Genomic DNA, 143,745 nt, shown 5'->3' with positions numbered 1-143,745 from the left:
CACTGATGTAATGTAACTTATACAACTAACAACAGCCACGTAACCAGACCACCTGAACTAGAGCCCGCAGTGACAGAAGAAATAATGCTGCCCCTCTCTCACACACACACACACACACACACACACGACAGAGCGCGAGACGTGACAAAGCCCCCATTCGCAATGACGTACAAGGCACTACGGAAATATACTGATAGAAAGCAAAGATTTACCGGCAAAACTTTGGTTTTTAGGAGGATATTACTGGGAAACAACACACAATACAGCGATGTGAGGTTGCTATTGAGCTCGGACACGCACTGGGCTACTAAAATGTTTCACAAAGGAGGTTTTTAAATAGAAAAGGCGGCATAAAAGTACTTCAAACAGCCTTCAAACCCCTCTGGTTATTACAGTGTGGCAACGCGGAGGTAACAGACAGCAGCAATGTTAGCTGCATCCTCGCTGCTCCGCCGCGGCACATGTGGAAGCAGCTCGGGGCTAAAAACACCGTGAACCCGCTGAACCCGTCGGCTGTCTGACAGCAGAGAGCTGCGGAGACACGGACCGAACCGGTGCGACAGGGTTTAAAGGCTGCTGTGGGGTGTGTGAGTCAGATAAATACCTTTCCTGAGTCCATGGCTGCGGACTGAGAGCTAAATGTTCTTATTCTTTGTCTTCTTCTTTATAAGCAAAGCGGAGGGGCGTCCTCGGGGTCTCCCGGTGGTCTCGCTCAGACGTCGGTCATCTTGGAGGTTTTGCTCCGTTGAAGCGACTTCAAACTTCAGGCGAGTGTTTCTGAAAGATAAAAAGCCTCTGCTGCTGCTGCTGCTGCTGCTGGGTTTTTTTTTTTAAATTTTTTATCTTTCTCTTGAAGTAGCTTGAGTTGTAGGTCGGCTCTGTTGTGCTCTCCTGCGTCGTCTTCTTTTACAGCTCCAGCAGCTTCAACTTCACAACTTCATGGATGTGCGAAGTCCTCCTGGATGATTGTTTTGTGTCTGAGTGTGTGTGTGTGTGTGTGGCTACTTTATCGACACGGCTCTTCTTCGGAGACATGAGCCGGTTTATGGTTAATATAGCTGACGCAATGTTGTGCGCTGGAGGCCCATCCTCCTAACCAGCCAATCAGAGGGCTCACAGGCTCTTACATCAGGCACACGCAGGAGGAGGCAGCCAAGCCGTGGGGGGGCATCACACATCCTCCACTTGGGCTGAAGGAGCCATGCAGCAATGTAGAAGTAAGCTGGTACAAATGAAAGTCCTGCAGCCAAACACATTACCAAGGAGAACTACAGCATTATCATCTAGACGCAGCCTCAAGGAAAGCAATGGAATAAATGTACTCAGATTTGGAGTACTTGTACTTTACTTTAGCACATTTCAGAAGTAATGGTACTTTTTGCTGCACTACTTTTATATCTAAAAGCTATAGGTTGAACTAGCTGACATTAAGCAATTCTCACTGATTTGAAAAAGTTGCCCTCAAATGCGTAAAACACCAGGTATTAAAGGGATAGACGCTCGTGGCATTTCATGGTACTTTCATGTGAGTATAGGTTGATAGATAGATTTGTCTCCCATGCAATCTAAAGTATGATTGTAATATACGTTCTTTGGATTATTGCTCAATATTGTATAGACCCACCCAGACCCACTTGTGACCAAGTTGTTTTTAAGGCACTTTTGATCATTAATATTCAATTTTAAAGATGAATTTGCAATTTAAACAATTGATAAAATCATATGTTCTGCTGATTGCTCTCATCACCTCGCTGCTCTGTCTGGTTGCATTCAGTTATCAGCTCTCTAACAATGAGTTATTGAATCCATCCACGTGAGTGATCTAACAGTCTTTTCACCATGATGGCGATCCGCCGTCTGCCCTCAAATCAACCCCGTCGCTGTGATCTGGAATGTTTGTTACCAAAGGCCTGAAATAACAAATTTTTAAAAATGAAAACTGCGCACTACCTTTTGTTTGGGCTTGAGGGGAGGCGTCCGGTCTGAGTGTAAGTTAAAAAAAAAATTAAGAAAATAATTATGCGCTGCCAAAGGGGAAATGCATGTGTTTGCATAGTGCATGAAAGCTCAGAGAGGAGGGAGGGTAGTGGGCAGAATTTGTCAAAATTTGTTCCCTCCATATTTTATCTTCTGCCTTTGAAAGCTTGAGAAAACAATAACAGGGAAACGCTGAGGAAAAGGTTTAGTGTTAGCTCTAAAGGGACTGAAAAAAAAAAAAACCTGCCTTAGATGAAGATTTAGATTAAACATATGACACATCGGCAACTTTCAGTTCGATCTAAACCAAATGTCACTTTGTCATTTGCAGGAACTGTTGTTGTCATTCTCACTTAAAGCATTTCCTCTTCATCAGTCAAATATTCGCAGTAATGGTAAAAATATCGTCTTTCCATTCCCTTTAAGGAACTAAAATGTTGATATATGGATTTTACTATCAAACCTGCAGATCAAATGTATGTGCTAAAGTTAAAATGATGGAGTGCCGAACCCTAAGACCACCTCTCTCCTCATCCTCATCCTCTTCCTCATCCTCTTCCAGCACCCATCCCGTGTGACATCATCACATTACAGATGATGCACATGCCTTTTGTTACAGGTGGCGGGGCGGTGTCCGGTCGGAGCATATTGAAATGGAAAGAAAATAATCATAATGGTAGAGGAGGAAGAGCGCCTGCATTCATACAGCAGCAGCGGTGAGGGGACATCGTGGAAAAAAAATGACACATTATGGAACAGTTTGTTTATGCTCGCTCTTAACATGCAAATCCTTTGAAAGCCCAACGAAAACAATAACAGACATTTCTCTGGAACAAAGACTCAAGGCGCAAATGTTCTGACAAATGGTATTGTACACTAAATCAAACGCTCAGGATGCCAGTCACAAGGAGTCCAAGTTTTGTCCTGTTTGGACAAAGCCTTTCCACGAAAAAATAGCAGAAATTTGAAATGTTTCTACACTTTGCGACACACAATGGTTCAGAGATCTTCCTTGGAAAATTTCTGTCTATGTTCACCGAAGAATCCTCTTTGATTTTCATGCTTCCAGGACTGAATCAGAATCAGAATCAGAATTCTTTTATTGTCATTGTGCAAGAAGCACAACGAAATTGAAAGACTTTAGACTGAAGTCTAAAATCATCTTTAATGGACCAATTGTTAAAGGAATATAACAGAATTAAATAAGAAGATCGATACCTTTATGGTGTCTAAACGGTAAATATGAAGCTATAGCCAGCAGGTGTAGCTTAGCTTAGCATAAAGACTGAACGCAGCAGGAGACAGCTAGCCTGACTCTGTCAAAAGGTGCAAAGACTCCTGAATATCGATAGCTCAATATTTTGAAGAAAACGTATTAACTTTCATGCAAAGACTTAAAGAAAAAGATCTGTACAACTTCTAAAATCCCCATCTTCAAGTTCTTATGCTAAGACAATCAACAATTCAGCTTCAACTTACTCATCTAACTCTCAGCAAGACACCAAATAAGCATATTTCTGAGAATGGTTCTCTGTTCCTTTAAGCACAGTTTGTCTTGAACATACGCCAGCTTTTACTTTAACTGTATTTGGTCCCTTTTGGGCAACAGAAGCAAACTGTGAACACAATGCTAGTAATATATCATCTCCTGATAAACTCGTTGTGGTGAAATTGTCAGCAAACAGTTTACACATCCAGCAGATGTGGAGCAACACCAGCACTCCTTCAGAGTTGTGCTTGTGGCCACCTGATGAATTTAAGTCCAGTTCTGCATACAGTTTGTTTTCGGGGCTTAAAAGCAGTTGTCCGTTGCGTCTGACAGCGCGATCATCAGCGTGAATCGAAACAGTAAAGTTTTTAGCTTTAAAACCAAACAATAAGCTGAACGATGCTGTGAAGCTCAATAAAACCCAGTCAGGTATCAGCGAGTTTGCCACTACTCTTCATCAAACTTTCACATTCCATGTAGTCATTTGAGCAGTTGTTACTAAAATATGGACACAAAGGCCCCCTCTTTTTGCTGTTTTGGATTTCTGCTGCCATACATGTTGATCTCACATGCACCTGATGGCATCACTATTGAAACCCTGAGCCAATTTTCACCTGAGTCAACTGGAAGCTCAAATTCGCCTGTTCACAATGAGAGCCCGGGACTCAGTGTGTTCCCTCATGCACGTAGGCTCCCCTACTATGTTATTCCCACGAGTCGGTGTCCATCACTTGCCTTTGTGTCGCTAATACTCTTCTCAGAACAAGTTTGCAATGCTGTGGGAGCTCACGGGTTTTCTCTCAATCAAATTTCAATGAATTCCCTGTATGTATCTGCAGTTAAAACGGTGACACTCACTCTTTACCTTGTAAGATTGATCTATAAGGAGCATCGTCCTCATTTCTTCAAACTCTGAGTGACTAAATTGGATTAAACAGATTTTTATTTGGGGAGCATGTGCAAATGGGCTTTTTGTGCGTTCAGCATGGTTGGCAGCAACTGCCTGGACCAGCCTGATGGCACGTGATGTTAATTTGTGCCAGAGAAATTAATTCCTCGTGCTTGACAGTCTTTCATGTATAAAAACAAGCGAAAGAGACTTTACATGTTCTAGTGTCACACACCTTAAAGTGTCAAACACGAAGCCAAATAATCAGTTCGTGAAAATGCATTTTCATTTCATCTTTTGTTGGCACAGCATGTGACAGTGGGTGGAGGTATTTAAACCTCAAAGGGTTGGATGCTTTATGAAATAGATAGATAGAATAACTAAAGCAGCATGCCTGTATTACTCCACTAATACTTCATAGTGGAGTAATACAGGCATGCTGCTCTAGTCATCACACTGTGCTTAGTATTGAACGTGCATTTTGTTTTAAAGAGATCGTTTGACATTCAGGCAAATATGCTAGTTCCCCTTTACACAGAGTTAGTTACTGTGAATATAAAGCTTCACTTACAAGTTTCAGTGTGGTTGGGGATACACATACACTCCTGTAAAAACCGCAATATGTCCTTGTTAGACTTCATTTTTTCTGCCAAAATGTGAAACTACTCCTTTAAAGTGAGTCATACAACTTTTTAAAGTCTGCAGCCTAATTAACGGACTATTATCAGCTCTGAATGTACAGATCCTGACCTCTCACTGCTGCACTTGTTGTGCTCTCTCTTTTACCCCTGTTTTATAATGGACCTTAATTCTGACGCTGGCCTTATTTGATCGCACAATTCAAACCTGGTATTGATAATGTACGAAAACAAAGGAATTCGGTCCATGAGCGGAAATGCGACAACAGGATGCATATTACGACATCCACCTGTCCGACACACTTTGCATCTTTGCTGGAGCTTTTCCGTAAACCGAACATGCAGACGCAATACGGACACTCCCAAGAGCCTGGGCTTGGGTCTGTCAAAAAAAAAACCCGATTTGTTTCCTGTTCAGCGCAAACTGGGTTGTGGTCCTGCAAAACACAAATGCTTCAAAGACCTTCTTTTATCGTGGGGTCATAACAGTACATCACTGGTGCCGCTTGTTCCTGACACTGCTGTTTACAGAACATGTGAGAAGCCGAGAATGTCGACAAGTGGCCTGAGATACTTACATCAGCAATAAAGATGCGTTAAATCATGCTCGGTGGGTCAAGAAATACATACATTTCTAAGAAAACTGTCATATGCAGGCCTATTGTTATTATTTTTTGGGATGTATATGTGTGTGTGTGTGTGTGTGTGTGTGTATTTGCCATCATACAGCAAATATTATATATCGTGTATAGATATTTTTGCAGACAGAAGATATTACAGTAAATGTATTTTTAGTATACATATAGTATACAAATATCTTGATAATAGGTGAATCAGAACAACAAGCTGTTCACATTCATAGCACGTGTGTCTACCTGACCATTATAAGTTTAAATTTATTCTCTTTTTAGCTGTTTTTTTCTTTTTGCTGTATTCGCCATCTAGGTGCTACCTTTGTCTGACTGCTGCTGTATCCGGAAATGACACTGATGATGAGAGTGATGAGAGTAAACCAACGGTAAACAAGTTGTAAGACGTCCGTAAGAACAAAACAATGCGCTCAGAGATACTGTAACGGTTTGTGTAGCTGAGCTGATGGACACTGCAGAATTAGGTCATAATTCTCTGTGAGTTCATCATGAAGAGCGAACCCCTTCAGATGGTTTCGTTTTAACTATTGTTAAAGAAAACTATTGATCATAGCAGCTTTAAATCTTGTAACAACACAGTCACAGTGATTGAATTTTCATGCCTTTGTCCCAAAGAGACTTCCAGTATTGGGACTGTAGTGCACCCAGAGGCCTTGTAACTGAGCAGTGACCTTTCCTTGGACCTTGTCTTATGTCACTGGTGAAGAGTTATGGTCTTGGCCCCTTGGTTGAAAGTTTCCCCTGGCTCTTCACTAACATGTCTCGTAGTGCGAGGTCAGGCTGACCTGTCATTCATCTCGCTAGGCCTCTAATAGGCCGACAGGCTCTCATGGCAGGCCTACCACTGGTGCCTGTATAAAATAGTGAGAGATGTCCTTGGTCTGAATGGGGTTGTGCAGAGTAACCATTTCTCCCACGGGCATTACTTACAAAACCATGGATACAGCAAATCCAACCTGTACTCGGGGACAAAGGGAACGAACCAAAGAGGACCACAGTGATTTGGACCACTTTTTTTAAGCAGCATTGCTCTAGGGATGGCAATGTCAGTCGGTTGAAACCGGAGCTGCTGCAGGATAATGCCAACACGTCTAAAATTGGGACATCTGTTTGGTTGATCCCTCTTGTATCAGCAGGAATCGATAGCCTGGACTGTATGTGCACACAGTGTCACTCATTCCCATTGAAACATCCAATCTGCCACTGTTAAAAAGATAAACTTATCCACTGTGTTGCCACATTCCTCTCAGGTAACAAAACAGACTTTATCCACGGTCGACAAGAATATAAACTGGAGTTGAAGATTGTGTCCTGGATCAACTTTTACACAATACATTCTACTGCAGCCTCTCTTAGACAATAAGAAGTGCTAGCAGATCTGTCAGGCTTTACATTGGCACAGTGCTGCATTGAACTAAATGCTAACATCGGGTATTTGGCCATAAACCAAAAAAGAATTGTGGGGGCATTTCTTTTACTTTATTACAGCACCCAGCCATCAGAGGAGAAAGTGGGGTGCTACAACATCCCTGGTCCAGTGCTGGCTGGGGACGTTTGGTGCATGTTGTTACCCATCCCTCCTTCCCCTTATTTCCAGTCACCTCTCTACTGCTTTCTGACGATAGCATAAAACAGCCAAAACATATACTTTGAAAAGAAGAAATGACAGGTAAAGACAGCAGAGATGGGGAATAACATGCAGCGAAGGTGAATTGGGGATGTAGAGGTTCAAAGTCATGCCGGCATTTGGAGGCAAAGCTGTTTGATCATCAGTGTTAGGCGGCTTCATGCTTTGGGGAGACAGTTACATTTAAATCCACCCAATAGTTGCTGAGATATTTCATTTTGGATCAAAGTGGTGGACCAATAGACTTTGCCATCCTTGGAGCCATGCCGCTAGCATGGCTGGAAAAAAAGTCAGCCAGGGGCAACATGAAAGAAAAACTGTAACCTTTGATAATGAAGGTTGTGTAACTGACATTTCTATGCAAGAAATGTTTCACAGGTGTTTTAAAAACCCACGTCCTGTTTGAGGTGCTGCTTTTTTTTTTTTTATCACAGCATGTTGTCTCTTTTTCTTTCACCAAGTTTTAAACTTTACTGAAACGACACCCAATATGCAGTGTCATCGTGAACACACACAAATGAAAAAACTCAGTAAGGCTCTGTAACAACAGCCTGAGCAAAACGTGAATTTTTTTTTCCCTCTCCATTTAAACATCACATAACTTTATGTGATGCAGCGTGTAGTTCGCACTAACTAGTTGTGTAAGTTGAGATGCGTCTAATTACGTTTGACAAGCTACGTGCTGATGGTCACTGGTAACCTTTTACCCACTGACCTCTGCCCCTGGCCTCAGCTGACAATGTTTGTATGCTTTCACAGCTTTTTCAATAGAAATAACAAGAAAAGAGTTCTCCAAAAAAGCTCTCTTTGATTTAATCCCCCTACTCTCAATCACCATACAATTGAACCTCTGTTGTGACCTCCTAAAGCTGTGCTGTGCAAATCTGAATCCCTCTCAACTGCTTATGACTATGGCCCTCCTCCTGGAAGCCTTACCCAGCCACCCCCAAGTTAATGCAGGCTAAATAAAAGTTCACTTTTCCAAAGTAACAATTATTTTTCAACACAGAGTGCAAGCAAGGTTATTCTGCTCGTGGCAACGAGGGAAGGAGGGAGAGCTGCAGGTTTTCGTCACTTACTTGTTTTCATGTTGGTATTATTCGACTTGCAGAATTAGAGCTAAATATGTTACGTAACAGAGGGGGAAATTCAGAAGCTCAAGAAAACCTCATGCTCACCCAACATTGTCATTATAAATAAGCCTTAAAAACACAGTTACTCTTTTTGGCACATGTTGCGCACTGTTTCATTATAATATTAACACATCTATGATTTAGATTTAGACCCACTTATGACGAAACGATTCGATTTTTGTGACTGGAGCCAAACCCATGCTTTATGGCATAAGAGGCGTTTGGCAGAGTTGCTGCTCTCTCCTTTTGTTGAAAACAAGCGCCAGAACTTTGCTCTGTGGTCGCCGCATCGTCAGGGGATCGCCTGGTGACTCGAACCACAGAACCGCATGGAGCAGTCACATTCAAATTATGGTTTAAATGATGTCTATCATTAATGATCCTTCGGAGGAAGTAGGTGAGTGTGAGCGTGTGACCTGGGCTGTGCCCAGTACAGTGACTCAGCTACCAGGGAAGACAAGTAGCATCAAATTTCATCATCCTTTTAACCAAAATAGGAGTTCGGTATCCTCGGGGAGAGTATCAACCATTTTTTTTTGTAGTTTACTCCTGTGAGGCATGAGCTCTTAACCTGATTTCTTTTTCATATCCGTTTGACCTCAAATGAAACAAGCCACAACTAGCTATAGCCACTTTATGTTGTGCCTGGTGTCATGACAGGAAACAGGAAGACGTTTTACTCTAAGTTAAATGCAACAGAAGTATTAGAAAATAAAAAAATTTTTCATTTGAATACAATGCTCTGGATTTAAGGTTGAAACATCTGTTTGAAATATTCCTGCATATCAGTTGCCATAGTTCCAGCTCAGTTAAAAGTGCAGCAAGGTGAACTGATGAACTGATGAACTGATGAACAAATTCACGTGGCAACACATGGGCATTGTTTCTGTATTTGTTTACTCCGAGTCTGCTAAGCTCTTATTTCACTAACACAAAGAAGGTCTTTGTCCGCGTGCATTCGTTAAAGTTTTTGAATAACTGTGTATGAGATCTCTCTACAATGCTTCATGGTGGTTAATGGTCCATATTAGATACAATGAAGGAAAGAACTAAGCTGAATTCTCTACAGTAAAGTGACCAGGAAACAGTATATGTGTAAAGACTTATGTAACTCATTGTACTTCACAGAAAGAAACCTGTTCTGTCAGAAAGCCTTAAAGTCAGCCCATGTCACTTCACAGACTTTGTCCCTGTAGTACTTAACAAGGTGGGGTCATTGCTCCAACAGCATGAAGTGGGCTAGTTGGAGAGTTGCACACACAACAGCGATGTTTACAGACAGTAAAATGCTCTACAATCACCTATTACATTATATTAAAAGCGTGAAACAACGCCCACTGCATGAACAGCTGGCATAGAAAACAATATTTTGACGAAAGGAACTGTCAGATTTATTATCCTCCTTTTCTTCATGGAGCTTTTTTGTAGAGGAAAGAGAGCAGGTCAGGGAGGTTGTCAACCAGGGTTACCACCCAAAGAACATAAAACCCATCACCATTTTCCCAAAATGGAAGTTCTTCAATCTGATAAAGAATTATACTGGAGCAACCTTATTCTTACCATATTTTCATCTTTATGTTCATCATTCCATCATCAATCATCAGAGACATGGTTAATCTTTCATCACCAATACTGGGATGTGGGGATGTGAAGCAGAACTGTTGTTGAAGAGTAATTATTTGTTCACCATTTTAGATGTACATTTCTAACAATACAGCAATCATGACGGTAAATGCCTAAATGCCTGATGTCTGATCATTTGCAAATGAAGCACAAATATCTTGTGTAACAGGATTCATGAGTTGCAGCTTACATGACGCATGAGGTTTTGGTAAAGTTAACAGCCCAGGACAGATAAATAACACCAAAATTCACCAAGGCAACAGACACCAGAGTGGTGCAGTATGCCAAAGTGTGGAGGGCTTTAAGAGAGTTGGCATGTCAACTGTGCTCTCTAAGGCTTTCTCAATCTCATTCATTTCACTTCACCCGTTGCCTGAGAGGTTGTGAAACTGGAAGATAAAGCACAGTCGCTAACACAAGATTATGTGTGGCAAAAAGTCCCAAAACACATCATTGTGTAGCCTTTAACTAGGCCACTGGCCTTTTTCAATCATATCATTTTTATATTTTACCCCATACCTGTTCTTTTCACTGGTGCGTCATCTTTTTAGGCAAGTGCTTTGGAGTTTAGTAGGTCAAACTGTTGGCTTTGTCTTGTAAAAGATGTATCATCTTTTGTTATTACTGGTAGAAGAGATGCATATGTTGTGGACGACTCAGCCCAACTAACTTGATTGTGATGTGAGTTCAAAGTGTTGACTGAAACCAAAGCAATTAATCACTTGAAGAACACAAAAGATTGCAGTCAGTGAACGGAGACATTTAGGAACCAGGACTTTATTTATTACCAGAAAGGCCTCACTGAAATAGTGGAGAAATCTAATTTGCAATCTGTACTGGCCAAAACAGCAGCAGCATGACTTGCAAACAAGAATTGTATTACATCACTGTGTAACACAGATTTATAAATATATATATATATATTTACATATATAGAGAATAAAAAGATACACAAGATAATCAGGAATCAATGGATTTAACAACAAAAAATCAGAAGAATCAAGTCAAAAAGAAGAAAAATGTCAGTAATTGTCATCAACTACAAAATTTACAAACCAATAGACAAGAAACATGTTTACATTTCTGAAAGCAGAAAATGTAGATGCAGGATTACATTGTCAGATAGTCTATCTGTACATAGCCATGTTGTATCTGTGTGTCTAAAAATATGTAAAACGTCTTTCCTTGTCTGTAGGACAGAAATACAGGTAGGTGTTGATTTAATGTAAAACATTACCAAACCCTATGTCATTTTGGATAACAAGAGGTTTCTTCATGTTTTTCTCCTGAGCAGATGTGATTCTGAAGGAGCAGTGTCAGCATAGCTCCAACCAGACGCCATGAATGAGCCCACAGAAGAAGTGGCTTCAAGCGCTGCTGCGCCTTTTGGCACTTTGGTCACTGATTACGACCCAAAACCAACCAGAATGAACCGGCTGGTTTAAAGGCAGCCACAATCCCAGCACAGGGATTCTGAAATGCCCATTCTCATTCTCCCCATCACGCCTCATCTATCTTTGCAAACTCACCTAGGTCCAACAAGGTCTTGATTCACTGGAGCTGGCCCTGTCACTCTGCCCAGTGCCCCTGCAGAAACTCAGTTGACCAGGCAGCAGGCAAGAGGCCAAACAAGCCCGTAACTCTCGGCTAAATCGCTGACACACTCCTTTCCTTTCTTTGCTGGACCCACAAAGGCTGCACCCCCGGTGCCACGGGGCCCCTAAGTCCGTCCCGATTAAGACTCCCGTGAGGTGTGTGGAGGGGGGGAGGGAGCTGGGGAGAGCTAAATGTGTCTAATCCCACAGTAATTAAACAGCCAGAAACAAAGCAAGGCAGTATGAAATATTAGACTTTAGTGTAAATGTTAGTGGTAAACTTTCCCATGACCCTGTCACTATTGTTTGACTTTGTCTGTAACTTACATAACCAAAAGTTATTGGTCAATGCTTTTAAGTTTCTGTGCATCCATTAGATGAGCTAAGAGTTATTACAGTAGCTCTGAAAGAGTCACGTCTCTGCAAAAGAAAGGCATGCGACTCGCTGGTGTCACCTCAGTGCATGTGGTCAAGTCAGCACCACACACCCTGCATGGTCGGGTTCAATGAGAATTGGAGTACCTGAGTATCCCAGATTTTGAGCAAATGGTACTGCAAGCCCATGAAGATAGAGAACGTTTGCGTGTGAAATAGTCTTTTTCGTGCTGAAATCATTTTCTTCAAATGAGTCATTACAGCAGTAGAAGAAGCTTAAGTTCCTCTTAAGTAGCAGTAAAGGACAAAGGTCAAAAACAGACCAGCTGCCAAACACCAGGCCATCTCAGGTAGAAGTGAAAGAGGGAAGGAAGGGAGAGGGGAATGTGCTGCTGTGTGCGATATTAGATCATTATCATGATTCTTTTCCCAAACCGGCTCAACGAGCGGCAGTGACGCGTTATCAAGGAGTTAAAATTTGTCCTTCGTGAAGAGAAAAAGTGAAGTGGCCGCACGATGATCTCAAATGGGGAACCCGCCTCCCTTCCTCTTCATCATTATGTCCAATTAGAGATATGTCAGTCCCATCGCCTCCAGAACCGTGCAAAATAGAAAAACAGATTGTCACATGGCATTAGCATGGTGCTGCAGTGTTTGCGGAAATTCACTGGAGCATCTCTGAGGTCTGGAGCCGGAGGCAAATGAGGTAAGAGGGGACGGACGCCGATGAGAGATCATTTTCAGTTTGTCCAGTTAAAAATGTTACTGTACAGTGGCTAGTGTCAACTGTACCATAGGTGTGGGATTACTGCTGGTCAGTAAAGATATCAGTCAGCCCAGATCTTTAAGCTTTCCAAAGCCGCCTTCCACATCAACACAAAGATACATAATGCCGTGGATTATGTCTTCAGTTACATCTGATACGATTTAATGATGTATCCTCCTCTGAGAACGTGTCGCCATGAACACAGTGTACAGAGAAATGGTTGGAACCTGACGGAAAAGTTGGGTGCAACCAGCTCAGCGAGGTTGCTGCCCATTTTCCATCGTATACCAACTTCTTACAAACCATTTCCCATCTTTGCTTTGGGCAGCATTTCATATGAGATATTGTTTTGGGGGTAATCTGGCTCAATGAAACTGTGACCCAATGAAAGAGGATGGAAAAAATTTCACTCAAAACTTAAGATCCATAAATTTTTCACAATTACTACTAGAATTAATGGTGAATTACACTTAATCCGACTTTGTTTTATTGAAGAAGAAAATATTCAGGCTTACAGATATGTTTGGGGTCATGTTTGCGTAACTAACTGTTATCTTAAGCTACCAAACTTGGCCACAGCACCGCTCTGCTCCCCACATTTGAATTTCCTGTCTCCAACAAACTGATGAGATGTCAGAAAGTGTTAAACTGAACCTCCACATTTCAGAACATCCCATCAGAAACCTTTATTTGGCATTCACAGCCACCTGGATTGTTTTATTTAGTTTCCATGCAACAACTTTTATGAATAACTAAATTACAGAAAACTTGCTCATGGCTCATACATGCTGCAATGCAAAGTCCATCACGCCTCACAATGTAAGTCTTGTCTGACCAAATGAACTGAATGATGGAGCTCTGTCAATCTTCCTCTGGAGACAAGTCTGTGTTGCATCATAAATAAACCATAAATAATGTCTGCATGTTTGCACAAAGTTGCAACGTATCCAGGCACAAACAAACAAACAAACAGTGAGTCATCAGGGGCTGTGGGATTATTACCGACATTTCACTCACGCTACGACTCCTTTTTAAGTCCATATAAAGTGAGTTTGATAATCTAAACAGCTTCCCTCTGTTTTCTTATTCTGTTTGACGAATTTGCAGCAACGTCACCATGCTCCTAGAATTGCATAGTACGGCCCAAAATGAAATATGAAAATAATGCCTAAACTCTACTAAACCCAAATTACCTTTGAAGGATCGTCCGCTGAGGATGATACAAATCTTTACCAAACTTCACAGTGTGGAGTGCTTCTGAAGACATCACTTGCTTTGGACCAGAGCATTGGAAAGATCAACAGTTTGACAGACCATCAAGCATCACCGCCTCTCAGCTCTTCCACGAGGGATCCAAACATGTTAGTGTTTATGATTCATTCTGTCAGTGGTGAAAGTGGTGAAAGCCACTTAAAGGTGAACACAAGGGAAACTTGAGGCTGGCTGCTGTTATCAGGATGATGATGCATTATTCAAACATTACAATTAAGGAAGGGCTGTTGCAGCAGCCAGCGCGTTCAGGACTGCGCCGGTTCAGCCTCAGTCACTGACTTGTGACTATGACTGTCACACACTGACTGCTCCCCCCTCATCTCTCTCTCTCTCTCTCTCTCTCTCTCTCTGTATGTCTGTCTCCATGACGATGTCTTTACTGTTTTTAGTCATTTAAATAAAGTGAAAAGGGCACCCAGCAGCACTCTATGGAATGATAATATACACTGTTGCCCAGAAAGTTGGAATAATAATGTTCAATACCCCCAATTTTGTTAAAGCCTGAATACACAGTTTGCAAAGGTTAATTGTGGTTTAAGTTTCACTGTGATATGTTTGGAAGAGTTTGATCAATAAAGTTGAGAAGATATACACTTTATTTATCAAGAATAAATCACATTGTGAGAGGTAAAAAACATTTTATTCCAACTTTATGGGCAACAGTGTACATTACTACAGTATTTATTACACTTTATTACACAGCTTTGTTGAATATTTTATTCTGATTTATAGCATTGTACCTATAACAGATGGTCGGTGTGGAAGCTGTTCTGATATCGGAGGCAAGTAAATAATTTTCAAATCAATAAAACCATTTTTTAAACTATATTTTACTAAGCCGTGCCATAAATGCAATAATGTACAGCGAGTCATTATCGTGAAAAAGACACTGACAGGACGATGCATCAACCTGTCGGGGTTTGTTTATCAACAATGACCGGTCCGCTGTATATTATTCCCTGCTTAAAAGTGGACAGTTGCCATTGTAGACTTTTCAACAGCAAGCAGCTACCGTCCTTATTTGAGCCGTTCTGCCACCAGCATTCATCTCATCCACTTCCTCATAGTTTTGCCTCCATCTTTCTCTCTCTCTCTGCTTCAGCTCGGCTTAGTCCGAGCTTACAAGCACCTCAATGGAAGACCGTACACAAATAGGTAACAATATAAGTGGCACAACGCCCTAACAGGTTAACCAGCGTGTGGCACGTGCTGTTACATGTGTCGCCCCACCCACTGGCACCCATTTTCTAGTCCACTGTGGGCTGACAGGTGTTTGGTTCAGTCCAGCTCACCTGTTGAAGTCAGTGATGTTTATGATATTATAAAGACTTTGTGATGTGTTTCCAAAGTAATGTCTTAAAGTTACGGTGGTGATTATGAAATCTTGTTATAGGAGCTCCACAGAGACTAATAAATTGATGACTTAGGCACTATTAATTGGTTCAGACGTTCGCCCATGGCGGACGTGCACATTGTCTCTCATTCTGCCTATCTGAGTCACCGTTGGTTTCCAGATAACCAAAACACTCTAAATTTCTTTTCTCGCTCTGGCTCTTCACAGATCACAAGTCCCCGTGGTCTAAACCCTCAACACTCTCTCACACTGACAGACTGGAAATAGAAAGTGTGTGCGTGCAAGCAGGCATGCAGCAGCGCACACACTCGCTAACCTGCAGCAGACTGACGCAATAAACCTCACTGCAAACTAACTGGGTGTCAAAGGCTCAAAGGAAACAAACAGAAAAGTTACTACACTTCCACCCAACCTGGTCAGGTTTCTAAGATAAAGGACGCTGAGCTTCATAGTAGGTCAAACCATTACATTGTGTCTGGCAGTAGCCTACAGAGCTGCTTTTGTGTCCCGCCTACGCAGTTCCTGCTCGGTTACCTCACTTAACCTCCAGTGCTCCAGTGCAGAGCAGATGAGAGGGGGCTTTATAAACAGTGACAACCAATTATTTACGTTCACATAGCCAGAACCTAATACACCTGTCATGATAATGTCAGATGATAATCACATGGACGCATTAAGATCCCAACAGTGAGACGCCAGTGTGCATATTAAGCAACAGAACAGGATGTCTGTATCGATATCACTGCTTCAGATGGCAGGCTTATAAATCGGGTCCCTTGAAATATAATTACTTGAGGGTTTTATGTGAACATTCAATCACCCATCAAAAAGAAGAGTAACGGTGACAGGCTAAATACCATTTTGCGTCACTGAAATGAAGTCTTCCGTGGAAAATCATGACTGGTATTAAACAGGAAGCAAGCAGTGAAAACATCTTTTCTCTTTGACCGTGGATGCTTGTTTTGTTGTGAATAATGTAGAAGGAATCACAACACTAATATTTCTTTGTTTTTTTTCCCTTAATACAGTATATCTGTTTGTCTGCATTAACTAGATTCTGTGGGAGCTCATATGACTTTAGTTTATTCTTTCAAGTATAATTAGCTTGACAACTAAATGGAAAATGATGAGAGTAAGCCGAGCCAAAAGGCAAAGCGGAGGCACGGGCAGCCACGGTACACAAACAGCCGCATGGGCCATTCATTAGCGGTGAAACACCCTGCTAACACACTGGACACTTGTTCTTCCACACACATCACTGCACACACTAGCCAGCGTGTTGTAATTCTGATTATTATTATTTTTTTTTTAAATCCTATTATTTTGATCGGGTGTGAGGGAATCGAAGTAATGAGCGTGTTCAATGTACTCCACTATTCAGGCTCTGCCAAGAAAGGTGGAGACACTTTAAGCTGCTGTTATTCAGCTACCAGCGCTGAGGTTTTCCACTAGTGGCACTTTGAAGATCCACGTGGTCCTATTAAAGGATGAACACAAGGAGAAGGTATGAGGCTGCTCGGGGACATGAATGAGCGAGCAGAAAAGGACATGATGCTGAGGAAGCCCTCCTCAATATTTTCAAAGAAAGCAGTTTTAATTCATTTTGAGATGAGAAGAGTGGGAACTGGAAAGGCCACATGGTCATTCATTGGTTAAATTATCACTGTCAGAGAAACTGGGCAGCGAGTCCTCTTCCTGGTCCTGCCCAATAGGCTTGACAGCTCATTTGATTGCTTAACAGCACTTGTAATAAAGTGTAAAAATTCGTAATAGTGCTGTAAGTGCACCGTGATGAAATTTCCAGCACAGAGGTCACCGTACAGGATGCCTGTAATCCTCAGACCTTTTTGTGGAGTCTGTCTCATGCAGCAGGGAGTGGATGTCTGTTGAGGCTGAATCAGACTAAATATCCTTCCTCACGATTGTCATCCCCGCTGTACAAACACTAAGTGAGACCAGCTCGGAGAACTACACAACAATGAGGAGAAAACTGAGTAATTCTTGGACAAATAAGCAAACTTTGATGCTAGAGGCCACTCTATCGTCATTCCCAAGCTTTTTTCATGCAGACAAAAAAAAAAAAACAATTCAAAAAGGCATCTAGGTGGTGGTTTAGTCTCTCTTTGAAGAAAATAATAAAAGCAAACACAAGAGGACCGGCCAGAGAGGAAACAAGCGCACACAGCCTTTGACTTCAGGAATTTTCATTGTTTCAGGGGAACAATTAACCTTGTGGCTGGATGCTATTTTAAACACCTTTTACCAGCCTGAATGATGACAACTGAGAGAAGAATTCACACAAGCCATCTAATTCTTTAAATCTGTGTTTTGTGGATCATGTTCACACTGACATCTTATTTTTTTCAAAGACACAACTTTTAAAGAAAGTATCAGGGAAATCAGTGTTCGTCGTGAAGGTGAGTGACTGCACGTCTAAAGCTGGTTTACATGCTGCCTTCACTTTGTTTTTTTCTCTTGAATGAGTGAGTGTTGAGCCTGAGCTCAGAAAGTCCTCTGTGGACTGGTAGAGTGGTGGCACCCCCTTGTGGATGACAAATACAATAACATCCATGTGTGTTAGTTGACAGCTTGACCAACATTGTAGTTATATTGAAATGTACAACAATAATAATAATAATAATGATAATAATTTTTATTTATACAAAGTGCTTTACAAAACAAAATAAAAACCAGGCAAGACGGTTAAAATGAGAAAAGAAAAAAACACAGGTCATAAGAACATAACACAGCACCGTCACTTTTGGATAATTTCCACTTTCACACACAAGCCTCCAAGTTTCCAGGTTGTGTGAGTTTCTCTTCTCCCTTCTTTTTTTCTTTCTTTCTTTCTTTTCAGCAACAAATCGTTATACTGAATATCAATTACAGTACGTGTAGTCAGAAGACGGAGGCTCAAAGGAAATGTTAGTCCAGAGGTCATACTTGATGTGAATGTTACTTACTTATTGACTGGACTTCTGACTTCACTGTCTTTATCCTAACCACAGCCCTGAATCTAATCCTGATTACAGACTAAACTCTAAACCAGACTCAACCTGAGGATATATCTACTCCGTACTGCAGCAATAAGAGAGCAAGCTCTTGCCCTGACACTGAGCATCTATAGAACTGCACTGCAGACCCTTTAAAGTATCTCCTAAAACTCACTCACAACATTAGTGTTACATTCTGGTCATTGTGACAATGAACTATCCAGATGTAGAGAAGCCCTTCATTGCTATAATGTTTTCCAGCATCATCATGTTCATGTCATACTTTTCTCTTCGACGTCTTTCTTTACTTTTATTTGGAAACATTTCCTGTGTACGGTTTATGGCATGAGACACGCCTTTATTCTTTTGCAACAAACCCACTCTGTCACTGAGTTTGGGACATTTTTGCCAAATTTCTGTTTAGCCCACGAAAAGCAAACGTGCAAAGATGTGACTTTATCTTGGTTTCATGGGCGACCTTAGCAGCAGCAGCGATCTCTGTAGAAAAAAAATCCATGTTGGCTGATAAATATTATATAAATCATTTACATGACTGCAGCACTTCTGGTCTTTACTGTTCCCTTAAAGGGCCCTCTGCCTCGTGTCCCATCATCTGATTTATAACGTGATAAACTCATCTGAAGTCTGTCGTGGGTTTTATTGCTATTTTTTTTTCTCTTAAACTCAGTGAAGCTCCTACGAATTCAAAGTCACACTGACTTGTTGTTATTTCTGTTTGTACAGCAACTCGTGACATTTAGATAGACAGCAGTGTAAACATCAATCAATCAATCAATCAATCATTATTTACATAGAGTGTTATCTCAAGATATTTTCCATAAAGAGCAGGTCTAGACCAAACTCTTTAATTAAGAGAGAGACCCAACGAATTCAAGAATTCAAAATGAAGGATTCAAGAATATAATATTGTAATTTTGAGGTTACAAAATAAAAGCATGTATACTCTCCAAACAAAGCTTGTCAATCTGTATAATTTTCACTGAGCATTACACTGCTGGGTAAGTCTAGACAGAACAGTTTGTTTCTGATGTCTCATCATGTATCAAAAAAAGATTACTCATAATAATTTCCTCTGTAAGTTGGATCAACCTACGAGGAACATAATACTCTAATGAAATTTTGACTGCTGATGGTTAGCAGACTGCTCCCATGTGACCAGAAATATATTATATACTTTGGTCCTAAACCCTCATGCACACGCAACAATAATTTAAGCAACAAACCATCTCTTTTAGTCGGTGGGTTTGGTTTAAAATGATGCAAACAGCAAAAGGATTGAAACGGATTTGTGTATAAAAAATATTTGGGCCACAACCAGACTCAGCTCTGCAACGCTGTGCTTCACTTAAGTACTAAAATTCTTTGCCACGGTGAATCAGTTTCATTTATTTCCTACGCTGCTCTGTTAAAAAATCAGCGAGCAGCACTGTGGAAGCACAGGAGCACTTGCTTGGTGATAGGTAACAAACGCCCCCGTCCCTGACTTTGTTGAAAAGGAGGACCAGCCAAGCTGAACAGAAGGCCACATAAATATTCCATTAAGATTCTCTTGTATTATCTACACACCATTACATCTGGCCCATGATATTGTGTAAACAGCACTCTGAAGGTATGTTCCAGCCCAGCAGAGCAGCGTTTGAATTCACTGCTACCTCTGCTGCAACATTAATATCTGCCTGGCTGCGATCCCACAACGTGTCTTTGGGGATTAACCAAGTTACTGGAATGATACGGTGTTTGTGCTGATGCTCCGAGCGAGGTATCAAGGGAGCTATGAGAGGCCAGATAATTAACTCAGGGGCCAACCAAATAAGTCATATTCTGATAAATTATTCAGTATTTGCAGGCAGTTGAATGCACTCTCTGCTCATATTGCAGGCAACACAAGAGCGACTGGCTGAGAAAACAGCAATTCATTGTCGTCCATGTTATTATCATGCTTGGCCATTTCCGCCTGGATATGCAGTGAGGACCCAAAGCTTGTCCAGCACCCTTTGATAATGCTGAGAGGTGATGGATTAGTGCAAGACAGCGAGGCCAATTTTCAACAAAACCACAAAATGTGAAGCGAGAGAAACACATTTCCTGTGTGATGGGTTTCTCGTAAACTGGGATTTTGCAGATTTCTGACCAGTGGTTTCTACTTAAGAACTTTTTTAGTTTGTTTATGAGATGGTGAGAATTCAAAATATGTTTGTCTGCTTTGGTGCAAACTGTGCAAAAGTATACAAACCTTTCACTGCAAACTGAAATATTACAACTTTAGGTTTTTCTAGTGTGTGTGAGGCCTAGTCAAGTCACACAAATTTCATTTTTGGAGCGAAAAATCAGAAATCACAAATTTCCTCCTGAGAACTCCCCTAAAAAGCCCCTTAAAAAAAAAAAAAAAAAGGAAGAAACGTCAGGAAGAGAAGAGGAGGGATCTCTCTGTATGGATGTGCCGACAGCCAATAGATGTCATGTGTAACACAGTAAACACAGCTGTTTTTATTTTCACATCACTTAAACATTCCCTTCATATGTTTCCACATATAAACAAGTGTTAATAAAAAAAAGGACTTCAATACAATTTTTTTTTAAATAATCCGGCCATGTCTGACACTTTCCATTTGTTAATACATACTCTACTCATGATTCATCCAAAAATGATCCACACATGGACATTAGTTTTCTTTTGTTTATCATCCTTCATAGTGTAAGCAGAAGTAGTTTAGACAGCTTTGACAGCTGACATTTTAACAAACGCAAGTGTAACAAATACCATCGATGACGGCTCCATTCCAGTCCCAGTGCCCGACTGATCACTGGTACATCATATGTGACGCCTAAATGGACAGGAGTTGTCACGTCATTATTTCCATCTGGGTATTTTCTGCTAAAATCTATCAAGCCTTCATAACATCCATCTCTCAGTTTCTCTATATATCTCCATGTCCATATACTAACCCTTTCAGTGTGCATGTGCCGAGCATCTTAACTGTATCTGATGTTACCAGTCCATCCAAATATACAGGACCAGTTTTATCTTAAGGATCCCAAGGATCTCCGACTATTAAAGTTGACAGGGTCTCTCTCTCAGAATGACTTAACACTAAAAACACTAGAAAAGAACACACTAAAAAAAAAACAATAGAAAAAGGCTAGAAAAATAGAGCAAATACAAAGTTTAAAAAAATATGTTTTAAAATAAATAAAAACAACTAAATAAATGTTAGATAAAATGTAGTAAAATAAAAAAAAAAACTGTTGATAACTACTACACAACACTTAAGCCAGTTCCATTGTGCTGATGTGTGCTGCACCTCTTGAAGTGCTCTTCAACAAAGGGTGCTGGTGCTGTTTAGTGGGTGCTCATCCTGACCTTTGACCTCCCTGAAGGGCAAAAAGGCAGCAATGAAGTGTCCTATATCTTCAAGACTTTGCTCTGGTTGTAGTTATGATTATTATTACTGACATTATTACTAGGATTGCAGCTGTAACCATGTAAAGAGCTACATTTTGACAAGTGCAGTGTTGCTAACAGAGCTAACAGAGCACTGGAGCCCTACCGTTACCATGGAGACCAACCCAGCGGTCGCCACTTGACAGGCGCGTGGAACCTGAACCGCGGGGGGCGGGGAGAGGGGGGAGTTCGGTGATTGACAGTCGATGGGGCGGGGCCAAACACCATACTCTGCGCTCATTGGCCGGATGCGCGTCACGTTGCCAGTTTGGAATGCAAATGAAAAGCTGTGCTGCGGCCCACCACTGCTCCGCTCCGCGGCTGCCGCTGGTCTGCCCCGAGCCCGTCAGATACAGCGAGCCACCGTCCAGAAATGGTGTAGAATAACAGGAAAAACAGCCAGGCAGAGCGGCCAGAGAGAGGACCCAAGCCACACCAGGCTCACGATAACGGTAAGACAACGGTTAGCTCGCTTCTTGGCTCACGGTGTGACTGTTGGCACGAGGGTCAGTCACCGTGTGTGTTGGAACGCGCGAGGTGAATCGGTCGCACTAGCTAACGTCTCTTCGGGGCCCCAAACGGCAGCAGCAGCAGCAGCAGCGCTCCTTTCTAGCTCGCTTGCTAACCTTGACGTTAGTTCAGCTAAGTTTAGCCGTCAGAGCCACATGTAGTTTGTTAAAAACAACAGCAGCACGGTGAGGAATAACAACACGAGCAGAGCTAACGTTAGCTAGTGTTAAGACAGAGTTCACTACCAGCTATCATGGAGAAAAAGAGCTATTAATGAAAATCAGTGCGTGAGCAAAACGTGTATATTGAATGTTGTGGCCAGCTACAGAGTCTCTGGTGGTTGAGGTTAGCCAGGCGCTCCCTTTAGAAACTTTGGTCCCATAGGTCATGACCTTTTGCACAGACAAGTGGAGGTCATCAACGAGGATGGCCCTAATGCTCCACTAGAGCTGTGATACTGTGGCCATGAGCTTCCAGTTCAAAATAATATCACAGCTGTAGCTGACCTCCTCTTCAGTGTGTCTGTGTTTAGCCACTGTGTATGGTTATGTATGTGTTTGCTTGGGCTGTAAGTTACTAACAACTGTTTTTATTATTGATTAATCACTTCTTTGCTTATGTTAATCGGTTTGTCTATAAAAAAGCATTAAAAAATGCCCCCCCCCCCTTCTTTTGGTAAGATTGAATCAGCAAATGTGACACTTTTGCATGAAATTGACTCAAATTTATTAGCAAAGTAGTTGCTGATCTCATTTTCTGTTGTTTGACAGCTCTGGTACACATTGTTGAATTTATATTTTTCCCATAAACAGTCTATTACCCCATAGGCTGTTTTCCCATAAATTTTCCCCACAAGCACAAAGACTCAGACACATCACTGTAGTATTGGGTTGATCAGTCAAAACAATGGCCCCATCACCAAATGGATCATCTAACCACCACAAACAAAGTTTAATAACCACAGATAGAAAGAGGAACACAATCAGTGCTGCACAACAACACTGAGTAGTTCTTACCATAGCTATGTATAGCCAGGCTGCTGGTACTGAGGAAAAAACGCACACTCTGTGGCACACACTCGCATGCCTACCTCTTGCACCTCTTGCACACATCCACAGATGCTGGATCAGTGCATTAGAGGCTATTTTCACAGGCGGCATAAATACCTCAACTTCTGGGCCCCTACTGTTGTTGCCTGTGATACACACCTTGTCATATTATCTGCGCTCTGAAGAGGGTCAAATCATGCCCTCTAATTTGCATATTTCAAGAATGAAAAGCAGCAATAGGCTCAGTGAAGAAGCTCATAGATTTTCCTCAAGGCTAGTGGGGTTAATTACAGAGGGATGCTTGCTTTATCCACTTAAAAGCATGGCAAGCTGTTATTACGGAATAATTTAACTCCTTTTAAACCTGAGATCACACAGCCAGGGGAGACCATTACTTGCATGTTTATTCCTATAGCTGACACCTGATCTAATGCAGTAAGCTCTTATTCAAATGAATTGTTCCGTGCTGTTTATTGGAGTGCTATGAAAATGTTGATTTGTTTATTTTACAACAGAGTGAGAGCCACACGCCATGTACTGTTTACCCATGATCATTTACATGCGAGATGGCTTCAGTGCTTCCTCATCTGTACCCACTTTACATTCGCTTCACCTCTTGCACTACATCTATTAGAGATAATCATGATCAGCATGAGAGAGGCTTGATGCGGTCGCTCTGCAGAAATAGTCCGACCGATCTTTCTCTTGTGCAAAAGCAGCACACCTGGGCATGTTTTGGTTGGCAAGACACTCACCAGATGTGCTCTGTTTGGCTGTGGCTGTGACTGAAGCTGGCACCTTGCACAGTGTTTCCGTGTATAGTCACGCACAGGTTTGCAGTAGGTGTGCATAATATCAGGAAATAATTGTTAGGATATGTTGTCAGTATCAGGATCCATATGATCATTTTGCTTGTTTATGTTGTGCCAATTTCATAAGTGGACAGCTGATTATTTTTTGTAATGAAGTGCACTGGCATGTTCATCTTCTGAGACAATCTGTTTATGTTCCATTGTGATGATTGAAGAGAGCAGAGTCGTCTTTTATTGCACATCAACCTTGTTGTCACTCACTGACAGAGAGAGAAGCTTTTCAAGGATCCACCTGTTGGAAAAATGCAAGAGCAGAGATGTTTGGAAGTGTTTCACCTGAAAAAATGTCACACGCTTTCTGCTCTTGAGTTGAAGTAATCTGTGCTCATCCCATTGAGTGATGGCAGGCACCTGGAATCTGTTCTATGCAGGTATGAGTGAAGCAGAGACTCATCTGCATGAAGTAGCTCAGTTACAGTGTTAACAGTCTACTGGTGGACAACAGTGTAATTGCAGTATTACATTAGAAATGAATGGGATAAGAATAAGTAACTTACTGTGTAACTTGCCAACTTTTCACAGGCATTTTTAGGTTAACCAGCCAACAAGCTACTAGCTAAACAATTTAGCCAGCTGTTGCTATGGTAATGATTAGCTTGTTGTAGCAGGTCAGCTCGCAGACTATGATACCACTAATTGTGACCACAAATGTCTTTCATCTGAAGCAAGTTTTCAGACACAGGCATTATCAAAGTAAGGAGGAAGTTAGCTAGACATTATTTGCATTACATCCTCTCTAATCTCAGCTGTCTGCTTGTGAATGTTTTTGAGACACACAGTCAAACTGTCTCTAAGGGATCAACTTTAATAAATTGAGGTTCACAAATACATTTCCATTTAAAAATGCTAAGCTGACTAGTTGCAAATGGGCTTGTAGATTGTGAATGTTAATAAGCCATGCAAATGTGTTTTTTAAAATTTTTACCAAATGATGATAGGAGTTGTAATTGGCGACACATGTAGGGATACAGATTTATACATACAAATCATTCTGCATTTATTTGTGCATTGTGTGTTACAGATCACGTGACATTTGACGAGTTACGCTCTCCCTGCATTTGTGGATTTTGTGGGAAACTGCAATAAAACACTCTCCAAAGAATCCACACAAATAGGCGGAGCTTCACAAATAAGTTTCTAGCAAAACAAACTGAGTTGTAAAAAATTCAGGGTCAGGAGAGGTTGATCATATGACAAAAATATCAAATCAGGATTTTTTTTCAGGCAGGATCAAAGTCCATAGTCTCATTATGATTCTCTTTCATGTTGGTTTTTAATGTATGTGTAAAATGAATTCAGAGATTTTTTTTTCTAAACACAATGTTAAGAAATGACTGCTGTAAACATGTGAAAAGACTGAGAATCATGTAGTACTGAATTGTGAGGTTTTACCAGCTTTAAACAGTTTTTCACCGTTTTTGTGTTCAGAATGTTTTGGCTGAAATGGTGGCTTTATGATGCACAAGGGGCCTCCTTAGCAGGATTTCTCCCCCACCAACAGGGTTAAACACTGCACTCTAGTGACAGGGGACTTCATTACGGTAACAAAGGCAAACTTGGAGCAGCTGCTAACAAAACTACGGTAGTGCATGTGGTACCAGGCGTGCTAACAAGCCTGCGGCTAAAACTAGGCTCAGTGTCCGTGATTATCGGTGCGTGATAACTAATGTAGAACAGAGAGAAGCTACTCTAACTCATGGACATGTTTCTCTACAGGAGACACCCTGTTTGCAACAGTGGAGCCATCAACACAAGTCATCATCACACTGGTTATCAAGGTTGAGTTGACTGTGGTGGAAGAGGCTGAAGTGGTAACGCCAGGCTTGGTTAAACTAACAAGGCTACCCCTAACACCAAGATTGCTTCATAATAATGTAAATGATAAATATAATAATAAATTGTATTAAGTCTAAAGTGATCTAGACTTTGCAACTTAAAGTGAGCACCTGCAAAGTACCAGTATAACTATGAATGACTTGGAAATCAAAGAATGAGCAGAAGGTTGCTCTAATCGGGATTGATGCTTGATGCAGTATAGGCTGATACCGATGACTGGGTCTATTTGAAACCTGCTATATACTGTGTAGCATTATTTATAGTCATTTAACGATTTGTAAGGTATTAATTAAGAGATGAGAAAGTATAAAGGATTGTCAGCTGTTTATTTATTGGCTTGAAATGCACATCCCTAGTACAGTGTGTGTAATGTTAGCGAGCGTGTGGTGGAGCAAGTGGGAGAGAGTGAGCGTCAGAAGTGACGGTGAATGTGAGCGGAAAAGTTTAACAGTAAATGTACAGTGTAGATTACAGTTTAAGAATAAAGGCTGCAATCAAACGTGTCCCCTGTGCTTCCCAGTTACAGTGTGTAAGCTGAGCAGGAAAAGCTAACATTGGCCGCAACTGGTACATTACTGCAGCACAAAACCTAACAATCGTTCACAATCGTCACATCGCCCACCCGTAGAGTAGGTTTGCCTTTACATCTGCGTCAATGTGTTGTACCAGTCTAAGCAGTGATCAAAGTTTTTTATGAGGGTACCACTATGAGGATGTTGCATATTAGATTTAAGAATAATGCTTGTGCAAATGAAAAAGCTTTTAATGAGGGGGAAATGATTTGATTGCCTTCATTGTAAACCTCATTAAACAGCAAGAGTGTCATTTTGTGTGCAGTCATCTAGGCCATAGAGGTGAAGTAAGACAGAAACACGTCCTTGCAGTTATCATAATCTGTTTTTCCAAGCTACTTGAAAGTTATGAATCTCCAATAACCCAGAGGCTTCACTGACATCTTTTTAGATTATTTGAACTTTTGATGTCTGGCTGCTGCTCTTCTGGCATTGATAGAAATTGAAAGAGCTTGTTTCTGATGAAGGCAGTGAAGCGCTACATTTTTCTGTACTGCAGCTCATCTCTGCTCATACCTGACCTATTTTTTTGCTCTTGGTATGATCGACGCCTGAGAGCGATGCCTCAGAGACTGCTTTGATGGAACTGTTCTGGATTGAAGTGTATTGCTAATCTGCAAGCTTTGCCAGACCTGTGGTATTTATAGATCAGAGAGAGAATCTTTCATCTATCTGTCAGCCTGATGCCCTCTCGTAGTCTAGCTCTGTCTGTATCTGTTCCTCCCATGTTTCTTTTGAGAGTTTTTAACAGTTCAAGCAATTTTTAGCATCTCGTGGGGCAATCTGCACCTCACGCGCGGGGGCTTTACTAAATAAAGCTGAGCATAAAAAGAACACAGTCTGCTGGGGTGACTCAAGTGAAAGTGTTTTGTGTCTTCACAGCACGAGTCTATGTGTGCTGGAATTGTAGACACACGCTCGGCACACTTTAACCTGGAAAGCAGCCAGAGTCTCTTTGTGCTGGTCTACTCAGCTGTGGAAGGCAAGGCCTGTCTGAGTCAGATGGCTCAATTACAGCTACCCGACCAGCCTTGCCTCAGGATCAGAGGGTATCTCTGGCTTACGTACTCTAACAAAGGCAGTGGCCTGCTTGCTCTGTTTGGACAAGACCCATCAACCATCATCAGCCTCAGGGGATGACCCCAGCATCACAGAGGAAAGTGGGATCTTTGTAGCGCACAGGATGTACAAGCTGACTTGTACTGTTAAGATTCATAGGTCAGGCCCTCTCATCCATCACGGCTTGGTTCCACCGAGCACAGCTGAGCTGGGTTTGGCTGCTGCGTGGTTTTGTTCCAACCTCTGCCCGGACTCGTACCCCATGGGAGCGTTTCAGACGTGGAGCGTTTTGCTTGCCCGATTTTGTTGACTTGCTCATATTTCGTAGATTTTTTTTCTTGATTTTTGTGCTTACATAGAGGGAAGGTAAGCTATGTAGTTAAACGGTTTCTTTATTGCCATGGTGGTGAAGTGATTGAAATTGTGCAATGGGATGTTTTATTTTGAAAACTGACCGAATGCTCTATGCTTTTCCTGTGTCTGACTCCTTGCCAGGCTCCATCAAAAGTGGACTAAGCGCATATTTTATTGGAGCAGAGAGCCACTTCTGGGACGCCTCTGAAACTCACTGCAGTGCTTCTGGTAGAATCACAGACCTTATCTAGACAGGCCGCAACCAGCCCTGGTGGCCACATTGTAGCTGAAACATGACGCAGCTGTGCCTGTGCCTGGTTAGAAATGAACCAGAATGTAGGTGGCATTGTTGTGTGTTAAGATTTCGATTTGGGTCGTTCAACATGATTACTACACCTCTGCTCATAAATGACTCACTTAGAGCTGCAGCTAATGATTCATTGATTAATTGGACTTTTATTTTTCGTGATTCAAAAATCTGTGTTTATAAAGTCAGAAAAAGTCTAAACTTACTTGTTTTGCCAGACCAACAGCCCAAACTATTACTATTATACAATATGTATTCATATTACAGTGAAATAAGACATAGAAAAGCAGTAATAGCTCACATTTGAGAGCCTCGAACCAATTAATGTCTATTAATAATTAACATGTATCATTTTTTGTTGACTTGTTTTTTTACATCCCTCCCATGTTTTAGGCACTCCTTACCAAAAAGTATTGAAGACAGACGCATCCAATTAATACATTCAGCTCTAAAGGAAGAGATGATCTCCTGTTTTAAAGGACTATGAGGTTTCATGAATCAACTGGGGTTGTTTCTGTACCATTTGTTTTTGAGCAACTTTTCAGATGGATCATAATGAGTGTGGAGTTGGTTATATATATTTTCCAGCTAACTTTTTTACTACACTGGCTGGCAGTGTCTTTGAAGGAATCTAAATGCAAGCCTCATATGGTGCCTTGATCATTTATTTTTATACTGCTCTCCAGAGCAGCTTGTTAGGCGTCAGCGTTCTTGGAATTGATAATGAGCTTGAATGCCCTTTAAACAAAAGGCAGGGCTTATTTGTTTTAAATGCCCTTTCTGGATCACCCGTTACACTTCACTTCACTGGGACCACTCTACTTATTCTGCTGAGTATCTCATAGTGGTTCAGGGTCCTGGGCTTTCAGATGTTGAAGTTCATGATCAAGCAGCTCCTATCAAACTGAGCCAGCCCATTCCTATTCATTCCCTCTTGTTTTGACCCCCATCTGCTGCTCAGCTCTGTTAGCCAAGTGTGAGACCCGAGGCTTGAGTTTCTGGCTGCACCGCCAGCTAATCTATATGCTAATGAGCAGATAATAATCAATGAGGTTCACGCACGGTTGGCCTCAATCAATACAACATTGCACCAGCAAATGATTCAAATGGCTACATTTCATACAGCCAGACAGTTGGGTGGTGTGTTAATGTGGTGGGGCAGACCATAAGTATGTCATTATCCTCTGGTTTATCTTCCCTATTCCACATAAATGAATTCGGTTGTCATTAAAGGGGTTTGAATTCAACTGCAAAGCTATCCCATTTCACTTTTATGAGGGGATCGCAATTTTCAACTCCCTATTGTTTTGCATTTCATTTCCATAAAGGCTATAAATGGGTGCTTTGGCACTTTCCTGGTGCGACTTGGCTAGCTTCTGCATAGATTCTGATTAAATCATTAGTTGAGTTAGGCTTTAATTGTGGTGATTTTAGCAGAATGAGGCTTCATTTTGTTCAACATTTTTTCTACCAGTACCTTGCTGAATGGGCAGGTAATGGGCATCTTGATGGATCACAGTCTGTTTTGTTTTTTGGGTTGTTTTTTTTTCGCTCCCTAGCCTCGGTGGCAGTCTTGTCACAAATTGATGATGATTACTGTCCTGCTAGTACGTTAATGGTCTACATGTACAGTCTGGCCGTGGGCCACTGCTCCTGTCCTTAGCTGAATGTTATGATACAAAATTGGCCCACTCAGAGCTGCAGGTTATTGGTGGAGATGGTGTTTTCTATAAATGGTTTAAAACCTAACCTGCAGTCTTCAAATTGAGGCACTGAAAATGAAATGTAGCAATCAGTTTTCAGCTGTCCAGACCCAGACTAAGCAAAATAGAGTGCTATCTCTGAGCTTGTCAATCTGATGAAAGACCTCTTTACCCTGTATTTGCGTATTCAAAAAAATATTTTCACAGACTACATTATATTTGAGGGTCTATGCATCCTAAAAAAAAATCAGTATTCTGGCAGCAGCAGAGGGGGAGGGGAGAGACGGAGTAAAATCATTACCATCATCTTCATTAGAGAGGATCCTGTTGTCCAATCAGCATGCTGCTCTGCACGGGGATTCCATAGGCACCCCGTTGGCTGTCGCTAGGATACCACATAATCAGGAGGCAGGCCGTGGCCTGGTTGGTGGAGTGGGGTGTTGATGCTGGGACGACGAGCTCGCTGCGAGTTGGGGGTAGACAAGAGGGGCTGGGGGTTTGGATATAGCACAGAAACACGCTCGCACGCGCTCACTCATTCACTCCGTCGGCCAACCAGCCAGCCACTCAGTTAGACAGACAAAGAAGAGCAACATCCTGCAGGAGGACCGCACGCTCCCGGGGGATGGGGCATCATACCCCTGCATCGCGTTGGGGGGGCAGGAGGAGGTAGGAGCACCAGGGTTAGGGGGCTTTGTCTCAGCAGCAGAGTACCTCTCCACACACACACACACACACACAAACATACATTAGTCCATGGATCTCCTGGCCATTAAAGCCATTATCATACATCAATTGATTTGTGCATCTTACGAATGCATTCTTGTGGTATTTTTAATGTGGGTCTTCAGAGTTTTCCTGTATGCAGACAGGAGGATGGACATTGATGGAGGCTCCTGCACTTCCTTAGTATGATCTAAGCTCTGTAGAGACAGCCAGTCTGTCTGACAGTCTCTTAACAGCTCTCCTCTTCCTGCAGGCTATGCAAAGCCTCTAGACACAAATCTGACAGTGTCAGTTGTTGCGGTCTTGTAATGCCAGCTGATTAGATCAATATGTTTCCATGTGAGCGCCGCAAAAAGCTGAAAATGTGTTGTTGTAGTGTTGACCAGCTCTTTGCAATGTATTACAGGATGCTGGCATTGCTCTGATGTGTTCTCAGCCACATCATGAGTACCAGTTTTTTTTCCCCCAAAACCAACTGAAAGCATGATTGTAGAAGTGGAAGTGTGGTGAAGGATTGGAGTGGTGGATGTTCTCCATTGCACTGCTTCATTGATGGATGGATGACTGCTCTCAGAAAGACAGGGACTGAGGGCATCATTACCAGAGGGGATTCCCTCCCCTCTCCTCACATGAGGAGGCAATGGGAAGCAGACTCTGGGATGTAGGCTAATGACTGCATACAGGCAGGCAGCCTTTGGCAGCTGTGGTGCTTTGTTTACAACCAGAAAGCCACTCTGCAGGACTAAATCTCAGCTTTTTCACAGCCGCAGTTATGTAGACGTGACCTCTTAAATTCACAACAGGCTCTGCTGAATGCAAACCAATGGTTCCTTTGTTTTTCTGGAATTTACAGTTGACTTTAGTTTTTCTATTTTAACTAAATTGAGTTTGTCAATTGAGCCTCCAGTTTGGGTGTTTTGGCTCAGTTTGGTATTCATTTGTTCTGTTATGCGTGTATAAGCATTTCTAATAATAATAATGATGATATATAATTAATACACCAATTGCCTCATTCAGGTGCATTGGAAGTTTTCATTTACAGCACATACAGCTCTGGAAACTCAAATTCCAGCCTTTTTCTTGTTCAGTGACTGATTTGTTTACTTAAATATTTCAGGCTGTTTAGGGCTACGCTGCTTTTGCCATTTCAAGGCATATGGTTGAGTAAGATTGCAGTTTGTTTCCAAGTGTGCTTTGTAGCATGAGTGGGCCACAGAGCTGTGCTTTGGCCCCTAATCCGTTCAAAAGAATAATGAGGAGGAGGAAATAGCTTAAGAATTGCGGCATGGCGGCAGCATTGCTCCTTATTTAATTACTTCCATCACACCCTCTTTCCACTCCCCCCCCCCCCCCCCCCCCCCCCCCCAAACACACACGCTCCATATAACTTATTGTGCACACCTATAACCTCAAGGCTAGAAATTCCATCGAGCCCGTTTTGGCCTTTCTTTTCAACGCTGTTAGATCAGCTGTCATGCTGTTTGAATCCCCCACCAGACTGACACACACTCATTAATCCTACCACTAGTGTCTCAAGGTCTTGATAGGTTATTGAGTTCTTGTTCTCTATTAGAGCTCTGCTTCATCAAAGACTTTTGAACTTTCTTCATATTCCTTTGACAAAACCTCACCTCTGCCTTTTTGCCTCCACTAAAGAAGGACTGTTCCTCTCCTCCCATCCTCTTTGCATCTTGTCATGCTGAGACTCCCTCCATCTCCTCTGCCTGGAGAGCTCTGAACCTCTCCCTCCCGTCCTAATGGATAGCAGAGCACCAGGGGACCTACCTTTTTAAAAAGGCTTTTATGGAAGGGGCCTAAATCATTCGTTCTTCTCTCCTCCATGACTGCCAAGGAAATAAAAGAAATCTGAAGTCTGACATGCTGTCTATCATATAAACATGGATTTGACGCAGTGCTTCTGTATTAATAGTATGAGCTCTAATTAGGGCTATACTTATATTAAAGTTAACCTGATTCTGTTATGGTTTGGTATGATTTGATGGGAGTGGTTGTGAGGGAGTTTTAGTCATTGAGAATGGCCTCTGCTGCCTCCCCAATTAACTTTCTCCAAATGCCTGTGCTCTTGTTTCAGATGTAATTTAGGTCGACCACTTAATGTTAGCCAGCCATGCTGCCTTTTATGTTAAATTCACTGGATTTCATCAGCTTCCCAAACATGTGCTTCTCTAACTAGCTTGCCAGGCCTCACTTTTTGTTTTTCTTTTGTTTTCTGTTATGAATTTGTGCATGAAAATAAACAGACTCCAAAAAAGTCATTAATTTCCCTGCCGACTCATGCAGAATTTTACTTTCTCGTAGTATTTACAGCACCGAGTCCATCCAGCATAGATGTGATTCGTGTAAGGCAGGTATATAGTATTCTGATATATTTTAGGGCTTGGACTGGGTTCCTGTAATTTTAGCACCACTGTAGTGTGTAACTACAGTATGGTTTATAGAAATAACTCATTAAAAACACAATAAAAGCAACAGCTTCATATTTTGGAACAGAGAAAACAAAAAGCCTCAAATATTTAGCATTTTAAACAAGGATAATGATGTTAGCACATGCTTTGTATGAAAGTGTTTACTCAATGTAAGACCAGAGAGAGACATTTTGTTAGATTGAAATTATTGAAATGTTTAGAGCTGCAACAATTAATTGATTAGTTGCTCGGCAGAAAATTAGTTGGCAAATATTAACATTGATTTTTTTGAAATGCCAAACACACTCTCACTCTGGTTCAGGCTTCTCAAATGTTATGATTGTATGCATCTTTTTTTTTTGTCATATCTGATTAAAAATATCAGCTCAATATCTTTGGGTTTTGTTGGTCAACTTAAATCTATAAATCACCTTGAGGTGTAGGAAAATGGCATTTTTCATTATTTTGTGCCATTTGAAAACAATTGGCAGATGAATTGCTAATGATTGATTGCAGCACTATAAATGTTCTATTGCTGATATGCTGGTACTCTATTCACGGTCCTTTCTTTATCAGATCAAATTAATTTCCTACTGATTATTTTATATGTGTTGCTGGTCTCACATTTCCTTGAAACTGAGCTGCTCATTAACTCCTGCTGTTTCTGTGTTTGTCCATTGTAATTTTCTTTTTCGTTGTCTGAAGAAAACATTTTGTTCTTTTGGGTTTGGGCTTACAGAAGGGAAATAGTGTGGCAATTTTCTCATGTGCTTTCCTTTTTCCCTCTCTAGGCACAGGAGAGCCATTCAGAAGAGCAGGGGGTCAAAGGTGAGAAGGGCAGAGGGCACCATGGAGACTGAGCCGGGGGCCCCTGCCTCCACGGCCAACAGTACCGGGACCACTGCCACCGCCTCCACCACGTCCTCCTCCAACATCACAGCTGCCAGTGGTAGTGGTACCTCTAACACTGCTACTACTACTACTTCTACCACTTCCACTAGCAGTAGTAATAGTAGTAGCAGCAGCAGTGGTGGTAACACTAGCAGTAGTTCCAGTGCTACTACAGCAGGAAGACAGACAGTGCCTCAGATATCAGTTTACAGTGGGATACCTGACCGACAAACAGTGCAGGTGAGTTCCTCTGTGTTGTGATAGAAGTGTTGATAGCCTGATATTAAGTTGGGGTCTTATGTGTGACATGGGCAATGACCATGCATACTCTCCTTTGCTCTACTGCCCTCTGTTGGCATATACAAAGCCATATACAGGCTTCAATTGTGCTCTTAAGATTATGTTACATATTGAATCAATTGGAAGTAAATGAACGAAATATGAGGCATTTCTCTTCCTGGTCAATGCACTAATGAAGGAAACTCAAATGGTCATCTCACAGGATGTGTGTGAAGTTAAAGGAAGGAATGCTCTCTAAGCTTTAGTGCTCTTGACCCTTCGACCCAAGGATAAGCCTCTACACCGGATTACCCTCTCTTTGAATGGTCCAAGCAGCCTTTAGTGCTGATGCTTTGACAGCAGGGTTTTGTTACATTCAGCCATCCTTTTATTCTACTAAGCCTGGTTGATACTTAAAAGGACATACTATTGTCACCAGACAGCCCTCTGAGCGTAAAGGACTGTTGGTCATTTATGGTCAATGACAGCTGAGAGATGTATGCAGTGCATTTCTGCTAATCTTACCCTCATTCCAAGAGGCTTTGGTCTGGGTGGATCTGACACTATGGACCACGGGTCAACATCCTCTCTGGTTACTTTGGCAACCAGGCAGAGGCCACTTTCAGAGGTGAAGGGTGAGGAGAGTAATTTCCAATGGCTTGGAGGTTTAGCTCCTATAACTATGCCAAGGAAATGTTGAGGCCTGTCTCACAGACAGTGATTGAGGGACCAGGTTTATTTATGTCAGTCTGCTTGCAATGATCACAAGTTTTACACATATTGAAACACTCTGAACTACAGGTGTGTGTCTCGTCTTCACAGACTTTTAGATACGTATCTAGAGCTAGTTAATTATTTAATACAAAAATGACACTGGTACATTTCTAAAGATACATTGCAGTCATTCAAAGCTCATTCAATTCAGCCACGATTAGGTGTTGATATTATTACTTTTTTATATACAAAAAAATTGAAATAAAAATAGATAAATGATGAATGAATCACTAATATTTCATTAAGATCATGTCTTCTGCCGCACAAACAATGGATTCATTCATTCATACAATGGATAAGTCAAGTTTTCTCTATAGCTTGAAGCTGGTGTGTGAAGAATGTAAGAATTCAGCCAGCTCTGTCTCCATCTTTCTGTATATGCAGGTGTTCCAGCAGGCGTTGCACAGACAGCCTAACACAGCAGCACAGTACCTGCAGCAGATGTACGCCGCTCAGCAGCAGCATCTGATGTTGCAAACCGCAGCCCTCCAGCAGCAGCACAGCCTCAGCACCGCCCAGCTCCAGAGCCTGGCTGCGGTACAGCAGGTCAGCAAACAGGAATCCTTCTCAGAGTGTAACATATCATTGTTGACCCCCTGCAAGCCATGTTTCAGGAAATGGTAAATTTCTCTCCTGCCTTGTTATAGGCCAGTATCGCCGCTGGCCGACAAAGCTCTTCACAGAATGGCACTTCATCCCAGCAAACAGGATCTACTCAGACGGTTAGTGCAGTTTTTAGTGCTGGGATTGTTTCCTAAGAGCCTGTAAAGTTTAACCCATCTTTGTCTATTAGATTATCATGAAAGTAAGTTGATTTTAGCACCAAGATACTATGGGGACACTGGGCACCACACTAGTAGCTCTGTGAGTTGTGCCACCACACTGAAATGCGGTTTTGAGAACATCCTTTTTTATCTTTGTATATTTGGCACATTAAAAGGAGACTGCTGTATTGATATAGAGAGTAAAGGAAAGGAAGTGCGTATTCTAATTACCCTGTTCATTTTCTCCCCATAGATCAACCTGACCACATCCCCAGCGGCAGCTCAGCTGATCAGTCGGGCCCAGAGCATTAGTTCCACCCCTACCAGTATTTCCCAGCAGGCTGTTCTGCTAGGCAGCCCATCTAGCCCCACTCTCACGGCCAGCCAGGCACAGATGTACCTGCGCGCGCAGATGGTGAGACAAAGGATACAGATAGAAGGAGCATAGCCACTGGCACATTTACATGAGTATGCATATATGCATAAACACAACCACACGCGCATAGTACTTGAATAAATGAGCATATTTGACTCATATTTTTTTCCTCTGGAGGCTAAATGTGTGTTTTAGGATTGGTGTCTGTGTGTTATGGGATTCTTGTATGTGCTATGCATGCATGCTTACTCTGCTATAGTAAATCGTGTGCTTTATCCTCATTTTGCCACCAAAGGAGGTGGTCGGGATAATCTGTTCCGGCCCCAGAGGGCTCATTACAAACACAGAAGGGAATGTCTTGAATGTGCATGAATGTTCAAAACATTTTTTGGAGGTCGAAGGTGTTCTCCCGGCTGTAGCTTAAGGCCCATTTTTTTTTGAAGACGGAGTTGCTGAAGGAATATTCAGTCTTTATTGGCCTATTTTGGTACGTGTGGGCTGTGGGTAACTTGTCGGTTTCAATTTGCCATCAGTTGTGCAGCTGGCACACAGACTGTTCCTGCCACCTCATTATGACCAAGTACAAAGCATTGTCAGATTTGTGTGATGCTTCTGGCAGACTGCAAAACACTGTTGTCAGTTTAGATTGCCATGGCCTCTATTTCTGATAGAGCCCTCTAATGTTAATTAGTTATTAGTACATATGATTTCTATTAAGCTACATATATATATGAATTTCCTTTTATTTGCTTGTTTGTCCACACATACACAAATTAGAGGTTCAGTGTCACAGTGCCACTTTGTAGTTTTCATGGGGAGAACTGGATCATAATTATTGTAAATACTGTCCATAACACATGAAGAAGTCCTGCAACTTGCACTAATTCACATAAGCCTTTTGAGTGCTTAAGGGTTATATTAATAATGCTTTTTTATATTTCTGTGCCATTATCATTACATTGCTTCTTTATTTGAGCTTAGAAACGAATCCAATCCAAGAAGCTTTTACTGACTGGTCCAGTTATCATCTGTTTTGCGTGTGTGTGACTCTTTCCAGGCCCAGCAGAGTAACCTGGTTCAGGTGGCCAGGAGTCTGGGCCGGGCTGTTCCTCTGTCCCCGCAGCTCATCTTCACTCCAACAGCCACAGTGACGGCAGTCCAGTCAGAGAGCTCCACGCAGGCCTCCTCACAGGTTGGTTTGTTGAATTTATTTTCACTAAGTGAGAAATATAGTTAGAAACTTTTATTAAAAGTTAACATGAGCACGGCATGGCAATAAAAACGGCTCATACTATACTGCTATGATATGAACAGTATAATCTTGTCATTGAAAGCATAGGTAACACTCAAAAGTGCATTTATCCATTCCTTTAACTCACAAAGTGCGTCTGCTTGTATGAATAATCTCCCATTACTGTCTCTCCAAGAATCAGGTCCAGAATCTAGCTATCCGTGGCCAGCAGGTGGCGTCCACGTCCTCCTCTCAGACTCAGACCCTACAGGCTCTCAGTCTGAAGCAGAGCCCTGTGCCCATCCAGCCCGCCTCACTGATCAAGAATCCCAGCCAAGCAACTCAGGCCTCCACGGGAGGGAAGGCCAGCTCCTCCGACAGTTCCTCTGAGGGAGGGAAGAAGGGGGACAGTGCGGCAGTCACAGAAGTCCGAGCTATAAACATGAGCCGCAGTGTCACCGCAGTCAGTGCTCAGCCGCTGATCGCTCCAGGTAAGAAAAAGTCTGCAACCCCACAACCTGAAAAGTTTAAATAATGTTACAGTCTGAATGTGTACAGGCCTCTTACCCATGAGGCTGTGCCTGGCAGTGCTTACATCAGGTCAAACCAAAACAACGGTGTCGAGCCCCACTGAAATAAACTCCCTCACAAAGGCACTTATTGTTTGGCCTGTGTTGTGAAAATAGTGGAAGTTGGCAACATTGTCATTAGAGCTGAGTCAGTTAGTCGATTAATGGACAAAAAATGTTGACAAATCCTATTTTTTTTCCAAGGACCAATTCCAAAATTTCTTTACCTCCAACTTCTCAAATGTAAGAATGTACTGCTTTTCTTTGATTTATTTAAAGAAGTACTTTGGTCAAGACTGAAAAATCTCATCAACTAATGGATGGATTGCCAGAGGATCATCTCAACATCTATTTGATGGACTGGCAGAAAAACTTTGGAACAGACATTCATGGTAGCCAAACAAAGAGTTTTTCTCCAGCACCATCAGTTTGTCCAGTGTTTTGCTTTATGACCAAATGCCAGCAAAATTAATGACCCGTCCGTCTCAGTTGTACTTTGTGTTTTGTGCTAATAGAAATGAGGTGCTAAACTGAGATGGCGAACATGGTAAACAGTATACATGCTAAACATCAGCATGTTAGCATTGTCACTGTGAGAGTGTTAGCGTGCTGATGTTTAACATTTAACTCAAAGCACTGCTTTGCCTAAGTACAGCCTTGCCGAGCTGGTTGCATGGCCATGGACTGTCTGCTTTTCATCTGACAGAAAGTCCACACTGGTTACAGAGCCAGTGGCATGTATGTTTAAAGTAAACGGTCTGCCTTTTTAGAGGCTTCGTGCTATTTCTGTACAGACCCTGACATTCAATATTCCATAGGAAGTTTGTTTTCATTTTTGCGGGCAGAAAAATGTAACTGCCAAATTGTCTGCCAGCTGCTGCGTGCTTCTTATTTGTAACAGATGTCCATTTCTAACCTTTAAATAGACTTGAGGCTCTCGTGTTTATAGTCAGATTAGATGAGAGAAGAGATTTTACACTTTTCCATTTTAATAGCTTTCTCTGGGCTGTGAGTGTGACATGTCAGGGCCTGCATCACAAACCCACTCACTCACTGAAGGGGTCAAACCAAGCGTACTACAGACGGTGTGTTGGGCTGTGTCTGGAACAGTCAAGCTGCTTTGTGAATTAGAAGCTGTGAAAGGCTCGCTGCTATGAAAGAGTCTTTCTAGACCACTTATTGTGTAATTGAAAGTCAGCAGCTGTTTTTTTCTTTTTAGTGAGAGTGGCTGTGAATATGCCAGCAGTACAAGCTGATTAAATCAAATAAATCCAGTTAGTCTGTTTGCAGGAAAACCCCATTCAGATTGATTTTCAAGAAGGTCTTGATAAGACATCACATTTCACAAAATAGTTTATTTGAGCAAGAACCTAAAAATACGTGTATGCATTTGCCCTATGTGTTGTATACTGTACTGTGCTGGCTGTGGTACAGACCGTAACGGTGCTAATGTGTGCACATGACTCTAAACCTCATACATACACACACACACACACACACACACACACACGTACACTGTGCTAATGGATGGTGTTGTTTTTGTCTGCCTATTCAGATATGTGTGTACATGTTTTGGGGGTTGTGTGTGTTCGTCTGGGAGAGGGAGGGGGGGAGTAGGGATTATCTGAGTGTGTCAGTGCACAACTGTGTCTTGCTTTGTTGCAGTAATGGATTCACATAAAATGAAAGGGAGGATGGAAGCTGAAAATCTGGCTGCATGCTGTCTGAAAAAATTAACATGGGTTGCCATAGCAGCAGTCCATGAGGGACAGGTGTGCGCATGAGATGCTGGGGAGTTAATACACTGTGGATCAGTGGAGAAGGAGAGACTGTATGGCTGGCTGATGGGATTCAGATTAGGATAAAAGCTTGGATTTGACTGTGACTGGCTCATTATGCTCTTTAATGTCCAAGATGAAATCAGAGTAAACGTTTTGAACTGGCATTCCAGTGGTTCTTGTAAATCTAAAATTTCACCAACTAGTTTGATGACTGATTTTTTTGGTGTCCAGTTATGCTGCTAGAAGGAACAAGCAAATAATTTATCTTCAGGAAACCAGAGATCTTGCTGGTGGTTGGTCCAAACCATTGCCTTTAATGAGTAGACTGTAGACTATAAGTATGTGTCTTATTATTCTCTATAGTATTATAGTGAAAGTTATGCGTATTTGTTGAATTTCAAATGTATTTAATTACACATCACTATCAAGAAGAGCATTTAGTTACAGTACTTTATTACTGCTCAACATTACTTTTGCTCTCCATTCTAAATGAGTTGTGTTCGGATCATATTTATTGGTTAAATGTGGTCTAAACCTGCATTACCAACATAAATAATGACAAAATCCTCTTATCTCACTTTCTGAGTCGCATGTAGCACTGATTTGCATGCACATGACTTGAAGGAAAGATAAACCAGGGAAACATGAAACATGTTACAAATAATAAAGGTGAAAGAGGCCTAATAATGAGAACAACTTTGTAACCCCATCAGTAACCATGATGTAGTTATTAAAATTGTATCTTAAATCAAACACATTTTTACTTTATTAGTGTTGACTTGACTCATCAGAAATCGGCCTGGCCTGATCTGAGAGAGCAACAAAAAAGGGAGGAGTGTGATTGTGTTTGCTATTTTTGGTTACCAGTTTTCATCTCGCTTTCTAAAGGATGGCAGATCATGTTAGATGGATGTCTCTGTTACTGTGAACATCACAGACATTTAGAGTCAGTCACTTTCCCTTGAATAGGAGTTGGGTTGGGTTGAAAACAAATGTTAGGCCGTCTGGCTTGTTGCAGTAAGTGTTTGTCATCGCCTCCTCTTGGCAGGAAACAGCCAGCACCTTACTATAAAAGCCACAGTAGGGAACCCCCAAGAGCACCATGCTCTCAGATGAAAAGAGCAGATCTGCACACCAAGTCTGTGTCTTGGCACATTTGTGTGGCTGCTAACAACAGTATCAGTTGCCAGTTTATCTCGGAAAGGCAATGAACTATAAGTACCCCCTTTTTAAAAAAAAAAAAAAGAAAAGAAAACCCAGGCCTCAACTTCATGCAAAACTTTATGACCTTATTCACCCATTTGTCTTTTTTGTCTGCTGCCTATTAAATCTGACATTCACTGCTTCACTTTATCTCCTTTGTTAATCTGGAAATACAGCCTCACTGTTCAGTGTGCAACTGCTAAAATGCTGAGGTGCGTGATTGTTTTTCTCCCTGCGAGCCTGCCGTTGTGTTTTCACTTGAACATGAGAGACGCTGATGGAGCCTTCAAACTAGTCAGGAACTGAACTAATGTAGCTAGTGTTGTCTTAATGCCTACTTGATCTGCGAGCCTGATTTTGAATAGCATGTAAGTGAGGAAAGATGGCGTAAGGCCTGCTGTTGCTCTGTTGTTTGAGGTCGGAATGTGTTTCATGAAAGTATGCCAGAGCAGCAGCCAGTGAGAATGTGGAAACTCAGGGATTTTCCAGGGCCTGGTGCTACAAACTCATCAGGAAAGTATACTGTCTTCCATCTCTGGACGTTGTGCAACAACACTCATTCACAATGTAGAAGAGGGGGGCGGTGGAGGCCACTGCCACATACTGAAGATTGTATGATAGCATGTGTGTGTGTGTGTGTGTGTATATATATATATGCTTGTGTGGGCGTGGGGGCCAGAGGAGGAAAAGCATTTAAATGAATTCCCCTGTCTTCCTATTGTTCCTGTTCTTTCAAGATGTCTCTCTGTTCCTCATTAGAAGCTTGAGAAAGTTGTCAGGATTCATGGGAAGGGTCAGTTGTATCCGGTTTGCACCAATTCAGAAATCCCCCTCCTTCGCTCAGACTCAGGCTGGGAATATCTTGCTACCTTATGACTGAGTTGTTACTGTTCCATTGGAAAGCAATGTTTGATGCCTTTTAACCCTCAATGCAGTTTTTCATGTTTTTTATAAGGTTTTGGGACTTGACTTGGATTGCCATTTATTCATCATAGCAGTCAAGATATGTTGTGTCTTGCTTGTGATGTCAGTCACATTGAGCAAAAAGCCAAGTTTTCAGTGACAGAATATGAGTGCAGATCCTTTACAGTCAGGAGTTGTTTTTTTTTTAACATGTCCTGTTGTCCTTTGGTTGCCAGAGGTCAATAAGGTGGGTCACGAGAAGCAAAGACACACAACAGCAAGAAAGTTGGCATGCTACAGAATAGTAAATAACTTGAACCTGATAGAAACTACAGCGGTTCAGGTTGGCCCACATCCTTTCTTGTCTTTAGCAACGATGACGCTCAATGCATGTTGCTGCCTGTTGACCTGTTGATGACTGCATAGCTGCAAGGCTTGTTGTTATTTCCTCCAAATGTAACAACATATTTATTCTCTAGTACTACCTGTGTCTTGACAATCTGTTCTGATTTGTGCTTCTTAGCAAAATAGTTACCGATTTATCTTTCTGACAAAACTAGAGCTGACACAACTTGTCAATTGACAATTTCCAAGCCAAAAAGGTTTGAAAAGAACCACTGTAAATTTCAGAGTTTTGTGCATTGATGCTGAATTTGTCAAGAGAAAATGATGATGCTTCTGATCATTTCTGCCCCTCCCCCCAGGCATAGCTGCTGAACTGATGGATATTATGATCTTTCCAAGTGTCTATTTAAATTGCTTTTCAAGCACCGACCCATCATACAAGTTGAAATCTATAATTATTATAATGATTATAATGCTGCTGGCCATATTCACCCATCTGTATCCATATCTGTCCCATTCTGAGCATTGTGAATATTAAATGATGGCCTTCCTGTACACCATAGCTAGCCAAACCATGTTCTTCTCACCATGTGAAAAAGAAAACACTTTTCAGCAGATCCGGTAGAATTAAAGGGACTAATGACATGCAAACTCTGCTGGATAGAAAAGTCTATATATTCCACAGCAGGGTACAGACTGTGGTTAGTGAGAACTTTGAAACCAGATGGAGCCTATCCCACACAAAACATCATGAAAAGAACAGGGGGAGGAGGATGAGGGTGGGGGAGAGGGGTTTTGGAGACAAACGTTGATGTACTTGGCAGTTTTCCATGCTTGGATTTATTGGGGGGGGGGTATTAACATCGCAAAACACACCTCCATGTTCACATGGCTCATATAGCAGAAGTTACTGTGTAGTGCAGTGGCGCAGCAGTATTTTCTTGTTTCGGTTTTCGGTAATAAGAATGAGTCAATTAGCTCTTATTGTTTCCTGGTAGAGTTGTTAGACATCAAGGAGCAGCAGAGATGTACTGACTCAACATTAACTCTATAAAGAGTGTCATGGACAGTTGGCTCTGCATGTTCGTTCCTGAGGCATGTCTAATATTAGACTAGCCTCAGGCTACTTCCGCTGAACACTCACCCACTCACACATTCTCCCACAGTACAAGATTGACGTGCTGTGTCTTGGGCTTCAGGACAAGTTATGAGCTCAGGATGTCTTTTTACCCACAGCAGCACTGACAGGTGCTGACAGGCCATTTTGAAACGATTTGTGAGTAATGGTCAGACCAAAACTACAACAGGGGCCGTCTCTGTGCGCCTTTCAGCAAGCTCTTAATATTGCATCCTGTCAACAAGGGGCACACAGGTGAAGGGAACCCTACAAAACAAGCTCTTACGTATATGCAGACCTCTACATTTTTCAGTGCTTGTGATACACATGTTGACCGTTGTGAGCACAGATGAAATGCATTTTGCTCATGGTTTGTACCAAGTTCTACTTGTAAAGATATTTCCTAATTACCTCACAGAAAACGAACGATTGATTAGACTGCGGCATGCATTGTGTAATCTTTGTTGAACACTCGGCCTGCAACTACTAGTCTTGTCTTATCAATGAAAACTGTCTGATCAACAGTCCAAAAGCCAAAATTATTGATATATAATATATCCGGAAGAAAAGCAGTAAACACCAACATTTGAGCTTGATAAGATGGCTTAAATGATTAATGGATTACCACAGTTGTTGCACTGATTTTCTAGTAATTGATGAACCAAATAATTGATTTTGTTCAGTGCTATTGAACACAAAACTCGTATTGTCACTCAGTGGCTTGTGAATTTAGGACACAACTGAGGTGTCTGTGTAAAATAACTGTTGGTGGTGTTCTTGTTCCAGCGTACACACAGATTCAGCCCCACTCCCTGGTTCAGCAGCACAAACAGCAGCAGCAGCAGTTTGTGGTCCATCACAGTCAAAGTTCTCAGAGGACCGCAGGCCAGCTGCTGCAAACGGCCTCCATTCAACCGTCACAGCACCCAGTCCCCGTCCTGCCCAAACCTGCTCCACACCAGCCCTCCACGCCCAGCCAGCAGGCCACCATCTTCCACTCCACCATCAGTCCTCATGCCCTCCACTCGTCCCTCAACCATGCCAAAGCTCAGCCCGTCCAGCTCACTGCCATCAACCTACAAATACAGCCAACAGTGAGTATAATAACACACACTTAGGTCTCAAACAAATAAGCATTTAAGTAACTATGTTTTTTTTTTTTTAGTTAAAACAAACTGTTACCAGCGTCAATGATAAAGTTAAAACATTTGGCAGGACTAAAAGTAGATAGGTGTTATTGGTGTTAGAAAATAATAAAATGGTGCAGTACTATTGTTCCAGTCTTCATAGAAAGCTACATTCCCTCTAGTGCCATCATTAGCTCAAAATTCAGTTTTGTCCAATAATTTGGATTATTATCAAATGTCAGTAAAGTCAATAACATTCCCATACCAACACTAAGAAGGTGAACATGATATGAACATTATTCCTGCATGCCTTTGTCAGCGTGGTAACATGCTGATGTTAGCATTTTAGTTCACTGCCTCAGAGTACCAGTAGCATGGCTGTTTGAAATTATTTTTTAACTTTATTTGGAACGCTCAAATGCTTGGAAAGATGTATTCAAACATGGACAAATTTCCCACTATAACATATTATCTATTGAATGTGCTTCCGAAATAGATGTTTTTTTTCACACACACACACACACACACACACACACACACACACACACACACACACACACACACACACACATTTGTTTCTAATGGGACATGACTTTCTGTCATGACGTCGTTCATCATGACTTTTTGGGTTGTGCACATCTTTGACTTTTTTTTATTTTTTGAGTGGTAACCAACCAAACAAAAACTACTGTTTCAACAAAACCAACCAACCACCAAATCGATTTCCACTCCAAGACATACATGTTAAAAAAAACAGGAATTTTCTGAGTTTGGGATTCAAGTTGTAATATTTTCCCACTGGTGTGGTTATTTTCCAAGCCTAATGGTTTTCAGTTTTTGAGTCACTGACATGAAGAGTTCTAACACTTCTTCATCTGTCTTTTCAGAACTGTCTCTGATGCACTTTCTCACATTTTCTTCTCTTCCTTTTGCTCCTAATGCACATCTTAGGCCTCCCGACTGGTTCAGGAGAGTAAAGATAAGCCAACGTCACTGGTGGTCAGAGAGACGTGTCCAACTGCCACCACACAGCAACAACCACAGGCACAACAGCAGCAGCAGCAACAACAGCAACAGCAGCAGCAGCAACAACAGCAACAACAACAACAACAGCAACAACAACAACAGCAACAACAACAACAGCAACAACAACAACAGCAGCAGCAACAACAACAACAACAGCAACAACCTGCGCCTTCGCCATCACAACCCGCCAAGCCTGTAGAGCAGCCCAAGGTCGACCCAGCTACGCCAGCTGTTCAGCCACAAGGTAATGATTCAGTGTGGTTTTCTAAGCTGCTAAATGACCTTCTGGGAGTACTCAAATGTTTGGTAGATAAACTTTAACTAATTAGCTACTGGGACCAGTTGAAAAGCCAAGTACTACAGTTCTCACCAGGACACAGAAGACGTACCGTCATATCTGCTTTGGTCTCCTTGAATTAGCCGACTCCTGCAATCCTCTCTTGTGGAAAAGAAAAATCGATGCTGATGTTTACTTGTAATTCAGACCATGCTGTGTCTGCGGCACATTTAGTTTCACTCTTCTTTGTCTCTAATTGCTTTGTTGTCTGTGTGATCTCCCTCTGCTGAGGCGACAAAGATCACCTGATACTCACAACTCACTTAATGCTGTGTTGTGCACAAACGTTTAAACCCACAACATAAAAGCCCTGAAAATCGTTGAGAAGAAAACACATTTAAGCAAATGAAGGAATTAAGGAGTGGCCACAATAATATAACCAAACTCATAATGGACATTGAGTGTTTTTATGACTTTGTTGGATGTAAATTACATTTGGGACATATTGGCAGTCATTATTTCCTGTGACGGTGTGTGGTACTGGTCTGGCTGGCAGTGATCAGAGCTGACACCCACAGTAGAGGGGCGTCATGGTCATAGTTTGTTCACAAACATTTACACACATGAGGGAGCCAAAAACTATATAATTTAACGTAATACACCACCAACTACAGGCTTTCTGACGATGTGTCAACCAAACCTGAACAGTATATGAAATCATGAAAGGAGATTTTATTACATGGCTATTCTGTTGGTGCTCATGGCTGTTCAGGTGCTCAGGCTAATAAACTGGTAAGTCAGTTTTTGCTGGTGGGTTTCAACTTGAGACAATTAACTATAATTACATCCATGCATTTCTGAAGAGTGAGTAGGGACTGTTTCATCTTTTCCTTCAGTGACACTTTGAAAACACTCTGTCTCACAAACTTTTGGTTTACATGTTGCTTGCAGGGATCGGACTGGTGACTTTTCAGCTACAGAGCAGCTTTTGTCCATTAGACGATGTCTGAGGCTTGTTTTTTGTACTAGACTGTTATGACAGCGAACTCGGAAGAATCAAAATTTCCAAACTTTGGACAAATTGTTTGGAAGTGGTGGTGGACTCTAAAGTGCCCTTTACAGTGTAATTCAATTAAAAAGCTTTTAGTTGCACATAATCAAGAAAATCTCAGAAATGTTGCATCATCACAAAGATGTATTTTCAAATTGCGGCATTTCTTACTCTGCAGGTCGTAATAAGTGATTTGACTTGTGGTCAGTAGCTTTGAGAGTGTCACGTGCTGCAGGATCATGCAGCAGCTATACTCGTCTCTCTGAGCACAAAATGATTTGGGGTGTATTTTCTAAATGTTGACATGGATCAGTTTCTATGGTGATATTTCTCCTCAATGGTTGGAAATGGTGCTAATGCTGTGTTTCTTGTAAAATGAAACATTCTGCAGACCACAAATTGCTGTTTATGGGCAGTGAGTTGGGTGTGATGTGCCGTGGAGGTGCACTGCTCACCGCCAGAACAGGAAACTATTTCTGTAATCCACAGGCTGCAGGGGCTGATGAAGATAGCTATTCAGCTTTTTTTTTTTTACTTAAGGAAAATGTAACATTTAATAAAAGAGCCACCAGAGAAATCCAGTCTTTCAGTCAAAGTGGCTTGTTGAGTGTACAAAGTTTCCAGCTTCAAAGAGTATCTGCGGTGAGGTTCTTGGTCAAATTTCCGCTCGGCTCTCTGCTAACAGATATTCAGAGAAACTTTAATGTCTCTTTTGAAGTATTTAAATGGTGGCATATAAAGAGAATAGCAGCGTTACATTAATGGCACACTGATGAACACCACTTACAGAACATATAGATTGTGGTCTTGTAGTGCACTGAGGACTCTGAGGTCATGTCCTTTGTGTTTTTGTTTGTGGGTATTTGAGGGTTTTGGGTTGTATTTAGACAAACATTAGCCCTTAAAGAAAAACACAGCCCTTATTAAAGGGTGGGTATGTAACTTATTTTAGAATCAGTTTTTGTTGAAATTGTTAAAGCAGCCAGACAGCACCTCAATAAATCAAATAATAGATCAAAAATAAAATCCAGTGTCTGTGGCTTTCACAAGCCTTTAATAAGCCTGACCTTTCGGTCTACCTCGGGTATTGGTGGAGTCTTCCAAAAGGTTCAACAAACCTAAAGGAATGTTAGATGAATGGTAAATGTTACAGACCCAGCCTTTAATTTGAATGAAGGGGTCCTTTCTACTGTTTAACCTCTCGACCATGATAGCTTTCCACTCAGCCCGTAGACTTTAAACTGGGCTGGACCGATATGTTTTTCTCCCGATTAAATACCATCCTGATACTTGGGTGCCGACTGGATGTATTGTAGAATAACAATTCTATTTTAAGTATTGCAGCTCAAAATTACGATTTATTGTAACTGTTTGCTTTTACAACAAAAATTACAGTGTGCATTGTTTTTGGAAAATGCTTCACGATATACAGTCAGTCCATCTGACTTTAATTTTGGCATCGTCATTGCTATACTGCATAGAAAAATGGTAAGTAAAATGGTCAATAATATTAATAAAAGATATGAACTTTTTCAAGTAACCTGCTAATGTTACTTTTAGCTGCCACTCTGCTCTTCAAGCTCAGGCCATATAATGTAAGGGTTAGCTAAGGTTAGCTTTCTCTTAACCGCTGGGTTGTTTATTCAATGTTTATTTAATCCAATGGGGGAGAGTAATCAGTGAGTTTCTGCGTGGCAGCGCCAATGAATCCTGCCGAGCGGCAAATGACATCATTAACACTGGTGAACATGAAATGCCCGGAAGAACACAACAGTGGCTAACAGTGGGAACAGGGGGAGAGGAAGAGACTCGACCATAAGTCGCTTCCTCTCCAGTGGAGTCTTGGTGTAAACCAGAGAGTGAGAGCTCTGCTTTGGCGTTACCTCCGTCCTGCCAGCTGGGACAGAGTTATGGACCAGTGTCCCTGCTGGCGCATTGTGCTGAGTGCCCAGCTTGGAGCGCACTGAGCCCAGCGAGGGAGCGCAGCGTTTGTGTGTGATTACATCTACAGACTTTGGATTTAAAATGTGAAGGTGCAGGTTGTATCCTTGCTAATCTGAGACCACTCGTCATTGTCTGCTGTCTCACTTAGGCTGTGGATATTAATATCACATTACACATAGATTACAACAATAAGGGGAAGCTTATTTCATCTTTCATATAGGCTAAAAATTGATTCTGGCATTTAAAAATGTGATTAATGAATCATTTTAATAAAGAAAATGTCCCGCCCCTTTTCCTCTGGGCTCTGGGAACAGCTTTGCAAATACAAAAGCTTCATGGTTCAAAAAAATCACCATATAAAGACTAATAATTGACGTCCTGTCAAATGTCTCTTTTTATTATGGTTTTTGGTTAGCAGTAGTAAACCAGCACCCATTCATTTGTCCCTGAGGCCACAGGAACAACTTGGCGTGGTGGCATCGCCTCCAGCTCACCGTTTGCCCCACTGCCCCCACCAAGGCCGCACAGTGCACCTTACAGAGAATAGAAAATGAAAATGAATAAATCAAACAGATACTGAAAAAATCCCCACAGAGAAATGTACACTGATTAAATATTCAGGGCTTTTTGGGCTCTGGTCATTCTTTTGGTGCAGGGTGCAGAGGGAGCATTGAGGGGGGACTTGGGCTCCGGACCTGAAATGTCTTTCAGCGGCCCTGCTTAAAAAACATGCGCTCTACTCTCACATTTGTTTGACGCTTTCATCGGTTGCACTTGATGGACTGATGTGAGGCTTGTCTGCGGTTCACGGTTGAACCGTGTTGTCATGCTGCAGCAGCCTGAGGACGGTCGGAGACGACGATAGCTGCTGTGGGAGGAAACGGGAGGCGGACCCTGGTTCAGCTTTTCTTTTACGGGTCTGAAGCGGCGCTGCAGCTCAAACCCGATCAGAGTCAAACAGCAGCGGCAGGCCGGTGTGTGTCGGATCATTACAACAACAATCACAAGCAAAACCGCACATGTTTTCTCTCTGATCGCAGCGGAAGTCTGCGCGGTAAGAAAACTTTTCTCACTCAGCACCGGAGGCTGTAACATGACAAAGCATCGGTGTTTACTTTCGCTTTGAAAAGCCGAGACGTCGTTGTGATGGTGGGACTGATTTCATGATGGATTTACTGGTTGGTATTGATCGACACTGTGCCAGTAGGTCACTTCAAATGTTGAGTTATTGTTTGATCGTCGGCACCAGAGAAGTTATTTTAATCAGCGGCAGGCAGGTGGATACAACTAATGCTGTTTATGAAGATGTAATGTGATAATTATTCGCCTGGTTTGAATGATATAGCTTAATAAGCAAACATGGCTAGGGATCCGATGCACAAGTGCCTCAATCTTTGTTCGCTGAAAGGCAAACCACTGCTTGGCTCTTAAAAACAACAAAATAAATAATTTAATGAAGGCATTAGCTATTCCTCAGACGTTTCATGATGTAGATCAACTCTGTGATTCAAATAGTTAAAGTGGGTACACTGGTGTGTTTACTCTCCTCCACATTGCTGGTGTAAGTTTTGATACTTTTATTCTAGGGCTGTTTTTTTTTTTTTTTTTGGCTGATTGGTTTCTCGATTAATTGTTTGATCTATAAAATGTCACTAAATACTGAAAAATGGCCATAGGAAGCTGTGATGAGAGACTGTTTGTCATTCTTGTTTGACAATAACTAATGATTCATCAGCCATCTTTAATTTTTCACCTTTTAATTTAATTCGAGCTCAATCCACTAGTGACCAGCCCTCACAGAGTGTACACACTGCTATCTATTAAATGGGTGTTGTTTTATTCATTTGTTGCTCAGGAGGGGGCTCAACCAAGAGGCCGAGTGCTGCACCTGGGACCCCACCTCCAGCCATGACCTCAGGAAACGAGAGCGAGGCGCCGACCGTGACGGGCAGCACGCCACAGAACGGAGTGAACAAACCGCCCCAGGCTATCGTCAAGCCCCAGGTCCTCACACATGTCATCGAAGGCTTTGTCATCCAGGAGGGAGCTGAGCCCTTCCCCGTGTGTGTAAGTGCGCGGCCTCAGATTTACTAGCAGCGAGACATGATAAACATCCCAGAACCAACACACTCTCCAGAGAACTCGCCTGCAGGGAGCTGTCAGCAGGCGAACACAAACCCTCTGTTACTGATAGTAGTGACAGCTCACAGCTTCTGTTTGATTCAGTCATTAATTATAGCCAGGTAGGAGCCTGTAGTTGTAAAGAGTACAGATGGATGAAGGTGTGTGTGTGTGTGTTGAGCTGCAGCATCTCGATGTTGTCAAGCCATAAAAATCCCTCCCCATCTGTCAGCTCCCTTTAAAATTGGTGTTATCATATCTTTTATTGTATATCCGGTGTGTCTGTAGGCCTGTGGCTGGTATTTGCTGTAACCAATCTTTATTAATGTGTAGATTGAACAACCTTTTGTTCAGGTGCATCATAACATGTGCATGTTGTAATTTCCAGGCTTGGCACTCACTGCCTCCTACTGGACATTAGGTGCTAATGCTCAATTTATTTAAATGCTTAGAAGGCTGAACAAGCACAAGGATTTCACCCCTTTAAACAGCATGAAAGAAAGCAGTATATCCATTGCAGGACAAGCCACTAAAATTATGCTTTAGACTGAGGAAGGTCTTGAATCTTGGAATTAATTTTGTTATTAATGATTTGTGTTATTTCTGTCAATGGACAATGTGTGTATTATATGAAATGTGAAAAAGGTGACATCTCCATATTCCTTGTTTTGTCAGACCAGCATCCAAAACCCTCAAGATTTTCAATTTAAAATGTTAACAAACAGAGAAAAGTGTCAAGACTTCACATTTGAGAAGCAGGAGTCAGTGAATGTTTGGCATTTTCCCTTAATTTAATGACTTAAAGTGTGCATGTGGAATGTGATAATTATCAACATATCAGTCCTTTGACTAATTTCAGCATTATTTTTAATCCATTCAGACAAACCGTGAGTTCAACAGTGAACGTATCTGCATTCACCTTGTTTTATTTTGTCATCAACTCTGCAGTCATGTATCACATGGAGAAGTCAAATTGGCCTAGTTTTCAACATACACACACACACACACACACACACACACACAGTAATCTTTGCTCTAAATATTGCTGTTGTGATGTTTGTCAAAATTATGGTATGGCAGTTGTTCAAACAAAGCCGTCCAGCCATATTGTCAGTAACTAATCGCAGTATTTGTCATATTCCTGGAGCATATAGGCTACTGTTACATTTTGGTTGAGTGGTTAACATTTTCTGTCTGTCACCAGGTGGAGCGTCTGCCCATTCTTATCAACAGCCCAAAGAAGCTGGACCATCAGCTCTCCTCAGACCCCGACAAAACCCCGGTCAGCAACGCCGCAAACACAGACTCAGAGGCTGAGGACATGAACCAGCCAGGTGAGACGAAAAGTGTTAGACAAGTCTGATCGCTTGTGTCCATCAGTTTGTGTCGCTCAGTACTGGTGCTCATGAAACTGGAGGAGCCCTGGTCTGACTTTTCTCTGAGGCTTGTATGCAAGAAGTGGCAAAGTGTCACCAGTACGCACATTAGCTTACTGCTGTAGAAAACAAAGTGGAACAGAAAACTGTGCTTCGTGGGGCTCAGTGACATTTGGCTGAAACCAGATCTGCTTAAGGCTGCAGACCAGCTAGAGCCTCTCATTCATATGAATAGAGCCAGCCAGTTAATGTGGTGGGATGCCATCGCAGGAGTTTCTGACAAAACAACACGGGGTCGCCTTCACGCAACGTGATGTCATCCAGCTAGGTGCTGCACTGGCCAGTCACACACATGCAAGCCCACATTCCTGGCAATGACTTAGTAGTAATGTGAAGGCTGTACTTCTACTGCTGACCTCGTGATCATCAATACGAACAATGAAATGGTCCTGCAGTTAGATTAATGCATTTAAAAGGTGTTTCAGAAGTCAAATCACAGCACAATGCTCTGTAATACTCACTTCTGTCATTCAAACTGGACTTCCTGGATCGTATCTCAGCGGCACCTGAACTGGCACGCCCACCAATACTGATGCACCCGATCAGATCAGTGCCTCACTAAAAGAAATCTCTCAAAATTTTAAGTTAAATGGACAAACGCACCAAAACTCGGGTCATTTTATGATTTATCTGGATACAGTGCTGAAAATGCTGATTATTAAATGTCTCTAAAGTTTTTTTTATTCAGGTGATCATGGGTATTTTGGTAGAGCAGAAGACACAAAGAGAGATGCTAAGTATAAATTTTTTTTTACATCAGTCTCACGTTTATGCCGTTTCTCTTCCCACAGAAAAAGAGCAAGAGCCCAAGCTGACGTGTGAATACTGTGGCTGGGTCGACTTTGCGTACACTTTCAAAGGCTCTAAAAGATTCTGCTCCATGGTTTGTGCAAAGAGGCAAGTCACTTTTTGGTTTTATATTTCTTCTCACTCAAACAACAGTTTTTTTCCATGAGTTGTATTATGTAAAAAAGGGAAAGTTCTAATAACGGACCATCCTGGACAGATACAATGTGGGCTGCACCAAGCGGATCGGCCTTTTCCGTCCAGAGAGGAGTAAGCCAACGAATCGCTGGCGTAGAAGATCTCAGGGCCGCTCCAGTATAGAGGCTAAGAAGCAGGTACAGAAATGCACGCACACACACACACACACCTACACTTTCACTGTTGTAAAACTTCCTCATCAACATTTTACCTCCCTTCAGATACTGCTTCCACTGCACATTTTATTCCCTACGCTTTTCACGCCTCATGCTTTTTAATGAACTTGACCATCATTTGTGTCAGTGGCTGATTACCTCCCTTTGTCTTTTAAAGGGTCATTAAGTGCTCTATGATCTTTGTCAACATTTACTGGTGACTGGTAGGAATGGAGGAGAATTAGTAGAGATTTTCTGCCTGCTGCTCAGGTTACATAGACATCAAAAGCAGATGGATTTGCTGTTTTTTTCTCATCCAAGACTTTAACCTACCTCTTCACTGCTGACACTTGTAATGACATGTGAAAGCTGCATTTTTATTTTGGATAATTGAAGCAAAAATGTCACACAGTATGAATACCTTTTTTTTGCTGGAGGTTTTATAGCCCAAATTTATAGCCCTTTTGTTTCATCTTTGGACCAGGGGGAGACTTTTATAATCCAAAGGGTTCAGCACCTGACAAAGGCAAATTTTAAAAGCATTGGTATCGATCTAACAGCCCTCTCAACTCCCTGCAGGTGTATAATACTCATTTGAAGCTATCGTACAGTATAAATCTTACTTATTGCCCCTTTAATCTTTGCTGTGACTAACACAATGTCCTGGCAGCGTTTTACTCATGTCTGCTGTCATCCCTGACTACTTCCCACTTCAGAAGCTGTCCCCATCGCCGCAGCAGACTCAGGGTGGCTCAGTTTCCTCACCGCAGCCCTCACAGCCCAGTCAGGAGGAGTCCAGCCCGTGCTCGGACATGTCGAGCTACGAGGAGCCGCCATCTCCTCTGTCAGCAGCCAGCTCAGGGCCCCTGGCTCCCGCTGCGCCCCCAGCTCCGGTCCCCGTCCACAGGCATCCAAGCAGGGCCTCGGACCAGGAGGGCTGCGCTGGGAGAGACGCTCCCTCACTCTGTCAACGCTTCTTACCCAACGACCCCGCCAAGTGGAACGTGGAAGAAGTTTACGAGTTCATCCGTTCACTGCCAGGTCAGTGGAGTAAACTCACACCGTCCTTCATGAAGCTCTCATGAATCCTGTTTTACATCTGACTAAACTACTGTTATTTGTTCCTCTGCTGTTTATGCAGGTTGTCAGGAGATAGCAGACGAGTTTCGCTCTCAGGAGATCGATGGACAGGCCTTGCTCCTGCTTAAGGAGGACCACCTCATGAGCACCATGAACATTAAACTGGGACCTGCACTCAAGATCTTTGCACGCATTAACATGCTCAAAGACTCTTAGCAGGAATGTGTGTTTGTGTGTTGTGGACACACGCATTGACTTTAGTGCGTGTATGTGTGTGAGTGTGAGTGTGAAACTTTGGCACAGGGCAAATGATGCGTCATCGTTGCACTGACAACACAGACCAACTGCATTATGACCTCGCCCTCTCCCTGCGACTGGTCTGGTTCCTCTGAGTCTCTCTTTAGCAGCTCATGCTCAACAGCATCCGCACACTTTGTCATTGGCAGGACTGATGGTGGTCACGTTACAGTTTCAGCTCTAATGCCAGAAGCTGTTAGTCCGTGTTTACATGCACTCGGCATTCAGTGTAAATGCATGCAAAACACATCACAATCAGACTGCTATCGTGTCCAACATGCAGCAAAGGACGGTGCAGTTAGTTGTCGGCCTTGGATCACCAAGGTAGAGAGATCACCCAACTAAGTCTCTTCTTGATAACTCAAACTCCTGGTCAAAAAGCCTCAAATCGCCCTTTTCTACACAATGGGAAAAGTAAGGCGAGCCCACACAGCAGCAGTGCTCTCTTTGACCTGAGACATGCAGGGCTGAGTTCCTATTTAAGATCTGATCATAAAGCAAGCAGAAGTGAGATAGCAAGAGCACTTATTAAAACCAGGTGTGGATGCAAAGGCCCTTATCGGATGTCATTATGCAGATGACACTTCAGATACAGGCTTTATGGTAATAGTAGATGCAACTGGGATGCTGGATTTTGGCCGAGAATAAAACTGTTGGAGGTTTAAGGAAAAAACAGTGAAGAAAATGAAGCTGGAAGAACATGTCGTGCTGCCTGATCAGTTGTGTCTGGGTTGGGCCATACTGCTGCATAGTTGTTATTCAACTGAGGCATTGAAACACATGAGCAAAGTCTGAATCTATTGTTATTATTATAATTATTATATGATTAGAGATGTTTTTTTTGTACAGTTCTGTTAGCGTGTGAATGAAAGAAATGACCATGCGTGTGTCTGGGAACAGAAGTTTGCATTCATTAATTGGCTCATTTTCATTCAGTAGATGCTCCTTTGCCTTTTTCGCACAAAGACTCGCATCTTTCGAACACAAAGCTTGAATGCAGAGAAACCGTTTAAGCAGCTTCTTTTGTGACATCGATTTTCCTTTCATGAGGAACTGGCCAGTTTTCTCCTGGAGATTTAAACTGCTTACAAATGATTTTTTTTGCCCCTTTTTTTCAAAATGATTTACTAAAATGTGACATTGATTTCTTGTCTCAGTTTCATAGGAGGACACTATGTTATTGGGTGTGCTGCTTTCTGCACTCAGCCCTGCCTCTGGCACTTATGTTCCTTTTCGTTTGCTTTAATGTTTAAATGAGATACTCCACCTAAAGAGAGAGTGGCATTTGTGCAGCAATGAAAACAAATTTATATGTACATAGCAGCTCAAGCGAGGAATGAGAAGAAACTAAGTGTGAACCTGTTTTTTTTTTTTTTTAAGTTATCCTTGTTATTAAAACAGAAAATTTAATGTTCAATATTTTGAAATATGCAAATGTATAACAGGAGTTGTTTTTTATTGTTTCTTTTTTTCCTAATGATAATATGATCATATCTTTGTGTTTTGTGACTGTGATGAAAGGTCAACTTTTTTAGATAAGGCTTTGTCAAATGCTTGTATTTATCAGAACAGTTTGTTACACAACATTTTGCAATTATAAATAATTTGCAATACACTTCAGTCTTGGGCCATTTTTTGTTTGCTTATATTTTCTTGTATATAAATCTCTTCACCTTTAAAGTTGTACTATCTCTGACTTGATGCCTTCTCAAAGGCATTAAACATCCTGGTTTGGAGGCAGCAAACAATCCAAAAGTCAAAGATAATTAGTTTATATAGCAGATGAGAAAAGCAGCACATATGTTTAAGTAATCTCTAAAAAGGAAAGGAACAATTACCAGTTAAGGAAAGATAATCTTCATCAAGTGTCACAACAGTGATAGAAGTAAACAAATAAAGTAAATAAGTAGGATAAGAGAGAAGAAATACATGTAGAATTAAACAAATAGATGTGCTTTTAAAAAGAAAATAAAAATATCATAGATGATGAAATAAAGCAGTAGTAGTATTTTGAGTGTGTTCTCCACAGGTCTGCGTTCACAGAGCTTTAACTGCACATCTCGGTCTCGGGGTTTTCTCGAAGTTCCTGGTTTATAGGAAACGGGACATTTCCAGCTCTGTGTATCAAACAATGCAGCATTTCTACCGACACACCGTCCGCTTTCCACTTTGTTTGCCCCGAGCCACAGCGGAGGCGGAAACAATGAACAGGTAGGTGAGTTTTCCTCTGAGCGCAGAGCTGACAGCCAGCTGACTGCGCCGACACGCCCACTGTTTACATTTGAGAACGGGACAAACCAAAGGAAACCGTCGTGTTTTAATGCATTTAGTATAGAAATGAACAGAAGTCAATCCCTTAACATATTTACACCCGCAGCTGGTATCACGGTGCAGTCGTACATACAAGTTTGGCTCGTGTATTAAACCGATAAAACAAAGTCCGTCATCTGTAAACTCCCCCACACCTCTGTCAGAGTGGTTCAGCCCAGGTTTAAACTTGACCGTTAGTGTTTCTGAGTGTTTTAAACGGCAGACAAACTGCCCTCTCGGTCTGCGCCTCAGTCCGCTGATATAAGCGTTTTATTTTAGAAAGTCTTAATAAGTTCACCGAAGTACAAACAACAGGTAAGTCAGCCTCTAAAAGTGTCTTGTCGTCGTTACAGTGCAATTTTAACGTCACGCTGCTTGTATTTAGTTTTTTGGTAAGCAGACTTAACCTTACATCTTTACTTAGAAAGCTCTAGCTAAGTTTTATGTTTGCCGTTTGCTTTGGTCCAATAGTGGAAACTAACCAGTGTTTAGTACTTTTACTATACTCGTACTTAAATACAACTTTAAAGTACTATTTTCTGCTACTTTATGCTTCTGCTCCACTGAAACACATTCAGAGCAGATATGGTAGGTTTCAGAGACTTACTGCATTACACTGATTTGTTACCTGTAGTTATTAGTTAGCGTCACTTCGGGTTAATGGTACACAATATATTTAGTCAACAAAGACTTACTGGCGTATTAAAGTGAGCCTTTATTGAATCCCAGAGGAGAGATCCAGGTGTTGCAGCAGTGGTTATATACTGTGGTATTGTTACTTTACTTGAGAAGCATTACTTCTTCCAGCGCTGCTTTTTTTAAAACTGTAAAATAACATTGTAATAGTCGTGATAGTAAATGTAATTGATTACTATATTACTAATATTTCAAGGACTGCAGCTATCAGTCGTCAAATGTAAATTGCCCTTTTATTATTTCCCAGATGTAGTTAGATTTCTTGTTTTATTTGACCAACAGTCCAAAACGCAAACATATTCAGTGTATTATCATGTACGACAAAAACAGCCACAGCAAATATTCAAACACATTTAAAAAGCAGGAAGCAATCAAATGTTTTTGCTTGAAAAACAAATAAAACCATTGATCTGTTATCAAGGTGGTTGAACATTAACGATCTATCGATTGACTGATCTGCTAATATTCACAGCTTGCAGTGTTTTTATAGCGCACGCTACGAAGAATAGGAAGCAAAATGACAAATTTCATCAAGCTGTTCTGAGTTGATTGTTTACTTAGTAATTTCAATGTCTAGACTGTTGCTGAAATGCCAAATCAAAGAGACGAGGCTGATGATTCCCCCGGTGACCTTCCCTGTCTGGAAAAACTTGACTCTCCTACGGGTATGAAGCTTTATTACAGCAGTTATTGTTTTCAGGCACGTTCAGGGACCATTAGTAATTGAATTATTACCACCATGGCAGTTTTAATTATCTGTGGGTGTGTGTGTCCTGTCTGTGGTGTCAGGGAGCCCACCCACTGCCTCATTATCCAGTCTGATGGAGCTGGAAAATTGTGTTTCCAACCTGAGCCTCGCGCATGAGATCATGGTGAACCAGGACTTCTGCTTCAAACCCAGGAGCCCTCCTACAGACAGGCAAGTCAAACCCTCCACCACAGCTAAAGTGACCTTGGTTATTCTTCAATTAATTGAGAGTTTAGTCTCTTTTGAGCTGCCTTTTAACCGTTTCTCCTTCTGCAGCCTGGAGGGCAGAGTGACAGAGATTGTTCACCGGGCATTTTGGGACAGTCTTCAAGAGCAGCTGAACAGTGATCCTCCAAATTACAGCCACGCCGTCATCCTGCTCCAGGAAGTCAAGACTGTAAGTCTGTGCGGTGTCAAGTCATTGGCATTAATAGCAGAGGAGGAGGCTCTTCTGAGACCCGTGACCCCATGGATGCTCATGTGCTTTGAAGATCAAAACCACACTGTATAGAGTACAGACAAACGGCACATAAACATGAACACACGACCGTATGCACAGTGTGAGACTCCGTGATTAGAGTTATCTGATTCATTCAGACTTCATTACAGCTGTCTACTATTTATAAGAAAATCAATGTGAAATAAGAATGAAGTTGGTAAAATCTAGAGATTTTTCTATTACTGATTAATCTACCGAAGAACATGATTCTTTACATTGCAAAGGTCGTGATATGGTATGTTACTGGTGACACAACTCTCATGTCTGTTTAGACTGTTTAAGCTACTGCCAGTTAGCTCAACTTAACATAAAGACTGGAAATGGGGAAACGCCAAACCAGCACCTCAAACGCACCCTAATTAGCACATTATATATGTGTTTAATACGTACAAAAACCAAAGTGTACAAATGATAGGCAGTAGTGTTACGGGGAATTTAGTATTTAAACAATTTTTTGGCCAGGCATACTCATTTCATGGTTGCCTGGCAGTGCGATCGTCCTCGGCATTATCAAGAGGACACGTGCTCTAAACCACACGAACCTTTAAGGAGCAACTGAAGTTTTCTGTATGTAAAGTGCACTAAAGGCAGCGTCATATCTTAGATGCTTCAGTCCCTGTTGATGCCCGGTCACGGCAGACTGAGGTCTCAGCTGGATGAGGTGCTGGACATGGAGCTGATCCAGCAGGAGGTCCACCATGGAGCTCTGGATCTCCACAGACTGGCAGGATACATCATCACCACCATGGCGTCTTTATGTGCACCTGTGCGTGACTCTGCAGTCAGAGCACTGACGGACCTGAAGGACCCTGTGGAGCTTCTGAGGTAAGGGGCAGGTCACCATCACCTTTACCGACGAAGCTTGTGTCTACTGTATATGTGGATTCTGTTCTACACAAAGCACGGGTCTGTAGCCAACTGGATTTTCATGCAAACCACTGCTGAACATTACTACATCAAATTAAAAATATCTTAATACAGTTAAGGCTGTTCTGATGGTATTTTCAGAATCCTCACCAACTCCTAGTTTGTTGGTGATTAACTAAAACATAAGGCATGTCTTAGATAGTAAAGACTTCATGAGTTAATGAGCAAGGAAATGTTTGTGGCACTGTCCAGTCAAAAGCTATCAACTATATACAGGAAGTGACCGTAGCATAACAAACCTTAATATAACCTTCAAAAATATAATATAATATAATTGACTTTGTTTTATTTCTATATGCATTCATGTAGAAGTGTGTTAAGTGTTTAGTGGACAAAACACATCATTAAGTCTACAATATTAGCAGAGTGTCTGTAATTTGAGGGCCATTTTTGTAAGTAATAAAGTCAAAAAATCACAGGTGAAATTAATAACATTAAAGGTGGCTGAATTCCTTTTAGGTGAGACAGCTCCAGGCTCTGGTGTTGTGCATGCTAACTCGCTGACATGGTCCATTAGAAACTTATGGTTCCCTCTCCAACACAGATGTATGCTATATTACATAAACTGGGGCTAACTAGGATGAAAGGTAGTTCAGCTTGTCCTCAGATACTGTTCATCCATTGGTGTCCAAACTTCCTGTGAAAACTAAACATGAAAACTAAACCTTGACTCCTGCAAACACTCAAGAGAAGCTATGTTAGTGCACATGTTTAAATAGCATCTTGAAACCTTTTTTTTTTTTGTCTTTTTTACGTCGTATTGATTCTATTAAAGGTTATTAAATCATTTTTTTGGTGTATTACAACCCAAAAGCTGTTTCACCCTAAACTCATTCCCCTGCCCTGCTGTCAGGGGGATCTTCCGCGTCTTGGGCCTAATGAAGACCGACATGGTGAACTTTACCATCCAGAGCCTGAGGCCTCACCTCCTGCAGCAGGCCGCTCAGTACGAAAGGGCCAAATTCCAGCAGATTCTGGACAAGCAGCCAGGTGAGGAAGAGGGTTTAAATCCCTAATCCGACGGCTGCAGTGTGAGTGACAGATGATGAAGGTGACTCTGTGACTGTAAAATGTATGGTTCACTGCATATTTCACTTTTCAATTAAACAGATTTTGACCCTTGTCACTGTAAAGCACCATCCTGCCATTTTTCAGCTTCTCATAGATCGGACGAAGAGCTGGACGGCCAGTCAGTGACCTCTGTTCTGTCTAAGTGCAGCTGGCTAATCAGAGTCACTGGCAGAGTGACAGGGCCCTCAGTGCTGACCGTGATGTTAGCTGTGCTACTAAATACCCTCATCTTTTTTGTGTCCCTCCATACCCAGAAACATTTAGTTAGAACATGACATAATGTGGTTAATAAATAGGATAGTACTCTATATATTTTCTTTTCATACCAGCAATATTTTAGTTTTTATAGCAGTGGGTGTCAGTTTTTTCCAGAGGCAATTCTTTCATCTTCATGCAGACACTCTTAATTGATGCACTGAGACTGTAGCAAATGTGCTGAAAACACAATCTAACCTATTAAACAGACTCTTAAAGGGATAGTTTGCCAATTTTCAACCATATTTGTGTCATTAAAATGTGGAAAGTATATGCAAATGAACAGTGTTTAACTGTCCTCCGTGTCATCTGCAATGAGAACTCCCCACTCTCATAAGTTGAAGGGCTACTATTTGATTGAATAACTGATTTAACAATAAAACTATTACTGTTATTTCACTGCTTAGTCACTTATTCAATTGAACAACAGTCACAGAGCCATCAAAAGTCCACTGCACAGTATCTCTTTAAACTAACCGTAGAAGAAAAAGTGATCCTCTGGGAATTCAGTTTTTGATGCATGTTTGATGCATGCATGTTTTTGTGTCTCTGCCATATGTATGTTACTGTCTTTCTTCAGCTTCTCTGGACAATACCACCACTTGGCTTCAGGCAGCAGCGTCAGAGGAGGCGTCAGCCGTCAGAGCTCGGTCTGATTCTTCCAGTTCTGACAGCCGAGGTCCTCTCAGTGCCACCGCTGTCCTCAACCGGGCCTACATGCGTCTGCTACACTGGGACCCGCAAGACCAGAAATATCCCGAGGTCAGCTGCGGCCTTTAAAATTACGTCACACGACACATCGCCTTTCTTTGGAGTGATGTTTTATTGATTATCAGGGAATATTCAGTCTCCCTACACGCTCCTCCTCACTCTGCTGCATGTTAACGCATGTGACAACAGATTAGAGCTCATGTAGGACCTCGGTTCCCAACCTTTTTTTATCTGACGCACCCACACAGTCCTGTCAGATGAGCTCCAGTAACCCTTCGTCAGCGTCACCCATCATGTTTCTGTTCATTTAAGTTGATTTTAAACTTGCTGTTATTTAACACATCTAATTCTACGAAAGATTGTTAGCTAACAATAATGTCTTCATATAATTGAACTGTCAGTGTTTGGGTGGTTTGTTCAAGTTTACATTCATATTACTACCACTTCTAGTGGCTGAAGCTGAATTAGTACATTTACCCATTACTATTACAGTTACACCTATTTTTGCTGTTTATACATTAAGCTACCTTTAGCTATTTCAATGCTTTATCCGCTACTTTTAGCTAATGATTTCAAGTATTTATCCTTTAGGCTACATTTTGCTATCCACAGTATTTCAAGTGTTAATCCATTACTTTTAACTTATAATTTCAACCATGTATCCATTATTTTCAAATTAAGAATTGGAACTATTTATTAATTACTTTTAGCATTTATTTCAACAGTTTATCAGTTACTTCTAGCTAACTATTTTAAGCATTATTCAATTCTTTTAGCTATTTCAACTGTGCTCAGCTACAGTTAACTGGTTAGACCTCGCTGCTTGTTTGAGAACTAGATTTCACGCTGTCTCAATAGTAACCTGTAGACTTACATTTGACTTAAATCGTCATTTTTATTCTTTTTTCCAATTAGAATGATGTCATCTATTTGTAGCTGTTGCTTTTCTTTGGAAAGGCTCATATATATGTTGAACATTCCCTGTGATTAACCTTATGACACATGACCGTGACCTGACCTCCTCACACAGACTGCGCTGATGGACCGAGCCCGCCTGGTCTCTCTGGGCCAGCAGCTCCAGATGTTGGTCCTGGAGGCATCCGTGCTGCTCCTGACCAACACTCAGTGTGGGGGCGCCATTTTCTCCCTGCAGGGGTTTGTAGGTAAACTCAGGCACTCCGTCGCTGCCCTGCTGGAGGGCAGTCACACCAGGTAAGAGGAGGATTTGGTGATGCATGTACTGGCTGTCACGGGGAACAGGTATTGTATGAGGAGGAAACCAATGGAGGTGACAGGAGGCAACTAGCTTGTCAGAACGGATCCAGCTAACCTCATTCTTTCTGTTCAAGAGAAGCCCCGTCATGATTAGTGGATAAATGTGGAGCAGCAGCTTGTGACATTCAAGGCCTGCTCACACTCTGGACCAGGCTACAATACAATGTAGCACAGGCTATTTCTCCCTTAATCACCTTTATTAATTCCATGTCATCTAAACCTCTTTTGGGACATAGATATTACTAAAGAGCCTTATTTATTGACTCTTATAAGTCCCATTGGTCACCACCCTGTGTTAATGAACAAATTCAAGGACCTGTAACCTAATGCACATCTAATGAAGCCTGCCTGGTAGTTTGTCTCATGCTGGTTGTTGGTGCTGCAGGGAAGCTGACCTGAGGGAGGCGCTGCTGGGGCTCGGGGAGACGGTACTGCAGCAGGTGACCGAAGCTCTGAGCGGCCAGGGAGGAGCAGCGCTGCCTCTGGAGAGCCTGGATCTGCTGAAAGGACAAATATCTGAGCTGTGGAAGCACAACAACCCTGTCCGCACACTCATAGGTCAGGCTGAGCACGAGGACACACTACATGATTAACTGAAGCTCAAATATGTACTCATATATTAGATTTAGGTATTTATTGCTGGTTATGTTTTTACTTGGTTAAAGCTGAGAAAACAACCTCCCCACTGCTACTGGAAATACACGAGAGAAGGAAGTGCATCATATATTAGTCTGTAAAGAGCTGATGGCTTGGGGATGAAGCATTCTCACTCAACAGGAGAAAATGCCTTGCAACAACCATTTATTTTCATTATTGATTGATTTGTCTGCAAACTGTCGGCTCATCACAATTTACCAGAGGCCATGGGGCATGGACTAATAATTCAGGCCACGTCAGCACAGGCCAGCCTCCACACATTCACAACTGATCTGCACTGTACTCTAACTGTTTATGCCAGTGTCTATAGGTTTTATTACTACACAAAACGAACATCTACAATAGTTAAAAACAGATCAAAACTGTCCTCAGAAGAGTTAGAAGAGCTATTTCTGCCAGACTACATACGCTGAAGTGTCGATGCCATTTATTAGGTTTTTAAACTCCAAATCATGTAATCATGTCAAAATCATGGCTCAATCAATTTTTAACACTGACCATGTCACTTACTCAGGATCGTACCTGTATACTGCAGCATTTGGCGTCCTGCAGCTCCACTCAGCTCCACTTTTTTCATTCTCTTTCTCCTGTGCTGTCCTTTGTTTTCATCACGCTGGTCGCCACACGCAGCCCACACGCTGACTGAACATTGTGTTGAAGCGTGCATGCGACCAATCACGTGTGATGACAGGCAGGGATCACATCATCAGCTTAAAGGCAGACTGCAGCTCTGAGTGACTGTATTTGCCCCTTGATGTTTTAGCTTCAATATACCCATTTTTTAATTTGGCCCTTCTAACCCTGGTCTGACACTGTGGGCCGACGAGCCAACCAGGCCACTGAGAATTCTCCCAGTGCTCCCAGTTGTCAGTCCGTTTTCTCCAACCAACAGTCCAAAACCATAAAATATTTAGCTTGCTGTAATGCATGACAAAGAACAGCTGGAACCAGGGGATGTTTGGTGTTTTAGGCAGTTTAGCAAATTACTCAAATTATTTGTAAATTGATTAATTGTTTCAGCTCAAAAGCACACATGGGGGAAACACTCTGGGTTGTAACTGTTGGTAGCTGTTCTGTTAGCATTTAGTTTAAGGAGTGGTTTAGAAAATTCAGGTGAAATTTCGGGTGATGAAAACCCCTCAAGGGTCATTCAAAATACATTTTGATGAGGATATGTTGGTGTATTTTCATCTGTAGAGAGCTGACATGTTTGGAACGCACAGTTTTCACTCAGCACAGCAGCGACATGCATTGCCATGTCATGTAGTTTGGGTTATCTCTGTCCACATGGAATTTTTTTAAACTTGAATGTGTGCTGCTGCAGAGAGCTGACTTCTTTCCCCCGCTCTCCCTCCTCCCCCTCATCCCTCTCTCTCTTGCTCCCTCCCTCGATCACACACAGGAGAGAGGGTACAGGGCTTCCTCCAGGCCATGCTGCAGGGCGGCCCCGCTAAAAGGAGTCCAGAGCTGCCTGCTCCCCTCGGGCTGGTGAGTGCTGAGCTCGCCGAGCTGGGGACGGCCTTTGGGCGAATCGTCCACTTCAACCGAACGGTCTTCGGTCCCTTCTACGCACCTATCCTCAGGAAACTGCTGTTCCCACCGGGAGAGGCCGAGACCGGGGAAGACTCACGCTAGACTGAGGGCAACCCAGAAAACCTCCGTTGACCTTAACATAAGCTGCCATTTGGCTATTGAGTGTAAATACAGCAAATAAGAATGGAAAAGATATTTACAGTCTGCAGAAAAAAAAATGATGTATATCATAATTATTATTATGTTTTTCAGGGAAACAAAAAAAATCCAAATCAAAGCATGAGGCAGGTGCTGCACTATCATTGCTTTAGTGCCAAACCAAACAGACTGAGTAAAACAAAAACAGTGAACAGTTTTCACCTGGACAACATGTATGTCGATTTTCACTCAGTTTACTTCGTCTCAAGATAAACACAAAGTAAAACAAAGATAAAGTACCAAAGATTATGCTAACAGTTTGTAAATAATACTTCAGCTTTAATAAGGTTTCTGTTCTTATCTTTTTGTTGACAGATGTTTATGTACAACTTACCAAAGTCAGTGTGCACCTTTTTTCTGAGTTCTTAATTATAAGTTTCCCAGACAGTTTGTTTTTAGTGAGAGGTGGTGTCCTAACCAGGCACTTATTTGTAAATAAATACCAAAATAATTCATTTTCCAATTTTCAGCAGCCGTTCAAAGAGAACAGTATTAAAAACTAATCGATTATAATACCAGATATTACAATTCTGTCAGAATCATTCTAGGATACACTTATATTGGGCAAAGCTTGAACAGAGCGCTACAGATTATTCTCTTGGAAACATGTAATTTTGTGGTTTGTGAGTTTTTTTATTATGACAACTAAAACGGTTGTTTGGTTGTTTGGTTGTTACATTACTGAGCCTGACATCCGTTTGCTTTGCTGGAGAAACAGTTTGGGGTTTATTTTTTAAGTACACCCTTCACGTGCCAATTTTTTCCAATCATTTAGAATATCTGTGCCGTAGCCGGCTATAAAAGGAACTGTGCCAGGTTTGATGTGTTGTTCCTTCAGGTCCAGGAAGCCATTGGTTTCTATTCATTTACAGTATGGATGTTCCATCACAGTGAACAGGAGGTTTATATTTACTTTTGTGGGGGATTATGCAACATAAAGTTTCATACACTCAGGCAAGAGTCAGCATTTGCCATGTACAGAAATAAGTATACACCAAAGGATACCTGGAGTGTAGGCCAAAATACATAAACATTTCAGTGGTACGATCCTTTAACTTGGACTGACTACAGCCCTGAGCACAATGGATGAGCACGAGTCACAGAGGCAAGCAAGATAAAGAGCAACGCTTGACAATCTTTTGAAAAAACACCAGGTTCCTTAACACTTAACACTGTTTTGAGGGTATTCCCAAAAACACATTCAGTTTGCCGCAGCATAACAAAGATTTTTAAGCCAAACTCTAACTTGATTTAGTGATTTAGTGATTTAGTGATCCACTTAGACAGAAATATCATATCCCCATGTTCATAAAATACAGCACATGAACCATCTGGGCACATCACTGTGTATAAAAATGTAATGTAAAGTAAAATTATTATAAACAAACAAATTCCATAAAACGTGTTCTTCGTGTCGAATTAAACGAGGGCATATGTCATTTCTTCAACCATTTCTCCTTGGTTTAGGGGACTTTTTTATCGTTTTATGTTTTAGAGGAATTTGGAAATACCACCTGCACAGCAATCTGGGTTTTTCAAAGATCACCAGGCACTTCAGAAAATCTGATGCTTAACTCTGTGATTTGAATGTACGACAGCACACGAGAGGCACAAACTGGGGCTAATCGTTAGCTGAGATTAGAAGTTGCACCACCCACTAATCTCTAAAGCAGGAGAGACCCTGATAATTTGATTGTGCAATAATCACCCTGTTTTTATATCGTACTCACTGTAAATATTAAACAGTTTCTTTGTGCTTTTTACCATTAAACCATAAAACAAAATCAAAGGTGACACCAGACTTGAGAGGGATTCTTTTGTCATTGTATTATTTAATTTCATTAATATAATATTGCTTTGAAATTTGAAACAGTATCACATTTTCTTTGACAAACCAAACTCTGTCCACAAACATGGGCAAAGCATTGTATGCTGGTACAGTTTTTTTTTTTCCTCTCTACATTTTGTTACATTTCTGTTCACCCAATTCCCAGTTACTATCTCCAATAGACCTGAATCGATAGAAATGCTCATTAATGGTCTATATCATTAATGGTCTACAGTGCTCTAAACATTACAGTACCTACATGACAAGATTAGAGAGTCACATGGAGGCCAGGAAATAGAGTTGACCTTTCTGGCTGACCTCTCTCAAGACAGGAGTGATGCACGGGTCCTGTTTAACCAGTGATGTGGGACAACAGGTTTACCTTTTGTCTGCGTGTTGGGATTGGTATCAGGGGCAGTGGAGGAGCAGGGGGGGGACATACAGAGTGAGATCTAAATGTCAGAGTGGCGCTGGGTTGGCCCTGCACGTTGCATAAGGCTTACCTCTTCTTTTCTCTTTCTCTCTTTCTCTTTCTCTCTCTCTCTATCCCTTTTCCACCGCTCTGCCCACTAACTCAACACACGCAAACACGCTCACATCGGCTGCTCCCCTTCAACTCACAGCTTGGTATCCGGAAACTTGAACGCTGGGGTGAGCTACACAAGGAAAACACCAATGTTAAAAAGACCGTTCCATGCACAGCCGTATCATGCCACCAAAACTTGCTTTAAATAGCTGCTGCTCATTAAAGTGTAATGCTTTTACATTATGCATCCATACTAGAGCAGGTTGTCTTGGTGACACACAAAATGGAAGAACATACGTGACAAAATGTTGGAGGAATGACGACAATGGAGACGTGGAGGGATGGAGATGAGTCGCTGTATTGGAGCGTAACGAAGAGAGGGAACATAAAAAGCAAATGGCAGATGAGCGAGAGGAGACGAGACACTGCTACAGTACATAACAAAGACTGCTCAGGCCAAGTGCATCAAAGGGTACAAAACAACAAAAAAACACTGCCAGCATGCATCGTCAGTGGAAGCTAACAGTCAGAACAGAGTGGCAACGACACAGCCACGGTACCGCACGCAGACCAGCTACATGTTAACAGTCAGTCTGCAGCCACACTGTCTTCTGGAGAGGAGCTCAGTGCCTCACTTCTCCTGCAGCACACAGAAACAAGGACAGTGGACAGTGATGTAACAGTAACGGTCCAAACTCCCATGAGGACACACAGAAACAAGGCATACAGCACGCACAGTAGGGAGTGCACACATGGGAGAACCCACAGAAACGTGTCGACTCCACAACGAGCATTTTTGAGTCACAGTGCAGGAGGGAAATTCTTTAAAAAAAGAAAGAAAAAAAAAAAAAGAAACGTGTCATGTTCTCAGCATAACAAATCCATTCGCATTAACACGACACCAGAGCAGCACTTAGATTTGGCTCCTTTAATGTAGTGGAATTAAATCTTTTCATTGCCGGTTATTTTCAAGTGACATACTTTGCATTTACTGTACCTAATTCTAAATTGGTGTGAAACAGCATGGATACCTACCCATGTAATCATGATAATAAGATGCTATGTTGGGAAACGTGCGCCAAATTGTGCTCAAGGCTCATTAATACACTTGAGTCAAATAAAATCGTGTTGAGGGTGTTTTTGTTTATGTCACCAAAATTGTGAAATGTGGAACCAACGTGGGTACACTCAATATGCATATGTAATCTTTTTTTTTTCCTTTTTTTTTTTTTTTTATTGGTGGTATACTTTTTGTTTTTTTTGGCTCTGGTTGTATCGATGTCAGGATCACTCTCCCTAAGTCTTTCAGTCAGCCCCCGTCTATCAAAAAAGTATCACAAAATGCACTAATGTCCTATTTGCACCATAAGAAAAGAAAAGAAGGTTTTAAAAGGGATAGTGCCATGTTTTAACACAGTGTTGCTTTTTTTTTTTTCTTTTAAAATTTACAAGAAGAAGCTGCTGTGATTCGCAGTCTCCCATTGCTACCGTGAATGGTGAGAGACCGCAGGCAGGGCAGTACGAGGCCGGAGCAAAGACTCTCATCTGGACAAAACTGTACCATCATAAGAACAACGTCATCCCAGCCAGTCACAGTCACTTTAACACACCAGGAAACTTTTTTTTTTTTTGTAGTCTTTAAGAAGCAGTGGGGAGGCGTGCATTCGTTGGGTGGTGGCGGTGGTATTCGGGGAGGTCGGGGAAAGGTGGGGCGCTTTAGTTGATTATAGATAACTGCACTGAAGTAAGGCTGTTGTCCTCGGTAAAGTGTAGGAAAGTCGTCCTCCTGCGTGTGTGCGCGCACAAGGTCCGGTGTTGGTCCGTTTGAGTTCAGACATCAGTGACAGATTCGTGAGCGATCCATCGTCTTGTTATGAATATTGTACAAATGCGTAGAAAAAAAATGCTGCATGTTGCTGTTTTGTCTTTCATTGATTAATTGTCCATCTTGCATCCCATGCTAGCAAAGCAGCCTTCTCATAGTGCCTCACAGTGGTAGATGCCTGGTAAGACAGGACAGGCTAAAGATGGAAGAAAGAAAATAAATAAATAATTGTCTTGAGGCAAAACAACGAAACAATCGAATAATTTAGTTAAGTAAAAATAAAAAGTGATGTTGAAAAAAAAAGAATCATACTGTTATTTTACAGACGTGGAATCTAAATGTTGAATCGGTGTAAAAGCAAAAGGGCCTGTTAAAGGAAACTTTCAACATTTTGACAAAAAGTACTTATTCGCCCTCTCGTCAAGAGGCCCACACGTCTGTTCGATGAATATGAAGCTTCCACCAGCAGCCAGCAGCTAACTTAGCTTAGCACAAACACGGGTAACGTAGGGAAGCAGCTAGCCAGTGCAGCTGTCGCCACCATTTCCAATCTTTTACGCTCGGCTAAATCAGCCGGCCTGGCTGAAGCTTCATATCCGCTCTCCAGATAGTGAGAGAGTGAATAAGCGTGTTTCCTAAAATGTCGATCTTTTCCTTAACAATTTAACACGCTGGCCCCTTTGGTGTTACACACAACTTCACTTTAACAAACTTAAACTTTCAGGAAATTAAACTTGCCAATCTGGAGTCTAGTTACAGAGCAAAAACATAATGAACATGCTTGTTTTGCCAGTGGAGAATCAAATTTTAAAAAGAAAAGAAAAAAAAAAACGGCCTGAAAGAGGAAGAATAATAAAGATGCAACCTCTGGGAGCTATCGGGGATTTGGAGGCAGATGCAAGTTGTCAGGAGGAGGAGGATGAGGAGGAAGAGGCAGTTTGGTTGAGAGAGCAGGGCCACTGTAAAATGACATCAGTCCAGGATCATCCGTTCCAGGGCTCCGCCATTGGCTGCAGCAGCAACAGGCCTGGGAGGCTGCCAAGGGTGTTGGGGGAGGCACGGGGGAGCCGCAGGAGTGTTGGTAATGGCGGGTAAAGAGGTTGGTGTGGGTCGTTGGGCAGGGCAAAGGAGGGTGCAGGAGTAGGCAGCCCTGAGGGATGCTATACCATCACAGTGAGAAGGCACGGGGCTCGCATGTATATATATATATATATATAAATATATGTGTGTGCGTGTATGTGTGTGAGAGAGATAAATCAAGACCCGGATGCAGGGGGGAGAGGGAAGTACGAAGGGGCGGCTGTGGGGATCCGGCCTCAGAATATGGTGGTCTCGTACTTGGTGCTGACGGGGCGCCTGTTGGAGTCCCGCTGGTCCAACAGCCAGGTGGTGCTTCCCAGGGACTGCATGTCTGCGTCCATCTCCAGGGGGTCGATCTGCCGGGGGGAGGGAGGGAGGAGGGACGAGAGGAGGGCGTGAGACGGGCGGCAGTGGAGGCCATTGCGCCACACTGACAAGTCCTCAGCTCACACACGTGCATGTGGATTAGAGGTACAGTCCAGTGATCATGTTATAATCACAGACACTCGGGGCTCAATCCACAACATGGATGATGTCTGACAGACAGTACACTCTGTGAGCCGCAGCAGTACACCGAAGCTACGACCCTCGGGTGGGGGCGGGGGAGGCTAGAAAATACACTGATCAGTGGTTCAAAGGCCACATGGGCTCTACACCTGTGGCTCATGCAAACACGAGTGCTACTCTCATAACACAAGCGGTCGAAACACACACGTGCCGGTTAACACTGAGCTAGATATGAATTTGAAATGGCTGTAAAAAAAAAAAAAAAAAAAACCTGAGATAGACATTTTACATTTTAAAATTCCCTGCATGTGGATGACACCTTCAGTTCAACATGTCCTAAAAAGAGATTAGAAAAATTAAAACCATCCAACAGAGACAACGTCGACCGTCTTGTTTACGAAAACCCTCACTGGCACAATTACGCCAAAAGCCCTCGTGGAAGCGTACGTGGAGAAGATAAATCACACGACAAACCCCCCTCTCCTCCCTCAACGCTTTTAGCCAACAGAAGTCGAGCTAACTGCATCTCAACTCTAAAATGCAAGATGAAGATGAGAGATGGGAAACCAAAGGGATGAAGAGAAACGTTCATGGTGGAGATATTAAGAACCGCAAAACAGGGAGACAAAGTGCGCCGCGGCACCCCGACAGCGACAAAAAGAAAGAGGGCGGGGGCTGGTGTGTAAGCAGATGTGTGGTGATGACAGGCTGAATAGAGGAAAGGAAAGAGAAGGACCTGGACTCCAGGGCTAACAGAGTGCAACGGGAGGAAGGAAGGACGGTGGGTAGTACACGTGTGACAGTGACAGCAGCGGCATTCGAGCAGAGGGGCACCCTGGGAAACAGGAGGACCAAGAAGACAAGAACAAAGACATGTTAAAAGAAACGAGAGAGAAGAGAGAGGGACAGAGCATTTTAAGTGCGACAATGAAGACATCCAGTCCGTCACCTGTTTTGGAGTTACAGAAAGCACAGTTATTTGGCGGAAAATGATTCCCACTCGTGTTCTGGTAGTTTACTGTTCGCTGAAACTCTCCTCTGAGTCACGTTGATCAAAGCTCCACTGGAGACTGAGTCTGAGTCTTTGTGTGAAAGTCAGGATGCTACAGAGTGGACGCTGACTGCAGAAGCTCTCTCCTCTTTAGCGGACTGATGGAGGACGCCCCCGCCAGCGTGGCAGCTTTTTCTCTTGTAGCATTAAAAGTGAAAATGTTTGAAAATACGGAATAAGTGTGTGTGTGAGAGCGATAATCGTGTAAAAAGCGTTCAAGTGCACGTTTAAGATGTAAAGTCAGTCTTATCTTTGGGGAACATTTTTAAAAACCTGTATGTGCAGCTGTCACAGTTTCTGTTTGAACCACTGGATATAGTCGCAATCACGTATCAGTAGAAAGCATTTAAACAAATTGCAGCAAATACAAACCCCCCCCCGCCTTCCTTTCTCATTTAAAACTTCAACAACCAGCCAGACTCATTATGCAGCTCTGTGATTACTCCATATATTATCCTTACAGACAGGTAGTAAAACAAAATGATTTGTGTCTCTGCATACGCATGTGGTCTGGAAGGGTGCGTGCTCCCAGCTGTGCTGCTCTCTCAGGTGACAGCGATCACCCGGCGCTCATTATATGCAGCCAGAGAGGTCAATGCATCAGTGCGCAGCTCAGGGAGCGCGTGGATATTTTACACCGCTGCACTCAATCAATAGGAAGCAACAGGATGAGCCCTCAGAGAGTCCCGGAGGAAATCATAAACCCTCCCCGCGAGCTACAAATAAAACTATCCATTCATCATGTTTCGCATATGCACAGAAAGAGAATCCCCTCCCCCCCCTCCAGATCTGAGTGACTCAGAGTTGAGGGGTGGGCGAGATGAAATTGGTAGCAAAGTAATGACTCATCACTTTCTACCACACACACACACACACACACACACACACACACAGCAAATCTTCCTTTGTAGGTGGCCCGTTGGGGGGTTCAGTGGCGGGTAAAAAGTCGGTCACGAGGTCTGTGTACCTTTTCTGAATTATGATTGCACAACGCCGCGTCTCTGCTCTCCCTCCGGTCCTCTTTAACAAGTAGAGCAAATACAGCACTCACACACACACACACACACACACACACACACAGACGTTACAGGGTGGTACTCACTGCTGATCTCCGCATGCTGCTCCACGACTGAGACACAGGACGGGTGCTTTTGGTCTCTATGACCTCGGAGGGCAGAGACGAGGGCGGGACGTAGTGTCTCGCCCTGGACTGGATTGCCATCTGATAGGCCACCTCAAACGCCTGTCCCAGCGTCAGGATGATCTCGTAGGTCTGCGTCTGCACGAACGAGAAATCAGTAAAATTCAGTAGAGCCTCAGAGCAAAGTCTCGGCCTGGTGCTCGGGGACACGAGAACCTTCTTCAGGGTGAAGAGGAGGATTGAAAACGAATTCACAGCAGTCTTGAGAGATACAACGTGCTGTATGGACCCTTTGCTTTTGTGCATGACAAACCGTTTCCTTCGTGACCTTTCACAAATGTGACTAAATGTTTGGTATTAAATCTTTCAGGTTGGTTGCACTCTAAGAATCTACTGTGAGTGCAGTTTTCAGTGAGATCTGATTCTGCTTCAATATATATTTTCAGAATTACTGCTGCTTTAGTTTGCAAATGCTTGTTTTCACCGACTTCGTTGCGCATCTCACCAAAAGCAGAGCACAAAAAGAGCTGCTCCTCACATTGTTAGGGGTAATTATCCTCCAGCTCTTGTTTGGATATCACACACATGTTCGGAGGAAAGCGAACGCGATTTTTACACGACAATCTGCACACGGAGCAGTTTTGTTCAATACAACGTGAAGTGAAGCTAGAAAAATTTGCGTTTCGGCCTTTGTGAGAACTTTAATCGGTACGGCCCTGCAGGTCACCGACGCTCCGCGGTGGTCCATCCGCCGAAGATGAAAGCTCGTCTTCGACCTTTACGGGAGCTGAGACACAAATTACACCATAATCCGTGCCTGTACGGGGGAAATGCCACGCATAGCAGGAGTGGAGCTTCAATCAAGCCATTCGATGAGCCAATCAAGAAAATGATGTCCACAGGATGCTGCACGTAGTTTTAACTGCAGGATGCCTGACATCCCACAAAGGACACTTTGTTTTTCTCCCAAAGTATTCAATGATGAATTCACACAAACTCAAGTATTATAATATATGAAGATTCAGGGGTTTCTCCGTGTGGAATATAATGTTTGCACTGTTACAGTTCCACTAAGTGCTGATTTAGAGCTACGGTCACATTTCTTTTTTTTAATTTTTCCTTCATTATTAAAGGACGGAGCTGTGCTACTCACCACTTCCACCGTGCTGAAGACGTGACAGAAGTGGTGGCCGCTCTTCAGATCCTTGGTGATATAAGCAAAAGTGCAGAGGTCATCTGGGTCTTGGGCGGCGCACGAGATGTTCCTGATCTCGTGCTCCGCGACTATAGCCTGATGGAGAACAGGGAGTGAAAGTGAGTGCTGACGGGAAATCAACCACTAATGGAGGCTGAGAGAGTCGCCCGCAGTGTTTGTTGTTGGACGGATCGATACACGCGGAGACACACAAGCGTGTTTTCCTCGTTACCTTCGTGGCTGCGTCAATGAACTTGACCCCTCTATAGGTAATGGACAGTATGACAACTGGACCCTTTCTTGAATCCTTTGATTTCTGCAGTGGACACAATAATAATAATGTTGTTGTACACACCGTGCACCACACATGTGATAACAGAAACATACATATAAATATCAATATAGTTGTATTTTTATTCTGTGATATTTATTGTCTGATATTTTTAGCATTTCTCTGCTGGAATTTATTCATTTTTATACTTTATACTATAAAACTCTTCAGTCAATGCAAATTAAATGAGCAAAACTTACCCTAATTTTAGCACAGGCATCTTGTGTGGACTCGATCCCTCGTAGATCCCTGATTATCATTGATCCTAGGTACTGGGAGGAAGAATCACAACACACCAGCCCCTCCGTCAACTTATATAATCCACCTTCCACATGACACGCCGCACGTCAACTAACGCGAAAAAAACAAGCCGTGTTGCGTCTGCTTCCATGCTGAGGACAGTACAAAGTGACTTACAGTTGCCTCGTACCCACAGGAGTCCAGGATGAGTTTCTCAGGCTGGTGATGCCAGGCGGACACCGTGGCGTAGGTGGCAGAGTGGCTCGGCGGCCGGAGGTTTAAACGCGACTCTTTGTGTCGCTCGCTGTGTCTGTCCTGCACAAACAGAGGAAAAGCAACTAACATTTGTGACGTGAAGCAAATGAAATCCTCACGTTTAGGCACCTCAGTCAGTACAGAGTGGTATATCTATAATATAGATATCTATAATATGGATATATGTCTATAATATAGATATACCACTCATGTTAAACCAGTGGAATCTGCTTCTCAGCTCCAGTGTAACACAGATTCTATATTATACTGGAGCTGAGAAGCAGATTCCACCGGTTTAACCTGTAGACACACTGACGCCAAGAACAATTCTGTGTGTCTCAGTCAAGGTGGTGAGGTAAAAGACTTCTGACTGCTGTACATCAGTTTGAAGGCAACACAAGTCTGCTCGGTCAGCACTTCAACAGAAGTCCTTTTGATGTGCTGGTATGCTCATAAATATTCATCCCCTGGACTGGGCCTTTAGGTTAATGTGGGCTGTGCCCAGCTCTTACATAAATCTCTTGTCAGAGTAAAATATTCGATTGTCAATTAACCCACTGAGCATTTTGGAAAATGATAAGTATTGATTTTACATAGCATGGGTCCTGAGTCGTGCAGTCGTGCTTCATTCCCCTTATTTTTGGCGCTCCTCTGTGTTTTCTCTTTGGCCTCTGTGAGTCAGACACCAGGCACGCCAGCTTGACTGTTTGTGTTGGAGTTTGACCTTTAACAAATGGTACAATTTGATTACTCAGTTATTCTTAGTTCATCTTCTTGCAGAGGAACCTGAGACACTCAGGGAAGCACATAAGGGCTGATTTTAATGTCAGCGAATGAGGATCCTGTATTGGATTTTTAGTCACTCAAATATCAGTAAAATTCAGAGCTACTCTGGAGACTTAGTGAACGACACTGGATGGAGCTAAAGACCAGAGTGCTTCTGGTAAAAGTCAGCTAATTGGTACTCACTTTATCTTCATGGCACTCATGGTGGAGATTTAAAGTAAATGAAGCTCATGTAAACAGCTGTATTGTGGCTGGTTTGAAAAACAGAAGGCAGGGCAATAATTCAGAACAATGTCTGTACCACTTGTCGTTATGGGCCAATGCCAGCTGACTTTGGGCGAGAGGCAGGGTGCACCGTGTGCTGGTCGCCAGTCAATCACAGGGCCGTTTAAAGTCACCAATTAACCTGACCTGCATGGTTTTGGACTGTGTGAGAAAACCTACGCAAGCATGGGGAGAACATGCTTTCAGTCAGATTATACTAATCAAGTTAATGATTCTAAGCAAATTATAATTAAACCTTAAGCAGACATAAAAACATTAGTAATTTAAGTTTTGTTTGACACATTTGAAGAGTTTTGTCTGATATTAATCAAAGGACAGTTTATTGCATTGGTCTCAATATTTATAAGTGACTATACATCTTCCATGTTCCATGAATCACCCGAATCAACCAGCCCTAATAGAGGATTACCAAACTAGATAAACCAAACTGATGTTCAGTTTGCATCGAGGTGTTGCTTCAACCGCATGGTAATTTCGAAGGCTGTAAATTGAATCAACACCTCCCTGGAACAGTTTCAACACAAAGCGATACGATTTATGATTTGATGGTGATTTTTGAGGCAGGTCCAACTAATAAACAAAAAAATTAAGTGGGCAACTTAGTATATGACGATAAATCTGAGTAATTGTGGGGAAATAGGTAGAACATCAGACAGGAATGTGTCTTTTTGCGAATTAAATCACGTTGGTGTAAAAAATAATATGAAAATGATATAAAAATGCAATATTTACGTAAAAAGTTGCCCCGCTCGTTGATTTCTATCATCGTCCGCACAATCATCTAACGCATCCAGAGATATAAATAGAGGCAGCCACCGTGGTATGAACGGTATAGATACTGACAGCGGACACATTCATATCATCTCTCTCTGCTGTGTATGTTGTCAGGTCACTCAGCTCTAACTACTCCTTGGCTGTTTTCCTTGATTACAGTCTAATGTTGCTGTCGTACTTTGGGTCGGCCCGCCACGATTTTACTACACCAGCAAGTTCAGTTTTGCATCCAGATCTGAGAAAAGTGACTCCCAACTCCCAACATCGCGTGAAGAGACACGCTGAAAAACGAGTTCGGAAGAAGACGATAAAAAGCGAAAGGAGGCAGGACTCACTACAGAGCGCGGCCTCTCGCTGTATGAGCGCAGAGAAACGCTACAGTCTTGGTCGACTCCTCTCCGCCTCCGGTCCGACTCGGTCAGAGGCAGCAGCATGTCCATGGAGCGACTGGTGTAGGGGTCCATCTGACTGAGGGGGGATGTGGTCTGGGACAGGAGGTCATGGAACTGCCAGACACACACAAAAACACACAGTCACACAAAAGAGTGCAAACACATCACACACACACACACACAGATTAATGATTTGACAATGGTGTCTACATGGGCTGGTTTCCCTGATCTACATCCAAGCTTAATCCTCAGCAAAAGAGCCTCTTCCATGGAGATTCTCAGTTCTTTTTAGCCCAGTTTAATCTGCCTGGGAAATCAGCCCTGAGTGTTTAACTGTTGTGAACATAATGATATTGAAGAATCTCGTTCCAAAATTAGATTTCCGCTGCTGGAAAAAAAAAAAAAAAAAAAAGGATCCATTTTCTCACAAAATGATGTTGGCATAGAAATAAAGCTTCTCAAGCAGCGTTGTTTAACTTCTGTCTTCGCTCTGTTTTGACTGTTGTTCAGTAAGAAAAATAACAGGGTGATATCATCAAACTCTGCTGAGATATTGGGCAACAACGAATCTAAACAAATGTGAACCCATTTCAAATTTTAAAAAGCATGATGTGTCTTTTATAGACATCACTGACACTAAATATGGGTTAGATTGAGGGCATACGCAGAACTACCACTCTAATTGGGCGTATTGAGCGTGCCCCATCTATTAACCAAATTAGCGTTGACAGTATGTTTCTGCACTTTGATGGTTAAATAGTAGCACTAATAATGCTGCAGTCTGATTCACACTCTTGGCGCTGTAAGGCGCTTCAGATGAAAAAAACGTTTTTGTCGGACTGTGCTGTCTTTGTGTGGATTCTCTAGGGGAGTTTCGACACCTAATGAAGAGCGAGCCATGAAGGCCCTATAATACAGCAAATGTGAGCTGTATCAGTTTCTACATCACCAGTCTTACCATAATTGGGGACAGGCGGCGAGACTTAGTCGGAGCCTCTTCGTAGGGTCTCTCTGCTAGAGAGGCAATGATCCTCTTCCTGTGGCCCAGGGGACCGATCTTAATAACCTAGAGAGGAGAGCGTCACGGCACAGTATGAGGCAGACTTTCCAGTGCATTGTCGCATCAATATCTCAAACACAAGAAGCCATCTAGACTAAGCTAATAGAGATATATCCAAAATACACTGACAGAGAGTTGATGGCATGCACCCCTCACTGGCAGGCATCCACAGGCAAACAGAAACAACTCTCGTCAATAATTCAGCCTCAATCTGTTTCGCCGTAAGCTTAAAGTACAACCCTGTCTCCTTCCTGGGACACTCTATAATTCACAATCCATTTTTGGACATAGTGCTTGAATAACAGACGAGAATGTGGCGATTTATGGGATGGTGACAGGTGAGATCCACTTAATTTGTGACAATTAATATATCTGTTCACCCGACACACGTCAATCTACAGCATCTACAATCTCGGAGCCCATTGGCTATCGTCTGATGACCGTTTAGCCTCTGGGGGCAAGGGCCTGTTTTTCTGGCCTTCCAGCGCAGCAGATATCTGGATAGCAGATATCCGGGCCAGAAGACCGGATGACATTTCGGCTGATCTCTATAAACAGATATCCGCATATGAATGCAGATACATTTTGAAAAAGCTAATAAAAAGCCAAATCACCATCAGATGATGGCAGTTGGGTTCTTATGTCGTCCCGCTAGTTTTGCCCTACTCACTAGACTGTTGCTCAAATGTCGGGCGGTCAATCCCACTCGGACAAACCAGAACACTTCGGAAAACCAAAAATCTTGCCCCTTGTCAACAGATTCTGCCTTCATACGCAGATATCTGTTAGTAGAGATTACAGCATGTGTCTCTTTAAACCTTTTTACGAGTGCCGTATCAGCTTGGTGTGGCTAAAACCCTCAAAGGAGGAAACACAGGTTCATTTTCGTAGTCAAAACTCATTATCTTAACACTGCAAATTTGCATAATTGGCTATTAACATTCAAGCTCATCCAGTAAAGGTGGATGTCGAATGATTAATGTTACATTTGCAATTATGTTGCCGGTACAAAATATTCCATAACAGGCTCATACGGTTCTTTGTCTGAAGGCTTCAATTATTTATTCAGCGAGAGTCGGAGGCAGAAGAGGCAACTGGTCTGCACTCTGGATTTCTGGTGCTGTTTTCATTATTCTCATGTACAGAATCCCTGTGGGACCAGTATGCATGAGGTGTGTGAAATAAGAGAAAATTTAAATAGTAATAAAGAGCCTTGGGATTACACGGGGATGTAAACCAGCTCGTAGATCAAATTGATGGTTGATACTATTTGCTGTAAGATGCTGAAGAGGATGTAGGAAATGTAATGGGCAAAGCGAGTTCTGCCAAGATGCTCAGAGGCAGTTCTGCTGCTCTGCACACTGAGAGTAATGTGCCCTGCTCTCACACCCATCTTCCCCTGTACTGCATCTCAGTCTGCTGGACACCATCCCTCACATACTGCATATACAGTATGTTTAGCTGCTGCTGCAGCTGTTTGCCACATTCTGCCATTTTTGCCACCGCTGTCTTTGCGTATATCACAACCAAGCACACACAGAAATGCGATGATGAGCGCAGAGAATGTGATGCGCTGTAAACAAGCTCATCCACTGCTTGTACGCAGTCTCCTGCGATCGCTTATCAACCGTATCAGATCGTGTGTTTGTCATCACATTGGTTATTGGTTATTAACCTTGTCATGCATGTGAAAAGGGGATGAGCTGTTAGCATTGCTAGCATGTTACCTGGAACTACTCCACCAAAGATATTATATGCAGCCAGTCAGCCTCAACAAATAGGTTAATATGTACAGTCTGAGTAAACCCACTGTGAAGGTCGAGCAAACGCCTGTAAAATTCCTGTAACTCAGTGGTTCCTGATCATATTTGCTCGTGACTCCGGCGAATGAATCAATGATTATTTGTGACCCCTCGTCACAGAATGGGAAAGTCTAATCGAAGACACACACACACACACACACACACACACAAATCACACGTGTTTCTCTGGAACCTCCACCACTTTCAGCCCAAAAGAAATTAGTCCCCCTTTGTAATAATCATAAAGTGTTCCATAAAGATAAAACCAAATTATACACTTCTCCGTCATCAGTCACCATATTCCTCCTATCTACTAATTACTCAGTCATGTTTCCGCTATATAGTTTTATGCAAATGCTTCCATCATCAGGCACCTCCTGTTATTTCAGTACTGCATTTTAAAGTGCTTCTTAACCTCAAACACCATCCATAAATCTTGTGATTAAGGAGACCTTACTCTGAAAACCGGTCCAGAAGATCTCAACACGTGAGTTCAGCACTCGTGGGTTTTTTTGTCACAGCTCAAGACTCACACAACAATTTCCTGCCTTCATCGTCTGAAAGAGGCCACAATCAAAATTGTCCTGCATGAACGGTAAGAGATGGCTCCTTACGTTGACGATCTCCAGCTCCCACAGGTTCTTAACACACTCCAGTGTGCGGTAGCCGCTTGTAAGAAAGTTGGGCAGATATTCATGCAGGCCGAGCCCATCCAGCCAGGAGGCGAGGGATGTGCTGCCATCACAGCCCAGTGCTTTTACCTACAGTGAAGGGAAAACCACACAGAAGGGAGCAGGTATTGTAACTTTTTGTCCTGAGAAAAATATGTGAAATAGAATTGTACTGTATATATTCTGGTTTTCCACTTGTGCTTATAATAAGTTGGCTCAAACCAATGCTGTGCCTTTGTACAGCCTTACACAGCCACTAGCATGGCTGTAGCTTGGTCTTTAGCGTTATCGTTCCCATTTGAAGGCTTGGATGCAATATTTTGTTGTTTTTTTTAAATGTTTTCTTCACTTTGCAGACTTTTTCCACCTACAGCCCATGTGCAGTATATTGTAGACCAGTGCTTTTTTATCCCATTCTCTAGAACAAAGTTTTTACATTTTTCCTTTAAAACTCTAATGCATTTCAGGGTACAACTTAAAATACCAATCACTTTCATGCACTTTTGACTTGCTTGCCCCTCAATCTATAGTATCTGTGATTACAAATAATTACTGTTTCTATTGAAGTCTTGCTCCTGTTATAAAAATAGGGCATTCATATTTATTCACAACTTTATTTCTACGCTCGTCTGTTATTTCCGTCCGTGTTGATACTCTGACCTTTTTTCTGTGACATCAGTCACTGTCTCAGTGCCAAGGTTACGTTTGATGTTAAGTACCTTGGGCAAGCTGCGTGCTGCATGGAGGATTTTCTTTCTGTGTCCTGGGTCAGTGATCCCGATGTCTCGGAGATCCTGGTCCTCCATCACGTTACTTCCCTACATGTGCACAAACGCAAGAGACACACAAAAATAAACACATTCACACACAGGCACACGCGCGCAGCCGCACTCATACACGCAACAAATAACCACACGTACACAAGCACGCACACACACACACACACACATGCACAGAGACAATACACAATATGGACAGACAATAGTACAATACATGAGAATAAATGAGTGATCCATTGTACTAGTGCAGAAATTTAAATGCCTGCACTTAGAGACTCTCACACACAGGCATACGGCACTCGTACACGAGACACTATATGCCAAACGACAAATAGCTTCAGTAGAACATAGGTCGATAAAAGTATCATGACTTGTTCTACGCTGTAACTACCAGGGCGAAACTGTAGCTGTGCAAACACACACGTACTCATGAGCGACACACATGCACACACACGTAGAATATGCACATCTCTGACACACGACGGAACAGCAGAGTGGGAGGACAATGAAGTCAAATAAATTGTGCATGCCAAGAGTAATCAATCTGATCTGTTGCGACTCAGAGGGAACAAAGCCTTCATAACTGCAGCAGCATCTACAGGATCTCTGTGCTGCTGTGTCTCACTGAGGGGAACTACACGGTCCGAGAGGAAACAAGAACGTTTCACTACAGTTTGTAGCAATCCCTTAATTTAGGACATAGAAACAATAGCCATAATCGTCTTCTACCCCCTGAAATCTCGACCGACAAGCAGATTCTTGTCAATTTCGTGTAGCTGTTCATATTTGAAGCTCCTGCTGCTTTGTCATCTTATTACGGTTTATGGGCAGGAATAAAGATACAAGGAGAACCTTGAAAATGTGGAGCTAAGCGTTTTTCCCCGTGGACTGCTGCAGATTGATTCTTCCTGGCCAAGAATGTTAAAATGTTCTGTAGTCTTTACTCAACCTGCTCTTACAGGATTGGTTTCAGAGCACAATGCAGCAGCATACTGAGGCCTGTATCAGGGTGCGGTTTGGAGATTACTCACTGATCGCTGGAATAAAGGTCAAAATGAAGCGGGGTCTGATGTAAGAGAGGCCCAAAATAGATTCTCCACTTTTATTAACACAGTTTGAAGTTTGATGGTGCCTCGGGAGACTCCGCAAACTTATTATTTCATGCTGCATTTGAAACATGTGACGGGAATGTATGGTTCAGTTCTTACATAGCTTATGAGCTATGGTAGTTTGATTTAATCTGCCACGACTTGCAGACGTAGCCATGGTAGAAGTCCTTCATCTCACTAAATGCACTCAGTTAATGCAACAGTGAATTAGAATTGCTCTGTTGCTCTGCACCACGGAGGAATTGTTTACAAATTTTGTTCAAGAGTCAGCGGGCGTAACAATCATTTGGCAAAGAAAGAGGATTCATCTATATGTTGAAGTGTGTATGTTCGGTTCTACATTATAACGTTTGCGAGAGATGGGACTGCAGAATCTGATGCAATATTAATGTTGGAAGGATGCAATGTAAATGCATGATGGGAACTTCTACGATGTTGCGCACTAGACAATTTGCCTCACTGCCACATTAGCTTGGACATCAGAGCAACAAACCATAACGCTATTAAAAAGAAAAAAAAAACAAAGAATGTGTTTGACTGGCAATGAAACCCACAAACTAATTCTGGTGTTCAAGTTGAGTTAGATTGATCACATCTGAAGCACGTCTGACAGAATCTAAAAGGGCACAATATTAAACATTCACAATGTCTGCCTGACTACTCTGACCTTTCCCTTGTTTGCAACCTCCACATCCTTGTAAATATCCATGGGTAATTTGCCTTGTGAAGCTAATGATTTATCTTCTTGATGCATCAAGTCCAGCAGACACATTAATCGAGGCATGAAAATGAACATCAGAATGACTAATGACCCATAGTCCTCATCACATTATATCTGGAAATCTTGATCAACGTGGAATCTTTCAACTCGGTTCTTTTAATATCTGGATATCTGTACACTAGAGCTGTGAGACGCTAAAGAAGTATTTAAAAAAATTGGGGAAAAAGAGCATAAAGGTATGTTTAATTCTCAGTTAGCTATTTCATTAATATCTCTGGTTGCGTTAGGCTACTGTGGACAATGTTGCAAATCAGCAAGAAAAACTGATTTATGAAATTTTTTCATCAATTTAATTAAATACCTTCATTTGTCTGATATTTAATTTCCTTAATTACTGAAAAACTTAGCAGGCAATTCTTGTGCATGCACAGTGACTAAAATTCTTATCCGTATTAAAGCCTGATATCTGGGAGATTAAAAAAAAAAAAAAATACAATAGGAACAAACCTCATGACTCTAATGTCTACTTACGCACGAAGAAATAAAATATCGCAAAAATGCTTAGAAGTAAAACTGATCCTTAAATCCGACATATACACGATACCAATACATCTGCAATAAGCTAACATCCTTTGATATTTCAGCCTGGACGACGCATCAGTCTGGCTGTAATCCCTATCGCACAGCCCCTACTGTATTCATTTTATAATGACTATATCTTAGGACCACACATACTGCTCTTTCAGGCTCCAGTTAACATCAGCCTAAAGCTTGCATCTGCACAGCACCTCGTAGTAGGAATGACCACATGTTCATAAGGACACCCATTATGTAGTGATATCATGCCTTACCAGAAAGAAAACCAGATTAGAGAGCAGCAGCCCTCAACTGGAACACTTTGTGAGTACAACCACTTTCCCTCTGAGCTTACTGGGCTCGCTTAACTGAGCTCAGCTGTGACAAACTGATGTAACATATAGCCTATAGTGCTAATGCAGCTCTGTGGTCTGAGAAAAGTCTGCGTTTACCCTTTGGGCCTAGTTATTTACAGTGTACGGCCATGTTTTTCCAGAGTAACATGACCAGGCCACTGAAGACGTAATGGCGTTTTTTCCTACAATCATCAGCAAATGCAGTGTCAAGTTTCCTTGCAAATGTTCTCAACCGGAAACACGATAATGCTTTTAGTCAGATTGTGGACGTCCTTTGATCTGCGGTTAAATGAATTTATCAATATGTAATCTGACGGAGGCATTCTAAAAAATGCAAAACATTCATGGAAAAAAAATGTGTCAATGCTTTCCAGAAACACTAATCTGTGTGTGATCATGTTTGTAAGCCATCACAGAGGACAAATCGTGTGGCTTTTGATGATTTACTTACTGGTGAAGTAATACATTTGTAATCAAAAAATGAATGTCTGCATGCAAACATGTAATCTAAAACCCAGAGTATACAGTATATGCCACAGATACAGCATTAGAGCATGCTGCTGCGGTGTAATCATACATTGTGCAGTAATTGCAAGACCGTCACAAGCAGAGGCACAATAGGTGGAGGATTTAGTGAGATTTGGTGAGCGACCATGCAAAGAGTGTTTAAAACAAACTCCAATGTGTTAAAATTGAGGATTGTTTGGTTCCAGGTTTATCTACACAGAGGTGAAGTCCAGTGGAAATCAGAAGATTTGATATAGGGGGGGTGGGGGGGGGGGGGTGGCATTAGAATTGTACAGTAAATGAGATAGCATGATTGGGAATGCTGGGAAAAAGTTAATGGGTTTTGGTTGTCATTTGTCTTGCCACTGGTGACAGCCAATATTCTTTAAAGGGATTCAGTGTGGGGCCATAAATCTTAGCAGGGTCATGCATTGCACAGAGGTGAAGAGGAGTTATGAGGGGGAAGGAAGAGAAAGGGTGCAGGGGTGAGTGGGAGAGAGAAAAGAAGGGAGGGGGGGGGGAGGAGGGTGGTGAGTGGAGCCACCGAGAGACAAGCAGAGGGTGAGAGAGCAGAGTGGTGACATAAAAAGACAAACGCAGCTAGGTTGACACGGGGAATGACAGAGTGATGTAAAGTGGAGCCGACCCGCGAGATGACGTGCTTCAGGTGACTCACCATGAATCGTAGGTCATCGAAGCCATTGAGCAGGAACTTGCTCTCGTACTGCGGCAGCCCCACGTGCTCCAGCCACTCTCCCACCGGCTGGTCCAGGGCTTTACCACAGGCCCCATCTGCCGAGAGAGGGAAGCGCTTCAGCAGGGAGAAGCCGTTCAGCCGGTAGCAGCGGCACTCAGAGGACGACACATGGCATTGCCACATCATCCTCGGCCAGCAGAGGCAGAGCCGAGTGCAGCAGCACCAGGCAGGGTGGGGGGGAGACAGGGTCCAGGCCGGGGGTGAGGGGCTCCCAAGGTAAAGGCGGGGGCCCAGCTAACTCAAACACAGGAGGAGGGTAGGAAGTGCTGCAGGCCCAGCTCAAGCCCTGCAGGGGACTGACTAGGCTAATATACACCCACTGGTGTTAGTGTGACTGACTGGAAATGTCAGGCGAGGGTGGAGGTAGTGCAGGGAAGGAAGCCCATCTGAAGCTTGGTGTTGTTAGTTATGTTGGACTGAGCCACTACGGCATCTTCCAACAAACAGGGTTCACTAAACATTCCTTTTAGTGAGCAGATGAGCGAGTGTAAAAACAAGTGGCTAGCTAGTCCGAAAACATAAACAGTACTGAACACTACAAGTCAGGAGACTGGATAATTGTCAGGCTGAGGGAGAAGGAAAAAAATCTATCACTAAATCAGACATTTTTCATACATCACACATGATTTACTCTGCTAAAACTATCCCCGTCATTTTTCTCTTTCTAAAATCAGAGGTAACTCCATCAGGGTGCAACACAGAAATATTCAGCTCCCCCAAAATAAATTTGTCAGGCTTTTCACCACATACTTGTAAAGCTCTGGCTGAGTCCCATGGCTTCATTGGTCAACCTCTTTGAGAGCTAGGACACGGCTCATACAATGAAGGCAGCAGCATTCTAATGTACTGTTGAGGTACTCGTGTTATTTTTTGATCAAAGAATACACATTTGCTTAAATAAATTTTTTGTTTTTTTGTTTTTTTTTCGTCTTTTACTCCACAGCCACAAGGAGTACGGTCAGGTAGACATATTGTAAAATCCTACATCAAAAAAAAAGAAAAAAAAAAAAGAAACGTTGGCTTAGGATTTCCACAGTGTGCTGATTCCAAACTCCTCAATTCATAATCAAATCCAAGTATAGATCCCTTAATAAAGCTCCAGGTGAGCTGTCTGCCAGTAGGAAAAGGCTTGGTGTCCTTGGTGGTGCCAGTGCTGCCCAGCATTCACACTCTTCAGCAGGCTGCTGGCTGTGCGGCTCCGCCAGTGAACGTGCTTCTCATCTCTCAAAGCAGTAAATCCAGGTTGAGATCCAGCAGACGGCAGGTGAGCCTTTTGACTCTGAATCGCCGCAGGAACCACAGTGCAGGTTAAGCTAGCTACCTCCTGAGGCAGATGCCCCCCCACTCCTGCCCCAGCCCACCTGGTTCTTCTCCTCGCTGGGTACAGCTAGCAGCCTGTGTGCTCAGGGCAGAGGTTTGCTGCATCCCCTGCCTGTCTGAGGCGTGCAGGCAGCGCAGATGCAGTCACAGCAGCTGCTCCTGGCTCACACACGCTACCCCTCACTGCTCACAGGGCATAACGTCCTGACGCCGGCTACTTCTACACAGGAGACCACAGATCTGCCTCAACCTCAGCCACTGTTGCCACGTCCGTCTCACATCCGCGACAGGCAGCGGACTCAGTGATCATCCCCCCTTCTCATCCGAGCAAATCCCTCAAGCTCTTCTTTTTAACTCCCCCCCTCCTCGCTCTCGTCTCTCTCTGCTTTCTTTCTCTCGTTCTCGATCTCATAGCCTCATTCCCATACTGTGTGATCGCACTGCAGGGCTGCCGTATGCTGCCTGATGAAGTGGGGTGCTGCTCCACGTAACCACCTCTCTCTCTCTCTCTCCCTCACTCTCTCCCTCACTCTCCCACTATATCAATTCCCCTCCCTCTGCCTTTCTCTTTCTCTCTCTCTCTCTCCCTTTCTGGCTTGCAGTCTCCCTCACTCTGTCTCCCTGCCTGCCCCTCGTTCTCAAACACACAGACACACACTCTTTCTCTCTCCTCAGCATCTGTCTCTCTACCCCTTTCCTCTTCTGTCTTGCCCCCCTTTCTTTCTCATACAAATGCACACATCCTTGTTCTTCTCTGTCTGTCTCACTCTCTCTCTCTCTAACCTTACCCCACCTCACCCCCTCTCTCTCCACTGCACTGATTAGAATTGCACAGAGGCACTCTGATCTTGCCAGTGCAGAAAGGACACCACCATCAGAGGGAAGGAACAAGCACTGAGAGCCCCAAATCACAGTCCTTTCTGCAAAGAATGACTAGGATGTAAACGGATGACAAAGAGTCGATCGTCTCCTGTCGGAGCAACGCCAGTTTTTTTTAAGCTAAAGCGGGATATTGAAACAAAGAGCCCCTGCAAGCCCTGGCTTATTAGCAGATGGCTTTAATTCATTTACATCTTACTTTGATGATAGGACAAGGGGGGGCAGCATTGATTCAAGTCAGCAGAAGTCTCTAATGCACTCAAACAGGAGAGAAGAGTAGAAAAAATTAAATAAAGAGAGAGAGAAGAGAAGAGACACACTTCAAGTCCTGTCTTTTCTCCATCGCTCCAAGTCATACGGCATGACAGAGAAGAGGCAAATTCCATTATGTACATCCAGATGCTCATGTCACATCAAACATTTTTAGAGCACAACAGAGGCTACTTACAGGAAAAAGCCTGGATAAACAAGTGAGGTGATATAAAATTTAGAGAGTTTGGGTAAAAAGACTCACAAATGGTGCCGTTTAACTGAACCGCCCCAGTCTACACATGGAGCGGTATACTTCTGCACCCACCTATGCAAAGCTGCTCACTGCGTCCATCACTGGTGTTATCTGGGTACAGCTGCAGGCAGAGCGTAATTATGCAGGCTTTCAAGCTGCTTGCAATCGCCTCACACATTCCCAGACGGGTAGTTAACCAGTCAGTAAGGCAGTCAGGGCAAGAAGAAGTGGTGCCAACAGAGGGAGGCAAAGTGAAGGGCTATTGATTGAACCTCCTCCGTAATTGGCCGCCGGTGCCCCTGTTGCTCTGGCGTTAACGATCAGGTAAAAGGCCAAGTCAGGTCTCCGTGACCTGTCAGTCATCCTCGAGGACCGGCGCTCATCATTTGTTATCAGGAAGGGAAGCTGCTGTCAGATTTTGGTCTGACTGAGGAGAAAAATGATGGAAGGAGGGAGTGAGAGAGAGGAGGGGAGAGGGAGAGAGGAGAGGATAAGAGACAGATAAGAGAGAGACTAGACAAGACTAATAAAGAAGGAGGCGATGAAACATATGGGCGAGATAAGATGGTAATAGGAAGTAAGAAGGATTGAAGTGGACTAATTATGATTCACTACGAGATCGCACAACTCCTCCTCCTTCTTTACACTTTCCTCATGAGCCTCATGCCAAAGTCAGCTCTCGCAGCACGATATCCAGACAAAGACCGTTAAAAATACCAGCCACCCCATCCAATTACTTCCATTCATTTGGGACGGCAACACCTCCCACAGTAGTAGGACCTAATTACTGACTGACAGAGTATCCAATGCTCCTCTGTGGTGGTGGTGGCGGTGGTGGTGGGGGGGAACTGGGTCACTGTCTTATCCCCTGTTAAACAGACCAAGCTGTTAAATCAATCCAAGCAGGTTCCTGTACTATTTGAGCACCGCTGGGTCTAGACGTGGCTCCGAGGAGCACCCAGAAAGACCTATTTACAGCAGCAGAGGTAGAGGTTGTGCCTAGATAAAGCCATGCCTCTTTATCAGAGCAGGGGAAAAGCACTAGCTACTTGTCAACACACCCAAGCACTGGAGAAAATGAGCAGCAAAGCTGAATTAATTCAGGGAAACTGAAGGCGGACTCTTTTCCTTTGAACGCAGAGTGTGCCTGTACACAAACTGAGCCGATGCCTCCTGTGTGCTGTTAGTTGAGCTCTCTCACCACTCCCTCTCTCTTTTTAAGCTCATTTACTCGCTGCTCTCTTAGCACACAATCGAGGCACTCGTGATGGGCACACAACACAAACAGTCTCATCCTTGAGCGTGCAGAATAGCACATAATTGCAGGGCTGGTTTTCACAGCCGCAAAAATCTAATGTTCAGAAATCTGCTTCTTGAACATGAATCGGCCGTCCTTGGCTCCTGATACGAGCGGGACACCACACAAGGAAAAAGGTGGATGGAAAGAAAATACACCAAAGACGGGGACAGAGGCTACGGTTTTTCCCCGTTCTGTCACTATAAAAAGATAAAGGTGGAGTGAAGAGTGACAATTTAGGTTACCATCTTTGTGCAATCCCTCTTATCTCCTTCTCTTCTCCCCTCCTCTCTCGCTCTGAAAGGTACCTGTTTGTTCCCTTTTTATTACACCGTGGAAAAATAGATTTGACCCCTTTACTAAGCGACACGCACGAAAACAGCAACAAAACCATCCTCGCCACCTCCAACACTACTTGTGCACAATCTCAGATTAAAATCGGAGCAGCAACTGCATGACTCAGCTGAATCTGGGACACTTTCAGAATGCCGTTCTCCAAACAAGGCCTAAAAATAGCACACACCTATATGTGTAGAAGGAGAAAAAACAAACAACATATTTCCTCTTATGTAATCTGGAATCACCTCAGGTTTTAGTTGTAAGAATAGCAATTAATCCAGCGATGCTCGGCTGTGCTGGAAGTCAAGTTACAATTAAAATCATAAATTAACACTGCAATAGAAACCGGCTTTGCTTTAGGAATGCTTCGCTGATGTGCATCTCCTTTTGGCCTAACATAACATTAACAAATATAAATAATTTTACATGAATTGAATGATGGTTAAAAGCAGCCTGGAAGGGACTGATATACTCTATAAATTAGGGAATATTAAAATGAGGATGGTCAAAGTGCTTACGGTAATCATAATTGATATTCGTTGTTACAAATGTTACTTTAAAGTTGCATTAATACATTGTGTCTGCGGAATAGTTTCTGAAAGGTGCTATATAATTAAAGTTTACTTATATCTTATTATTATCATTTTAATAAATTGGAGAATTTCTTTATTTGTCCTATAACAATGTAGGTTTTAGTTATATCGAGGCCAGAAGAAATCAACCCTCTTCACGGCCCTCATCTACTGTTCCCCTTCGTGACTGAAAGTCTAACTTGAGAAAGCAATTCGATGTACACTGAGCATTTATTTAACATGACTTTGTTTTACTTTATTTTACATTTTTTCCCTTTGTCATGGGCTGATGGGAGGAAGTCAGGAAAAGTGGAATATAATTACCTGATGACACATGAAGGGTTAAGTGCTGGTGCAGCAGTAAAAGTCTTAAGTCTCCTAATTCCAATGTCATTTCTTTTCTATTTTCTGCACCCTTACTTTATATCCCTTTATCACAACCACACGTTTTACTGCTCCTGCTCTGTCTTTCAGCTTGGGTGGTGCTACACCTTGCTGTGGTCAGCAGATTGTTAATCCATGAAAGACCCTGCGCATAACTAATGAAAATGTTATCTTAATAAATCTGATGAGTCTTGGGAAAGGCAGCCCCGTGCAGACCCAGAGAAGGTGTTACACAACACTGTATGATGAAACCACCTTATGGCAGAGTATCTAGCAGAGCTACGTTTACACTGTATCAACTCAGGAGTGCTATCTAAACAAACCGAGCTGATGCCAGCTGGCTTCTCCCTCTGCACTGCCTGAAGGACACTTGATGAAGCGTACCATTAATTCAAGCCCTATTGAGATATACAGTAACTCCAGAAAAAAATATGACAGTGAGGGGAATTTAGAATTAGATTTCCCATAAAGTGGAAACCTTGTGTGTAGCAAATAACAATGATGTGCCAAACAAATGTCAGCTTAAATCTCTGTGACTTACAATGAAATTCTTCTCTATCCTTTATGAATGCTAACAAATGTAACCAGTCACAGGCTGTAAAAGATTTGGTTGCTGCTGCCATTACATGAAAATACAGTCCAATAAACTCTAGGGACTATCATCAATGCAGCACCAAGGGCAAAAAAGCAGGATTAGGTTGGGTTTTTTTTGGGTGTCATTGCGCAAAAGTTGTCATTTGGATGTTCTGAGAGAAAACTAGGCTTCTGCACCTCGTCTTGGCGCTGTTTTCAGAAAATCCAGCCCGTGGAGGGAGACTTTGGCGAATCCTCTCAAAGAGAGCGTTCCTATTGTATGTAGTTTTACCATGAGAGCAATGAGCGACGGGGTTAAATGTTGCTAATAGTTATAGTTTCACCTTCTGCTAACCGTAGCCAGGGACTCATGACTGTGGCTGCAGATGAATCAGGTTCATGTTTTTGTTTAACGTTAAAACCTCAGTTCACAGCGTGTTCTCTCAAAGAGCTCTACAGGCCCACACAAAGGAAACAGCATGGTAGCTCTCATAGAATTACCACTATACAACAGCATTAAGATCACAATCACAATCGTTTACACAATCATTTTAGGGGCAGCTGTGGCTCATAGGAAGAGTGGGTTGTCCCTCAATCGGTGGTTCGATCCCCTCTAAGGCAGCATGTCAAAGTGTCATTGGGCAAGACGCCCCAACTTAGCTTCAGTGTGTGAATATGTGTGGAAAGAATAGTCTTCCCCAACTTAGATTAATCCTGTATGAGTGATGTGTGAATGGGTGAACGAGGATGTAATGCAAAAGCGCTTTGAGTAGTCGAAATGACCAGAAAGGCGCCATGCAAACACAAACACACACCATTTTCCTGTGTGTGTGTGTGTGTGTGTGTGTGTGTGTGTGTGTGTGTGTGTGTGTGAGGTGCGTGCAAACGCCCATGCTCTTCTGGTGGGAGGGGCTTGGGACAGAGGAGGGAGAGCTGCAGGAAGAGAGCTTTATTTTTCAAATTCTTTTTGCCAGAATTTGCCTCCTCCAGTTTTAAGAGCTTTATAAAAGGTTAATGAATAAGACTCACTTAATCCCCAAGACCCAGTTGTCATTTTACATTACCCAACCTGTAAATTACGCAGTCAAATCTCTAAAAAAAATCCAATCAAAATTGATATTAAACATTCTATCATCACGCAAACATAGTGGGTGGTGAGGCATTACCTGAGGCTGGTGTAGGCTGCTTCTTTTTGGACGTCTCAATGCCTGCTCCAATCAAGTTCATGATCTTTTCAATCTGTTAAAGAGAATGAACATAAAGCATGAGAAGATAATCAACTTTGCATTTCATTAAAAATGTCAACAACCACTAATGAATAACACAGAACAGCTGGAATATGTAGAAATTCTCTCAGCACGTATCAACGATTTCCGTTAATTAGAAACATGCAATTAGCTCCTGCGTAACCCTCCTCCGCCCCACCGCGGTCAAACCAACTACATAACAGGAACTCTGAAGAGGTGGCGCTGGGTGAGGAGTTACGGTGGGGAGCTGCTGCTGCTGCTGCTGGGAGTAATGGGAAGCAGGCAGGCGGCTGCTTTGCTATGATGAATTACAAGCAACAGTCCAACGTGGACAGCAATCCAATGACTATCTCACCATTCAGTGAAAACACAGTGGGGTGATAAGGTGAATCACAATTTCAAAGCTTTTGAAACTCCGAATTATTAAGGTCTATGGGCAGTCCTGTAGCCACATCCAAACTGCAGGAACTGACCCTCCACAGATTCAGATCTGCCGCTGACTGTTTCTTAGCGAGTGTTTGATTGCCCTCTCAGACCTGTATTATTCAAGCTTCACAGAATAAGGCAACAGCTTACTGCAAGGTTAAGCGAGCACAATGCTGCGTGCAGGAGATTACAGAGCAACTCAGAGAAGAGTTGTTTAGGGGCTTAGAGCCAAAATTGTTTATTTAAGAAGTCTCTGGCTTTCCAGGAGAGCCAAATACATTTCCAGGTTGTTTGCTTTTGTTTATTTTGCTGGATAACTGAACAGTAACTCCAGTTCCAACAGAGTGCTTTCGGTGCTCGAAGCGGTGCGTCGTCTGGGCAAGTGACGAACACTGTTGATTCAGAGCCACGGTTTATTAAAGGAATGGTCTGACGTTTTGTTAGTTAGATGAGGAGATCGATACCACTCCCACATCTATCTGTTAAACGTTAGAGAAATATGACATGTGCCTCATAACTGTCAGTGTGGACAGATAGGAAGGTGCTCTTTGTGTCAAACTAATTCCCACTGAGAGCCGGCTCACAGGTCGGAGTAACTGGACCGTAACTGGACCAATAAGGACATCTCGATACTCATCTCCATGTACACTCTCTCGTTTCAGAGGATATGATGTGCGGTCCCGTTGAACTGTTTTGTATCATACAAAGAGGGGCTTCTGTAGCTTGGCCTACCCTCAGTCACTGCAGTAGGCAGAGGTAGAGCAGGTCGTCCACTAATCAGAACATCCCCGGCTCCTCCAGCTGAAGTGCACTCGGGCAAGATGCCGCGGACTGTTCCACTGATGTGTGAACGTGTGTGTGAATGAGCATTAGATCCTGATGAGCAGGTCGGCAGCATGCGTGGCAACCTCTGCCATCAGTGTATGAATGTGCGTGTGAATGGGTGAACGTTGACGTGTAGTGTAAAGCGCCTCAGTGGACTAAAAAGGAATTATAGGAGTGCAGTCCATTTACCACTGATACAAAATGGGCATAAACAAAATAAAAGTAACACCTGTCAGTGTGTTAGATTCCCAGAGTTAAATTCATTTAATTGCCCTCAGACAGTTTGTGCTAGTATGCTTCGTATTGAATGGACAGATATGAGAAAGGTAGCGATCCTCTCATCTGACTCTCAATAACAATGTGAATAAGCACAAAATGGCAAACTATTCCTTTAAATACAATGGGATCATGCAGAGCAGGTGTGAGATGAAGCTGTCATCCTAATTCGTACGTCTCCTCTTATCAAACATTCAAACACAAGGATTGCATTTCACTAATTTCATTTAGCTCAATTAGAGCAGACATTCAAAATATCCAATGTCATATTTCTTCCATACAAATAAACACAGAGACATATTTATGAGTCATGGCATTCCAGCTAAAGCAAACAGTCTGGCCCTTATCATATGTAGTGCATATTTGAATAATCATAACTCATTGCTGCGTAAGCATAAGTAATTTGTCTACAGAGCACCACACTACTTGCTGACGCTTCATGCTGCAAGGACAACAGGACCTCATGCGCAGAACAAATGTACCATTCGTACCATTATAAAGACAGCAGATTATATATGATAATAGCATTCACTATTTTTTGGATATCTGCTGGAGACTAGAGTTTATCTCCAAGTGCATGTTCTGACGATTTAAAACAAGGCAATTAGCAGGCAAGGGGACACCTAAAAGTCTGTGTGCAAACTATTGCAAATCAGGCTGCGAACTAAATTTAGAATCACTAGTCTATTCACAATCAGCAGATGAAGATTTTTGCAAGCCTGAAAAGCTGATTCTGCTTTCACAAGTGACACCAGAGACACAGCCAGGCTTATTTGATGTAATATTTAGTGTTTGAAAAAGCCCTATGCACTTCGCTAGTGGCATCAACACTGTGGAAAAGCCTTGATTCATTTGGAAGTCAGGCACGTGGGACGCATGGCATATGCCTCCAGCAATACAGACCTCACATTAGTCTTTGAATTAACCCAGTTACATTCTATATCATACACACACACACACACACCAGGACCGCATTACATCTGCGCTTAAGTGCACCTTTATGAAAACCTGTCACCAAAATGCTGCTTCTAAGGAAACCAGAATCATCCCAGTTAAAGTGCTGAAGTATTTCATAGCATCAGGCACATCCAGCCTCGCCCACTGTATAAATAGCTGGATGTTTGGCACTGGGTCAGGGTAGAAATATTTGGAATGTGTTTTTTTGGTATTCAAAAGTGAAAGCCGTTATCAAATTACACAAACACAACTTTTCACGAAACAGTTGACACATGAGTATAATATCATGGTCCGATAATACTTAAATCCCTGCTGACTCAGGGTGCACCCTTCACACTCACATTCACACGTACAAGCAACTTAGAGGCACCAATTAACCTAACCTGTTGGAGGAAACAAGAGCACACAGATGAAACCCACGCAGGCAAACAGAAAAGAAAGAAGAAGGCATGCTAATTCCTCAGCAGGCCGTCATTCACACCAGAACCCTCTTGCCGTGAGGTGTCGGCATCACTGCACCACCGTACATAAGTATTTTTAACCACTAAATCCACATCAGCCTTAAACAGCAGGTGCAGACGACAGTTAGTCTGCTGGTAAAGGAACTTATAAACTGTACGAAACGTTAAAGGAATGGTTTGACACTTTGGGAAACATGTTGATTGGCTTCCTTGTCAAGCCGGCCAAGTCAAATAAGAAGACTGATACCATTCTTCACGGTGGTATCAATCGTCTTTGAGGGAAGGCCACGCAACAGTGAGGCCTGCTGTATACTGCAACACAGTCTAACAGGACCACAAACTACAACCACCAAAATGAACGAGTGTGTGAGCGTACATGGAGTTGAGGTACGCATTGAGATGATCTTTTTGGACACGTATTGAAAAGGGAAAGGTCCAGTCGCTCTGACCCATGAGCCAGCAATCAGTGGGAATTAATTTGACACAAAGAGCACTTTCCCGTGAATGCCCGGGGGCAGGGTGGAAATAATCAGAAGATCTATCCGCACAGAAATGTAATTGATGGTGCAGTTATGAAGCACATGCGGCTCTGAGTGGACTGTGTCATTAAATCAGCGGTGCTCAACTCTGAGTGATAGCACGACACCGTGAAGTGATTTGCATGTTAATACAGGCTGATCTGCTCGTCAGTTCCTGCTAATACTGTAAAAACTCTCAATCTTGGGGTCACCTTTTCGTGCTCAAGTGTTGCAGTGAAAACGACCTGAAAACGAAGGTGAGATCACTTTGGTTATTTCCAATACAAGTCAGGTGTTTGACGGAATTTTTGTGACCAGTTCATGCCCTTGACGCTCACCTTATTCTGCATGCATCTAGATATCACGACTCGTCTTACTTCTACATCTACGTAACAGACCAAAGGACCAAAGTGGAGAGACGTTTCTTGGAGCGCACTCTCCACCTCTAGATCAGCTCCTCTCAAGACCGGTCTTGATTTCATTTAAGAGATTCAGATTAGAGAGATTACACTCTACGGTACTTAAACCCTTAGCAAGATTTACAAAAAACTGTGGTAGAGGACTGAAGTAAAATAATCAAGGTAAGTATTTAGTGAAGGCAGATTTGAACCCTAAGCTGTGAAAACCCAAAAAGACGACGTGACTCAAAAACTTTCTAGTGCAACTCGATGAGCTCCAAAGTCAAACTGCTACCGATCTTGGGTTTGTAATTTGGTTGGACCCAAGAAATATGAACTTTTTTCAGGCAATCAGAGTACAGCAGATTGCTGCCTGGAATCAACGTGGCTTCACCATGTTAGAGACTGTGCTTGTTACTTTTAAGTGAGGTCCATATTGGCCAGAAGTCGGGCAGTTTAATCCTGAGTCGGACCGCCTCAGTGAACTCCTCTAGAGGCCTTATTATACCCACAATCAGCATGTGCATCAGTGACCCTGCAGAATATACAGTTCATACACATATGTGGCAAAGTTACAATCCCGACAAATTAAATCAAACCAGGAAACTGAATATTCAAATTGACTAGAATTAATTGGATATTTTCCACACTGGAGCAAGAGGCAAAAAATATAGATTCAAGAAAAATCTGTGGCACAAACCAGCCGATAGTGAATGTTCTTTATAGACCTGTGAGGGTCGGACTGCTATAGGGCTGAGTTACTGTTAGGTCTGCTCAGTTTTGGTCTTTTTTCTTTGTTTCTATAAGTCATGGGTCCTTTTAGGAAAACCTGTTTTAGTCAATAGACGTTGACCGATAAATTTGTCTAGCAGATACATTGGCCAATATGTTGCTAATTAGTTTACTTGGGTAATTGGTGTTTATAGCTGTGTATATACAGTTTTTAGAGGAATTGTGTTAATGAAAAGGTTCCCATTGCTGTCAAATATTAGGCAAATGAATCCGAGCTTGACAGTGAACAAAGGGTTGAGCAGCGTTAGCAAGAAACAAAGCTGTAAATCAGAAATAAAACGTAATTTTCTGATTGTTTCGCGGCGGCTACATTCTAAAGCACAAATAAAAATGTCCGCACCTCCATACAACCCTGTGGGAAGGAGCTGAATTGCTGGACTTTGAGTGAATGTCCTCTGTTGAGTCTCTGCTCTATTTGTGTGTGTGTGTCCTGGTCCACACCTCACACTGACCTCACACCCACTGCCCACATAAGCTGCTGCGGGTGCTCGACTAATCAGAAATGTCCAGCACAGTAAGTCCCATTCCCAAATGCTTTTGAAAAGTACTACCCCCCCACCCCCACCACCAAAAGGGAGTATTTGGGGGGTAAAATAATGTCTCTGGAACTTAATTTAGACCCTGGTCCCTGCGATGGAAACACACGGAGTTCCTCCAAAGGCTCCTAGTCCCTGGGGAAAGTTCTTGTGGTTTAAACTTGGCTCATACTGTCTGAGAAGTACCAAGACTGTGTGGTACAGAAGCGCTGAAGATGTGTCCGGGGTAATTCAGCTACAGTGACGCCCCTACAAAGTTTCCTCCACCAGACTACACTGACAAGTTTATTTTTAAACTGTGTGATGGCCCACTCGGTACGTACGTTGATATTTGTCAAAAATGTTTGTTCATGTAATGTGTTTCTGTTAAAAAATGTATAACGGCTGATACATCATAACCAGATTTGTTTTTAAAACCAATCCAATCCAATATTGATATCAGTATTGGCCTCAAAGATCCAGTAGATGCATTTTTTATCCACTATAAATATTTATTTCAGCAGATAAGCAACATAAGTAGCATATCTGACGATGCCGTAGTGAAGAAATGTGACTTTTACTCAAAATTGTGACACTGCTGAAGACAGATGACGCATTTTGTATTTCTTGTGGCAAGTTTGTGATTTGTTTTATTCTTCTAAAAAAATCTGACATGGATGCGTATATTAAAAGGTCAGAGGTCAACACTGCTTTTGTATGCGTAACATGTTTTCTGCTTGTTCCAGCCAGTAATTTTGGGCTAAAGATGACAGTGCACTGCTATTGTTGTTTAAATGGCAAAGGAAACAACGGTGAGTATGTTGCAGTCATAATTAAACTGTGCAATAATTGCATACAGACCTATACTTAATTATTTTGTAGTACCTGTGTGAGACATGAGCTGTCAATCATGCTGAGACCGTGGACCACGTCTAAACTAAATTAAACTTCCACAGGGAGATAGCTCACTGTTTACTCTCTGTTTCTGACGCTGCCTCACCGTCCACAGCTCATCAAGCTGCGAGCTGCTTCTCGAGTTTCATTTGTGGACCGCATTTGTGGGGCAATGGTGAACAGTGAGAGGCCGATGAAAAATTAAGATTCTCTAGTGCAAATACCAACTTATTTGAGCGTACTGAATTTTGTCACATTTCCAGCATTCAAATACAATTTCCTCAAAACCTGGCAAGTAAAGTATGGAAATGGGACACAGCAGCTGTCTTTGGAGGATACGCTGTTTCAACTGGCTTTGACAATAATCTCTTGTTTCTGCCTGGTGGTAATCGAGAGGCTGTGTGATATACTCTTAGTTCATGTTGCATGTGTTTTTAATTCAGCTTGTGGTCTTTTTTTGCATGACTGCCTCTCCTCCTCCCTGGCTCTTTTGTCTAGTCAATAATGCTAGCTAATAAGATGAAGATAATGTGAATTGATCTTAAACAATGTGCCTCAGAGACGGAGAATGCAATATCGTCCCCCGAGCCAACGTCTCCTGCACACAAATGGCAGTGAGCCCTAAACAGAAAAGATACTGGAAATGATGGCTGGATATAATAAACTAACCAAAAAGGCTCACTGGCACTGGTCTGGAAACAGGATTACCGCCTCAGTATCACTGTCAATATAAACAGATGGGACAGCGGCTCTTCACTATACAAGACCCAGATCACATAATTCTGCCCAGCAGTGCTCGTGTTTTTGGCTGATTTTTATTTATATGACAGCTTTGAAACCACACAGCACAAATAAAACCACTGAGAATGACAACAGTAAAGCCGTGCCCGCCCTCCTCATGCACTGTTAATATGGCGAGGCATGGTGGCAGTGCATAATGTGTTTATCCCTTTGTGGAATCTGTTTAAGCCTAATAAAAATCTTTGTGATACAACTTCATAGCAACAATAATCATACTAAGTGGTGTCAAACAGACTTTAGTCGTATGATCATTATTTAAAAGCATTTCTGTATTGATTTTTCTTACTGACTCATGGCGATCACCAATTAGGGTCGTCGTACAGTAGACAACAGCGCTGAGAGCCACCTCTGCTTTATGACAGAGTATGTCATTGCTTCGTTTGTGTATTTTACCATGTACCCGCATGCAGCTTGACACATAGTGCTGGAATCAGGACTTACTGTCAGGTAATATGAGATTATCATAAATTAAATTCTGCAGTTTTGTTGGGGGTTTTTTTTTGTACCAGAACAAAAGAGAACTTATCTGCTCTATATATTGTGATGGACTGGAGCTAAAGCCGCAACTAAATAATTACTTTCATTGTCAATTTTAGTGCCAACTATGTCTCTGATTAATCATTTGGCCTACAAAATGCCATCCCAGTTGAAATCTTCAAAAGTCTTGTTTTGGCAGACCGACAGTCCAAACGATAAAGGAAAAGCATCAAATACTCAGGAAAGACTTTAACTATCAAATATTGGTCATTTTTGCTTGAAAAAATGATCGAAACTATGAACTGCTTATCTATTATCGATTATTTTTCTGATTGATTGACTATTTCTTTTAGCTCTAAGAAAAGCAGATTTTTTTTAATCAACTCTATTTGACACAATTTTTTTTGCTAAAATCGGTACATAATTGTATGTGTAACTTTGCTTTGCCATCTACCTTCTAAGATGTTAATCAACGGGCCACACATGAACATTGTCCATTGTTGCCACGACTTTTAAAAAAGCAGCCACATTTGGAGGAAAAGCAATGCAGATGTCACACATGCATCTATCTGCGGCACAAACTGCTTCACTGTGATTAGGGAAAGCTCGTGGTCATGGTTAAATAATTAAACACCAACTACTATGAAATGAGACATGAACCCAAGACACCAGTGTTAAAGGAAAAAGCTTTATACAACTTCTACTACCATGTTCTTGGCATCTATTGTTTTTTGAGGGGGGTTTTGTTGTGAGATAAAAATTGTCAATATGGTTACAAAGATTTGATATTGAATGTTTTCACTGTTTTGCAAATTTGTTCCATAAAAATTTTACGGCTTCGCAATATGTTTCCTACAAAATGTGATTTCTAAACGCAAAACAGTCACATGTGAGTAATTTGTTACAGAGTGGGTCAGTTTATCAGAGAAGCAGCTGCTATTGGACCGGCTTAGTTCATCTAATCTGCATGCAGTCAATGATGACAGCGGGAAAACCACATTTCACTTTCAAGCTGTGTGATCACCACAAACAAAGCCAGATTTACCTTTCTAGAATTTTAAAAGCCGCCATGGCTGTCCTTTTAAATTCAAACCCTCTTATTGCTATTTTCAAACATCTATTTTTAAAAGCAAATAATAGCATTAAGCAGCAGGTTGGGTTCATGTGGTGTCTCATGTGAAATTTTATGTACAATGTGGCAGGTGAAAGAAGACTGTGCAGCCCAGCCCCCACCAAAGACCATCAAGACAACTCTTATATTCATGTACCACATCTGTCTAACCAGATCTCGGGATGTGTTCACTCTGCCGTGGCTCTCTATATGAATTATGAACCAGCTTAGACATACTTTGAGAATATTCCCTCTTTATCAACTGGTTTTATCAGCATGAAACTTGAATATTTTTTTTTAAGTTAATTCTCTGTCGTTTTCACTGTGGCTTATTCAAATTCATACATTATTGAAAACTAACTTTATAAAATAGCTAATATTAAATGCTATGGTTTAACTGTTTTCACACTATCCATTCTGAAAATGATCATATTACAAAGATGCATAGATCATACAAATTCAAAAGGATTTCAACAGAGCGAAGTCAATACAGTAAAAACACGGATGTCTTCATTAGGAATCCCAATCTATGTGTGTCATGTGAAAGCACTTATTTAGCATTAGTAAGAGTACCGGTGCATAAACACACACGCACACACACACACACACACACTGCATGCACTTTAAAAGCTTGCACGTGAGGAGTACTGCTGGGAAACTCAGAGTAAACACACAGATGAAGCCACTCAACCGTCTATAACATATGGATGTGTTAACCTTTGCCTTTTGAGTATCGAACTGATGTGGCGAAGATGTCAATCACCTTAATTATATATGCCATTTAGTACAGTGTGTGTTGGTCACTCAAATGCAAGGCTCTTATGTAATAAGGTTATTTGTGGTTTCATTTGAAAGTATTCCGATTTCTGATGTTAAATTCTTCCATGGCAGCTACAACACAATTTGATATTGCAAATGTAACGACATTACATTTGTTAAGTTACTGTAGACCCACTGTACTCTGCAAATGGCTTGTTTGTAGCTTCGCCAAATGTATTTTGCTCTGTGATTTTAAACTGAAGCAGTTGTTAATGACCTGCGGCCCCATAGGCCAGTTAAAAGGAGTTAGGATTCGTCAGTCAATTGCAGTATAAAACAATCAATAAAATAGGCTTTTCAAAGGCTCATTGAGGTCACATCGACATTAACTCCTCTAACCTCAAAACTACTTAAAAAATAAAAAAGTCTACTAAATCTAATCATGCAGGTAAAGTACCGTAGAAGAAGAGGACATCAAATTCTGTCCCAAAAGTAGTCCATCATTCATTTAGCTGTTTTCTTTGACATGGCATAGTGTCTGCAGAGCTCATTATTATTATTATTATTAATTAGCTCATACATGTTACTATGTTAATGCCCTAAAATAACAATGACACACTTTATGGACTTTATGTGTTGTTTAGCTAGCTAGCTAAGACAACTAGCCAAGTTACGAGAATTTACATGAAGCTGCCATTAAAACAACGGCTGTAAAGTTATGTGAATACATTTTTACTGAACACGAAAAACAAAACGATTAAAAATGAAAAGTGACAACTTCACTTACAGTTGAAGGCCTCTAACCTCCAGGAAGTTCTTGACATCAGTTAACGGGTCATTAAAGGTCAGTGTCGTCATAGCAGAGGTTACACGCTGCCTCCGGATGGAACTTGTGAGGTCATGGTGACGTCATGGGAGGTCATGTACAGGACAGCGTCAGAGTGATTACGTAATGAGAACAGTGTTGCTAGGCAGAGTCTCAGGTAAATTAATGTTAACCCTTTGTAGGGCACTCATTGAAATACTGAGATATAAAAAATTTCAACCCTAGACCATTACTGGTGGTCATTACAAGACTTTTTTACTTTTGTGAGTTTTTCCAAAAAATTTCTATTTTATGGTGAAAATCAAGGTCAGTGAAGTTACCATATATGGTTTCTTGCCGGTCTATCATGTAGCCTGATTGTCGCTGATTGGCTTGGAGAAATCTCGTAGTTCTACTGCCTCATGGTGAGGCAAGGGGCGGCTTTTTGAACTCCCACGTAAGTTACCAAATATGGTCCCTTGCCCGATAAAGGGTTAATGCAGGAAACGTTGGAAACATCAACATTTTCCTTAGACTTAAAATTACTAAGAAAAGCTGTATATGACTAAAATTACAATATACCAACCTACTGTTCAGCGAATAATTAACTTGCTTAGCCTCTGCCATTTCTGACAATATTAAACTTCACAAGGCACGAACTTGAAGTTTTAAAAAAAAAAAATGGGGGGACTGTTCACAGTAAACACAGTAAACACTTTCCCATATGAAGGCATCAACATACAGAAGGCAGATAATGGCCTGTTGCTGTCAGACTTATTAAACGGATATAATGTGGAAACTATTTTTCACTTCAGTTCCCACTGAGGACCATTGACTTTATGTGCCCAGGACTGAGTTCTGCTAGTGTACGGTTTGAATTTAGACATTTTTCATTCAGTTTGTTTGACCTGCTGTCTTCAGCTCAACCCTGCTACTCTTGATTATTGCGACTCCAACTGACAAAGCTAATGGCCTTTTTTAATTCCCAATCCCAATTTATTTATTTATGTTGCCTCATAAACCTTCCAAATATGTTAATACAACAGCCATGAACCGTTATATAAATTACTCACTTCAAGTATCTGTCACTTATTTTAAAGATAATTTTTTTACCATCATCCATACAGACACTGCAGTCTGATATTAAAAGAATGATGTACTAAGCCAACAAAAGCTGACAGGACAGGTAGAGGACATCACAACACACACTCATAAATCAGAACTGCCACCTGATAATAAATGGCTAAGAGTGACTGTGGTGTTGAGCATTTCCATTGAGTGCTTTTCTTTATTGAAGTTTTATTTGACTAGATTAATGATAGCTCCAGAAAGATTACCATTGAAGTTCCCCATAGTAGTATCCCTTATTCACAGATCTTTACGCACTTGTATATACAATCCTGTAGATGTAGGCCAGCTGACCATTTCTGCTTTATTAACATCAGAAAAGAAATGTCTCATTGCATTGCCTTAGTCTTCCCTTTGTTTAGGTTCAATAGAATACCAAGTACTTTCACTACAATAGGGGCCCAAAAAATGGTCTGCAGTTACACAAGCTGCCAGACCTAATACCATTTAAAATGTATATGTACCACTGAAAATGTCAATGGTGTTTAAAGGTTATACTTAATCTCAGAACTTCCTCTTTATAATAACATCCGAATGCCAACATTTGTATTCAGTACTTTTGCTTTCTGTGTGCACATCTGCTGTATATGTGTGTGTGTGTTTATGTATGTGGCCCGAAGCCCAGCCTCCCTCCGAGCCTCGTGTGTCTCTTTAATGTTTGGCGGTGGTTGATTGCTTCATGAGATATACTCGCAAGCCAGAGTCAATTTTTGCCCTCATCACACACCCATATCCCCAACCCAAACAAATCCCTTGAAATCTGGAGGAGGAACAGACACCCGGGAGCAGCTGCAAAACAGGATGCCCTTGAGAACAGGACACCCCACCCAACATGGCCTGAATAAACAGAGAGCGGAGGGGTGGAGCAGGGAGCAGGCACTGGAGAGGGAGAGGGGCACACAAAGCAGAGTAAAAGTACTCTGAAGTGAGGAAAAAGTGAAGCTTAAACTTACTGAATCTTTTCTGTGATTCAGGAAACGGCATAAAACAAGATTTGCTAGGCAAAAGACTATGACTTATATTAAATATAATAACCTTTCCACACATTTGTGCATGAGAATACAAATCTAAAATGTGGATGCTTGGTTGTAATGTGGATAAGACACACTATGGAAAATAAGCATTAGCATCACCTGTAAATGATTCAGAGCAGCATTTGAATATGAGGTGACCAACAGCAGAGCCGGCGCTGCTAGGCAGGAAAGAAAAAAGCTAACTACAGTCGAGACCAATATGTCTGGAGCCAGAATTTAAGAAATACTTCAGTCACGAGTCCAAAATCCCCCAAAAAATTATAGCGCAACCACCAACCAAACTCTGTAGAAGTTTCTGAGCATTTATCTATTATCTAACTTTTCGAAGCTGTCTTTACATTTTTCGGGATGTAATTCTGTAATAATAAATGATAATAGTAGTAATAATAATAATAATAATAATAGTGATAAATAAACTCCAGAAACAATCAAATTAGTCTGATGGAACATCAGAATCAGTCACCCAACAATTCACATAAAATGAACTGCTGCTAAACTGAGGTTGACTCAGAGGTTTAATAGGTATAAACAAACACCAACGGACTAAGATACAGGCCCAAACTGGTTATCACAAGATATTGCACTGGCCCAAAACTTAATCTAGTATTCTGAACGATATTTCATAACTTTTATCAATGTGATAGGGGTTAAGGGTTAAGCACGCCACAGAAAGTGTCATAAAGTGTCATAAAGTGTTTTAGTGTGCTGTTGACATTTTAAGAAATCGCACTGTTTTGCCCTTAAGCTGTGCACAACAATAATATATATCAGGCAGCCATTGTCCCCACAGGTTTGGACTATTGACATTTGTTAGGAAGTTTGGGTAAAAAAAAAAAAAAAATACTATTAATATCATGGTGGTTGCAGTGCTTTAGGGTGTGATGCATTGACGATCCAAAGTGCTCAGAAATCACAAGTTAAGGCTTTTGGGGATAAGAGGGGGGAGATTGCTCTCAGTGGGTTGAAAGTAGATGGCGCAAGACGGAGCAAAGGAGCCAGAGGAGTGCGGGAGGAGACAGTGGAAGCGTGGGTCGGCCCCTGAGACATGTACTGAGTGGATGTGGAATGACAGCACAAGCCCAATTAGTCTTGGATGCCAGGGCTGCTACAGGGAGGTCGGTGCAAGTGATCAAGCCATTCATGCATTCAAGCACTCACCCGCAGGCATTCTATGCCAGCAGCCTATATGAAGTTACTACAGTCTATCACCGCTGGACTCTGCTGATCACTCTCATACTGCTGCTTCTGCTCTCACCCTCTCCCCTCCTCCCTTCATTTCTCTTTCCTGAAATGTGCTGCTTCATCTGTCCCCATTTATTTCATTTTTTTCTGGCTAATCCTCACTTGCATCTTTCATCAGACTCTTTTTTTTCTCACACATTCACATTGGCTAGCACACACTCTCTCTTAAGGACAGCGAACACCGACGGTGCCACTCCCTCTGTCCTCTACGCCCTCCCACTTGTTTCCCGTCCCCAGAGCTCGAGTATTACCTCATCCCACTCAGAGGCAAAGGAAGGCATGCAGTCCATGGACGGCTGCCCAGAGCTGCAGTTAGACACGGATCCACAGCGGCCGGCCAGACCTCCATCCTCCTCCCCGAGTGGTGAGGCCAACAAGTCAGAGTCCGACTTGGACAAGCTTCGAATCAGCCCCAGGTCTGCAGGTCTGAGTCTGACCGCTGCCACCGATGCAGACTCAGCTGGAACTTCACTCGAGTCCTTAACGTCAGCCTTTGGATTCTGGATCACCTTGGCGGGGTTGGCATCCGGAGCGCACTCTGCCATTGTTGTAGAGCTGCCGAGCGCAGCTCAGGGTCCTCAGTTTCCTGCAGTTTTCTGACTTGTTTAGTCGGTCCACAAAGTCGTCCAGGATCTTTGTGGAGCTTCTTAACTTGTAGTTATGAAAAGCCAGTCAATGGTGGGACTGAAAGACACAGATTAATAAAATATAAGCACTGTGGACTTGGGAAATGTGCCTGTGCACCAGTTGACTCCAACTCATACAAAGTGCTCCTGTTTTGAGGGAACAGGAGCGTGAAAATGAGAGACTTGTTGTGCACGGAAACAATCATCAAGGTCCACCCACTAGTTGTATCCTGTTGCCCTCCCCTTAGTGAGTGGCTCCTTCAAACAGTCCTTTATCCTCTCAACTGAGACTTTTCTCATAATCCTACACTTTCTCCTTCCATGTATCTAATGTGGTCATGCAATGCTTGAAAGAGAATATCCCCAGTAGAATCTGAAATAGGAAACCGGCACAAGACAAATAAAGAGGCACATGAGAGTGCATGTTTTCATCTGCATCCACATGTAATACAGACACACACAAGAGCACACCTCTCACTCTGACACAAAGCTGCATTCAAAAGCATCTATACAGATTAAGCCTGTTGTCTGATAGTTAGAAAAAATTAAACTCATCACCATCAGCTGAATTTTAAAAGGTCCTCATTTCTGAGTGCACTTACCTGCTGAATTTTGCAGCCCTGGTGCTTTGCCTGCTCTGTGTTTTTGTGTCCGTCCGGTTCTGAGGTTGTTTCCAGACTCTTCAGGAGGACCAGCTCTGTCCCGTACAGAGGATCAGAGGACGGGAGGATCCCAAAGCCTGGCCTTATTCAGACTGACAGCTGGGGTAATCAGGTTACTGACGCACTGACTGGCTGCTCCATTTTAAAAGAGGGAGAGTCGGGATTCCTCTTTTTCTGTCTGTGTGTGTGTCTAAGAGTGTGTGTGTGTGTGTGTGTGCGTGCAGGAAGTTACTGAATTGAGCATCTATCTATCTATCTATCTATCTATCTATCTATCTATCTATCTATCTATCTATCTATCTATCTATCTATCTATCTATCTATCTATCTATCTATCTATCTATCTATCCACTTCTTGGCCTAACTCTGTCAAAGTGTCAATGACCTCAAGTGTAGCAGAAACAAATTGATATTTCTCTTCTTTTTCTTCTGTACATTCTGCCTGACCAGGCACTTTATTCCTGAAAGTCTTTCATACACATATTTTACAGTCACTGAACCAGTCTAGGCCAAAGTGGTGACACTTTGCAGCGATGAAACACTGATTCGATGCCAAAATGATTAGATTATACAACCGTTTTCTCTTTCTGTGATATATTTGAAGGAAAATGTCTCAATGATATCACTTACCAAGACATAAATGCCATCAAGTGTTTTCATTGTGTTATTTGATTTGGATCTATAAGGAAAATATGAAGTCTTGGGATGCGCAGAGGTTAAAGATATCAAGATAGGAAACGCTGATGCTGTGGGAGGAATGTGGGGAAGATCTCACACACTCTGTGCCGTTCACAACATTTCTCAAAGGGAGTTGACGCTGACAAAAGGGCCTCTTGTGAGGCATCCTTAGAATTCACAAGCAACCGTGGCCGTGCACAGCGCGCCTCTGCACCCTGTGCCCTCAATCAGCCAAGTTCATTGCATGCTCACCTCTCCCCTATGGGCAGCGCTGGTATGTGCGTGACAGAACAGATAACATCCTTCTGTAATAACAAACACACACACAGCAACACACTGCTTAGCTGGCAATAACAAAAGCCACGTCTAATGAAGCACGCTGAATTTCACATTTAATGATCTCTATGACTGTGATGAGGACGAAACAGTTTAAGTTATCCACATATTATGTGCCATTTTAAACAATAGAGGCTCTGCAATCCAACATGTTTCAAGATAATGATGTCTTCACGGCATATTAGAGTGACTAAAATAAAACATGCATCCCCTCCTTCAGCTGGCTGGCTGCTGAGCCTCGGGCTAAAGACTGTGGTGACTCATGAACACTCCTCTCAAACAAAGACATGCACACTGTGCAAGTCACAGAGAGACAGCGCGTACAGTAAACACACACTCTGAAGTGCAATGTTTTCATGTGCACTGTGTTTGTGTCTGTGTGTATGGGCTGTTTGCTCCTAAATTGTTTGTGCTCGCTGACACACGGATGCCTTTTCAGGATTCTTGTGAGTGTTCGTGACGTTCTTTCCACCTGCTCCGTGTGTCCCCAGGTCCACGGCTGACATTTTCAATAACACTGCGTAAGTTCTAAAAACCACCTTTCCACCACTCTCACTGCAGCCTGTAAATCATTATCCTTCTCTGGAATTTGGCGCCTCGCATTTCCCACCTGATTAGCTGGCATTACAGAGACAGAGAACGAGGCCACTGGGTAAAGATGTAATAAAGCTAATCAACCTTGGAAGCTATTATCCTCAGATAGACTTGTTTGACTTCAAAACAAATCTGCAAATGGCAACAAAACTCCAAATCAGCCTCTCATGAACAACATAAAATGGGCTTTAAAATTCCCTGTTGGCCTGGGAACCCACAGACCTAAATGACAATCATATGCTTCATTCTCTGAAATCCCACAGTACTTTGTTTGGCTTGCGTTTTTCTCCTTGGAGAGGTTGTGAGGACGTTAACCCGAGAGTCACGGACAAGAATGCTCTCATGCTAACCTCTAAGGTCATCCGTTCCCGAAGGCAGCGGGGATGCCAGTCATCCAAGCTTTCATTTTCAGAGCCCTGAAAATGTGGGAACACATCACTGGAGAAGGAGAAGCATCCATGAAATAGTATGTACTACAATCAAGTTAGAAAAAAAGATGTCATTTCCACCAACATACGCAGTACATGGATGTTGAAACAAAATTCAACACACAGGCGGTAAAAACGGCGTTGCTTTTACTTTATATTCTGGAGCTACTGAGCACAGGTGTCTCACTTTGAAACGACGTTCTTCGAATGCTGCATCTTTGTAAAATAATACCTCAAAGACGAGGGATGAAATAAGTCACTTCAATAGAGTCAACAGCAAAACTACCTGCTGTTAGCTCACAATGGCTAAAGATGCGGCTCCTGTGAAAGCTTTCCAACAGACACGAGCTGAGCTGACCCCTCAGCAGGGAAATGGGAGGGCAAGTGTGCATGGCTGAGTGAAGACGTAGCCCTGGATATCCATCAGTGTTAGAGAGGGAGAGCGAGACAGAGAGACTGCAGGGTACAAGATACAATCTTTTCTCAGTATCTAACCGGGTATAGATGGTAATCTCACGGGGTTGTTCTATGAATTTCCTCAAATATCCTCTTATCAGTAGAATCTGCAACATCTGTAGGTTATGGGGAAAATCGGCACGAGGTTTCCTACAGTGAACCTGATCTGGCAATTTGTCCACTGGTGTTCGGTGGTTTACTGGCATTTTTTCCTCTCGTTCGCATTTGTGGTTTCGAGTGAAATATTCTTGACAACCAGTTAACTCTGGCGATCCCCTGATGCCATCATCAGGTCAAAAATAAAATGTGTCCAAGGTTTTGGCTGATGATGGAATAGTTGCAAAACCAATCAGATTCTCAATTTATTTTTTTTTACCTATTAGCATGGGCGTGGTAGTGGGGGGAAAATATATATATTTTTTTTGTGATGTTTTCATTTCGAATGAATTGGGCCCTCCAATTAATTGGTGTCATAATTTATTTCAAATATATTGATAACATCAACTGAGAGAATGAACTTTATGTCAAAGTCCTCTCAACATATTGGACATTCTGGGGGCCCCCTCTTGGAGGCGCAAAATGGTTTAGTCCGCCCGACAGCGACCGGCGACAAGTGTAACGTCAGTGAGCCCAGATTGAATGACCTGGGGGTTAGACATGATGCTGCCCAAGGAGCACAAGTCGGGGTATCAGAAGAGGAAAGAAAAAGAAAGAAGGCAGAATGAGGGGAGGCAGTGGCAGCTGTTGACTGCTTTCTTTCCCAAAGGTGAACCGAGTTTGCTTGTTATGCAAAGTCCAATTAACTTACGTTGGTATGTTGGTTCGCGAGGGAGAGACAGAGAGAGAGAGAGAGAGAGAGAGAGAGAGAAACCATCACAACACTTGACACATTATAAATCAATATCTGATTTTTTTATTTTTTTTATTATTTTTTCTCTTTATCTTTAGTTGTCATAGTAATAGGCTCCACTGGGATGGGGCCCACTGACATTGAGAGTGTACAGGGCCCAGAATTTGGTGCTACGCCCCTGCCTATTAGCAAATATTAGCATTATGATATACTAAACTAAGATGGTGAAAATGCCATAGACATCAGAACTGTCATTTTGTGCATGTTAGCATGTTCTCATTAGCATTTAGCTGAAAGCAAGCTCTGCCTAAGTACAGCCTCACAGGGCTGCTAGCATGCTGCAGAGTGTTAGTCTTGTGTGTAAATGTCCCAATGGAAGGTATCTGAGGGCTTGAAGAAACTAGCAGATGCCTGAACGTGATGCATTGTCGTGACAATGTAAAATAGAGACCGATCAGTCCTGAGCAGGACGTTCCAGCACTGTTGCCATGAATTGTCAATGTAGTGTGATGATTAACAAGTTTGCAGCTCTCATAGAGAGCAGATAAACTACTCATGGAAAGTTCAGTGACGAGTAGCTGCTCAGTGATAAAATCCCAGAGGCAGAGAAAAGCGGAGAGTGGCACAAAATCATAAGGCACCTACACCACAGAGAGCTCGTTTTCAGGGGTGGGGGGGGTTCCCCTCCAGAGTCCCCTGAAGTGGACTTTGAGGTGGAGGACTGTAGTCCAGAGCCGTATCAATTTGTTGTATCAGTTCAAACCACTGGCTCCGGCCCCGGTAATGTCTGACGCTGGAGCTCTCGGCTCTCTCTCATCAGAGCTTTCTGTCTGAGGTTTACTCTGTAGCAGATGCTATTTGCACCTGGTTGTCAGTAGCGAACAACACTATTTACACTGTTCAGTGTTTTTTTGCTGAAATAATCAGAAATAAAACCCAAAAAAAATCACAGATTACGGCCGCTGCATCCGCCGCTGTGCCACTGCTGCGCATCCAGATTGTGCATTCCTGTATGTGTGTGAGATGCCATATGCTATTTCTGTGTTTTAGAGCATATAACAAATGACTGCCTTTTAAGCTGATCTCTGCTTTTAATGGCCCTGATGGTTTTGAAATTCTACTGGTACTTTTTAATATATTTTTTTGTCATTGTTTCTGTTCTATATCAGAAATAAGCTTCTCAGGCTGACGCTCACTTTTGATAGCCTTGATGGTCACAAGAAAGAATCTGTGTTCGATGTTGAATATATTTCTATTTTACATTAAATCTGTGATGTTACATGCATGCTTTTATATGCATGGGGTAACTTTACAGGTCACTTGTCATGATGACAGAGGTTTTACATAACTGCCATCGTGCATGGATATCCTGCTAATCCCTATGATGTGTCCCGTATCATACAGCAGCACAGAATGCCACACTTTTAAACACAGGAGAAATAAACTTGTAACAGAGCTTTATTGAATAATGGTGATTACCTGCTCTGTGTACCAACATAGTGGAGTGAAACACGAGTGTGTTTATGCTTATGTATAAGCGTGTGTGTGTGTGTGTGTGTGTGTGTGTGTGAATGGTTGCATTTATCCACTCATTTATATGTTAAGTAGTTTTGTGTATGTAACTAGTAGTTTGATAATCGTACACTTGAGAAAGAACTTGAATATGTGGTTTGTGTGTATGAAGTATAATGTTCAGTGTACACGAGCCAAGGATTCCCATTTGAAGGGTGGCACCTCAAGGTGAATTCAATGTAAGTTAAATTTTTTAAATTAAAATACCTCCCGCTGCTGGGAGCGAGTATAAATCCATTACTTCATTTTAGCAAAAATAAATATATTTCCTGCAATATATTAATGCCCTTTAAACTGTTCTTGATAGATCACCTACAGCAAACGGTCGACGGTGATATTATAACAGCATTTATACTGTATTCTTTCCAAAAGGAAAATATTATTTGGTGTGGAATAATGAGGCATTGCTCATTCTCATCTACCACGCTGCATGGCATCATGTGCGACAACAACCGCTGCGGGCCACATGAGGACAAAGATAAATTTAACAGATAAATTCAACACGCAGAATCAAAGTGCACCGTGGAATCCAACTGTAGTTCCTTCATTCGTAAGACGAGAACCGATGGCACGATATCTTGTGTGTTCACCTGCTGTGCATTTGTGGATGCATGCACGTGTGTTTGTGTGTGCACAAGTCTGTGTATGTATGGATGTTTGTGTTGAAGCCAGAGGCATGCTGAGCTTCCTGTGCTGGGTTAATGCTCTCTGTGCCGCTCTCAGTGAAAACAATGGGCACAGCTCCATGATTGTGAATTTCCCATCAGGGGGGCGATGATGACAATGGCCATTGACAGATTAGACACATTCCCTGTTTTATTGCAGTTGGCTCAGAATATGATGGTAAAAAATTTGCTCAGTTTAATGTCATAACTCACAATCCTGTGTGTTTTCATTGATACATGGGAAGAAAAGAAAGGACGGATGGACGCATTTAAATTCAGAGGGAAGAAAGGACAAAGGGCATAAGTGAGGAAAAGATGGAGAGCCCCAGAGGAGAGCAGGTGGAGGAAGGATGAGAAGGCGGTTAAATGGTTGGACACTGCGCCCCTGCTAATCTGGCACCAGAAAGGTGTGTGTGTGTGTGTGTGTGTGTGTGTGTGTGTGTGTGTGTGTGTGTGTGTGTGTGTGTGTGGGGGGGGGGGGGGGGGGAGTGGGTCTCTGAAGCTATTCGACCATCTGACAAGCCCTCCTGATGGAGTATACTGGCCCCTTATTAATCCACAGATAACGCTGACAGTTCACAGCCAGGTCACATTCAATGTAACACCCCCATAATAGCTGCCCTTGGCAAGCTCCATATCCAGAAAGCACTGGAGATGTATGTCCTAATGATAGTAATGATATTGGGGCTCATGAATCAATCAGACATGCTCAGTATATTCGGCTGAGAGTCAAGAAATTTATTCTCAGGGAACTGATACTGTAAGACAATCCACTTCCATTATAAGACGGCTCACACAGCACTGTAGATAGATTAAGAACACACATTGAGAATAAAGACGTTAATCACTGTTCATAGCTGAGGGAAAATCCATTTGTTAAGGAAGAGTTTGCATATATTCACGGCACCAAACACTTCAGGAACGTCTTTCTACTATCAGGTTGCATTCCTTATTGCACAAACCCTGCCCACTGTCTCAAATCTCTTTAAAAGGCCATTCTTTTATGTGCAAAAGTTTATTGCTATGGCTAAATCTGCCTTCATCTTTAGATACACAGCGCTTAGCCAAAGGCTTTTAGCCTTTTTAAACTTTTGAACATCAAAGAATTTTAGAGTGTAAGTATCCTCTCCTTCCTTAAAAATAGACTCTGCCTTTGACTCTATATTGAGCACATTTTTAGAAGCAATTTCACTTGTTGCCGGAGTAAAAGGCAAGACAGCACTCCAGCATTCAGTCCTAGCTTTCTGACATGACTACGTCAGATTTAAAAGGTGACATTATGAGAGATTTTTGTTTTAACCTGGATTCACATGGTTGTTCTTATTTTTAGAAAGGGGGAAAATGTTGTGCGAAAGAAATGTGTTATTTCTTTATCTAGGAAATCTCAGTCAGTAAAACTACAAATGGGGAAATGAACAACTCCTCAGAGAAGCATGACATGACAACATGACCGCTTTAATGGCAGCAAAAAGCCAGTGGATTCTCAAAAAAATGAATAGAAACTGTGCCTGGAAAATGGTTTGGGTTTTAAGGGCATGAATATGTTCACTTGGTAGAAAGCTGATTAACTCAAATCTTTGGCAAAAGAGAGTAAGCAAAGAAAGAACAATGCCCGACAGTGAAAAAGGAGTCTCTCGTATACACTGATAAAGACAGGTTTTGTTCTTTTTTAGCAAGAGCTGCGTCCTTGAATTAAACACCATTACATGAGACGGTTACAGATGATGGGTTATTCAATGCCACCGTGAGCGCATATTGACTGACAGAAGGGAACAAGAGAAATTTCCGCAGGGCAGATAAGCACAGAGACAGTTGATTGTTAAGACAGTTTCCCGATAGAAACAATTTGGGATGTTTGAGGCAGTGCCGTGTATGCCTCTGAGGCTGGAAAAGAAGTGATTTGTGAAACTTCTCTCCTCTCAGCTTGCTGGTAATCTTCCACGATCATTACGGATAAAACTGCAGATTTTGCACCTTCATTCTGGCTTCGTCGTGTTCTGTGTACTGGCAGAGAGGAGAGGGCTGAACTGAAGGGTTTTAAGATAATTCATGCTGCTCCTGATGAGAAGAAAGACAAAGAGAGTCTGAGCAGGAGTGAGAGGCTCCTTCCTCATTTCCATTATGCCTCCACTGCACACATGCATGACTGCTGAAACTCAGAAATCCATAAGATGACTCCCTCTAGAGCTACATATCATCATTTTCTGCATTTTGGCGGCCAATAAGCCAATAACTACTGACGTAGTGACGTTCGAAAAAACAGTTTAAAGGTTTCATGCTGGAGGACAAACTGCATAACAGATGAAAGGGTTTGGAGGGATAAATCAATTTGGAATAAATCCAGTAATTAAAAAGATATAATAGTAATAAAAGTATTATAATGTAACACAAAGCAGAGTGTCCTTAGCAACGGTCAGTGAGGTTCACGGGTAATGAAGTCGCTTCGCACTATTAAAAACTGGCAAAAAAAACTTGACTACTCAGAATCAAAGATGGATAATTGAAACCGATGGCTGAAACATTAGCCTGTATTATTAAGAGAGAGTGGCGACTGTAAGGGAAAGTGGACTTGTCATCTTCATAGCACGGTCAATGAAGCTCATGGGTAACAAAACCACTTTCTCTATTAAAAACTGACAGAAAAAACTTGATTTATCAGAATCGGAGGAGAAACGATTAAGAGATAAGTGATAACATTAATTTATCGTACGATAAATTGACTTATCAGAGTCACTATAGTGTTTCTGTTATGTGATATGAATGTAGCTTAATCACATCACATGAAGATTCAAAACCTGACGTGTGGCAGTTTATTATTATTATTGTTATTATGCAGCTAGGCTACATTAGCTGAAATAGAAATGTACTTGGAATTTAGCTACTGCCTCAATTATGTGAATTGTGTGAAATAAAACACTAAAACATCATATTCATGTTGAAAGTTGAACAAATTGGTCAAAATAGATTTCTCCAATAGGCAAATATTTTAGTGTTAGCTGAAGCTAGCCAGAGTTCGGTTACTTCGGTTCTTAGCACTGTTTTAAAATTCCTGCAAATTGTATGTTGCTGTTTTCATCTACTTTTTGACTTTCTAGGGATCACAACATGTTATATCAAAGAGGGTGTTTAGAGAAGCATACATACTGTACATTACATGAGCACTGGAGCAGAATGGTCTTCAGGCAAAAAAAAAAGCAAGAAAATAAGATTTACTTCCACCAAAGTGATAATAAAATCATAATCTTTGTGATGGTGTATCAGCTGTGGGCCGGGGACGCTCTTAAAAGGCAGACATTTGCAACTACTTTTATATGCATGTATGGATAAGAACCATATGTTTGAGGTGATGAGGACCCTGATAAAAAATTCAAGTCCTTTAGTTGGAGGTGAGGTTATATGAAAAATTCATCAAGTCAAGATATTCCAAATTTAGACTTTCAGAATTGGGGAAAACAAACACAAACTAAAAGATTATAAGAACAATCAGCACTGTTTGTGTATATTTGCATCCACTTCAAGCTTTTACAAATGACCTTTTACTGTTGGAGTTGATCAAGTTACCTTAGGGACATGATGCATATCCTTTCAGGGAAACAATCAGCAACATTTGGAATTGTCCTTAAGAAGAATTAACAGTAAAGTGTTATTTTATTATTATCATTATTATTAATTCTAAATCACTAAATTCTATCACGATGATACTCGTACTGAATATTACATTTATGTCATTAGTAGTTGGTAATGTAGATTTATGACCACATCTTTTACAGAAATCTAATTTATCTTAATTCTGTTGCTGAATAATTGTCTCCTTTGAGCTCGATTACAATGTTGACACAAACTCAAAAATGCGTGAATAGCATACAGGTGGGGTGAAGGTTTAGTGAGAGCTGATACACACACTTTGACATTTCTGCAACCGTTTCTTTACGTCTTATTTCCCTCCAGTGTTTCTAATCATGTCAGTAAATAGTTGTGTAAATTGTTTGGCTATCCTTTTGACTTTATGAAACTCAGCTGTGAAGTGCGAAATACTTTGGATGCAAATGCTGACAGATGAATATTTAACATGGCTATTTATAAAACGTAGCAATGCACAATGCAGTGGAGCAGGTGAAGGAGAATCACTGTCAGTGTCCACGGAGCGTACAGCTGGCCGGTGTCAGGCCGCCGCAGGGCGAGCTAAAGACAGCTTATGCTGAAGCAGGGCAGCTAACAATGTTACTGGGCGCTCAAAATGTTCACCCAGTGGCAGCGAATGACTAATTCTTACAGTCACATTTAGACTTTTAGCTCATGGCAAGTTGTTATCTTGCTCAAGGACACTTTGGGAGGATGCACAGACTGTTGCTGATTGAACCATTTCACTGCAGCAGAGTAACGCTATCTCCTCTTTATCCGCCTTCCCAGTGCGCTACACTGTGTCGACAGTAGATCAGTCCTGGAGGGAGAGGAAACAGTAATTCCATCTTTCTTCCTGGTCACTTACAAGGCCCACTAATCAAATTAGCCTTAATTGAATCTAATTTGATGTCATTCATTTGCTAACCAGCCAGGCGTTGCATTTCAACATCTGCGTGGAGGAGAATAATTCATCTGTGATCAAAAAGAGAGCTTTTGACTTTACGTGATGCAAAGCGCGATGAAAAGTTCTTAAAATTCCAGCATCTGCAGCTGGCGTTTTTTTTTTTTTTTTTTTTACAGCAGTTTAGAGAGAGATTAGATCCAGTGTTCGCTTTGTTTTCTCAGATACTGTGTTGTACTACATCTGTATCAGCCCGCAGGCCCATGGGAGCCCCTGCTGGCCAACACAACCGCCGTTTGAAACAAGCACATTCAAGCGGCTCTCCCTGAGGCCAAGGAAAATGGATATTGATCTGGAGCCATGACTAAATGGATTAAATTACAGAGTAGTGTTGGTAGCAAGGCAGCAGAGAGAGATGAGAGGGAGGAGAAGAGAGGCGGTAGAATGGAGATGGAGGGAGAGACAAAGAAGAGGGGGAAAAGGAGAGACAGGGGGGTATTGAAAGAGTCTAACAAAGTTGTTGCCTTGCAGGCTTCTTTCTTTCTCTCTGATTCAATAGCCCACCCAGCAGCCATGTGCAATCATACCACACTCCCAAGAGTCATCCTGGTCTTTATGCAGTTATGAGCCAATTGGCTTCAGAGGAATCGACAGTCGGGGGATTATTGCTTTCCATTCAAACGGGGCTGTCGAGTGGCAAGAACGCCAACCACGTGCTCGGAGCAAAAGAAAATGCACCATCATGACTAGAGAACCGCTTCAGTGTGTGCAAATCTGGGCAGATCTTGGTGGATCTAGCCGGCTGGCGGCCGCAGTGAAACCTGTTTTGTATACACAGTTAATCAATCAGCAGTTCTCCTTGAGCCCCTCTGCTTCGTGCCGGCAGGTCTGAGGCCTGCAGAGAACAGCTTTCTGAGAGCCTCTCCTGTCAGCTGATATTCGGGACATATTCCTGCGTCCACTTGTATGACAGGAATATCAAAGAGGTGAGTGTGGACTGCACTGTAAAAAGGAAAAAGTCAAATTAAGTTTGAGGCAACAAAAGTCAACACAGTTTTAAATGAGACTATTTAACCAATTTTTAATTCCTTTAACTGATTCCATGTAAAGGTGTTCAGCACATGAATACATCTTTTTTTTTCCTTCTCTGAATCTTTAAACTGAACTGACTGCCTGTCTTCAACTATAGTCAAGCGCCCACGTATGTACTGACACAGAGGTAGTAAGAGGACAGGATAGGATATGAACACAAAAGGGACATTTTGTAACAAAAAGACATCCGTTCTGTTTGTCTAACTCAGGCTGCAGAAGCCTCGGATCAACTTCAGATACACTTTACTGTACAGAACAAGGAGTGTGGTCTTTGTCCCCCATCGCTTCCACTGCAAACATGTTAAAAGGGGATCTTTTAGTGGCCAGTTTGGGCAGGGGGAAAGATTACAGCAAGCAATAGCTGTTTGTATTTACATATGGGCATATGGCTCTTGTTTTATTTGTAAAAATGCAGTTTTGTGCTGAACTCAGCACGTCAGCTTGAAGTAGCGACAGATTGAATCTACCACTGAAGGTCTGAATCAGCACAGAACAGAGGGCCATATGGCCAGGGATGCACTCGCTGATACATGTTTTAAAGTGCTTTTGAACAATGATGTGAACAAACTACAATCAGTAAGTGCGAACATTACAACTGAACAAAACAATTCAAATCAGCAAAGTGAGTCAGAATTCCCACGTCTGACTCACTTTGCTTGCGTTGGTTTTCTCCGGGCACTCCGGCTTCCTCCCACAGTCCAAAGACATGCAGGTCAGGTTAACTGGTGACTCTAGATTGCCTGTAGGTGTGAGTGTGAGTGGTTGTCTGCCTCTAGGACTGGTGACCAGTCCAGGGTGTGCGCCACCTCTCGCCCAAAGTCAGCTGGGATTGGCTCCAGCCCCCAAACAACCCTTAAGGACAAACACTATAGACAATGGATGGATGATCATCTGGCCACTTGTAGAGTTGCCATTTTGTGATCTTCCTTTATTAAAAACATAAAGAACAAATTAGTGTTTCTAGCAGTGTAGTGAAACGCCATGAAATAAACCAATTAGTATGTGTGTTCAGTGCAGAGTTTTAGCTAGAACAGCTGTGTGTTATGTCATTGCTATTTCAAGCACCAATCAGCTAATAAAAGGCCAGAGGTGGCTGTAAGTGTGGCATTTTCATTTGCAATCTGTGAGGCTGAAAAATCGGAACTATCAGATAACAGCAGACATATTAGATTTGCCCAAATCAACTGTTTAATACATTCTAAAAACAAAATATAGAGCATAGCTGATCTGAGCGGTACGAAACGGCCAGGTAGACCCCGGAAGAATACTGCGGCGGATGACAGAAGAAGCCTTTCCCTTGTGAAGAAAAAAAAACCCTTTTAAACTGTCAGCCACATCAAGACAACTCTCCAAGAGGCAGGCATATCTGTGTCAGGAACCACGATACGGAGAAGACTTCACCAGAATAAACACAGAGGGTTTACCACAAGAGGAAAACCACCTAAAAACCGAAGAACCAAAAGGCCAGGTTACAATTACAGCGAAGAATTACCTCAAAAAACCTGCAGAGTTCTGGAGCAGCATCCTGTGGACTGATGAGACGCAGATTACCCCATCCAGAGTGGAGGAAAGAGGAGAGAAGGAGCAGCCCATTATCCCGTCCCACCATCTCGTCTTTAAAACATGGTGGAGGTAATGGCATGTGCACATATGACGACAAGTGGAACTGGCTCCCTTCTATTTATTGATGACACGAAAAAGCAGCAGGGTGAATTCAGAGGTGTGCAGAGCAGTCCCATCGGCTCAGGTTCGACCGTGTTGCTCAAATCTGATAATCGGATGGTGCAAAGACAAAAGACCAAAAGTGCAGTGCTCTTGAAGGGCCGAGACGGTCACCTGACCTGAATCCGACACTCGCTGGAGGCTCATTTCAGGACAAAAAGCTCCCAAAACATAGCGGGAACATAAGACAGCTGCAGTAGAGGACACTGCAAACTTCAGACACTCATTGACTGCAAAGGATCTGTATTAAATGTGACACCTTTATTTACTGTTATGTGACTTGGTTCAGTTGCTTTTGGTAGCTTAAAATGTGAGATCTGTGTTTAAAAATAGTAAAGTAGGTCCTGCAAGGTTCATCCAATAATACCGTGAATACCCTTAAAAGAAAGCTGAGAGTCAACATATGATACTAATATAATACTACTTGTTTTATTTCAAGCCCATTGTTGGCTCGTACAAAGGCAAAATGACAAGGAAACTGTGTCACTGTCCAAATATCTTTGGAGCTGACTGTAATTCTTCTAGGATTTATTATAATACATATTTATCATGATCAAGGCTTATTTCCTCAACTCCTGAGCTCTAATCATAAGCACTTTTCTCCACTCCACTTCATTTCCTTCAGGGCAACGCTCCACTTCATGGCCAGATTGAATATTCATAAAGACTCTTCCGATTTCAGATGACACACGGGCATCCGCCTTTGCTCGACATACGCATAAAATGTGCATTAACATGGTTTTATTCCTGTCTCGGTGATGCGGGGAGTGGATGTTTATAGGACACTTAATGGAATCCGTCCCTTACAGTGGCCATCAGATTGCATGTAATCTACCAAAGTCTCTTTGAAGATTACAATTTACAACATGCATGACTGACAGCTACCAAAAATTATCTGCTGTGGTGCACAGCAATCTAACTGTACGGATTGCCTTTGCAGTGCTTTCCTTTCCGGTCTACAAGTATATAAATTGGCAAATACAGCGTGAAGCATATGGCTATTGCCCCCAACAAATTTGTTTCTTTTTTATATGTGGCCTGGAAATTTCCTAAACCACACAGCCTGACAAAAATCTTGTGGGAGTGTGAGATACAAAGAAATTTAACAGCCCATGGAAGCACATGATCAGTCATCGCACATCACTCCAGTGTCTCGGCTCTAATTGTGAAGCATTGCGACTCTCTAGCTCCATCTGTTGAAGCATTTTCATAATTATAGACAGACGTTTGTGATAAAGGACACAGAAGTTCCTCTCCAGCTAGGGGAGAGTGCTGAATTCTTGCACGGCGTTGTAGACACAAATGTCAGCTGAGATAATGATTCACTAGCAGCCACAGATTCTTATGTAAGAGGTTTAATTCTTCAAACGTGCTTGACTGAACAAACTAATGAGTGCTGGGTCAATGTTCTCATTCGTCTAGTGAAACAACACTTTTAAACATCTGTCTGTTTTCCATATCTGCTCGTAATACTCGGGGCCCTGGAAGGCGGGAACCTATCCCAGAATGCACTGGGCAGGACGCAGGGTTCACCCTGATCAGGTCAGCGGCCTGTCACAGGGCTAACAGCTCGACAAACACGTTCACACCTTCAGGCAGAAAGAACATGTCAAATTCACTCAGGAGAACCCCAGGTGGCTGGGATGAGTTCAGAGATTTCTGCTGTCCAGCGACAGCGCTTCTCTTAAGCACTTAATTCATGTGACAACTTGAATCTTTTTACATTTGCCGGGCAAACATAATGGGCCTAATGTTCCCCCAATGTTTAAGAATGTTTTGAAATGACAAAAGAATTATGTAAAACTTTGATGCCAATTATTGCAGCAAAGATTCAAGCTGAGTGCATTAAAAACGCTCTGGGAAGCAGGGCAGGTACGACTGCGGACGGTGGCTTCATGCAGATTGTGCTTGCGGTCGAGCAGGATTCAGCTCCAATTCTGCTCTTTTCTTCATCGGGGAGAAAAAGCAAACGCGTAATTCTTTTAAGTGATGTTTTGGCATGTTGGGAGGTGAAACTTTTTAGAGCTACGGCTACAACAATTAAGGAGATTGACAGAAAACTGGCAAAATATTTTTGATACATTTTTGGTTGGTTTTAGCCTCTAAAATGTGAGAACGTTTTCCATCATGCAGGACAAGGAACTGAATATATTTGGGTTTTACATTTGGGTAATGTAATGAAAATGATCCTTAACTGCAGCCTTGTTTTGAACACACATGCTCCTGACCCCGTCCAGTTGCGGGTCACACCAGAGAAACACCGAGGTGAAAGATGCTGAAATGCTCCGTCTCCGTTTGCCTTTCTGGACTGTGATTGACATCCCTCTCAGTCAGTTAGCTCTGCTGCACCCGATGGGACGACTCAGCCTGCTATCAGTCTTGTTGGTGCACAATGTTTTATGACATCACATGATTCAAACGGTTGGTTCGCAGAGCTTTGACCTGAATAATAATAATAATAATGATAATAATAATAATAATAATAAGCCAGAATAATTGACAACAATGTGTTGGGACTACGATTTAAAACAAACTGGTTTGAAATCACTGTTTTATTTATCAAAGCAATGCAGTGAAATACAACAAAACACGTAAAACCTAAAAAAAAAGTAAAAATAGAGCAACAAATATTGTCAAGTCAAACACGGTCTTTAAATGTGCGTGCTGAACAGTTTGTCAGAGTGAGACGAGATCATTCAATCCTGACACCAACACATGGGAGGACGTTCAGTTTTTTTAAAAAAGGTCTTTAAAAACAGGGGTCTGAAATTAATTCTAATGGAGGTGAATAGTAATAAATATTACGATTCCAGAAGAAAATAAAAGTAATTATACAAAAATGACATAATTACATCAGGGGCGAGGTTGAACAGACCGGACGTTTGAGAACTGAAGAAGTCGCACTGATAAATCCGAGTGTTGAACCGAGCGTCCTCACTAGACAGAGTCTGTTCATGGCAATAAAGAACGGAGAAAATCCACTCGCTCTTATCTGTCTGGTCGCATCATGCCCGGCCTGACTGGCATCATCATCGGCCGAGGGTGACGCATCATGTGTGGCGGTCCTGGCATCATCTGCATGGGTCCTCCCATCGGCGGCCGCATGCCTCCTAAATATGGCAGTGAGGGGGTGCAGAGTTTTAGGACGCGAGCCATGACAACAGCTTTACTTAAAGAGCCACTTCGGTGCATTTTAAACCCAAGACCTCGTGTAGAATAGCCTGGTTAGGATTAAACTCTTTAAATAAACCGCATATTAAACGGAATTATTTGATGATTTCTTTTAGTTTTCTGACTCTGAGCAAACTCAGATTTGATTGGCTTCAGCCTGCAGGATATTAGGGCGACAACTAACGATTGTTTTCATTATCAATTATTATGATAATTTGATCTGAAAAATGCTAGAAAATAGTCAAAAAAATATGTCCATCACAACTTACCACAGAAAAAATTAATAGTCTTATATCCAAAGATATTTAATGTACGATTATATAAAACTGAAAATCTTGACAATTTTCATGTCGTTTTACTGGTCAATTGATGAACTAATGGTTTCAGACCTACAATACATTATAATATAAACAAAAATATATTATAAGAGACCTTAGGACTCTAGAAAAGGGGGCAACTGAATGTTTACTCTTGTTTTTAAAATGTTTTTTCCGATAAAAGGGACATATCAGGTGAGCAGGATTATTCTGTTTACTTAATCTGTGACAAAAGGAAACAGAATAACGTGGCGTTGAAAAGCTGCATAAGAACAGATGAAACCCGGTGTGGCCAATATCCTGCTCTGTGCATGTGGCCGCTGCCGACGGCTTCCTGAACTGCTGCACGCTCGCCTGATACGAAGTGATGGAGAAATAAAAGGCTTCTTTCTTTGGTTGCGTTTCAGATCCTGCAAGCACTTTAAATTGATACATCACACAAATTAGGAATGAGTGAAGCTTTATCAAAGAAAAAGGTTTCTTACCAGGCCCACCAGGCATCATCCCATGTGGGGGAGGCCCCATCATGGGCATCATAGGTGGACCGCCCATAGGGGGTGTTGGTAGCATGCCTGGGCGAGGAGGACCACCTGGATCACAAGCAGCAAACGTTAATCGATGTTACGACGCAATTAGTGCATCAGTCTCGTCAGATCCACACACAGCAGAGTGAATTATTTAGTCATTTCAGTTGACTCCACGTGCATCAACTCTTGACTGAACAGAAAATGTGTGAGCATCTCTATGTAAAAGCTATCAAATTGTGGACAAAATCCTTTAAAACAGTTTAGATAACAAAAGGAGTCCACATTTACAACACTGCTCCACGCGATATGAAGCTCTGCTCCCTAGAAACTCTCACATCAAAGTGCCTGAAGGCCTCTTTCATCACAGAAATGCTGCTAATTCGCACTCCGACTAGAATCCGAATGTTTGTGTTAGCAGAGCCAGCACAAAACCTCATCAGTAACGTTGGGTGGTAAAATGCCATAACAAAGAGGAGTGAGGAAAGACACAGGCTGTGTTTCCCTGTAGGTTTCCATTATCTCCAGTGGTGCTGTAGTTTTATCAGCTTCAATTAGCTGGTAGTTGAACTCCAGCAGTAATGTAAAGCTTTGTGCTTTTGCTGTTAAGTTTATTCTAATGAAATTAATTTCAATGGTCTTTGATATGAGATGAGATGCTGACACCCCGAGTATAAATCCAACTATCAAGAGCGAATGTGTGTGTTCTGGTTGGTTAATGAAGTGACAGCAGAGCTGAGCGGAGAGACGATGGACTAACCTGGGGGAGGGCCACCAGGGAACGGTGTGGGAGGAATCTTCCCCTGTTGAAAAGCAGCCGCTGTTGGGAGAAAAGACAAAACGTTTAACAAACAAACGAACCGTGCAAATATTTTTATGTTCATCATGTCACTGATTTTTTTTTTTTTTGTGCTGGAGAATTAATCTAAGCCTGTTTCACTCACAAGAGTTTGGGGCGCTAAATGAAAGCTACAGATAAGACGGCACTGCCAGCGAAGCAAACAAAGACACAAAACAGTCCAGGGAAGTGTAGCCTGCCATCTCTTCGCGTGCTCATTGTGATGTTTTACAGACCAAATGCTCCTTTGCAACACGTTCCTCCACGCTGGACAGTAGTACACGGCAGCCTCGCACTGGCTTTACATCTCTTACGTGGATTAGCGGTTTGTAATCTCAGAGGGGGCCCAAGTAAGCTGGTGTACATAGTGCACTATTTAAGCAAAGGACTTGGATATCCCACACATGTGAATAAGCATGGCTTGTGATGGACACGTAACAGGCTTTACTCCAACGCAGAGTTTATTGTCTATATCTAACCAGGATGTGAAATATTATATTAAACAATATTGAAGATGTGAACAGAAAGTGGGTGAATGATTGACTGTGCAACCAAATCAATGATGAGCAGCCACATATTACTGCTACTTAGGGTTTCTTTCATCTTTAAATTACACTAACTGCACATATGAGCTGCATCCTCAAGCGATGACTCATTTTAAATCCTCATTCAAGACTCTAAACAGGTTTGACTCCCCGTTACTTCACGCGTCACGTTTTACTCTCGGCTAAGTGTTTATGAAAACTCTCACCTATGAGCACGTGCAGCTTCTTAGCGCACTTACAATCACCCAGACAGGTTTTCCAGATAACTGAGACAATAACTTGCTTACTTGTTTTGTCGATCAGGCTCTGAGCCTGCTCCTCCATCCACTTCTGGTAGTAATCTTTCACATTTTCTTTGTGTTTTCGGCCACTGCAGTGGGTCTTCCTCACTGATGGCTGGGGCACAAACAGGACACAATGTGTGGATGGTTAACAGGAGCAGGAAACAACAAAGACCAAAGATCCTCTCTCGTTTTTCAGCAACGTGATTTGGTTCAGACGATCACAACTTACCGAATCATGTGTAAGGTAGGTATCACAGTAGTCACAGTAAAACCTGAGAGATGTACAAACATTAAGAACAGAGAGATTAAGAGAAGCACAGAAACATCCGGCCCTGCACCCAAACTGCACACTTATATCAGTATCAGATCCAAACTGTTCACGAGTTGAAAAAGTTATCCATTGTATCCACGTTACAAACAATTTCCTACAACAGCTTCACTTTCTCAGCTACTTATTTTATTGTGATGCGCCGACCGCTGCAGCTGTGGCCGCACTCACGGTCTTCACCTGGAGGGAAAACCGGCGTTAAAACTCAGTTCACCACCGGTAAAATCTGCTCTTTTCCCCGATAAACACGTCGGATGCGACGTTATGAGGAGTCCCAGAGATTCTCCTGTACTGCAGCAGCTCAAATCGTTTGATAACACGCTGGTCTGATTGTCTTTTGACGGTAAATGTGAGCTGAGTTCACGTCGAGGTTGAGTCCAGCAAATAGACGCAGCCCAAACAAAGCTAACAGCGTTGACCTGGAAACAAACTGGACTGTTTGGTTAATTCTCAAAGTACATTTTACCCTCGTTCGTCACTTCAGGCAAATATAAACCACAGTTACATTCGTTTCAAGGTTGAAATCAGAGATTGAGCATAAAAAAAGAGAGATAATGTCTGAATTTACTTAGGCATGATCTGCGGCAATCTCCGTCGAGAGCGCGATTCCGGTGTTTCCAATAAGTGTTCCGACCAGATATAAGAGCTGCACACAGTTAGTTCCGCCTGAAAGTCGCCTCACTGGTTCAGAGCGAAGGTTCTGTTTTGCATTTTATCTTAAATTAGACACGATAATTGTTTATAATAATAAACAACTACACTAAATTATGTTTATGCAAAATGTTTTTCGCCTAATTTCACATTTTAACAGCAAAGCACAAATTGTGAAATTAGGAACATTTCAGTGAAATTTTGGTGTCTGTCGTTCACAAATAACACAACAACAAGTTCTGTTTGTATTTAGATTAAAGATCTTGCCCACTCTAAGTAGACCCTTCATGGTTATTTCAGTGGTGTATTTAACAGGCCAAAAATGTAGGGTAATTATAATTGAACAAAAGTGAAGCAAAGTGTAGCAAACACACCGTTGTGGAAGTGGTAGCCTTTATGTAAAGTAGAAAGACCTCAGTATAAAAACTCTTTCCTACTAGTAAAAGTACTGCATTCACAATTTTGCATAAGTGGAAGAATAGACGTAATGTAAGCAAAATGAACCAAAGAACTCCAAAATAATAGTAGTAGCAGAATGGCCCCATGTTAGTTAGCTGTGTTATTGGGTTATTATTATTACTGATGTTGTACTTTGTAAACAGCATCTTAATGTTGTAGCTGCTGGAGGTGAAGGTAATTTAATTCATTACTTTATGTTTTGTTTGGAAGTTTAGCCGATAACAATCCATCATATTCTATAAAATCAGCATAGTACACATCTATCCTTCAGAGTAACAAGTAACTATAGATGTCAAATAAATGTAGAGGTGTAAAAAGTAGAAAAAGGCCCTCTGAAATGTAATGAAGTGAGAAGCAGCCTATATAATGAAAATACTCAACACCCTAAAAATGTATTTAATGAGGAGTATTTAAGTACAAGTACGCGTTTGGTACAATCGCTACATAAATATAATCTCTATATGAATGTAATGTCCACAATGTACACAACAGGTACATGTGTCAGAAACAAAAATACTCCACTAATTTACTAATTGGGAGCATAGCATCAGAAAACTATGTCTGTATAGTTGATGATTCCAACGGTATCTTGTCTTGTATAATGTCTTGTAATGGTTTGAGAAAGGAATTTAAATACTTTTCATGTGGTTTTGCTGATTTTCTACCACAGATATGTCTTCAGGATTTTAGTGAAGTAATTTGATAAGTTGCTTAAAATAACCTCCAGGAAGAATATTTTGCCAACATAATATATTTTAGATATTTTTTTCCCTCCAAAACATTCAACCTTTTCACCTGCATGAAGACAAATGTAATTTTTTTTTTTCAGCTCAACCGTGATTATAATTGTTGTAGTTTTTTTTCTAAAAAGGAAAAGAAAATCTACAACTCTAACAATATTCTCTAATAATTCAATATCAGAGTTACAAATATCACATCCAACAGTGGACGTCAGGTGTTTCCAGTATTGAGCTGCAAAATGACCGACTTGTATTTAATTGATAGACTAAATATCTTTTATTTGAAGCCTGCTGATACTGTTTATGATCTACACCTACAGCACCCTGAGGATCCACACAGTGTGTGCTGCTGGCAGTGTGCCGTGTGTGCCGTGTGTGTGTGTGTGTGTGTGTGTGGCACGGGGCAGCAGAGGCGCTCATTGATAAACCAATCAAAACGAGGCTACAAATAGCAACAGATGACGTCGACGCCCACTGCGTGATTGGCGAAGGTGACGCGCGGGCTGTTGCAGCGTCAAACATCGTCCCCCTGCTCGTGCCATGCGCACTGACGCTTGTTGTTGTTGAGCTGGTTGTTATGGCTGGACGAGGCCTCGGACTAAACTGAGAGAGGACCCCCCCTCCCTCCCCGCACCACCCCGTCTCCGCCACGGGACACCCCGCCACCCATGGAGGGCACGGACATGGACGTGGACGCGGAGCTCATGCAGAAGTTCAGCTGCATGGGCACCACGGACAAGGACGTCCTCATTTCGGAGTTTCAGAGGCTGCTGGGCTTCCAGCTCAACCCGGCCGGCTGCGCCTTCTTCCTGGACATGACCAACTGGTGAGTGCGGGGATCCAGGGGCCTGTTTCGGGCAGCAACATGACGCTAACACAGCTTCACAATTAGCCACTTAGCGCAGCCAAAAACGCCAAAAAAGCGGTGCTAAGAAACTGCTCAAAGTCCAGAGGAGCGTTTCATCCTGCCCACACGGGAAACGGCAGCTAGTTTGTTCACTCCTGAAGATCGTTTCGGGGGCAAACGGAAGTGAAACGGTAAAGTTTGTCCCAACTGTGAGTTATAATGAGGTGAAATGACTGGAGGGGCAAGCTAGCTAACTAGCCAGCAGGTTGGAGTATGCACAGGGAGCTCCCTGAGCAGACTATCTGCCTCATTAAGGTCTGACAGAGACACATTAACAACCTGATCTTTGGGGGAGACACAAGTCGGGGCAGCTCCAGACCTCCACGTTAGTCTGCCGACGTAACCAGTCGTGATCCACCAGACAGACAACAAGTGGTCTCCATCATCAGCTGATAGCAAGCTTTAAGTTAATCAGCGGCCAACGGCCTCGATCGCATCGCTTTTAAAGGGAGAACCCGCCCAAAAACACAAAGTCACACTGTTCAGATTTCACATAATGAGTGAGTAAATAATACAAGACTGCAAATCAGAGATGACATCGTCACAGTCACAGCTGCAGAGATTTGCCCACTGAAACTGGTCTCAGAGGAAGAGTTCAAGAAAAACCACCCTCATCACCTTTAGTCATACTTCCATGGAGGCTGTTTAACACACAGGCCGGGTTTCCCCCCTAAATGCTGTTTAAGTTGACTCATTTGATCTCATGATGGGTTAGCAGATGACACAGTAATCTCTTTGAAGGTTTTCCACCATTTGTTTACACACACAAATACATTTACTAGTCGTGGCATACACCACTGCTGTGGCTCTGGTGCAGCCATTTCAGGTCAGAAAAAAGATAACCGTAGATGATGTCGGGGATGTCTTCAGGCTTTTCTCAGCTCGACCTTGAAAAAAACAAAATTATATAAGAAAGCCAGCAACACGAGCTACAGATATGGATGAGAACCAGGCAGGAAGAGTTTAATCTAAGACATTATCGAATTGCATCATGGGACACGTAGGTCTCAGGGTTGACTCATGCCAGTGACCAAAGGTGTCGTCGTAGCTCAACCAGAGCGCTCGTAGGATGGTCGAACAGCGTTTGAAACCCCCGTTCAGTCTGACAATGTCTGCATTTGTCCAAAACAGGCAATCAAACAAGGACGCCCACTTCCCCGCAGCAATACACCAGGAGTTCAGAGGAAAGTAAAGAGAAAGCAAACCTGGGCTGCACTTCTCTCTCAAGAACTTTTGTGTTGAGTGCAGACTGACCAAAAATCCCCTATTTGAACATCTATATGGAAGTTTGATGCAAAATCGCTGCGGTGCCCCTTTTAAATATCTGGCATTTGCTGTAGAACAGTGCCTCTGCTCTTATTCCCTCCAGGAAGTGTTTTATTTCACAAAATTGCGTGTAAAATGTGTGTAACAATTTCTCAGAGCCCATGTTGCCATTTTTTAAATTCACAGTTTTGTTCAACCTACAGTCGAAAACTCAACATTATTCTGTTTACTATCATAGAAATCCAAAGAAACCCAGACGTTTATTACATTTTAGAACAAGGAATTGACTGCCCGTATTGCTTCAGATGAATTTTCTGCCGATCAGTGGCTTCACGGAAAGTTTCAGTGTCCCTGATGTTACTCCGTCCTGTACTGTACTGTCTGTTTAGAGGCTCCAGGATTTTTCTCTCTGTGCTCCACAGTGCACAAAGAGACTGAGCTATATCATTCATGTGAATTCTATTTTACAATTAATTTTCCTTTTTAACTGTCACATTTGATGAACATTTGATGAAACAGTTTGTGAGGCAGCAGAGTAGACAGACTGTCTGTCACCTGAGCGGCTAGACTCACCAAATGTCTTTTATTACTGCATTACTATTGAGAATAAATGTAAAGACCCGACACTCTGCACAAAAAGCAAATACCTTGACTGTCAATTTTCTTTGTATTAACTTATTTTGCTGCAGTAAAATACAAAATGTCATGGCCATATGGATAATGCTCACTCACTAACACCCATGCTCTTCTTGTTGTGTCGGAACAGGAACCTGCAGGCTGCTATTGGTGCATATTACGACTTTGAAAGTCCCAACGTCAACACGCCATCCATGTCCTTTGTTGAAGATGTGACAATTGGGGAAGGAGAGTCTGTTCCTCCAGATACACCGTTCACAAAGACCTGGAGAATACAAAACACAGGTGTGGAGCGTGTCGCCGCGTTCACGTGTTGAGCTCTTTCAGTATATGTGGCCTCTCTGCATCTGTATGTAATCTACGCCCGAGCGAATGTCCAGGTACAGCTGTGTTTTGACTGCACTCATCTCTGTGCTTTACAGGTGCAGAGTCGTGGCCACCTGGGGTTTGTCTCAAGTACATTGGTGGGGATCAGTTTGGGCATGTAAACACAGTTATGGTAAAGTCACTAGACCCCCAGGAAATATCAGATGTGAGCGTTCAGATGCGAAGTCCCACGACGCCAGGCATGTACCAGGGCCAGTGGAGGATGTGTACAGCCACCGGATTATTCTATGGAGGTGGGAATTCACCAAACATCTGATATGTTTCTGACGAGGCAGTTTATAAGGATGCAATTAACATTTATTATCATTATTCTGCTTTTGTGTTCACTTTCTTTTTGTCCACCAAACTGCCTCTGAGGGCAAGTCTTTGCCTGACCAGCCAAACCAAAAACCAGTCACACAGTCAGCCCACGTCAGTTTATGTTTTCTTCCTCCGCAGATGTAATCTGGGTGATTCTTAGCGTAGAAGTCGGAGGTCTCCTCGGCGTGACCCAGCAGCTGTCCTCCTTCGAGACAGAATTTAACACCCAACCCCAGCGCAACGTGCAGGGAGACTTCAACCCCTTTGCCTCGCCACAGAAGAACAAGCACGACGCCACTGACAACAGCTTCAGAGATCCTGGCGGCGCCTGGGAACGCACACAAGAGCCAATCCAGCAAGATCAAAATGGACTGTCTCATAATGCTGTAAATAGAGCGTCAAACGGTCTCCAAACCAATCTTTCTGTGGTGACTTATGGGCAGGTATGTATGAATCAACATTAGGGTTTCACACTTCAGAAAACCACAATGCTTTTACTTTTACTTTTACTTTTAGCCGACCTTACCATCTGCACTACATTCACAAGCTCAGTAATACTGGTGATTTGTGTGTGTGAAAAAAAAAAAAAAAAAAAAAAAAAACCTAGATGATGACAGTGGAACGTGCCTCCATCTACAGTATTTAGTCTGGATTATAATTCTATGGGTGTCCCATTATGTGGTATATAAAATACTTTTTTTTAAAGGGTCGCCCTACATAATAATCATGATTTCATTTACTTAGCACCTTTTTAAAAACAGTTTTTACAAGGATTTCAGTTTGGAGTATAACTACTGGAAGTCTGGAGCTGGAACAGTAAAGCCAAACAAAAGCAGGACAAAATTAAAGTGATATTAAGATGAATTTAACGAGAAGACACAAAAACACAGAAGGATGAAGAAAGATGAGGACGATCAAAGAGATGAATAATGCTAAAAAATGCAAATAAATACAAATAAAAGAATTACGACAACAAAAAAAAGATGACGTCACATAAAAGCTAATCTATAAAAATGGGTTTTACGGAGTCGTGAGCCTTCCCTCCTGAGGTAGGTTGTCCCAAAGGCCAGAAGGCCCCACCTGAGGGTCGAAGGCTCGTATGGGGTCAAAGTTTCTGCTATGCAGCTTGGGGCTAGATCTAGACTTGCTTTAAAAGTGATCAGTAAAATCTTAAAGTCAACTTAAGATCGAACAGCGAGCCAGGAGAGAGGAGCTGGAGCTTAAATGATGTGATATTGTCTGTTAAAACCAGTAAGAAGAAGTGGCCCTCTGACGCAGTGAGTTTTTAAGTTTGTGCATTTGTTCTCTAAAAGATAGTTTGCTGACAGGCCTTTTTAAAAACATAAAGCAGCTGATTTTCTTTGACAGACTCATGACTGTAATATAACAGGGTGTCACCGTGGGCATTGACTGTTGATGTGTTTACATTTGTTCCCTGTCATGTCTTGAGCAGCTGTTGTCTTAAACAGAACAACGTTTTAAGTCCGTGTTTGCCCCACAGAACGTTAAGTGTTGGACAAAGTTAGCAGGTCAGCGGCAACTCAGCTCTGCTCTTCTTGGAGCTTCGCCAGCCGTGGCCCTAAAAGCGTTTACCCCGGGTGTGGTGGTCACAGAAAGGCCTCGGGGTCATTTGGATAAAAACAAGTTACATCATGAAAAAGCTCCAGGGCTCACTAAAACCATTAGGGAGTCTCCTCCGGGGGCCACTTCACACACACACACCAGTTTTCACCTCAGCCTGGTCAACAGCTGTTGAGATACCAGGTGGTGGAAAGTTTCACTTGCGTCAATAAAACTTTGTTATAATAAGGTGCAGCCAGAGGAGGGCAGTTGGGACAGAAATGATAAACAGTTATGACACAATCAATATCAGTCCGACTGCAGCGTATTTAATTTCACACTGTTTACAAACTGATTCCAGCTCTTGTAATCAGGGACCTGTAGTTTCTTTGTCCTTCTTTAATCTTATGATATGATATGATATGATATGATTAATATAATAGAATACCTTTTGAGGAAATAAAGGCAATAGCTGTATGACCTTGTTAGTTATTGTTCAGCCGTTCCAGAGGTGGTCCGTTGATCCACGGTGAATTATCTTGGCAGCTATCAGATGAATTGGCCTGACATTTGGTGCCTGACTTATTGTCCGGCACACCACCAAAATGCTTAGTCCAAGTGGTGCAATGTGGAGCGGAGCCTGACAAGCTGAGCCTGAGTCGGTGTCACTGAACCGCTTTGACTTGCCGAACAATACGGCCTTTCCCTTTAGCGCCCCGCTCAGGCTGCATTTGACTGTTTTTGCAGCACAGTTTTGCCTAATCAAAGCTGTCAGGTCTTGTCTATCCACAACTTTTGTTCTCTGGTGTATAGCGATCAATACGGCCTAATGACATCGTTACCATGGCTACAGGCTTTCAGCTTTGTTAAAGTAGAAAAAGATCTGAGCTGATGGTAATGTCCTGAGACTGAGTGTATGATGATGAAGTATGTGGCAATACCCACACGAGTGTTGCTGCCGTTAGTTAGTGCGTTTCTTATGTTGCTGATTTATTGTGACACTTTAAAAGGTTTATGGTTCCTGTTCCTGTTACCACGGCGTCTGCCGCACTACGCCGCTAACTCCATTAAATCACCCGCGTCTCTCAGGTGGGGCCACATTGTTGTCATACCTGTAGTGGATGAGCCTTTATTCACAGCTTTGGCAAGTAGCCTCCTCTGGGTGGTTGAACTGGACCGTTGAGAACCACTTGGCTCCGTCACCCAGCCGGAATATTTAAATGAGGCATTCATTCAAGAGGACGCCGACTGAGCCGCCTCCTACACGTACTGCAGGTTTTGCCGCTGCCCTGAAACCGACGATCGCAGCAGCTCCTCCCTTCATACGTCACTGAAGCTTTCACACGTGAATCCCCCAGTGTGGAAGGAGTGCGCGTCGGCTCAGTTTAGTTTTGAATGGTTCAGCAAATTGTACTTTCATCCTCGCAGATATTCACGTTAATACCCTTTCTCTCATTCTTCCAGGGTATTCACGGACCCTATCCATTTGGACAGAGCTAGAATGACAAAGACCTCCCCCTCCCCCCCCCATCCACTCCACCCCACCCCACCCCACCCCCACCCACCCCCCCATGGCGGATGATGTGTGTGACACCCAGGGAGTCCTTAAATACAGAGGAGTCAGAGAGGGGGCGGAGGAACAGTTGTTTTATATTGACTCATGACAACCCTCTCCCCAACCTCATGGCCCTTTCCACAGAAACACAAACTACAGTGGGGCGATGGATCACACCTGCTACAGTGAAACATCCCACCTGACATCAACACCCGGATTCGCATGTGTGAATGCTTCATTTAAGAGTGCTATAAACCCTTAAAAATAGATACACACGACTATTTTTTATTTCCACTGTAAGACACGCCTAATTAAAGGGAAAATCGACCCTAAAGAATCTGCATCCATCTCGGTGTTCCCATGGGCAACTAAGTTCTTTGCCTCTTCTGGGTTCCTACACAGGTCTGGACACGTTCAGAAAATCCAAGACGGCAGTTCGACTTTCATCGGGATCATAGGTCATTTTGAGGCCGTGAAGCAGAGTGGGATGTGGGAGCAAGTGTAGTCTTTTATTCAAACGGTTCAGACTTACAAGTGTATGGATTATTTCCAGTTTTGCTCGAGATGAAAGCCACGCCGAACAATGTGGGACATTAAAGCGACGTGCACGACAACAATTACGACCGGTCGCACCAAACTAGTGGTCGCAAAGAAATACCGGAGCATCGCCGCGTTCACATCATCGGATAGCTCGGCATGGTTTAGAGATTTGGTCGCGTGGGGCTGCATCCATTAAATTTAATCACAGTGAACGCTTGATTTGGGCTGACGTGAAGTGGACACATTTGTCTGCTTTTCAGACACTACAAGTGTGAGTGCTTTCAGAGAGTTTCCCAGGTTCAATTACAACTTGGGTGTTGATGTGAACGCTACTTACAAAACTAGGAAGAGGGAGTTATGATACCTCCTGTATTAACTCTGGAATTTTGCTCCCACTATTCCTGCTCTTCATTTTGACGCACGAAAGGTTCAAACAACCTGCGATCTGGTTTAAAAACACACCTTGAGAGCTTAGGATCTACTGTCATGTTTTAAATATAACTGTAATGGAGACCCTCACTGACCACGGCTGGCTGCTGAGCCAGGTCAGATAACACATAAGGACCTGCGTGCTTCAGCCTGAAAAGAAGAATAAAGAAACACGAAACGGCAAGAATAGCAAACGAACATTTGAAATTTAGTCACAAAGTAGCATTACACTCAGGAGTTTGCAATCTGTGTGGTTAAAGTCAAAATAACTCAGAAAGATTTAGGAGTGTCCAGACGCCAATCGGAGATATCCAACCCTGTGTAGGAACCCCGTCTCTCCCAAAGATAAAATCCAGACGACACTATTAACGTGCTCTCTCATTAAGGTCTGCAGGTTCCCGGTTCAGACTGCATGTGTTTTTATTTTCCTCTCTTTAGGGTGGGTTTTCGCTCTAAATAGATGCTGAAGCGCAAAAGGATGCGAGTGAGTTTTGAGCAAGTGAGGTGTGAGGAAGGGTTGAAAAAGCCATCTAAATCTACTTTGCCTGATGAGTGACTGTAGTTTCTGAGTCCACGTCTACAGTATGTGTACTAGATATATATGAGCGTGTGTGGGCGCCTGTTATGTGTGCATGTACGTTATGGTTTCTCTTTGGATTTAACTGACATAAAAATGGTGTATACTACTTGGGCAAAGGACGACGTGTCTATTCACACACACACACACACACACACACACACACACACACACACACATCGATATCGAGAGCCTCTGAAGTATTGTTGAGTGACTCTGCACCGTTTGGACGAACAGACTCACTAACTGCTCCCCTGTTGTTATTTATTTGCTGTCTTCTTGTGCACTGCAGATGCAAAACGTTGCATTTACAGCCAGCAGGTGGTGCTAAAAATCATACGACCAACTTAACCTTGATTTGATAACATGCTGAGTTCATTGTGAGGAAATGTTTGATTCTATTTGAATACGGAGATGAATGGTTTGCATCAGGATCATTAGCACTGATGTTCTGTTACTGCTATTTGCACAACACTGTCCACCTCCTCTTGAAGAGGACGAGTGGTGATTTTTTTTGGCTTATTGTGGATGGTGATACCAGCATTTTCCAGAAAATTTTATTGGTGTGTTTTTTTTTGTTTTTTTTTTTTGCTTATCTGCTCTCCCCTACAGGCCGACGTTCTCCGCAGCTTTAAGATTTGTTTTCTTAGTGTTGAGCATAACATTTTTAAACATTACTTTCATCACTGCACCAATGTGTGATCTTAAAAATGAAGATTGATTCATGTTTTCTGGATCGCTCATTTGTGTTTTGCGCATTTTGTGCGATTGAGATGCACTGTCTGCTTTCACATCTGAATTTTTACTTCACCTTTGCTGTGTTCATTATGCCAGTCGGCAGGTTTCATTGTGTATTTTGGGCTCAAAAATAAAACGGCAAAAGATTCCACGATAGTGTTACAGTTTTTTCAAAGGGGATAATTTATTCCGAAAATAATTATTTGTACTTTTTTGATGCTTTAAGCAACCCTTCTCATAGTTTTTATTATGAACATCTTAATGTTATCCATATTTCAGCTGTTTGTAAAACTCACCAGCATTCTGTGTTGCGGCGTCTGTGTATTGAGAGTCCTCCTCCCAAACAGTATACACTGTTCTGCATTGCTTCTTTGAGTCACGACAGTCCTTTTTCCTTTTTGGGTGTGTGTTTGTGTGTGTCTGTAAGAGACAGATGGTGAGAAATCGGAACATTGCTGGATTCATTCTGTAGTTTTAGTTTGTGACTGTACGGATTTGAGATGGGTGGCATGGTGAGTGGATGACATGAAAGTTTACATAGTCCTAAAATAGCACATTTATCTGAAGAGAAACTGTCAAAATAAAGCTTTTTTTTTTTTTTTTTTCTCCTGTATCTATAATTAAGCATTTGTATGATTAAATTAACACTGAAACAATGGGTAAGTTGTCTTTTTTTTTTTTTCAAAGGGGCAAAATGCCCAGTCTTGCTTTTTTTTTATCATTATTTCTGCTTCACTTCCTCCACTAAGCTCAGTGAAACTTTTAGTGAAACGTCTCGACAAATCTTTGATGGATTGCTGTGAGATTTGGTAGTTATTCACGGTGACAAAGGATGAATCTGACTTTCTTAAGCGCCACCATAGACACGTCTTCTGTGAAATATCTCGACATCTATTTGATGGATTGGTGTTAAAGAATTTCATTTCATCATATTCATGGTTCCCAGATGATGAATCTTAATCACTTTGTCATCCTCTGACTTTTCCTTTAACGCCGCCATGAGGGCCACATATTAGTTATCATTCTAAGATGCTAAATGAAGCTGGAGAACAAAAAGCATCATTGTTTTCAAAGAATGTCAACATGCTAATGTTAGCGCTCAGCTGAGAGCACGACCACACCGCGCCTTTAATGAGTGCAGGCTCACAGAGATGCTGCTGCCTGGCTGTAGTCTCACTGTGTTGTGGACAACTGCTGGTTGTGTGTGTGTGTGTGTGTTTGATTTTATGTTTTACTTTTCAAACATACAAAATGTCTTAGAGTTTCGTGGACAGGTATTCCTCGAATCTGAACCTCGTCCCAATACTAAGATGAGTTCACACTTACCCTGGAGAGGGAAGGAGGGGTTCCAAACCAGCTTTAACTGCCCAAAGGAAACAAGGAGAGTGGGATGCAGACGGCTAAAAGACCAGAAAATTTAAACTGGTGCTCCTATAAGTTCGCTTTAAGATGGCGCAGGGGTGTGTTTCACAAACTGCATTAGAGAGATGGCAAATGGTAGATAAGAAGTGATGTCATATTGCAACTTACATGCTATAAATTAGGTGAAACTGCTCCCAGGTTGGTGTGCAGATAATTGGCACTATTGAACAGCCCCCCCTTGTGGACAATCTGCAGTCCTCTAAACCTGAAGGTGTCAGTTTTTGCATCTAAAGAAGTAAAGAAGGAGGTTTTGGTTCAGCTCCAGGTGACGTTACAGTCACAGGACAAACTTCTACACCCAAGTCACAAAAACAGAAGGAAATAAAGGAAGGTTTTTTAGAAACCTTTAGAAAGTCATGTATGAGGTTGCATATTTAGAGAAATGCCAATGCATGTTGTGTTTCATCAGTTGGCATGCTTCTAGTGTGGTTAAGAGCATGTTACCCCATATCCCCACCCCACATCTAACAACAAAATGAACTTTCACAGTGGTTGTTGGATGGAAAGATGAGATGAAGGTACTGGATTGTCTGTTTTTTGCTGATCCAAACAAACGGTATCAGGCACCAGTCTCGTACTGATAAAATCTAGAGGCCTGGATACAAACGGATAAAAAAAAAAAAAATGTTGTTTGTTTAGTAATGGTTTACTTGGCTCATCCATGGATTTCCAAAGAAAGGACGTACCAGTAAATATGCACAAGTATCTGTTACCAGCAGCCTGGGAAAAGCATCCGCCTTTGGTGGTGGATATCACACTCTTACGTTACTGTGGGCATTGGTTTTCTATTATCTGTCTGTCTGAGTGCACCTCCTCCACTACAGGGACATGAAATATCAAATAAGGCTTTATAATAAACTTGACATCTCTTGATTTAAGCTACACTTAAATTAAGGTAGTTGATAGAATCACTTTATTGTCTCCAGCTGTAATTGGACCACTATCGTATCTGATGAGCCTGAGGGCGCATACAGTAATGTATGTTTATTTTTATGTGAGAGATGTGTGGGTGTGATCATGAGCACGCAGGTGGCGAGCACCGAAGCGATTGTTTGAATGGGGCTTGTGTAGACATCGTGTGACAGGTGACAGGGTAACTGAGGACAAATATTGACATTTGTCAATTTGTGTGGACTCTCTTTTCATATCACCGATCTCTCATGGCACTTGAGTCAATAGGTTTGTTTTGTTAATGATGGATAACTGCTCATCATTTCAGTCCAGCCAAACAGGCCTTTAGCAGTGGAGTGAAGGAATGAAACACAGGTGTCAGACATGGACAGGTAAAGCAAACTATAAAGTATATTATACTGTGGAAGGTCCTTTGTTTGTCATCATTATTGTGGGGAAGTGCTTTTTAGTAACTTCAGTCAGTTAAATGTGCAGAGAAATGAATGCATTTAAGTAAAATACATGTAAAAATGCTAAATTACAATCAATATTTGTTATATTTTCAACTAACTGGTGCTTTTTCCCGTTCAGCATCACAGGCTATTTAACAAAAAAATAAAGGGTTCCATGAACTGGTTCCTGCAAGCTGCCAGGCGAAGTGCTTGAGGCAAACTGAAATGTTTAAAAAATCTCTTCCTCTGATCTTTATCTGTCAAGAGTCTGGTTAACTTCTCCAGACTGTCTTTCCCCCCCCGACAGTGCACACAACACCGCTCGCCAAATACATGCATCACAGCACAGCACTGCTAACAGGTTTTACTTCCTCAAAATCAGCAATTTATCATCAAATATCAGGCGTTTAAAAAGGTGATTCTCACTTTTACTCATTCAGTACGATGCAGAAACTGCACACTGAGTCTGACGGGTTAAGTGTCGGAGACAGGAAGCCATCCTGTGTTTTCATACGCCATCTGGTTGATAGAAGTGCCACAGAAGTATCAATGTGATTAGATTAGGGATTTTATTTGTCAGGGTGGGGAGCGCTGTGGGCATCATAAACGATGAGCCCGACTTCTTGTGAAGGGACGGCTCAGAGCATGAGGAGGAGGAAGATCTACTGGAGTTAAAGGGAAGACGCTACAATGACAAAAAATACAACCGTTACAAGGAAAACAGTAAAACAGTAAAAGTACTGAAAAAAACTGACCCCATTCAGAATAATCTTGAGTCATAAAAATCATTTTAATGTTATAACTGGTCTGTGTTTTCTACATTTTTCAGTAGCAACCTAAAGCCTCTATAACAAGCCGACGTCTATGGTGAGTTTATCACAAGTTTTGTCCGTAAAATCTCCACATGTAAATATTCAATATAACTGTTGGGTAAGAGTAGTGGATTAAGACGCACATCCGTCTTAAACGTAGCAGAGTGAAAGTGTAAAGTTGCACAAGACAGCAGTACTGAAATAATGTGATCAAACTACCCCAGACACTGTATCTGAAGCTGAGTTAATCAATAGATGTATAATAAAAGTGGATCAAATTACCTGCAAGATGAAACTGCGATCAACTCTACAGTTTGTATCATCTTGTGTGTTATTCTCTTTTAACTCATTATTCAGCTCTCTGGCACACACCTTTCCTGTTTCGGTTCACCCTCACTCATCTCATTAGCATCATTACTCTCAGTCAGTCATTAGCTGGTGACACAGTGGAGCATTTAGCTGCTAATTAACTACATATTTAAATCAGCGGCTGTTGAAGACCAAAATAGAGCTGAGAGGAGATCGAATATGAAGCTTGAATTTATCAGGTGTCCAAATGATAATCAAAAGGTCAGACCGTCACTATCCTCTGCGTCTGTCTGTTACATACATGTAGATTCATGTCCACCTGCTCCGTCGTTATGCTAGTTTAAATAAATGCACAATCATGTTTGTATTTCTCGCTCAATCATTTCTAGACTTTTTTTTTTCTTTGTGACTCGATCCCCGTCTCTCCACAGCTCTGCATTCATTAGCATTGATAATCAGCTTCTAACTTAATACAGTTATCCAATTTAAAGCCCAAATTCAAGTTTATTCCAAGTCCTGGCGCAAAACTTTAATAATCTTCTACCGTTTGTGAAAGACAGACGGGCGTTAATTTATCTGATGGGATTGGGCTCGGTGAAGATGGTAGTCTCTGCTCCTTTTATAGTATCTAGTAACTGTTGGGTGTCTTATTGAACTGAGATAAAGGGCTGTGTCTGAGGTTAAGTCAAGTTCCCCCGACAGATTCCAATAAAGGTGTGAAGCGCCTGAACTGGTTTTATTCCTTTCGGTTCCAACAAACTGATCAGCAGTGATATATGGACATGATTCACCTGCAGAGACAGTTAAAATCGTGTAATGTTACTTTTTGCCCTGAGGCAGGAAGTGTCCCTCCCTCCTCTTCAACAAGTGCTGCTGAATACACTTGCTGTGCGAGCTCGTGTGCTCGGACAGCTTTGAAGTCAGTCCGTTATTCTCTGAAGGAGACTTTCTTCTGTTGAAACAGCTCTACCTTAGTTTCTGTCATTATTTTAACCTCTTTCATCCCGTGTGTCGTCAGTTACATGCTGGATACTATCAATCTGAAATCTTCTGGGGTCATCAGGACAGCTGTGCTTATCTGCCATCAGTGCTTGTGGCACTGTTTGGCTTCATGGCAACGCAATAGATGAGTCTGTCTTTTCTGGACTTGTCTAGTCCTGCTTATAACAGTTTCCAAGTATCTACTGCTTCCGTGGCCTCAAATTTGTTTTACTGGCACAGTCCTCTCTTTGCTTGGTGGCATGCAAATATGCATCCACTTAAAATGCGGCGTCCTCGTAAGGAAATGGAAAAAAATAAACACACGCATGAATTGTGGTCATGATTTAACGCAATAACCTTCCTCATGTTCCAATAACAAGGATGAGAAAGCATCTAGACTTGCATTTACCAAGTTGTCTCACCACGCTGCTTTTTGTCTTCAGTGGAAAACCCATCAGGTAACGTGAAACTGAATAAATGCCTGGCAGCGTTGGCACTGTCAAGCACACAGGTGCACCTTAACAAACACACCCAATCAACACTCTTTTTTTGTAGGAGAGGTCACACGAACCCTCATGGACACACATATGCACATATGACGTCAATCATTCAGTCACATTACAAATATCCTGGAGTTTATTGGCATTTTTTGGCCCCTATGACAGGAGAAAACACCTGCACCACAGAAAAATGTACAACTCTTCTTTTGGCTCCCCTGCCCATCACACCTAGTGACTGACATTTGATCCGTTTATCAGAAAAGACTTAACCCATGCACAGGTGTAAAAAAAAAAAACAAAACAAAACACACAGCCCATCTCATGGGCTAAAATTCACTTCCATCACTTCATGTCTCTTTCACATATCTGCCATGCATTCATTACATAACAGACATACCTTTTTTTTGACCTCACTCATGTTACTTTTTGCACATCCTACAGGACAAGGCATGTCTCCGCTGC

General features: G+C 42.3%; 6 protein-coding genes across 6 annotated transcripts in view; 3 read left to right on the top strand and 3 right to left on the bottom strand.

The window, feature by feature from the left end:
• The window catches only part of slc2a1b (solute carrier family 2 member 1b), a 30,133-nt gene extending 29,136 nt beyond the window's left edge, over nt 1-997 (bottom strand). Inside the window, exon 1 of the mRNA XM_070838347.1 lies at nt 605-997. Coding sequence (XP_070694448.1) covers nt 605-619 — 15 coding nt within the window. The 5' untranslated portion in view covers nt 620-997. The remainder of the gene's footprint in view (nt 1-604) is intronic.
• A 21,172-nt stretch (nt 998-22,169) lies between these two features.
• phc2b (polyhomeotic homolog 2b (Drosophila)) lies at nt 22,170-56,553 on the top strand. Its single transcript, XM_070847620.1, has 15 exons — nt 22,170-22,296; nt 34,050-34,389; nt 35,587-35,748; nt 35,850-35,924; nt 36,220-36,381; nt 37,400-37,534; nt 37,770-38,064; nt 44,278-44,585; nt 45,570-45,888; nt 50,772-50,983; nt 52,242-52,371; nt 53,265-53,370; nt 53,480-53,594; nt 54,329-54,653; nt 54,754-56,553. Exons 2-15 carry the CDS (start codon nt 34,108-34,110, stop codon nt 54,906-54,908), a joined length of 2,781 nt encoding a protein of 926 aa, XP_070703721.1. The 5' UTR covers nt 22,170-22,296; nt 34,050-34,107; the 3' UTR covers nt 54,909-56,553.
• A 968-nt stretch (nt 56,554-57,521) lies between these two features.
• On the top strand, nt 57,522-66,324 carry LOC139217598 (T-complex protein 11 homolog). Its single transcript, XM_070848961.1, has 10 exons — nt 57,522-57,614; nt 58,573-58,660; nt 58,785-58,914; nt 59,020-59,140; nt 59,847-60,067; nt 61,023-61,159; nt 62,076-62,257; nt 63,237-63,418; nt 63,867-64,039; nt 65,541-66,324. The coding sequence occupies exons 2-10, from the start codon at nt 58,585-58,587 to the stop codon at nt 65,771-65,773; spliced, it is 1,455 nt and encodes a 484-aa protein (XP_070705062.1). The 5' UTR covers nt 57,522-57,614; nt 58,573-58,584; the 3' UTR covers nt 65,774-66,324.
• A 4,992-nt stretch (nt 66,325-71,316) lies between these two features.
• anks1ab (ankyrin repeat and sterile alpha motif domain containing 1Ab) lies at nt 71,317-107,401 on the bottom strand. Its single transcript, XM_070841329.1, has 13 exons — nt 107,210-107,401; nt 93,459-93,531; nt 86,343-86,458; nt 82,338-82,436; nt 81,562-81,708; nt 79,044-79,151; nt 78,029-78,199; nt 75,771-75,908; nt 75,554-75,625; nt 75,255-75,338; nt 74,981-75,118; nt 73,789-73,965; nt 71,317-71,484 (listed from the first exon to the last, which is right to left on the bottom strand). The coding sequence occupies exons 1-13, from the start codon at nt 107,246-107,248 to the stop codon at nt 71,365-71,367; spliced, it is 1,482 nt and encodes a 493-aa protein (XP_070697430.1). The 5' UTR covers nt 107,249-107,401; the 3' UTR covers nt 71,317-71,364.
• Nucleotides 107,402-123,734: 16,333 nt separating this feature from the next.
• Nucleotides 123,735-127,830, bottom strand: snrpc (small nuclear ribonucleoprotein polypeptide C). The gene is made up of 6 exons (XM_070847837.1): nt 127,740-127,830; nt 127,073-127,115; nt 126,847-126,955; nt 125,937-125,996; nt 125,138-125,242; nt 123,735-124,274 (listed from the first exon to the last, which is right to left on the bottom strand). Exons 1-6 carry the CDS (start codon nt 127,745-127,747, stop codon nt 124,153-124,155), a joined length of 447 nt encoding a protein of 148 aa, XP_070703938.1. The 5' UTR covers nt 127,748-127,830; the 3' UTR covers nt 123,735-124,152.
• Nucleotides 127,831-129,597: 1,767 nt separating this feature from the next.
• On the top strand, nt 129,598-138,564 carry ilrun (inflammation and lipid regulator with UBA-like and NBR1-like domains). Its single transcript, XM_070848764.1, has 5 exons — nt 129,598-129,847; nt 131,961-132,115; nt 132,253-132,450; nt 132,656-132,960; nt 135,542-138,564. The coding sequence occupies exons 1-5, from the start codon at nt 129,690-129,692 to the stop codon at nt 135,575-135,577; spliced, it is 852 nt and encodes a 283-aa protein (XP_070704865.1). The 5' UTR covers nt 129,598-129,689; the 3' UTR covers nt 135,578-138,564.
• Nucleotides 138,565-143,745: the final 5,181 nt, after the last annotated feature.

The sequence above is a fragment of the Pempheris klunzingeri genome, chromosome 2 (assembly GCF_042242105.1).
Source record: "Pempheris klunzingeri isolate RE-2024b chromosome 2, fPemKlu1.hap1, whole genome shotgun sequence".
NCBI lineage: Eukaryota > Metazoa > Chordata > Actinopteri > Acropomatiformes > Pempheridae > Pempheris > Pempheris klunzingeri.
The sequence above is the reverse complement of the archived record's forward strand: the minus strand, read 5'-3'. Positions and strand labels throughout refer to the sequence as shown.

Excerpts from the sequence above, each read along its gene's own strand:
- phc2b (XM_070847620.1), top strand. The coding sequence starts at position 34,108 with ATGGAGACTGAGCCGGGGGCCCCTGCCTCCACGGCCAACAGTACCGGG. Across the intron at positions 37,535-37,769 it reads CCACGCAGGCCTCCTCACAG|AATCAGGTCCAGAATCTAGC; the intron begins GTTGGTTTGTTG and ends TGTCTCTCCAAG. Across the intron at positions 53,595-54,328 it reads GTATAGAGGCTAAGAAGCAG|AAGCTGTCCCCATCGCCGCA; the intron begins GTACAGAAATGC and ends TTCCCACTTCAG.
- LOC139217598 (XM_070848961.1), top strand. The coding sequence starts at position 58,585 with ATGCCAAATCAAAGAGACGAGGCTGATGATTCCCCCGGTGACCTTCCC. Across the intron at positions 61,160-62,075 it reads GATTCTGGACAAGCAGCCAG|CTTCTCTGGACAATACCACC; the intron begins GTGAGGAAGAGG and ends GTCTTTCTTCAG. Across the intron at positions 63,419-63,866 it reads CTGGAGGGCAGTCACACCAG|GGAAGCTGACCTGAGGGAGG; the intron begins GTAAGAGGAGGA and ends TTGGTGCTGCAG.
- anks1ab (XM_070841329.1), bottom strand. The coding sequence starts at position 107,248 with ATGGACTGCATGCCTTCCTTTGCCTCTGAGTGGGATGAG. Across the intron at positions 86,459-93,458 it reads GCAGCCTACACCAGCCTCAG|ATGGGGCCTGTGGTAAAGCC; the intron begins GTAATGCCTCAC and ends CTCTCTCGGCAG. Across the intron at positions 73,966-74,980 it reads TCTTCAGCACGGTGGAAGTG|ACGCAGACCTACGAGATCAT; the intron begins GTGAGTAGCACA and ends TCGTTCGTGCAG.
- snrpc (XM_070847837.1), bottom strand. Across the intron at positions 126,956-127,072 it reads CCTACCTTACACATGATTCG|CCATCAGTGAGGAAGACCCA; the intron begins GTAAGTTGTGAT and ends TTTGTGCCCCAG. Across the intron at positions 125,997-126,846 it reads GAGCCTGATCGACAAAACAA|CGGCTGCTTTTCAACAGGGG; the intron begins GTAAGCAAGTTA and ends TTCTCCCAACAG.
- ilrun (XM_070848764.1), top strand. The coding sequence starts at position 129,690 with ATGGAGGGCACGGACATGGACGTGGACGCGGAGCTCATGCAGAAGTTC. Across the intron at positions 132,451-132,655 it reads CACCGGATTATTCTATGGAG|ATGTAATCTGGGTGATTCTT; the intron begins GTGGGAATTCAC and ends CTTCCTCCGCAG. Across the intron at positions 132,961-135,541 it reads CTGTGGTGACTTATGGGCAG|GGTATTCACGGACCCTATCC; the intron begins GTATGTATGAAT and ends TCATTCTTCCAG.